Genomic DNA, 109,001 nt, shown 5'->3' with positions numbered 1-109,001 from the left:
GTGTCTTTTCCATGTTTACATTTTTAAATTTCATTTTCCTAAGTATATTGTTGTGTATATTATAAAAGTAGTAGACTTCCAAGGACTAGGAGAAAAACCTCAGATAGCAGAGAATCACCTAAACGACCTATATTTTCTTCAACAGCTTAAGCCATGTACTGCGCTTGAGCCTCCCTCAATGAGGAACTACAATGCCCAGAATTCCCCCAAAAATGCGTGAGCGACGTCCATTTCACCCACCTCGCCGCGACCCACCCTGGGATATGTAGTGCGTGACTTCCGCAGTGCACGCTGCGCCTGCCGGGCATTTTTTCTTGGTTTGGGGGCAAGGTCTCATGGGAAAGGTCAGGTCTCTCGAAGAAAGGTTATAAACCCTGAGATATGAGGGTTGGGCGAGACATCCGAGCCTGTTGCATTCCGTGTTGGGACCAGGAATAACCCTGACTTCTGAGCTTTCATAACCCCAGGATCCTCCAGAAAATTTGCGGCGCGCTGAGGGAAAACCTTGCTGGCAAGTCGGGACCGTGTGGCAGCGGCTGTTTTTCTTTTCCCTCCCAGCACGTTTTCGGGCTGGGGACATAGGGTTCGGTTGAGATACAGAGGCTCCCTTTGGGATATTGGGTTCTCTGAAGTGCGGATGGACTAGGGCAGGGCTGAGACCCCATTCATTCACTCATTTGTTCAGCTCTCCTGTATGCCCGGCACAGAAGATACCCCTTAGGGTCCCAAGGCCCCTCCTGTAGTTAAGTGCCTTCCTTAAGGTCATTCAGCTGGGGCAAACCTGGGGACTCGACACCTTTCTATGCTAACCATTGAGCTGTCTCCACTTTGAGCATCTCAGTAGATGGATATAGTATCTTGAGGATACCTTTGATTTTTGCAGGGTTTTCTTGTGCAGGTATGTGACCAGGTCAGCTTAGGTCAGGATGCTGTACTGCTTGCCACAAAATAGCCTGTACTGTCGCGTCATTTTTTCTTGTGAACAGACTGTTTGGCATAGCCGTAGAGAGGGGTCTGAGACATGCTTTTAGTGATACAGTGTTGATTTGTTTGTGTAATGAGGCTGTTCAAGTGGAAAGAACTGAGTTGTAGTCCCTGCTTCACTAGTACTAGAACAATTTTTTTAAACCTTTTTGAACCTGTTTTTCCTTATCTGTAAAATGGAAATAATATCGACCTGGAAGGTTGGCTGAGGGAATTTAATGAGATAATGTGTTTCAAACGTTCTTTGTAAATGATAACATGTTGCAGAAGTATTAGATTATATGACTTTAGTCCCCGCTTTTCCAACCATTACTTCTCAATTATAAATGTAAACATTTATAGCATATTTTTAAAACAAATTATTCTTTTTCATAATTATCTTTAGTTCTTTTATTGTTTCAGCATGACTTGAAACATTACTTAATTTCTTAGTATTTCTTGATTGGTGCTTTAATTGTGTCGTTTATTGGTTAAAACCTATCCAAGGCCAGTAATGATTAAATTGTATGACTTCTTTTATTTATTTATTTTCTAAAGAAAGGAATTATTTGAGCTCTTTAAGGGCACAAGAAAAAGGGGCAAGAAGTTATCTTGAAAGCAAATAAACCAGAGACCATACTTCTGAAAAATTAAAAAAAAAAGTATATATATATGTATGTGTAAATATATATGGCTGTGAATTAATGCCTACACTTTTTAGGAACTTTGAAGGTGATTATTTATTTTAAACAATTTTCCTCTTTTTTGAGAAGACAGCTCTGAGTTTGTGGGCTTTTTTTTTCCCCTTTTATGGTAAATTTGAAAACTTTATGTAAATGTCAGATTTAAAACGCTTTTAAAATAGGGTGCAGAAAGAAGCCTCTTTTTCTGGACATTTATTTTTGGATCAAATTCTGCTATCTGGTTTAGACTAAGAAAAAGCCTTTGGTTAATGCAGAAAAAATGTATTACTTTAATTTGAATTTTGGAATCATTTTGATATTAATGACGTAAGCATAACCATGTTAAACCAATTTTTTATAGAAGCTGTACATTGGACTGGGTTTACAGTCATTGTAATGGAAGCAAAATACATGAAGGAAAAACTGTTATTTGTATCCCTGCTTATTGCACCTGACGACTGGTTGCAGATGGCTTTGTTTACCTAAGAAAAGTTGTGATATAAATGAAAAAAACACCTGTTTTCCTACACTTATTGGTTACAAATATGCTTCGTCTAAGAGCTATTTGTCCATTCTCCTGGAGAGTGTTTCAATTTCGACCCATCAGTTGTGAACCACTAATTATTCAGATGAATAAGTGTACAGATGAGGAGCAAATATTTGATTTTATTGAAAGAAACAAAGCCATACTTTCAGAAAAGCAAGTGGGATGTGCATTTGATATGCTTTGGAAGCTTCAAAAGCAGAAGACCGGCCTGTTAAAAAATGTTGAGTATGTCAGAGACCATCCTCAATTTCTTACTCTTCATAATTTAGCTACAAATAAATTCAAATTAATGAATGACAATACCCTGGTGAATGTGTTATACGTCACACAACAGTAAGTAATTTACTTTTATATTTTATGGAATGATTATATAGTTTACATTTTAATTTTCTAAAAATCTCTTTATTTTTATTTTATTTATTTTTTTTGAGGAGTCTCTGTCGCCCAGGCTGGAGTGCAGTGGCATGATCTCGGCTCACTGCAAGCTCTGCCTCCCAGGTTCACACCATTCTCCTGCCTCAGCCTTCCGAGTCGCTGGGACTACAGGCGCCTGCCACCATGCCTGGCTAATTTTTTTGTATTTTTAGTAGAGACGGGGTTTCACCATGTTAGCCAGGATGGTCCCTGTCTCCTGACCTTGTGATCCACACGCCTCGGCCTCCCAAAGTGCTGGGATTACAGGCGTGAGCCACCGCGCCAGTCCTAAAAATCTCTTTAAAATGAAAAATAATTTTTTTCGCCAGTTTTCCTGCTAATCTAATTTTTTTTGTTTTGTTTTGTTTTGTTTTGTTTTGTTTTGAGACGGAGTCTTGCTCTGTCACCAGGCTGGAGTGCAGTGGCACAATCTTGGCTCACTGCAACCTCCCCCTCCCGGGGTTCAAGCAATTCTCCTTCAACAACTGTAATACTATTGTTAACTGTGGGCATTTGAAATTGGATTATTGTGGAATTTTGTGAAAATGTGGTTGGCTGCAGATGAGGATATAGTAGGTAAGCAGTTAGATTTAAGATTAATGCCAGTCAGGTGTGGTGACTCACGCTTGTAATCCCAGCACTTTGGGAGGCTGAGGTGGGTGGATCACCTGAGGTCAGGAGTTCAAGACCAGCCTGGCCAACATGGTGAAACCCTGCCTCTACTAAAAGTACAAAAATTAGCTGGGCGTGATGGCAGGCACCTGTAATCCCAGCTACTCGGGAGGCTGAGGCAGGAAAATCTCTTGAATCCACGTGGTAGAGGTTGCAGTGAGCCAAGATCATGCCACTCTACTCCATTCTGGGCGACAGAGTGAGACGCTGTCTCCAAAAAAAAAAAAAAAAAAAATGCCTAATAACAATCAGCAATTAGTAAATTGTGTCTGTGGTAACTTGTTTGCAATCTCGTTATTATAATTAAATGGATGGCAGATATGTTTTCTAGGGGGTATTGGTACAATAGGTTGTTTCTCAACAATGGCCCTTAAAAGGAAAAAGAAATAAAATGATTTTGTAGATTCATTTATATATATATATATATATATATATATATTTTTTTTTTTTTTTTTTTTTTTTTTTTTTTTTTTTTTTGAGACGGAGTCTCACTCTGTCGCCCAGGCTGGAGTTCAGTGGCGCAATCTCGGCTCACTGCAAGCTCCGCCTCCCGGGTTCACGCCATTCTCCTGCCTCAGCCTCTCCGAGTAGCTGGGACTACAGGCGCCCGCCACCACGCCCGGCTAATTTTTTATATTTTTAGTAGAGACGGGGTTTCACCGTGGTCTCGATCTCCTGACCTCGTGATCTGCCCACCTCGGCCTCCCAAAGTGCTGGGATTACAAGCGTGAGCCACCGCGCCCGGCCCGATTCATTTATATTTTATAACAATATTGTACAAATTATGTGGATGGTTGATAGGTGTTACGTAAAAAAGGGCTTCCTTGGTGTCAATGGAAAAACTCAGAGATAAATGTTAAGAAATATTACATTCCAGTTCTGGGATTTGTGAAGAAAAAACAAATGAAGAGAGCAAAGAAAAAAGGAAAAAAAATAAAAAGAAATATGTTGTTTGCAAGGAAATCCAGCCTTCAAAAGAACTGGGTTCCCTGAATGAAGACTTCAGCAGTTGTACAAGGGTGAAAAACACAAAAAAAGTTACACCTAATCTGTTTATTAGTCTCATTGATGAAAAAGAGCAGTTTTCTCACATGATGACCCAACCTTCAAGGGGTATTTAAATGGCTGTAAATATCAGCATTATGTAAGTTAGAAACGTGTAAGTTGTTTTTGTAAGAGAATTAGCATTTATAGGAAAGGGGCTTAAGGCTTATATTGGGGATTGATGTTAAACTAAAAAAGGATGATTCCATGTTTTTTGGTGGTCTTTCTCAGGTTACAAAGTTGTTTTCTCTGAGATACTTGAAGGGGATGCCTAAAGTTTTATGAATAAGGTGATTGGTGACTATTAGCTTTTTAATTTTTTTACAAACATTTTCTTATAAAAATATTTTATTTATTTATTTATGAGGTGGAGTCACTCTGTCACCGAGGCTGGAGTGCAGTGGTGCAGTTTCAGCTCTCTGCAACCTCTACCTCCAGGGTTCAAGCAATTCTCCTGCCTTAGCCTCCTGAGTAGCTGGGATTAAAGGCACATGCCACCACGCCTGGCTAATTTTTGTATTTTTAGTAGAGACAGGGTTTCACCATGTTGCCCAGGCTGGTCTCGAACTCCTGACCTTAAGTGATCCACCCGCCTCAGCCTCCTAAAGTGCTGGGATTACAGGTGTGAGCTACCATGCCTGACCAAAAGTATTTAAATCAGAACAAAGACATATTATATGTACTTTTAACATAAATATATTGTTGAACATTATCATTGGTCAGTGGCATGGGTATTGAAATAAGCAGATAAAAGGGTGAGAGGGCATGGGATAAAGTATAGATATTTATTAGGCTGTACCAAAAAATCAGAATACTGAAATAAGAGTGGACCAGAAATAAGGACTGCCTATATAAGAGGAAAGTAACTTGAGTTTCACTTTTGCATTATAATTCGTATTGCATATGTTTTTAATGATTTTAAAATGATTATGTATGGAGGATTCTTTCTTTTTTATTAAGGTTTGCTGGTGAGGCCCACGACCCGCTAGTTGAAGCACTAGTTACAGAAGCATGGAGAAGGCTAGAAAGGCAAGTACCCTGGGTTCATCTTGAAGGTCAGGGTTATCCTTTTCAGGGTTAACAGAGTGAAATCTTGAAGGAAAAGAACAGGAGCTGATGCCTGTCAAGCTTCATTGAAAAAAATGTATTTAAACTCAGTTTAGTTTTAAAGTTTTTGATTGTGTAATGTATTTTTTTTTTTTTTTTTTGAGATGGAGTCTCACTGTGTTGCCCAGGCTGGAGTGCAGTGGCATGGTCTCGGCTCACTGCAACCTCCACCTTCTGGGTTCAAGCAATTCTCTGCCTCAGCCTCCTAAGTAGCTGGGATTATAGGCACCCACCACCACGCCGGGCTAATTGTATTTTTAGTAGAGGTAGGGTTTCACCATCTTGGCCAGGCTGGTCTTGAACTCCTGACCTCATGATCCACCCACCTCAGCCTCCCAAAGTGCTGGGATTATAGGCGTGAGCCACCGCTCCCAGCTGTGTCTTTTCTTTTTTCCTTTCTTTCTTTCTTTTTTTTTCTCTCTCTCCTTTTTTTTTTTTTTTTTTTTTTTTTTTTTTTTTTTTTAAAGACGGGGTCTTGGCATGTTGCCCAGGCTGGTTTTGAACTCTTGGGCTCAAGCAATCCTTCCTCCTTGGCCTCACAAAGTGCTGGGGTTATATGCATGAGCCACCATGCCTGGCTGTGTATTCTTTAAGAGAGAAAAGAAAGTATTTCATATTTTTCCTCTTTAAGAGTGGGGAATAGTATACTTTTCCACATATGTAATTAGTTGAAATATAAATAAGATAGAGTCACAGCTATTCATGAACTAGCCTTTTTGAATCTTCTTTTCTGGAAGAATACTTCAGAAAGGAAAGATTCTTGATTAATTGGCTGTCAATAAAAACCTAGAAGTGCAGGAGCCAGGAAAGGAGAAAAAAAGAGACCCTAGTTTAGTAGAGAGGAAGGCCATTTAACACTGTTTAGGAGCATCTGTAGCTACTTGTCTGTTACTCCATTTTTATGGAGAGGCAATGACCAGAGCTTATAGGTGACTTAGAAGCTTTTTAAAGAAAGTGAGTTTCAGGTCCACTGCTGTGGACAGTATTAATTCAGATCTATTTCTTATACTGTACACAGCTGTATTTTTAGGATGTTGCCATACTTGATAATCATTCAGAAAAATGGGAAATCTTGTGAGTATAGAGAAATTTATTCTCTAATTATATATCAGAAGCTCTTTATTTATAAAAGGGCTGAGATAACAGCAGACTCATTTTGGGAAATCTTCATCTATTTCTGAAAAGTTTGAATTTTTTTTTTTTTTTTTTTTGGAGACGGAGTCTCGTGCTCTCACCCCGCCATTCTCCTGCCTCAGCCTCTCCGAGTAGCTGGGACTACAGGCGCCCGCCACCACACCCGGCTAATTTTTTGTATTTTTAGTAGAGACGGGGTTTCACCGTGGTCTCGATCTCCTGATCTCGTGATCCGCCTGCTTCGGCCTCCCAAAGTGCTGGGATTACAAGCGTGAGCCACTGCACCCAGCCCGTTTTATAAATATAATTTGTAATGATTTAAATGGGATAGATTATTCTGGATTAGTAGTATATGATGAATCATGGCAAGGATAATTAACATGTATTTGAAATCCATATATATTTTTTTCTTTTGAGATAGGATCTGGCTCTGTTACCCAGGGTGGAGTACAGTGGTACAACCAGGGCTCACTGCAGCCTCAGACTTCCAGGCTCAAGCCATCCTCCTATCTCAGCCTCCCAAGTTTCTGGGACCACAGGTGCATGCCACCACGCCCGGCTAATTTTTATGTTTTTAGTAGAGATGGGGTTTCACCATGTTGCCAGGTTGGTCTTGAACTCCTGGGCTCAAGGAATCCTCCCACCTTGGCCTCCCAAGAAATCCAAGTTTTTTTAAAAAAACTTTTTATTATAGAAGATTTTTAACATTTACAAAAGGAGAAAGGGTAGTACAACGAATTCCCATGTACCCATCCTCCAGCTTCAACAATTGTCAACATATAGCCAGTCTTGTTTTAGCTATATCACCTCCCACTCTCAGTATGTTTTAAATAATGATATCATTTCATCTTTAAATACCTCAGTATGTTTCTCTAAGGACTTTTTAAAAATACAGAACCAGCTGGGCATGGTGGCACATGCTTGTTGTTTCAGCTACTCAGAAGGGTGAGGTGGCACAGCAAAGGATACAATCAACAAAGTGAAGCGAGAGTACACAGAAGGGTAGAAAATTTTGGCACACTACCCATCTGACAAGGGATTAATAACCAGAATATATAAGGAGCTCAAACAACTCTAATTAGGAAAAAGTCTAATAATCCGATCAAAAAATGGGCAAAAGATTTGAGTAGAGAGTTCTCAAAAGATGACGTGCAAATGGCAAGCAGGCATATGAAAATGTGCTCAACATCAGAAAAATGCAAATCAAAACTACAGTGAGACATCATCTCACCACGGTTAAAATGGCTTATATCCAAAAGACATGCCATAACAAATGCTGGCAAGGATGTGGAGAAAAGGGAACCCTACACACTGTTTTTGGGAATGTAAATTAGTATAAGCTCTATGGAGAACAGTTTGGAGGTTCCCCCAAAAACTAAATATTGAGCTAGCGTGTGATCCAGTAATCCCACTGCCTGGGTATATACCCAAAAGACAGGAAATCAGTATATTGAAGAGATATCTGTACTCTTACGTTTATTGCAGCACTGTATACAATAGCTAAGATTTGGAAGCAATGTAAGTGTCCATCAACAGATGAATGGATAAAGAAAATGTGGCCGGACGCAGTGGCTCACGTCTGTAATCCCAGCACTTTGGGAGGCCAAGGCGGGCGGATCACGAGGTCAGGAGATCGAGACCATCCTGGCTAACAAGGTGAAACCCCGTCTCTACTAAAAATACAAAAAATTAGCTGGGCGTGGTGGCAGGTGCCTATAGTCCCAGCTGCTCTGGAGGCTGAGGCAGGAGAATGGCATGAACTCGGGAGGCGGAGCTTACAGTGAGCCAAGATCGCGCTACTGCACTCCATCCTGGGTGACAGAGTGAGACTCCCTCTCAAAAAAACAGACAAAAAAAAAAAAAAGGCCAGGCGCGGTGGCTCACACCTGTACCCCAGCACTTTCGGAGGCCGAGGCGGGTGGATTACCTGAGGTCAGGAGTTCGAGACCAGCCTCAACATGGAGAAACCCCATCTCTACTAAAAATACAAAATTAGCTGGGCGTGGTGGTGCATGCCTGTAATCCCAGCTACTCGGGAGGCTGAGGCAGGAGAATTGTTTGAACCTGGGAGGCGGAGGTTGTGGTGAACCGAGATCGTGCCATTGCACACCAGCCTGGCCAAGAAGAGGGAAACTCCGTCTCAAAAAAAAGAAAGAAAAATGTGGTATATATATACAGTGGAGTAATATTCAGCTGTAAAAAAAATGATATCCTGTCATTTGCAACATGGGTGGAACTGGAGATTATTATTTAAGTGAAATAAGCCAGGCACAGAAAGATAAATGTCGCATGCTCTCACTCATTTGTGGGAGCTAAAAATCAAAACAATTGAACTAATGGACGTAGAGAGCAGAACGATGGTTACCAGAGGCTGGGAAGGGTAATGGGCGATTGTGGGGGAGGTGGGGATGGTTAATGGGTAAAAAAAAAATAGAATGAATAAGACCTACTATTTGACAGCACAACAGGGTGACTATAGTCAATAATAACTTAATTGTACATTTTAATGTAACTTAGAATGTAATTGGATTGTTTGTAACTCAAAGGATAAATGTGGCCGAGGCGGGCGGATCACGAGGTCAGGAGATCGAGACCACGGTGAAACCCTGTCTGTACTAAAAATACAAAAAAATTAGCCAGGCGTGGTGGCGGGTGCCTGTAGTCCCAGCTACTCGGAGAGGCTGAGGCAGGAGAATGGCGTGAACCCGGGAGGCGGAGCTTGCAGGGAGCCGAGATTGCGCCACTGCACTCCAGCCTGGGCGACAGAGCGAGAGTCCGTCTCAAAAAAAAAAAGGATAAATGCCTGAGGGAATGGATACTCCATTTTTCATGATGTGTTTATTTTGCATTGCATGCTTGTATCAAAATACCTCATGTACCCCATAAATATATGTACCTACTATGTACCCACAAAAAAATTTTTTTTTTAAATTTTAATAAAAATGCTGAGGTTGGAGGATCACTTGAGCCTAGATGTTCAAGTCCAGCCTGGGCAACATAGTGAGACACTGTGTCTTAAAAACATAATAAAATTGATAAAGTTAAATTTAAATTTTCCTTATTACCTAGTACCTTGTCTGTGTTCAAATTTTCTTGATTGTCTTATAAAGGTATTTTTATAGGCAGTTTGTTTAAATCAGTTTCTGAGTAAGGTTCACAATTACTGTCTCAAATTTTTTTGTTTCTTTTTAAGTAAACTTTACAGAAAAATAATGTATAAAAATTATACTAGTCATAAGCATACAGCATGATGAATTTTAATATACTGATCACTTCTATGTCACAGCACCAAGATCAGGAACAACATCATTAGTTTTTTTCATGTTCTCTTCTAGTCCTCTCACCCAAAAAGGATCTTGACCTCTAACACCATAAATTGTTTCTATAGAAATAGAATCCTATAGTATGTACCCTTATAGTTTAGTTTGCTCAGTATGTTTTAAGGATTTATCCATTATGTTGTATGATTCCATAATTTTATTCTATTGTATGAATATGTGCAGTTTATCCATTGTACTCTTGATGGACATTTGGGTTTTTTGCAGGGTTTTGCTATTACATATGTGTTGCTGTGAACTTTCTTATGCTTGTTTTTTAGTGAATTCAAAGTCATAAAATCTATACAGTTCCTTTTTCCTCTCTTTTGTCTTGCCATTTTCTTGTGGAAGAAATTGGATCATTTCTCCTATTAAAAAAATTCTGGAGTTCTTCATAGAACTGTTATAGTAGCAGCCATTATATTTGTTAATATGCAACCTTGAGTCAAAATTGTTCTGTCATCTGAAAAAATTAAGTACATAATTGTAATAATTTTTAGTGATTTTCGTCCTTTCAAAATCTTTCTACAGTATCTGACTTTTTAACTGTTGCCATTAGTTACTTTTATAATAATAACATTTTAGAAAAAAATAATTTTATGTAATTTACTATTTTGATTGCTTTTAATTTTATAACTATGTATTATGTGTTTTAAGTGAAAGTAAATACTAATGTTCTCCTTTGTATATTTCCTTTAATAGGTTTGATATTAAACTGCTCTCAGAATTTTCCTCTTGCCTAGCAGATCAGCATTTGTATTTTAGTCCATTAATGGGAAAAATAGCTGATATTGTTCATAGGAACTTGGAAACCACACAGGACTTAAGGTAAATTTATTTAGGGAATCTTGTGTTGTGATGGAAAGATCCTGGGCTTTGGATGTGGATGCAGTCAGATTTGCTCCTCTTAGTTTGTATGACTTAAGGGTAATTTACTTAAGCTCTTGGAAGTTTGTTATCCTCATCTGCAAAAGAGGGATAGTAATAGCTACTTTGCAATGTTGCTGTGGGGATTAGACATAAGGTACATAAAGTGTAATACAATATTGTTGGGGTCTGTGGAGGATCTGAGATTTTACCTTATTTGCAAGCTAAGTTTGTCTGCCACATTTTCCTACGTGCTGTAGGAAGGCCTGAGACTTTGAGGTCAGAGACAGAGGACTTTGTTTTTTATAGCAATAGCAGTAGCAGAGTACCAGCATTTTCTTGTGTTGATTCCCTGAGCTCTCGTTCCCATAATGGGTTGTGTTCCAGGAGAGGAGCTCTGAGCTTAGGAAACCTGAATCTTTTATAATAAAGCATGCCTACTCTGCTCCAACAGGAGACATTATCTCTATTCTCCTAGGCCGTTTGCTATGCAAACATCCTTGAAAAGATAGTTCTGAACAAAGGCAGTCAGAAACCCACTGAAAATGGTCTCCGAATAAATATCTAGAACATAGAGGTTTCTCAGTGATGGATAGTGGATGTTATTATTATATCATGAAGTAAACCCAAGAAGTATTTAAATTAAGTATGAATTCACTGGCCAGGTGTGGTGGCTCACACCTGTAATCCCAGCACTTCGGGAGGCCGAAGTGGATGGATCACTTGATGTCAGGAGTTCGAGACCAGCCTGGCCAACATGGCGAAAACCCCATCTCTACAAAAAATACAAAAATTAGCTGAGCATGGTGGCGGGCGCCTGTAATCCCAGCTACTCAGGAGGCTGAGGCACAAGAATTACTTGAACCTGGGAGGTGGAGGTTGCAGTGAGCTGAGATTGTGCCACTGCACTCCAGCCTGGGCAACAGAGCAAGACTCTGTCTCAAAACAGCAACAACAACAAAAAACAAAACAAAAACAGCAACAAAACTCAATACAACAACGACAACAAAATCCAAAAAAAAACCAGCAACAAAAAATAAACAAGTAATTAATTTGCATTAAATTAACAAGTAATTAATTTACATTAAATTAACAAGTAATTAATTTGTATTAAATTAACAAGTAATTAATTTGCATTAAATTAACAAGTAATTAATTTGCATCAAATTAACAAGTAATTAATTTGTATTAAATTAACAAGTAATTAATTTGTATTAAATTAATAAGTAATTAATTTATATTAAATTAATAAATTCACAAATTTTACATACAATTATGTCTTTCTTATTCTTTCCATCTGGGAATAGTTTCTTTTCAGTTTCATAAAGGAGAGTTAATAATTACATTTGCTGAATGTCAAGGAACTATTAATTTGAAAGTAACATTTGAGGAGTTTCTCTGGTTTTCATACCAGTGGTTTGAGGGTTTGCTTTGTTTTTAACGTAAGATTACTTACTGTCAATGCTAACCTTCATAATCCAGTACTATGATTGTCTTTGGTGTTTCAGATACAGCTTTTTCTATCATATTTACAAAGTGATTAGCACTTTGGTAAAATTAAATTATAGTAGTTTCCTGCTTTTCTTGCCCCACTCCACCCTACTTTCCTGCCTTTTTTTTTTTTTTCTTTTGAGATGGAGTCTCCCTCTGTTGCCCTGACTGGAGTGCAATGATGCAACCTCTGCCTCCTGGGTTCAAGCAATTTTCCTGCCTCAGCCTCCCGAGTAGCTGGGATTACAGGCGCTCGCCACCATGTCCAGCTAATTTTTATATTTTTAGTGGAGATGGGGTTTCACCATGTTGCCAGGCTGGTCTCGAACTCCTGACCACAAGTGATCTGCCCACCTTGGCCTCCCAAAGTTCTGGGATTATGGGCATGAGCTACCATGCCCAGCCCCCTGCCTTTTTTTTTAAACATACAGTTATGTGGCTGGATCCAGTGGCTCATGCCTGTAATCCCAGCACTTTGGGAGGCTGAGGTGAGAGGATTGCTTAAGCGCAGGAGTTTGAGACCAGCCCTAGCAACATAGCAAGACTGTTTCTACAAATAAATAAATAAATAAATAAAAATAAAAGGATTGATCATTCTTAATTGATGTAAAAATCTTTGCATCTTTTTTCTTTTTCAGTTCCTTGTCTGTCTTGATGGTCAACATATCTTCTTTAATATCACGACAGTTTCAACAACAACTAGTGAACAAAACAGAACTTCTTTTTGACACCATAGATTCTTCTGAGGTCAATGTTGCAAAAAGAATAGCAGAGTTTCTTCGAAATGTTAGATATCATTATCAACCACTATTAGAAAGATGTAATAACGTATTTTTAAGTAATGTGGACCACCTTGATTTGGATTCCATCAGTAAAATATTTCGTGTGTACAAATTTCTACAGTTTAATAGTTTTGAATTTACTATAATGGCTAAAAAGAAGCTAACTGAAATGATTCCTCTGTGTAATCATCCTGCTAGCTTTGTAAAATTGTTTGTAGCATTGGGACCCATTGCAGGACCTGAAGAAAAGAAACAGTAAGTTCAATTTAAAATGCATTACTTTTTTTGTTGTGAATATGTGAAGCCTTCAAGCTTAGGTCTCCTTGCAGCTCTGGAAGGTACAAATATCACCCCATTAGGTTGTGGAAGGGAAAATAATTTCTTATGCTCTGCTCCTTGATTCTTTTTCTGATTATTCTAATTTACATCTCAAACTCTTAGTCTGTTGCCATGTTCTAAAAGGTAAACCTCTGATACTGGGCCAGCATGAGAAAAAATGAGGGGAAACGCCATGTGTTTTTATTCTCCCTTTCTGTGCTGCGTGACTGGATTTACACACATAAGACTCCCCCACCCAGTGTAAGTCTGTGGAATATTTAGAATTATGGTAGTCATAGCAGAGGGCCATTTTATGCTTTGCTGTCTTCATCACAATAATCATCAAAGCATTTATTATGCACTTGGCGTATGTTCCCATGTCAGGTTTGAGCAAATTTTATGTGGCGCCTCTCATTTAGGAATTTCCAGTTTTGCTAGATATTGATGTAGGTAGTAATATTTGAAATACAATGATGAGCAAATATTAAATTAACATACAAGTATTGTTAATAGTTAAGGTTCTCTCTTCCTAGGTCATGTGACTGGATTTATACTAGACATAAACTTCCCCCACCCAGCATAATTGTATGAAATATTTAGAATTACAAGCTGGGCACGGTGTTGCACACCTTTAATCGCATCAGAATTTCCAGTTTTGCTAGATATTGATGTAGGTAGTAATATTTGAAATATAATGATGAGCAAATACTAAATTAACATACAAATATGGTTAATAGATAAGAGTCTCTCTTCCTAGGCCATGTGACTGGATTTATACTAGACATAACCTTCCCCCACCCACATAATTGTATGAAATATTTAGAATTACAAGCTGGGCACGGCGTTGCACGCCTTTAATCCCATCACTTTGGGAGGCCGAGGCAGATGGATCCCTGGATCCCAGGAATTTGAGACCAGCCTAGGTGAGATGGTGAAACCTTGTCTGTACAAAAAAATACAAAATTAGCCAATGTGGTGGTGCCCACCTAGAGTCCCAGCTACTCATGAGGTTCACCTGAGCCCAAGGAGGTTGAGCCTGCAGTGAACTGACACTGCACCATTGAATTCCAGCCTGGGCACAGAATGAAACCTTGTCTCAAAAGAAAAAATAAAAGAAAAAAAATAAGAATTTTATATAATAGTCCTAACACATAAGTATGATTAGTAGATTCACTTAAGCAGGGGTTCCAAGACTTGCACAATAGGGGAATCTGTATCATTACTCTGTTAGGGAAAACTTTACGGAGAAAGTTTTATTTTTTAAGAGTACTTTGTGGCTGGGCGTGGTGGATCATGCCTGTAATCCCAGCACTTTGGGAGGCCAAGGCAGGTGGATCACCTGAGGTCAGGAGTTCAAGACCACCCAGACCAACATGGAGGAACCCCGTCTCTACTAAAAATACAAGATAAGTCAGGCATGATGGCAGTGCCTGTAGTCCCAGCTACTCAGGAGGCTGAGGCAGGAGAATCTCTTGAACCCAGGAGGCGCAGATTGCAGTAAGCCAAGATCGTGCCATTACACTCCAGCCTGGGCAACAAGAGCGAAACTCTGACTCAAAAAAAAAAACCAAAAAAATACTTTGAACTGTATGAAAAAATTTAAGAGCACATCTTAAGACTATATCAAGATGGAAACAAGGTGATTATTAAAAAAAAACTATTGGGGCCCAGCGCAGTGGCTCACACCTGTAATCCCAGCACTTTGGGAGGCTAATGCTGGCAGATCACTTGAGGTCAGGAGTTTGAGACCAGCCTGGCCAACATGGTGAAACCCCGACTCTACTAAAAATACAAAAAAAAAAGGGCCAGGTGTGGCTCACGCCTGTTATCCCAGCACCTTGAGAGGCTGAGGTGGTTGGATCGCTTGAGGTCAGGAGGTCAAGACCAGCCTGGCCAACATGGTGAAACCCCGTTTCTACTAAAAATACAAAAAATTAGCCGGGCGTCATGGTGGGCACCTGTAATCTCAGCTACTTGGGAGGCTGAGGCAGGAGAATCGCTTGAACCTGGGAGGCTGAGGTTGCAGTGAGCCAGGATTGCGCCATTGCACTCCAGCCTGGGCAACAAGAATGAAACTCTGTCTCAAAAAACAAACAAAAAAATACAAAAAATAATTAGCTGGGAGTGATGGCAGGTGCAATGGTGGGCATCTCTAATCCCAGCTACTCTGGAGGCTGAGGCAGGAGAATCGCTTGAACCTGGGAGGCCGAGGTTGCAGTGAGCTGAGATCATGCCCCTGCACTCCAGCCTGGGCAACAGAATGAGACTCCATCTCAAAACAGACAAAGAAACACATACATGAACAAACTTTATTGGAACCGTTTTTTGTCACCAAGTACTGTTGAAATCTCAGTGCTGAAGCAGTAGAAAAGTTGGGTTTAACTGAGTCTGTCTTCAAGGAATTTATATTGCAATTGAGAGGATAGATATAATTGAAATATGTAAATACTGTAACAACATAGTTTATGAAGAAACAATAAAATTAGTGATATGGATAGTGCTGTGAGCAGACAGAAGTGAGAGAAAAATATAGACTGAAGTGGTTGGGAAAAATTTGTGGAGAAACTGGTTTTGAAACCTTTGAAAAGGTTGGTGGAAAGGATGGCGTGGAGTTATCCAGTGTGAATAGACAATTAGTTTATCCTATCCTCAGATGTCACGTTTCGAGCTTGCTTTCTAAATGATTCTAAAAGACACATGTATCATGGTACTTAACATTACTGCACTACTTTGGATAGTTCAAATGACAACTAATCATAGTCAAAATGGACCATCTTTGTTCATTTTCAGTTTATACTGTTATATCAAGTGCTTAGTATATGAGATTTCTGATAATATGCAGGTTTATTGACTCCTAGATGTTCCTATTCAGTTTTAAAACAATTGGGAAATTGTCAGAATGTCAATTGTTCATTTCTTAGCTCTCTAGTATTGAATAATTTCACTGAATCATAGTATTTTATAACCATTATAACCTTGTATTATTTGAAAATCTTAAAAGATCTTTTATCTGTATTTTTCAAACAGTTTAAGAATGGATTATACTGAGGCCTGAATTTCATTGAAGAAGACAATATATTTTTCTTTATTCAGTAATATTTTATATTCGGGTAATGTGGGGAGAACACTAGAATTATATATTGGATTCAGTTTTTGTTTATATATTTTTTTTCCTGTTTGTTACCCAAGAACTGTTATTAAAAAAAAAATTGCAAGCTGATTTTCAGTTTTTCAACCAAAAACTTTTTTTTTTTGCTTCTAGACTTAAATCAACTATGTTATTGATGTCAGAGGACCTAACTGGCGAGCAAGCCCTGGCAGTGTTGGGAGCAATGGGAGATATGGAAAGCAGAAATTCATGTCTGATTGAAAGGTATCTTTTCTGAAATTTATATACGTTAAGTTTGTTGTCATTCACAAGCACCTATTTTTTTCTGAGGAAAAATGGTTTTCTTCTTTAATCTACCAGTTGTTTTGAAGAAATAAGGAATTAATGCTTAAGGCATTGTTTATGTTCTACTTTGTTTTTCTTTTCTTTCTTTTTTTTTTTTTTTTTTTGAGACAGAGTCTCACTCTGTTGCCCAGGCTGGAGTGCAGTGGCACTATCTCTGCTTACTGCAACCTCCGCCTCCCTGGTTCAAGCGATTCTCCTGCCTCAGCCTCCTGAGGCGCCCACCACCATGTCCCAGCTAATTTCTTTTCTTTTTTTTTTTTTTTTGAGACAGAGTCTTGCTCTGTCGCCCAGGCTTGAGTGCAGTGGTGCCATCTCGACTCACTGCAACCTCTGCCCCAGACAGGTTCAAGCGATTCTCCTGTCTCAGCCTTCTGAGTAGCCTGGATTACAGGCGTCTGCCACCACGCCTGGCTAATTTTTGTATTTTTAGTAGAAGCGGGGTTTCACTGTGTTGGCCAGGCTGGTCTGGAGCTCCTGACCTCGAGTGATCCACCCACCTCGACCTCCCAGAATGCTGGGATTACAGGCGTGAGCCACTGCACCCAGCCCTCCAGGCTGATCTTGAACTCCTGACCTCAAGTGATCCCGCTCACTTCGGCATCCCAAAGTGTTGAGTCCTGTGCCTGGCCTTTTTTTTTTTTTTATTTTTTTTTTTGAGACAGGGTATGGCTCTGTTACTGAGGCTAGAGTGCAGTGGTGCCATCACAACTCACTGCACCCTCCACCTCCCAGGCTTAATCGATCCTCCCATCTCAGCCTCCTGCGTACCTGGGACTACAGGCACGTGTCGCCATGCCCACCAATTTTTGTATTTTTTGTAGAGATGGTGTTTTGCCATGTTACCCAGGCTGGTATCCAACTCCTGGGCTCAAGGAATCCATCCGCCTCAGCCTCCCAAAGTGCTGGTTTGTTTTTCAAAGTAGAAATGACAATTGTTTATAGCATTTTTCATTTTATTTGTGCTATTACACTCAAGCAGAGCATCATAACCATGTCAAATAGAGAGCATAAAGACCCTCTTTTTATTTTTTTCTTTTCTTTTTGTTTTCTTACTTTTCTTTCTTTCTTAGTTTTAAAATTTTTTGTAGAGATAGAGTCTTACTATTTTGCCCAGTCTGATCTTGAACTCCTGGGCTCAAGCAATTCTCCCAAAATTACCACCAAGGCCATAATTTTCAAAAGGAAGGTTTCTGCAGCACAGTCAATGTCTATATGAACTTGAATTGTCTCACACCACAATGTTACATTGAAGTCATACTGCCATTTGTTGGCTTTTTGGTAACTTGAGATTACGGAAGAAAAAATATATACTTATATTTTTACATATGCTTAATTGTATATGCCTAATTTTTCATGACCTATTATATGTTCCTTTATTTTAATATTTCTTATGTCCCATTTTTTTTCCAACTTACTGCCTCTTAGCATTTCCCTTTGCTTTTAAGCATCTTCATTTGAGGGCCAGTGGATTTAAGGAGGAAAATTAAATTCGTTTTGCTAATTATTGGTAACTCTTGGTGAAGATTTTGTTATGGGGAGAATGTGGAAGTTGATGCTGTGTGAGATTTGTTTAATTGAGGAAGAAAAACTATGCTTTTCTCTTCTTGTACTATTGATAATTGAATATTATTTCATTCACATTTAATTGATCGCTTTTACTTCATTCTGTTTTAGTTGTTTACATTTCTAGAGCCGTCTTGAGACATTTCTTCAAGAATAGAAAATCTCATCTCATTCACTGCCGTTTCTCCAGCACAGAACAGAGTGTGTGGCGTGAAAGCACCACAGTAAATGTGTAATAAATGAATGAACTGGTTATAATATATGTTCTATCCTTTTTAGAGTTACTTCAGTTCTGCATAAACATTTGGATAGCTATAAACCATTAGAGTTGTTGAAGATAACTCAAGCATTGACTTTTCTGCATTTCCAAAGGAAGGAGTTTTTTGTGAAACTTAGAGAATTACTGCTTAGGTAAGATTAAAATAGAAATTTTGTTTAGTGTTTCATTTTCTAGCCACAATATTTGTTTTGTTTAACTATGTACAGTGGTGCTAGAAGTTATGGAGGCAAAATTGTGAAGCTTATTAGTAAAAATGTTAAGACACTTTATCTCCCTCCGTAGCCATTCTGCCAGTGCCCATGCTGGATATATTTTGAAATGGAAATGAGGCCAGCAGGGTGATGAGTTCCCTAGGGGAGGAATGGCAATGAACTGATGAATATAGCAAAGCCATTCTCCTTTCCTGCAAAATGGAGTCACCATGAAAAGATTGGGACTGCTGATGAAAGTTAAACTCCATTTGGGAGCATTCATATTTAGGGCCTTTCAGTCTTGCATTCATGCCTATTTTAAGGCTTATTAAATTTTTGAGAATAAGATATAATGGTGATGTTGGTGAAAAAATGTTTTATTTTCTTTTCCTTTTTTTTTGAGATGGAGTCTCGCTTTGTTGCCCAGACTGGAGTGCAGTGGAGCGATCTTGGCTCACTGCATCCTCCGCCTCCCCATTTCAAGCAATTCTCCTGCCTCAGCCTCCTGAGTAGCTGGGAATACAGGTGCACGCCACCACACCCAGCTAATTTTTGTAATTTTAGTAGAGACGGGATTTCACTGTATTGGTCAGGCTGATTTCGAACTCCTGACCTCAGGTGATCCACCTGCCTCAGCCTCCCAGAGTGTTGGGATTACAGGTGTGAGCATCGTGGCCCGGCGAAAAAGTGTTTTCATGTAGAATTTTCCCTTTATAATTTAAAATCACCTTATTTTCTACAGATGTAGCTTTTTTTTTTTTTTTTTATTAGGGACAGGGTCTCACTCTGTCCCCTGGGCTGGAGTGCAGTGGTGCAATCATAGCTCACTGCAGCCAATCATAACTTGCTGTAGCCTCGAAGTCCTGGGCTGAAGTGATCCTCCCACCTCAGCCTCCCAAGTAGTAGTGCTACCAAATTTGGCTAATTTTTTTTTTTTTTTTTTTTGTAGAGATGGGGGTCTCACTTTGTTGCCCAAGCTGGAGTGCAGTGGCATGATCATAGCTTACCACATCTTCAAACTCATGGGCTCAAGCAATCCTACCACCTCAGCCTCCTGAGTAGATGGTTTTACAGGCTTGAACCAGCGTGCCCATCTAGTTTGATTTCTTACCATTATTTATTTATTTTTTTTTGAGATGGAGTCTCGCTCTGTCGCCCAGGCTGGAGTGCAGTGGTGCGATCTCGGCTTACTGCAAGCTCTGCCCTCCGGGTTCACACCATTCTCCTGCCTCAGCCTCCTGAGCAGCTGGGACTACAGGCGCCCGCCGCCACGCCTGGGTAATTTTTTGTATTTTTTTTAATAGAGATGGGGTTTCACTGTGTTAGCCAGGATGGTCTTGATCTTCTGACCTGGTGGTCCACCTGCCTCGGCCTCCCAAAATGCTGGGATTACAGGCGTGAGCCACTGCGCCCGGCCTGATTTCTTACTGTGATTTCTGAAAGACCAAGCATATAGTTGAAAATGATTTTTATTATAATAAAGTGATATGCCATTATGGTTAAAAAGGTTTTGAACTGAGTAATATGAAATAACATGTTATCAGATAACAATTTAGCGTATTAGGATGTTATAAGAAAGTTTATCTTTTTCTTGAAAAATAACTTTCTTCTTAAGATGGTAAGATGATAAGATGCTTATTGTTTCTTCACCCTTTCCACATTTAGTCTAGAATTTCACATAGACTGCCTCTCAATTATGAATTTTATGTTCTAAATTAGAAATTATACACTAGCCCAGGCATGATTTATGTCTGCACAGTGGGTTTTTTTTTTTTTGCATGCTTTTAAAAAATTTTCTATATTTTATTTTTATGTTTTTATTTATTTTTATTTTTGTATTTGTTGTTTTTTGAGATGCAGTCTTGCCCTGTCACCCAGGCTGCAGTACAGTGGCATGATCTCGGCTCACTGCAACCTCTGCTTCCCAGGTTCAAGCGATTTTCCTGTCAGCCTCCCAAGTAGCTGAGATTACAGGCATGAGGCACCATGCCTGGCTAATTTTTGTATTTTTAGTAGAGACTAGGTTTCACCATGTTGGCCAGGCTTATCTTGAACTCCTGACCTCAAGTGATCCACGGGCCTCAGCCTCCCAAAGTGCTGGGATTACAAGCATGAGCCACTGCACCTGGCCTGTGTTTTATTTTTTTAAGAAATATTTCAGTAGCTTTTGGGGTACAAGTAGTTTTTTGTTACATGGATTAATTGTATAGTGGTGAATTCTGAGATTTTAAGTGCACCCATCACCTGAGTAACGTACTTAGTACATAATGTGTTGTTTTTTTGTCCCTAGCTCGCCTACCAACCTCTCTTTTCTGAGTCTCTAACGTCCATTATATCACTCTGTATGCCTCTGCGTACTCATAACTTAGCTCCCACTTGTAAGTGAAAGTATACAATTTTTTATTTTCCCCTCCGGTGTTACTTCATTTAGAATAATGGCCTTCAGCTCCGCCCAAGTTGCTGAAAAGACATTATTTTGTTCCTTTTAATGGCTGATTAAAGGTGTATTAAATATATACCATGATATCCATGGTGTATATTTACCACATTTTCTTTATGCACTTACTAGTCAATGGGCATTTAGGTTGGTTAACATCTTTGCAATTGTCAATTGTGCTGCTGTAAACATACATTGCACAGTGTTTTTTAAAAAAATTAAATTATTCAGTACTGATGAATACTTCTAGGTATGTTAACAGAAAAATAAGAGCAGGAGTGGGAGCATCAAAGAAGATTTCATTTTCCTGTAATGTTTTGTTGCTTTTATGAAAAGACTTGAAGCACATATGATAATGTTAAAGCTCATTAAATTCTGAGTAAGGAGAGCCTTTATGTATCTCTGTAGTTTAAAATTATATCAAAAGTGTTTGAGTTACTAACATTTGAAAATTTGGTGTTGTTATATAAAAATCATAGGTACTTCATGTTTCAGAATTACCTTCTTCCACTTCAGTGCAGATAATCTCAAGTAGATATTAGAAGGAATGTAGTCTATTTGAACTAATAATTTACATAAATTCTTATGTAAATAGGTCCTGAAACAGCTCAAAGAACCCAGAGTTTTCATGTACTGGAATAATGTCTGTTGTTGTTTTTTAACTTATTGAAATATAATCTACATAAAATATATCTATGCCTTCCTCATTACCCTGTCCTCACCTCCCAGATTAACTATCTCTATTTATAACTGCATGGATTGGTTTTGCCTTTATACTTTATATAAATGGAATCATTAGTATGATTTCCTTTATTTTTTGAGACAGGGTGTCATTCGTTTTCCCAGGCTGGAGTACAGTGGCGTGATCTCGGCTCACTGCAACCTCAAGTGACCTCAAGTGACCCTCCTGCCTCAGCCTCCTGAGTAGCTGGGACTACAGGCACGTGCTACCACACCCAGCTACTTTTTGTATTTTTAGTAGAGATGGGGTTTTGCCATGTTGCCCAGGCTGGTCCCAAACTCCTGCGCTCAAGTAATCTGCCTGCCTTGGCCTCCCGAAGTGCTGGGGTTACAGGCATGAGCCACTGCGCCTGGTCAGTGTGATTTCTTTTGTGTCAGGCTTCTTTTGCTCGATATTAAGTTTATGAGATTTGTTTATGCTTTTGTCGTATAGTATTCTCTTGTAAGAATATAACAAAATTTATTTATTCTATTGTTGATGGATATTTGATTTATTTCCAGTTTTTGGTTATTATCAACAGTACTGTTTATGAACAAATTCATGTATGTTTTTTAGTGAGCATACCTATTCATTTCTGTGTGCCAGTGAGTGTAATCATTGGTTCATAGGGTATGCATGTCCTCATCTTCAGTAGATGCTGCTGAACATTTTCTAAAGTGGTTATACCAGTCCCTACTCCCACTAGCAGAATGTACACATTCCTATTGCTCCATATCCTTGCCAACACTTGATATTTTTTTACTTTTTTTCCCCTATAACCCAGGACAGTGCTCATGCTTTTTAATTTGAGCTATTCTGGTGGGTATGTTGTGGTATTATAAATAAATATACGCAAATATCTAAGCTTTGACAATTGAGGAGGTATCACAAGGAAAAACACCAAGTGGAGGTTGGAGAAATTGTATCTGTTGGGGGTTCATTTGTAGAAAAGTATCTCAAGATTGGTAGCTCCACAATGATGCTGCTTTTTGAAGGCTTTCATTTCTTAATATAAAATAGTGTATTAATTTTTTGTGGTTATAAGAATAAAATATGCAGTACTAACTAAGTGCCTGCTTGTGTCAGGCACTGGGCCAAATATATAAAAATCATTTTGAAAATTTTGGAAAACAGAAAAAAGTATATTTGAGAGGCTGAGGCAGGAGGATCATTTGAAGCCAGGAATTCAAGACCAGTGTGTTCAACAGAGCAAGCCCCCGTCTCTACAAAAAACTAAAGAATTAGCAGGGTGTAGTAGTTCATGCCTGTAGTCCTAGCTACTCAGGAGGCTGAGGCGGGAGAATCACTTGAGCCCAGGACCTCAAGCTTACAGTGAACTATGATCATGCCACAGCACTCCAGCCTGGGCTATAGAGTGAGACCCTATCTCTAAAAAAGAAAAGAAAAGAAAGAAATGTAAAGAAGAAAATAAAAATTATTCATAAACTCATTCATCCACTGTCAACAATATAGTTTATTTCCTTGTTGTATACTACATATATGTATTTTTTTTCCTAGTTGACCATACAATTTTGTTTGTTTTAGGCCATTTTACCTTGTAAGCATCTACATCATTAAGAACTTTTGGTAAATCTTTTATAATGGCTGGTTAATACCCATCATATGACTGTACCATAATTCACTTATTACTATTCCCCCTCATTATTTAGATTGTTTTCACATTTTAGCCATGTTAAAAATATGATAAGGCATGGTGGTGTGCACCTGTATCCCAGCTACACCCAGCTATGTTTGGGAAGCTGAGGCAGGAGGATCACTTGAGCCCAGGAGTTGGAGATCAGCCTGGGAAACATTGTAAGACTCCCTCTTAAAAGAAAAAAAAAGATGAATAACAACACACATCTTTTACCTGGATTTTATATTAATTTATTAGGTTAGTTTCCCAGACAGGGATTGACCATGTCAAATGATAAAATTAAAATACTGCTAAATTACTTTCCAGGAAGTTACACCGACTTTTTAAGTTTACTAATAGTGAATGAGAATGCCTGTATCAGTACACCCTTGCTAACACTGAGTATTAATATTACGATTATTTTAGTATGCTAATTTAAATATTTTAAATGGCCAGGCATAGTGGCTTATGCTTGTAATCCCAGGACTTTGGGAGACTAAGCTGGGAGGATTGTTTGAGCCCAGGAGTTCAAGACCAGCCTGGGCAATAAAGCAAGACCCTGTCTCAACAACAAAAAACAAAAAATTAGCTGGGCGTGGTGGCATGTACCTATATTCCCAGTGTGTATGGAGGCTGAGGCAGGAGGAGTACTTGAGCCCAGGAGGTCAAGGCTGCAATGAGCTATATTGCGCCACTGCCCTCTAGCCTGGGCAACAGAGTGAGACCCTGTCTCCAGAAAAAAAATAATTTAAAAAATATTTTAAAAGTAACTCAATGTATTTATTTATTTATTTTTATTTTTTATTTTTTTTTGAGATGGAGTTTCGCTCTTGTTGCCCAGGCTGGAGTGCAGTGGCGCAATCTCAGCTCACCGCAACCTCCGCCTCCCAGGTTCAAGCAATTCTCCTGCCTCAGCTGCCTGGGGATTACAGCGCGTTACATGCGCCGCCCCACGTGGCTAACTTTTTTGTATTTTTAGTAGAGACAGGGTTTCTCCATGTTGGTTAGGCTGGTCTCGAACTCCCGACCTCAGGTAATCTGCCCACCTCGGCCTCCCAAAGGGCTGGGATTACAGGCGTGAGCCACCACGCCCGGCTATTTATTTAATTTTTTGAGACGGACTCTCGCTCTGTCGGCCAGGCTGGAGTGCAGTGGCGCGATCTCGGCTCACTGCAAGCTCCGCCTCCCAGGTTCATGCCATTCTCCTGTCTCAGCCTCCTGAGTAGCTGGGACTACAGGCGCCCACCACCACGCCTGGCTAATTTTTTTTTGTATTTTTAGTAGAGACAGTGTTTCACCATATTAGCCAGTATGGTCTCGATCTCCTGACCTCATGATCCACCCGCCTTGGCCTCCCAAAGTGCTGGGATTACAGGCGTGAGCTACCGTGCCCGGCCTCAATTTTGTTTTAATTTAGATTGTATTATTCCTTCCACTACTTCTATACCTAAAGTTTTTTTTTTTTTTTTTTTTTTTTTTTTTTTTTTTGAGGCGGAGTCTTGCTCTGTCACCCAGGCTGGAGTGCAGTGGCGTGATCTCGGCTCACTGCAACCTCCGCCTCCCGGGTTCAAGCGATTCTCATGCCTTAGCCTCCCCGGTAGCTAGGATTACAGGCATGTGCCACCACGCCTGGCTAATTTTTTGTATTTTCAGTAGAGATGGGGTTTAATTATGTTGGCCAGGCGGTCTTGAACTTCTGAGCTCAAGCTATCCCCCACCTTGGCCTCCCAAAATGCTGGAATTAAAGTTGTGAGCCACCATGCCCGGCCCCCAGTTTTTTAATTTTTAATGTTTTATTTTTTTTAACAATTATTGTCCTGGTGGTGGGACTCTTGCCATGGGGATTTGGGAACAAAGTAGAGAATGGGGTCAACTATGTCCTGTTTCTTTTGTTGTTGTTTGTTTATTCGTTTGTTTTAAATGTTGGACTGTGTATCGGAAACAAAAAAGGAACCAATTTTATTACGTGATCACTGTATGCCGGGGCCTGACAGGTCATATCAGAAATTGAACCCAAGTTCTTTCTTCAGCGACAGCACTGGAAACATTGTTCTGACATGGACCTTTTGTTTCCCTGGGACTGTGGTTTTATTTTTGAATAAAAAATTTTGGCCTGTGCTTCAGAACAGGTCTTCCTGTTTTATTCCTTTATTCCTTCCACTATTTCTATACTTAAAGATTTTTTTTTCTTTTTTTTTTTTTGAGATGGAGGGCATCAGGAAGTCTTAGGCTTTCCTGAATAATCCTTTATGGACCTGTCATCTTTAAATTTATCTAACTCTTTTTTTTTTTTTTTTTTTTGAGATGGAGTCTTCCTCTGTCGCCCAGGCTGGAGTGTAGTGGCACGATCTCGGCTCACTGCAACCTCCACCTCCCTGGTTCAAGAGATTCCCCTGCCTCAACCTCCTGAGTAGCTGGGATTACAGGCGCACATCACCATGCCTGGCTAAGCTAAGTTTTTTGTGCTTTTAGTAGCGACAGCACTTCCCCATATTGGCCAGACTGGTCTCGAACCCCTGTCCTCGGCCTCCCAAAGTGCTGGGATTACAGACGTGAGCCATCGTGCCTAGCCTATCTAACTCTTCTTAAATTAACTTGTATTATGCCCACCTGTGATGTTACATATATTGGCTTTTGTCCTAGTTACTAGTTCATAACTTCTATAGCTCTTGCTGTAGCCTTTTGTTACAAGGTTGGGTATGTTAGGCCTCTGGAAATAGAATCTCTCTCCTGCCCCAAAGCAGGACGCTAATCTCCCTCCACCTTTCTGATTGTGGGCGTTAAGACTCTCCCCTGAGAGATCCTACCCTACACCCTGTGTGAAGAAATGCTGATGTCACGAAGCTCATAAAAACCCAAGAAGACTGGGTTCGGACTGCTTCCGGATAGCTGAACACGTGGAGGTTCCTGGAGGGTGGCATGGTCAGGGAGGGCATGGAAGCTCTGCACCCCTTCCCACATACCTCACCCTACTGACCCTTCATCTGCATTCTTTATAATATCATTTATAATAAACCTGTAAACATAAACAACTGTTTCCCTGAGTTCTGTGAACCACTCCAGCAAATTAATCAAACCCAAAGAGGAGGTTGTGGGAACCCCAACTTGAAGCCAGTTGCTCAGAAGTTCTGGAGGCCTACTTTTGCAACTGGAGTCTGGGGTTTTTGTGGGAGAGGTTAGTCTTAGAGACCAAGTTCCCAACCTGTGGGATCTGACACTGTCTCCAGGTAGATAGCGTCAGAACTGAATTGGACACCCAGCTGGTGTCCGCTGCTTGGAAGAACTCCCACACATTTGGTCACAGAAGTCTTCTGTGGTTGATGATTGTTATGGTTTGAGATTAGAGGAGAAACAGTTTGAAAGAGGTTTTTTTGAATCATCATCTTACTATTAATTGTAGTACTCATTATATATATTCATATTTTAATACATATATTTTGGTTTTGTTGCTGATGTATTCTTTTCATTTTTCATTTTGCAGTTATTTGAAAAATAGTTTCATACCAACCGAGGTGTCTGTTCTGGTCCGTGCTATTTCCCTGCTCCCTTCTCCTCACTTGGACGAAGTGGGGATATCCCGAATTGAAGCCGTTCTACCACAGTGTGACCTAAATAACCTGAGTAGTTTTGCCACATCTGTTTTAAGATGGATTCGGCATGATCACATGTATTTGGATAATATTACTGCAAAACAACTGAAACTACTTCAAAAATTAGATCACTATGGTCGTCAGAGACTACAACACAGCAACGGTTTGGATCTGTTATGGAAGGAACTTAAATCTCTCAAAGGAAACACGTTTCCTGAGTCACTTCTTGAAGAAATGATGGCTACTTTACAGCATTTCATGGATGATATTAATTACATGAATGTTGTGGAGATTGCATCTTTTATTTCTAGTACTGATTACCTCAGTACTTTGCTACTTGATAGGATAGCCTCAGTGGCTGTTCAGCAGATTGAAAAGGTGAAATTTAAATGTTAGACATTAATTTTATAGAGTTGTCAACTTCTACAAGCATAATTTTTATCATAGGCACTTTGAGAACTTGGATTGGAATTTGAGATTTAAAAATTAAATAAATTCTGGGTCAGTTGTGGTAGCTCAAGCCTGTAATTCCAGCGGTTGGGAGGCTGAGGTGGGAGGATCGGTTGAGCCCAGGAATTAAGGCTCAGTGAGCTATGATCGCACCACTGCACTCCAGCCTGGGTGACAGAGTGAGACCCTGTCTCTTAAGAAAAACAAAGAAAACTCTGGTTTCTGTTTCAGCGATTTGTTGTTCCTCTCCTTAAAGTCACTTTCTTATTCCAGCATTGTAGATTTGGAAAGATCAGCAATCATTCTTTGGTTCATTACAGTATTAAGATTAGTAATCAATTCTTTGAGGATACTCTTATTAGGACAGTGGAGTATGAAGGATTTTTGGTTTTACTTTTTCTTCTTTCTATAATCGTGTGGCATTAATTTTACCATTTAAAAGCAATTATATTCAAAAGTGTGAGATAAGCTTGAAAACTGAGAAAATTATAAGGTATCCATTGGCAACAGTGTTCTTAAATTGTCATTGCATCTTCTTGCAGATTTATTTCTGGGACTTACTTGTAAAATGCCGCTTTATGGATTATGTGAGAAGCAGGTCACTTACAAAATCGCTATCATTAATGTATCAAGGCAAGGCCTTTATTTAAAAGACAGTGTTTCTCACAAATGAAAATAAAAAGTTTGTCTTAACTTGCTTAGTATAGTGCCTGGAAGTCATTAAGTATTGAATGAATGAGTGAAAAATGAAATAAAAAAGCAAATGAAAGAAAAATAAATGCTAGTGATTATAATTTAAGAAACTTCTTTAATTATATTATGATTATTCTATAAAATGTACTGATTATCATGGAAATTGCTGATACTGTTTCCTATTCAATTTAGTGACTAATGAATTCTGAAACAGAATTTATTTACTTATTTTAAATTTAAATAAACACAGGGTCTCACTATGTTGCCCTGACTAATCTCGAACTCCTGGCCTCAAGCAATCCTCCCACCTCAGCCATCCAAAGCATTGGGATGACAGGCATGAGCCACCACTCCCAGCCAGAACAGAATTTTACACCTAACAAAATAAATTTGTAGATTGTCTGATTTACTTCTTTTTTGTTACATTAACACTTTTGGGGTTATTAATAATTATTGGTGGGGTTAAATAAATTATAGGAGGATGGAAATATTAATAAGCAGAGTGATACATTTATTAACTGTAGTGATGATAGGAAAATATTGCTCCTAAAAAATAATAAGGTTAAAATTTTGTCTTATTTTCCTAAAGTTTAAACTATAAATTTTTTGTTCTTTTTATACAGATCCATCCTTTTACAATCCCTGCTATTATTCGTCCATTCAGCATGTTGAACTATGATCCACCTCAAAGGGATGAATTTTTGGGAACTTGCGTGCAACATCTTAATTCTTACTTAGGTAGGTATATTGTTTGGTAATACATTGAGTGAATAAGTCAGAGGATACTTGTTGCTGCTGAGCTAGGAGATGTCCCTCATTTAAAGGGTAACCATAATAGCCATGAATTATCTACCTAAAAAAAGGTTTTTTGTTTGTTTGTTTGTTTTTGAGACAGAGTCTTGCTTTGTCGCCCAGGCTGGAGTGTAGTGGTACGATCTTGGCTCATTGCAACCTCTGTCTCCTGGGTTCAAGTGATTCTCCTGTCTCAGTCACCCCAGTAGCTTGGACTATAAGCATGTGCCACCACACCTGGCTAATTTTTTGCATTTTTAGTACAGAACAGGGTTTCACCATGTTGGCCAGGGTGGTCTGGAACTTCTGACCTCAGGTGATCCACCAAGGCCTCCCAAAGTGTTGGGATTACAGGTGTGAGCCACTGTGCCCGGCCCTAAAAAAACTTTGTATCCATTTTAATTATGAAAAATGTCAAACTTGTATAAAGAATTAAACAAAGATCACATATATACTCACTGTGTAGATTCAATAATGTTAACATTTTACAGTATTTGCCTTATCCGTTTGTTTCTCTGACTCTCTTATTTTTTTCTGAGCCATTTCAAAGTTGTAGGCATTGTGACCCTCCATCCCTAATTACTTTAGCATACATCTCCTAAGAATAATGACATTCTTCTATACCACCACAATACTGTTGCCACACCTAAGAAACTTAATCATAATCCCCTAATATCTAATACACAGTTGATGTTTCAGTCTCCCTAAGTGTTACCAAAATACATTTTAGAGTAGTTGTTTTGGACCCAGTATTCACTCATTGTGTTTGGTTGTTATCTCTTCAGTCTCTTATAGTCTAGAATTTTGTTTCCTTTTTTTCTTTTCTTGGCATTGACTTGGTTTTTTTTTTTTTCTTAACTTTTTGTTATCCAGGTTTTCAAATATACAGAAAAATTGAACAATATAACAAACATCTGTATAATGAACTGTAGACCCACAGTCGTGATTGAGCATTGATTAACATTTGCCACATTTGCTCTGTGTATGTGCACAGTGCGTGTGCGTATGATGCACCTTCCAGTTGTCAGCTCTGTGTACTTCAGGTTATAAGGACATTCTCCTATGTAACTACAATACTGGCATCATTACCATTACCAAAGAAAATGAACAAGTACCATCTACTACCTAGTCCGTAATCAAATTTTCCCAAGAGTCACCAAATTATCTTTTATAACTTTTTTTTTTTTGAGACAGAGTTTTGCTCTTGTTGCCCAGGCTGGAGTATAATGGCGCAATCTCAGCTCACTGCAACCTCCGCCTCCCAGGTTCAATCAATTCTCCGGCCTCAGTCTCCCAGGTAGCTGGGATTACAGGCATGCACCACCACGCCCGGCTAATTTTGTATTTTTAGTAGAGATGGGGTTTCTCCATGTTGATCAGGCTGGTCTCAAACTCCTGACTTTAGGTGATCCACCCACCTCAGCCTCCCAAAGTGCTGGGATTACAGACGTGAGCCACCGTGCCTGGCTATAACTTTTTTTTTTAAAACAACCAACATTGAGTAGTTATGTCTTTTCCTCCATCTTTTTTGCTTGATATTTATTTTTATAAAATGATTGGCCATTTATTATAAATTGAGCCACATTCTGGATTTGTCTGATTGTTTTCCTTTAACTTGCTTCTCCATCTCCTGCATTTGTAGTAAACTAGAAATTAGGTATAGATGCTTGGTTAGGTTCGGATTAAACATTTGCAGCAAAAATAACTTGTTTGTAGTGCTGTGTACCTTATATTTAGATCACATCTGGAGGCACATAATGTCTGATTGTTTCTGTCTATTTAGATTTTGGTGTTTTTTTTTTGAGACAGAGTCTTGCCAGATTGTTTTTTAAAAGTAAAAAAATGTTTCTTAAGAACCTTAATAGATGTTTGTGAATTGTTCGAAGGGTTGCTGCTCTTATGCTGATTATTTTGCATCTCTTAAAAAGGTCTTCAAAAAAATTATCTTTTAAATTTAGAGATGGGGTCTTGCTACGTTGCCGAGGCTGATAACAAACTCCTGGGCTCAAGCAGTCCTCCCACCTTGGCCTCCCAAGTGCTGGAATTACAGGCATGTGCCACCACACCTGGCCAGAAAAGTCTTTTGGTAATATTTCAGTACTAGAAAAAAGTAGAAAAGAAATAGTCCTTCCTGCTGTTAGCCTTAGCAGAAGCAATGTGTGAGGAGAGCAGAGACAGGAAATTACTTTTTCCTTTTCCTTTTCCTTTTTATTTTGGGTCCTGAGTTGTGTTTGGAACAGTTTGACCTTGAAGGATTAGAGCTTTATGAGACTTTTCTTCTCAGACTCACACTATGTACTTGTCAGTATGATATAGAAGCTTTAGAGGAGAAATGCTCAGTAACTGTTCCTTTTCAGTCAAAACTTTCCATGTGCTTACTGTCAGGTATTCTTCTAGGCACTGGAGATACAGGAGAGAGTAAAAACAGATAAACTACCATCATCGAGTTTACTTTCTGTTAGGGGGAGATTGACATAAACAATAAACAAGGCTCTAAGGTCAGATGGTGATAAGTACCTTCAAGAACATTAGAGCAGGGTAAGTGTGTAGGCTGGAGCATCACGGTAAGTGTGAGAGCATCACGGTAAGTGTGAGATGGAGTGCTATTTTGGATAAGGGATTCAGGGACTGCCTCTCTGAGCAGATGTCATTTAACCATGGATTAAATGAATTGAGAGAGTGATGCATGTCAATAGATAGGGAAGAGAGTCCCAGGATGAAAGAAAGGGAATCAGAAAGGGCCCTCAGGTGAGAGCATGTTTGGTTTTTTCCAGAAACAGTGGATTCAGTGTGGCAGGAGTGGATGAGGGAGACCGAGTTGGTAGGAGATAAGGTTGGAGAGACAGCCAGAGACTGGTTTCCTCAGATCTTTTTGCTCTGCCTGGAGAGTAGGAATTACCCAGTTATCTACCAAGCAACAGAGACTGAGAGCTTCCATATCCAGCATAACATGTTAGGCTCTACATTAGTGATTTATATAGATCTTTAGACCTCTGGTGAAGCTGGTGTGAAAAAAGTATAAATGTATTAATTGTGTCTGCATCATGCTAATGGACTTTGCTACATTTTTGTGGGATCTATGGGCCAGATAGCATCTAACCATGTCTGATACTACTGTGTCACAGCCTACAACATGAGGCTGGGATATGTATATGTATATGTGTATATGAATGTGTTGCATGTGTGGCATACATCTATACCCCTTTTTAGTAACACAACTATATGTAGAAAGATGAGACTTTAAATTGAGACTTAGAGCGTGTTCTCCTGGTTGTTCAGTCATGTGTTGACAACCAGAAGGAAATGAAAGTACATCTCTTCCCAGGTTCTCCAAATAGAGTCTTAGAAATTAGAAAATTTTGTTGCCAAAGAGTATAAGGAAAGAAAGATTGAAAAGTACAGCTTTGAGTTTTTAAAACTTAATCAGAGAAAGTTTTAAAAATTCCTAGGGAACTTTATCAGTAAAATTTTAAATAACTAATGGAGTAATAATTTTCATTGTTTTGAGTAAAGATGAATTTCGACAGATTAGTTTTGCTGGTGGAAATCATCACTATTAACTTCATTTATGACCTGGTCTTGCTTTATTAAATAAACTCAGAAAAAATTGAAAAGGAAAGATTTAATGTTGTCTCTTCTGTCCTTAGTAAGAATATTGATGCCAATCAGGCATTTTAGGTGACCCTTTCCCCCACATTAGAAATGTCTCTTGGATGAGGCAAATCAGGTAAATAGCTGAAGCCTTATACTGTGGGACATCTGCCATGCTGCTGGGTGACAAGTAAAGGAGGAGGTGCTAGGCAAGACCTCAGCTTCAAACATGTGTACACTCTGCTTGGAGATCTGAGATTCCCAGAGAGCAGCATAGTATAATAATCCAGGCTCCAGAGCTGGACATTCTGGACATACTCTCCGCTGCCAACTCTGTGATTTTGGGCAAGTCATTTAACCTCTCTGCTTCCTAATGCTTATTTATAAAGTGGAGATAATTGTTTCTACTGATATAAGATATAAGTGAGTTAATATATATAAAGTGTTTAGAATGGTATGTAACATATTCTGAACACTATTGTATTATTATCATCAACGCTGGGATCACTTCTTTTTACATGCACCACTGTCCTTTTGTTTTGGATTCTTTTTCCGAGGCTATTTTTAAAACTTCTTACTAAAGTGTAATAACAAATGTTTGTATAACTTTAGTATAATACTGTGAATTTATTCAAATTGAATCACCTAGGGAATCAGTACTGAGATCAAGACACAGAGTATTATCACAGTACCCTTCTCCTCTTGTACCCTTTTCCTACTTGGCCCTGACCCAAGGTAACCACTTAACCATTATCCTGTCTTGTAACAGTATAGATTAGTTTTGTAAAGGCTGTATATCTTTTTTTTTCTAAAACCTGGCTTTGCCTGAATAAGTTATAAGTGTATATATAAGTGAGGCAGCTATACCCTTAAAAAAAATCTTAATTTTCTTTTAGGTATATTGGATCCTTTTATATTAGTGTTTCTTGGTTTCTCTTTGGCCACACTTGAATATTTTCCAGAAGATCTGCTAAAGGCAATTTTTAACATCAAATTCTTAGCTAGATTGGATTCTCAACTTGAAAGTATGTATCTATCCTTTAATTTATTTATCTGTTGTACTTTATATCCAAGTCTCAGGTCTACCTATACTGAAGAATTTTAATGTTAATAACTTTTTTCTGTTTCTAATAGTATTCATGCTTATTGTAGAAATTTGGAAAACACAGGAATAAAATAGAAAATAAAAAATTACCCATCTTACTAACAAGTAAAACTACCACTTTTAATGTTTTGGAGTATTTCTTTTCTGTCTTTCTCCTTCTCCTGTGTGAATGTTTATATATCCGTGTTTTTTTGTTTTGTTTTGAGACAGGGTGTCACTCTGTTGCCCAGGCTGGAGTGCAGTGGTGCAGTCATAGCTCACTGAAGCCTTGGACTCCAGGATCAAGTGATCCTCCCACCTCAGCCTTCCAAGTAGCTGGGACCACAGGCGTGTGTCACCATGCCCAGCTAATTTTTTTTTTTTTTAAGAGCTGGGATCTCACTGTATTGCCCAGGCTGGTCTCAAACTCTTGAGCTCAAGTGATTCTCCCTCCTTGGCCTCCCAGATGCTGATATTATAGGTGTGAGCCCCCACACCCAGCCTGTATTTAATTTTAATTTGTTAAATTTTTTATTTTTATATTTTGAGACAGAGTTTTGCTATGTTGCCCAGGCTGGTCTCTAACTCCTGGCCTCAAGCGATCCTCTTGCCTCGGCCTCCCAAAGTGTTGGGATTACAGGCATGAGCCACTGTACCCAGTCCCTATATGAATTTTATTTTATTTTACATTTCTTTCTTTTTCTTTTTCTTTTTCTTTTTTTTTTTTTTTGAGATGGAGTCTTGCTCTGTTTCCCAGGCTGGAGTGCAGTGGCTCAATCTTAGCTCACTGCAACCTCCGCCTTCCCATTTCAAGTGATTGATTCTCCTGCTTCAGTCTCTCGAGTAGTGGGGATTCTAAGTATGTGCCACCATGCCCAGCTAATTTTTCTATTTTCAGTAGAGACGAGGTTTCACCATGTTGGCCAGGTTGGTGTTGAACTCCTGACCTCAAGTGATCTGCCCACCTCAACCTCACAAAGTGGTAGGATTACAGGCATGAGCCCCCATGCCTGGCCCCTATATGAATTTTAAAACAAAATTTGGATTATTTACATATTCACTTTTGTATGCTGCCTTTTTCCATCTAACTATATTTTGAGCAATTTTCCATGTTATTAAATATTTTTTGATGTCTTTTTTTATTGGCTGCATAATATCCTATTACATGGATATAATAAAATTTGTCACAGATTGTTTCCAATTCCTCATCATTGTAAGTAATGATTTGTTATACATGAATCATTGTTTCCTTAGGATAAAATCCTAAGCGTGGAATATTAGGTGAATGAAAATTCTTAGGAGTTTTTTTTTTTTTTTTTTTTTTTTTTTTTTTTGAGACGGAGTTTTGCTCTTGTTGCCCAGGCTGGAGTGCAATGGCATGATCTTGGTTACCCAAAACCTCACCTTCCGGATTCAAGCAATTCTCCTGCCTTGGCCTCCTGAGTAGCTGGGATTACAGGCATGCGCCACCATGCCCGGCTAAGTTTGTACTTTTAGCATAGACGGGGTTTCTCCATGTTGGTCAGGCTGGTCTTGAACTCCTGACCTCAGGTGATCCGCCCACCTCAGCCTCCCAAAGTGTTGGGATTACAGGCGTGAGCCACTGTGCCCTGCTGGGAGTATTTTTTAAATGTACTTTTAACATTCATGATTAATGAGAACAGTGCAGGAGTTGGTCCTAATCATGTCACTGAATGTAATAATTTAAAAATATAAAGCATACGTTTGTAAATTAGAAATGTAAACAGTTCTAAATACTGTTAGAATAAAAGCATCTATTAATAGTGGGGATAAACAAATGTGAAAAAAATGGGTTGTCTTTCCTAGGTCTCAGCTATCAAAATTCATTGGTATTTTATTAATTTCAGTTTTATCTTCATCTCAAAGTGCAAGAGTCCAGTTTCATCTTATGGAGTTAAATAGATCAGTCTGCTTGGAATGCCCTGAGTTTCAGATTCCGTGGTTTCATGACCGCTTCTGTCAACAATATAATAAAGGTTTGAGTTTTCTTTTAGTCAGATAGCAAAGTTTAATTCTAAAGTAAATTATTAGGTAGTACATTGTTAATCTTGTTATACTTAAATACGACACGAGCCTTCCCAAGAGTGCCATGACCTGTTTAATATTTTATATGAGATATTGTAGGTGAAACATTATAAGAATTTCTTCATATTTGGGACATAACCCTCTTAGTTGAGAGCAAAGAACTTGTATTGAATTTAGTGTCATTATATAAGATACTACATTGTGAAGCTCTTGTTGAAAATATTAATCTTTATTTTTCAGTTTGTAGAATTGGGATGATTTTCATTAAAAAACTGATTAAGGCCGGGCGTGGTGGCTCACACCTGTAATCCCAGCACTTTGGGAGGCTGAAAGGGGGGGCAGATCACCTGAGGTCAGGAGTTCGAGACCAGCCTGACCAACATGGAGAAACCCCATCTCTACTAAAAATACAAAATTAGCTGGGCGTGGTGGCGCATGCCTGTAATCCCAGCTACTTGGGAGGCTGAGGCAGGAGAATCACTTGAACTGGGGAGGTGGAGGTTGCAGTGAGCCAAGATTGTGCCATTGCATTCCAGCCTGGGCAACAAGAGCAAAAACTCCGTCTCAAAGGAAAAAAAAAGAAAAAAAAGATTAAGTAGACTATTTATTTTTTTATAAAGGTATTGGTGGCATGGATGGAGCACAACAGCAGATTTATAAAATGTTAGCAGAGGTACTAGGAGGAATCAATTGTGTAAAAGCCTCGGTTCTGACGCCTTATTACCACACAGTAGGTAAGTTATTGGTAGGTTATTAGTTACTTTCAGAAAATCAAACTAATTTGAATAGAGTCATCTTATCAGTTGGAATTTTTAAAAATTTTTTGAATTTTTTTCAAGTTGTTATTATTATTAAAATTTTCAAACGGAGGTAGAAAGAGCAATAGAATAAATCCTCAAGTTCCCGTGGCCCAGTGTTGATAGCCAGGAGCATTTTCTATTCTTTAGAAAAAAAACAAAAATTAAGGTCAGTCCTCCACCAATTCTAAGTAAAACCCAGATTCAGATTCACTGAACATTTCTGGATCTTCAAAAGATTCTGTCCTCTCCATTCAGTGTGTGAAAATAAGGGTAATGACTCTTTAATTTCTATTTCATTGTTTTAAGTTCATCTGAAAAACTAAGTTGGTTTATCAGCCTGGATGGAGATTTCCAAAGACACTGTGCTTGATGCTAATCTGATTAATCTTGTTTCTCAACTGGTCTAGTTGTAGAATGCATTCTGATTGAATTGTGGATCACATAAAGCTAGTGGACTAGCTTATGTTGATGGCAATATAAAATTTTCAAAGATATTGCCACATTCAAGTGGTGATCTTAAATGAAAAAGATAAAATTTTAAGATAATTAACATAAACTTTCTAAATTTAGGTTTAGAAAACCTCTGCATATACAGGATATTTAAAAGGATTATAAACTTGGTATAAACTAACAGTGTAAATGGTAGCCAAAAATCAAATACTATTTAAACTATATTGTTAATAATAACAAAAAAGTTGGTAATCCCATTGTATTCTATTTTTTAGACACCTTAATTTTTTTTTTTTTTTTTTTTCATGTTGTCCTTTTTAAGAGACAGTGACAAGTAGGGTCTAGAAACAAAGGAGGACAGATAGTGAAGGATCTTGTCTAATCATGTCCTAGACAGAACTAGAGAAGACTAGGATTGCATGGATTTCAATCCTTGAGCAAGTTCTTCTGAACCTTGTTAACTTCTTCATCAGTGAAATGGGGATAATAATGCCTACTTGATAGGATTAACTGAGGTATTGCATTAAAGCATTTAACGCTATCCTTGGGACATAGTAAGTGCTCAATAAATTTATTTTTATTTTGATTTTTTTATAGAGACAGGGTCTCACTATGTTGCTGGTCTCAAACTCCTGGGCTCAAGCGATCCTCCTGCCTCAGCTTAGCCTCCCAAAGTGTTGGGATTACAGGTGTGAGCCACTGTGCCCAGCCCAATAAATCTTATTTAAAAAAAAAAAAAAAAGGATGTTTAGCCTGAAAAATAGAAGTCTTATGGGGACCATAATGTTTTAAAATGTTTGAAGGATTGTTAAGTAGAAGAACTAGGTATCTCTATCTCAAAGATGAACAAAATGGTAAAAATGAAAGGAAGCAGACTTTAACTTAGTGTAAGGGGAATTATTGACTGCTTTCTGAAGAAGTAATGTTGAGGCAGAGGCTGAATATTCAGATCATAGATGTGTGTGATTTTTGCACTGGGCAGAAAGGTGAACTAGATAATCATTAATGCTCTCATCTTGTGCTACAAAACACAACTTTCCTTTGATTTTATATTAATCAGGATTGAGTTGGGTATGAGTGACAAAAATCCATAAATTGGCTGGGCACAGTGGCTCATGCTCATACACATAGTCTCAGCACTTTGGGAGGCTGAGGTGGAAGGATGGCTTGAGCTCAAGAGTTTGAGACCAGCCTGGGCAATATAGTGAGACCCTGTCTCTAAATAAATAAATAAATAAACAAATAAATAAATAGTAGGCATGGTGGTATGCCCCTCTAGTCCCATTGCTCAGGAGTTTGAGACCAGCCTGGGCAATATAGTGAGACCCTGTCTGTAAATAAATAAATAATTAGCAGGCATGGTGGCATGCCCCTGTAGTCCCATTAGGAGGCTGAGGTGGGAGAATCTCTTGAACCCAGGAGTTGAGTCTACAGTGAGTTATAGTCACGCTACTGCACTCTAGCCTCAGTGACAGAGCAAGACTCTGTCTCTAAAACAAAAACAAAACAAAACAATAAACAAACATTGAAGCTGGGCATGGTAGTGCAAGCCTGTAATCCTAGCTACTCTGAGAGACAGAGGTAGGAGGATCACTTGAGCCCAGAGGTTTGATACCAGCCTGGGCAATATAGTGAGAAGCCATCTCTTTTTAATATTTTTCTTTTTTTCTTCAGAACAATATGAATATAACCCCATCTTTAAAAAAAAAATTACATGAGACATGCTTAACATAGAAAAACTAGAAAAGGAAGATAACAGAAAAGAAAAATTACCCATGATATAGCCACTGTTTGCTTTTGGTGTCTGTTTTCCTAACTTAAAAAAAAAAAAAAGACAAAAATGGTTTTCTTCTGTAGTGTTTGTGTTTTAGTCCTTTTCTGCTGCTACAACAAAATACCTGAGACTGGTTAATTTATAAACAACAGAAATTTGGCCGGGCGCAGTGGCACACGCCTGTAATCCCAGCACTTTGGGAGACGGAGGCGGGCGGATTACCTGAGGTCGGGAGTTCGAGATCAGCCTGGCTAACATGGTGAAACCCCGTCTCTACTAAATATACAAAATTAGCTGGGCGTGGTGGCGCACGCCTGTAATCCCAGCTACTCCAGAGGCTGAGGCGGGAGAATCGCTTGGACCTGGGAGACGGAGGTTGCAGTGAGCCGGGATCATGCCACTGCACTCCAACCTGAGCGACAGTGAGACTCTGTATCCAAAAAAAAAAAAAAAAAAAGGAAAAAAACCGCAGAAATTTATTTTTCACAGTTCTGGAGGCTAGGAAGTACAAGCTCGAGGTACCAACAGGTTTGGTATCTAGTAAGGACCTGGCCTCTGCTTCCAAGATGGTACTTTGAATGCTGTGTCCTCCCATGGCAGAAGGGACAGGAAGGCAACAGAGGATGCTCTTTTATAGGGTCACTAATCATATTAATGAGGGCTCTGCCCTCATGACTTAATCATCTTGTAAGGGTTCTGCCTCTTTTTTTTTTTTGAGAAAGGGTCTTGTTCTGTCACCTAGGTTGGAGTGCAGTGCAGGAGTGCAGTGGCATGATCGCGGTTCATTGCAACCTCTGCCTCCAGAGCTCAAGTGATTCTCCCACCTCAGCCTCCTGAGTAGCTGGGTCTACAGGCACACACCACCACATCAGGCTAATTTTTGTATTTTTTGTAGAGATGGGGTTTCACCATGTTGCACAGGCTGGTCTTAAACTCCTGAGCTCAAGCAATCCTCCTGCCTCTGCCTCCTAAAGTGCTAGGATAACAGGTGTGAGCTACCACGCCTGGCCTAAGGTCCCACTATTATTATTAACACATTGATGATTATGTTTCAACATACGAATTTTGGGGGACATATTCAGATCATAGCAGTTTATAACTTTATATGTTGTGAATATTTTTCTATGCCAACAGATATGCTTATAGAACATCTTTTTTAGTTACTGCATATTTCATTGAGTATGCTATGATTTAATCAATCCGTAAGATTTTTTTGATGGTATGTCCATCTGTCAAACAATGCTGCAATTTCATATAACAACAATAATAGATTTATCTTTATATAATGCTTATTATGTGTTAGACACCATTTTAAGTACTTCATAAGTACTTGTGTGTGTGTATGTGTATAGTAAACTTATATCCCTCTGAAGTATGTAAATTATTTGCAGATGAGGAGACTATACCTGGCAAATGACAGAGCCGGGATTTGAGCTTGGCATTCCGGCTCTAGAATTCATTTTCTTAATGAATTCTATATATTTCGTGTTTCATAATTAACTTAAAGATGGTTCAGTGCCTTAGTTTTTCACCAGAGTTCCATCTGATTCTTTTCAAATCACAGACATCATTTCAGGAAGTATATTTAAAAGATAAGAATGACTTTAAAAACATAACAACAATATCATCTTTATCATCCTATAACCATTAATAATAATTTCTTAATATCTTTTAAGAAATGTTCAGCAGTATAGGAAATTTAACATAAGTAGAGAGATGGGAAATTTTAGATAAAATTTAACATTTTATCGAAATATTAGATTTGGCATACTATAATGAACTCAATGATCAAGGATTGAAGGTAGTAGAATTATGGGAAATGTAACATAAGTAGAAAGATATGGGAGATTTTAGATAAAATTTAACATTTATGGGAATTACAAGAAATGTAACAAAAGTAGGGGGATATGGGAAATTTTAGATAAAACTTCACATTTTATCGAAATGTTAGATTTGGCATACTATAATGAACTCAATGATCAAGGATTGAAGGTAGTAGAATTATGGGAAATTTAACATAAGTAGAGAGATATGGGAAATTTTAGATAAAATTTAACGTTTTATCGAAATGTTAGATTTGGCCTACTATAATGAACTCAATGATGAAGGATTGAAGGTAGTGGAAACTATTCCTCATACGTCTCATGCACTGCACCCCTATACCTTAGCTTTTCCTGTTTTAAGTGTCTTTTATGTTTATTTTATAGTTTATTTGTCCAAATTGGGATCTTAACATTCCACTTGGTTGGTTTGCAGTTTTTGGTTCAACTTTTCCTTTCCTACTTCTCCTTTTTTTAACTTAAAATTTGAGAATAAGTTTTTTTTTCCACATTTCGAACTTTTCTAATTGCAACCCTGTGATAACATTTAATATGTCATCTAATAGTTTTTAATGTTTTTACTGTAAACCTGGGTTTGCTGTAAACCATTAGTGATATCTAGAGACTTGATTAGATTTTAGGATTTTTTTTAGGTTTTTCTTTTTGGCCAAAAACTTCATAAGTGTCTTGTACTTCTTTTTGCATCCTCTCAGGAGGCACACAAGGCTGGTTGTCTTTTTCTTTTTCTTTCTTTTCTTTTTTTCTTTTTTTTTTTTTTTTTAGACAGAGTCTGGCTCTGTTGCCCAGGCTGAGGTTCAGTGGCACAAGCATGGCTTACTGCAACCTTGACCTCCTAGGTTCAAGGGATCCACCCACTTCAGCCTCCTCAGCCTGAGTAGCTACCACTACACCTGGCTTATTTTTTAAATTTTTTGTAGAGATTGGGTTTTGCCATGTTGCCCAGGCTGGTCTGGAACTCCTGAGCTCAAGCGATCTGCCTGCCTCGGCCTCCCAAAATGCTGGGATTACAGGTGTGAGCCACTGTGCCTGGCCTGGTTGTCTTTTATATATTAAGACTCATCAGTGGGTTTGTATGTTGTCAGCTGATTCATTCAACAGAAAGTTCCCCTGTCAGCTTTTCACCTGCTGATTTTAGCAGTTATTAATGATCACTCATTGCCTAAATCCATCATTCAGAGGGGTGGTAAAGTAGCGATATTCTACATCTATCATGCCTTCTACATTTATTAGCTGGAATTTGTCTAAAAAGGACTTTCCCATATCAACTGTTTAGTTACCCTTATGTACAATTCATGTAGAAAAGACAGGATAAATGCTTGAGTCTTTTCTCTTTATTAATTTTCAGATGAGTTGGTTTAGCTTTCTCCAAATGTAATCAAGAGCCTTAAAGAGATTGAAACTCTTTAATGTGATTTGGCCTAGCCCAGTGCTAAATGTAGCCCAGTACTTAATATTGTTTTGTAATTCTTCTGGTTGATTTTTTGATTGATTGATTTCCAAAGAGAGGTGCCATTGGACCAGATCTTAGAAAAATAACTTGGATAATTTGACAGATTCATCATTCTTCTGTGAGTGTGTATGTGTACAAATATATGCATGTATGTTTCAAATATATCTTAAACTTTTATCTGTAAAACTTTACCTAATTCATACTACCAGTTTCTATGCTTCCTTAAGATTTTGAGTGTATCTTGGATAAAAGAAAAAAACCTCTTCCATATGGAAGCCATAATATAGCATTGGGACAACTACCAGAAATGCCATGGGAATCAAATATGGAAATAGTTGGATCAAGGCTGCCACCAGGAGCTGAAAGGTAATTTGTTTCTTAGTTTTAGATTGTATTAATATCTAAATGTTAAATTTGGTGTACTATACTGAAGTCAATGATCAAGGATTGAAGGTAGTGGAATCTGTTCCTCATATGTCATGCATTCCACCTTTGTAACTTTCCTTTTCCTGTTCCTTCTGCTTTAATGTTCTCCCTTCTTCTGTCCAAAGCCTAGCAATCTCCCTAACTAAAGTGCTAAAAGAATTGTCCTCAACTAGAAGTAAAATAGTATCTTCTTTTGCGCTCCCATACTTCTTTACTTTTCTCATAGCACTTAGCCACTTCCTATACTGCATTACAGTAACTTACTATACATCATGTGTTCTCTGTTAGACTGTAGGCTGTGTTGCTTCATATTTGTACCCCTCACAGTGGTTTACATATAGTAGGCATGTGTAAATATATTTTGGACAAAAAAAATGGATGAAAGCAGACAAATATTTACAATAATTTTGTGTAAATAGGTTTGTCATCAATTACTAATTTCTTAGTAGAAACATAACTTGATATACTCATTTATATTCATTGGCTTTTGTTAGTTTATAAAGATGCAATCTTGTTTCTGAAAAGCTTGTAATTATTGTTTCTTATTTTGATTTTAGAAGTAAATTTTTTTATCTTATGTAGGATTGCTTTGGAATTTTTGGGTGCAAAAGCACTTTGTAGAAATATCCCTCACATGAAAGGAAAATCTGCTATGAAAAAACGACATTTGGAAATTCTGGGGTATCGTGTAATTCAGGTATGAAATACTCATGTAATTCAGCCTCTAAAAAGCCCAGAGACACTAGCCGTACATGTGCTTCCTTTTAATGTGAAAGTTCCAGAATTACCTTTTTAAATATATTTTTTAAAATGTATCACTCATACAGGCCAGGTACAATAGCTCATGCCTGTAGCTACTTGGGTGGCTGAGGTGGGAGGATTGCTTTATCCTAGGAGATTGAGGCTGCAGTGAGCCATGATCATCCCACTACACTCCAGCCTGGGTGACAGAGCAAGACCCTGTCTCATAAAAATAAATAAATAAAAGTTGTCTTTATTTTATTGTCTTTAGAATATCTATATCTTATGATTTCTATATCTTACAAAGGAGAGAGGCACTGTAGAGATGGATAGAGTTATCAGAGGAAACAACTAGGTATGAATATAGAAGACTATGTGGGGAAAAAATGTCCATCATTGGTATTGTAGGAAAAGGAGGATGAAAGAGCAGAAAAAAGTATTCTTTTTTTTTTTTTTTTTTGAGACGGAGTCTCACTGTCGCCCAGGCTGGAGTGCAGTGGTGTGATCTCGGCTCACTGCAGGCTCTGCCCCCTGGGGTTCACACCATTCTCCTGCCTCAGCCTCCCACGTAGCTGGGATTACAAGTGCCTGCCACCTTGCCCGGCTAATTTTTTGTATTTTTAGTGGAGACGGGGTTTCACTGTGCTAGCCAGGATGGTCTGGATCTCCTGACCTCGTGATCTGCCCGCCTCGGCCTCCCAAAGTGCTGGGATTACAGGCGTGAGCCACCGCGCCCGGCCAGAAAAAAGTATTCTAGGCAATGTCAGAAGGAACCACTTGGCTTCCAATAAAGGTTCACAGGCTATCCTTATGTAAACTAATTTCATAGGATTCCTACAGCTTTGATCAGTAGTGCTTATATGTCTTCCTCAATGTTTTTTGTTGTTGCTTTAAAACTTTTGTTCAAACTACATTACTTATTTTCAGATTTCTCAGTTTGAATGGAACTCTATGGCACTGTCAACAAAGGATGCTCGGATGGACTACCTGAGAGAACGTATATTTGGAGAAGTCAAGTCATGTTTGTAGTTTTTATTTAAAATGAATGTTATCATGTGTTACATTTGGACTTATTTAAAAAAAGTGGCCTGTCTCAATTAAAAAATAGGTACAAATGTCCTAAGGTGGGAACATGCCTGGCATGTTTGAGAATAACAAAGGATCCAGTGTGGCTGGAGCAGAACAAGTGGGGAGTGGGGTGGGAGTGTATAAGAGAAAAGATACACTCTGGCTCTGTCATTTGACCAAGAGGTCAAATACAACCTCTTGGCTACTCTGAGCGAGATGAGAAGCCATTGGAGGGTTTCAAGAAAGGAATGATATGAACTCACATTTTAACTGCGTTACTTTGGCTACCTTGTTGAGATAAGAAAAGACTATGATGAGGCAAATGTGTAAGAAAGAAAACTCTCTATTAGGTCATTGCAATAATCCAGACAAGAATGGATGGTGGCTTGGAGAGAGTGGTAGCAGTGGAGGTAATGAGAAGTAGTCAGATTTTTTGGATGTATTTTGAAGATAAAGGCAACCGAATTTGCTCACTGATTGGATATAAGGTATGAGAGAAATAGGAGTCAAGGATAATTCTAAGTTTTTGTCCTAAGCAACTAAGAGGATGTCATTAGCATTAACTAAGATGGGGATAGTCTACAGGAAGAGCAAGATGAGGGGGCAGGTGGTGGGGGTTGATCACAAGTTTGTTTTAGATATGTTGAGTTTGTGATGTCTTTTAAACATCTAAGTGGATATATCAAATAGAGCATTCAGTAAATGAGCTTGGAGGTCAGGGAAGAGGCCCAGGCCCCAGATATAAATGTATAAATGTCAGCGATATTCAATGCCATGAGAGTAGATGAAATCGCTTAAAATGAGATTAGAGACGAGTGTGAATGGAGGAGAGGTCTGAGGACTGAGTTTTCAGGTGCTCCAACATTAAAAGATTAAGAGGAAGAGGAGGAATCAGGAAAGGATACTGAGCAGGGATGGCCAATGAGGTAGGAGGAAGAAAGGTAGTAATACTTCCTAGAAGCCAAGTGGATAAAGCATTTCAAGGGGGAGGTGAGTAGTTGTATCAGATGCTGCTGATAGGTCAGGAAAGATGAGAAATGGGAAATGGCTATTAAATTTAGCAACATGAAAATCATTAGTACTTTGAAAATAGTCGTTTTGAAGTGGTGCATGTGAAAGCCTGACTGGTTCAAGAGAAAATGAGAGGAGATACGTTTTCTCCTAAATGGAAGCAAAGAAATGGGGTAGTAGCTGAGTGGACCAATCTTGACCTGGTGTAATCCTACACGTTGAGGGAATAATGGCTTTTCCCTGTCTTACAACACATTTATTCAATAAAATGGTTACTAAGGGCCTACTATGTGATATAATCCCCCACCCTTCCTCTGAGAGTGATGGTTTTGTGCTCAGCAGGCCACAGCCTAACTACTCTCGCTTAGGCCACCTGGTGGTGGTGGAGGTAATTGACCATCTGAAACGTGGCTATCTTCTGACTCCATGACCCTGTCAATTCACACTATCTCAAAATAAGTTGGTAGCTGGAGTGCCTTCAATCATAAGCATAGCTTTAAAATATGTGTCTTGCATGTAATTTGCTTCACTGATATTTGGCTTAGGCTTAGTTGAAATACATGTTTAAAATATCCAATGACTTTGCATGATTTGAACTCCATTGCTTAATGATTTTGTGGAATATTAACTTCACAAAACGTTTTGTGAAAAACAAAATCAGAATAGTAAGTGAAAGATGTCTCATTGTCTCTTCCACTTTCTGAATTTCCTCATACTTACATTAGTGGAAATGCTAAATTCAGTGTTTAATTTCCATGAAATGTGTTCTGTTTCTCAAGCAAGTGATAACAAAAACTAAACCCTTGAATAGGTTAAAATACTTTACTATGCAACTTTAGAATAAAATGATTAGGCTGATGAGGGTTATAAAGGGTTTCCTTTGGATATAAATAATTAAAAATTTAGTCATTATATACTTGTGGTACATGGAAATCTTGATTGAATAACCCTGGTATACTTTCACTAGTTGTTACACATGATCTAACTTTTTACCTGTCACATCTCCTACTCTCTCTAGGCCAGCAGTCCTCAACCTTTTTGGCATCAGGGACCATTTTTGCGGAAGACAGTTCTTCAACAGACAGCAGTTGGGGGATGGTATGATTTCAGGATGAAACTGTTCCACCTCAGATCATCAGGCATTACTTAGATTCTCATAAGGAGCATGCAACTTAGTTCCCTCGCATGTATAGTTCACAATAGGATTGGTCCCTCTATGAGAATCTAACGTAGCTGCTGATCTGACAGGAGGTGGAGCTCAAGTGGTAATGCTCACTTGCCTGCCCACTGCTCACCTCTTGCTATGTGGCCCAGTTGGGGACCCTTGCTCTAGGCTATCTGATTCAAATGGTTTTCTTTATATAGATATGCTTATATTTTTGATTGATGATTTTTCTATCTAAATAACTTAGATTGTTATAAACAAAAGCATTTTTTTATTGAGATATAAATCCCATACTATAAAATTCACCCTTTAAAAGTGTATAATTCAGTGGTTTTTAATATATTTGTGCAACCATCACCCATATCTGATTCCAGAACATCATCATCCTCAAACCCTGCAAGAAGCATTATTTTTACAACTTAATTTTACATCTACGTAGATTGGCATTCTCTCCCCAAAAGTAACCTCAATCCTGATTTTATAGTAAGTATTTCTTAACAGTTTTATCACCCAGATGTACATTTCTGGACACCATAATCCCTGTGGCCCCCTCTTCCTCCACCCTTTTGAGTCTGTCTTTATAAGTGCCCCTTCCTCTTCCTAACAGTTTATTTGTTGAAGAACCTGTAGGATTTTCCACTGGGAATTTCTTGATTCCGTATTCATGCTATAATTAAGAAAATTATTTTTCAATATAGAAAAGTAATCAGGATTCTACTTTAAATACCCAAAATAAAACTTGTTTCTGTTAAATATATTTCTGTATTTATGGTAGAGAAAAAAAGTGTATGGACACTTAGATCTGTTCTTTATGCAACTCCTTGACAAATAATCATGAATGTTCCAAATTAGTCCCAAGTCAGGTTTTTCAGAAAATAATACGGGTAAGGATAGAAGTCAAATATATGTCTATGAAATCTATGTGAGACTCATAAGTTGGTGTGTGGCTAAAAGTGATGATTAATTGATGACTTGCACAGAGTTGAATGTGATGGTTATGAGCAGATTGAGGAGTCAACTTATTATATGCACTAAGAAGGAACAGTGAATGGAGGATATCACATCCCAGAAAATGAAATAATACAGTCACCTTCCTTGCTGTCAGAAATTTAGCAAATAGGTAGCCCTTTCGTGGAGTGTGAATACACTTCCTCCTCCATATCACCCACTGACCCCAACTTCTGCCCCAGCAGTTTAAAGAATCAATCCATTTCCTAAGGGTGCTCCCTCACCCTCCTGCCACAGATGCTGTAGTTAATGGCTTGAAGACTGTGATTAACTGGTTTTAAATTAAAATTTTTAAAATTTGATTTGGAAACCACAAATAATATGCCAGTGTCGCAGAAAGAATGGAGAGAAAAGGCCATTTGAATTTGACTACTTTTACTTACAAGAGACTTTTCCCCATCAAATGATCTCCCCATCCATTTATTACACTTCTGAAGTAGCATTTCTGAAGTCATCTTATGGTATGTAATTCTTAGTATAATGCACAGGATTCCTGTCATTTTGAAGCACGAGGAGAGGTTTTTGATATTTTAAACATTTTTTTAGTGTAGGTGCACATATTCTCCACTTCCAATTGTAATAGAAAATCAGTGTAAGGATACCCTAATGACGCAAGTGAAATGATTAGCAAACAACTCAAATTTAGGAGCCTGCTTTATAATCCATTGAGTGAAACAGATTCACAAAATAATTTGTTCAACTGAATATTTAATTTATTATTAGAAAATGGTTTTAAGCTGTGATCATTACATTGAAGAGTCAAATGACCGAGGTTTTGTTACCTACCGCTCATCTCTTAGACAATAACTTCCTGAATAATTTCTACATGAGTGTCTGTACAAGCTTTTAAAAAACAGAATAAATTAAAGCCCCATTCACCAAACAAACCACCTCCCAATCTATTATGTTTTGTCACCTTGTTCACAGTTTAGACAGTTTGAAGAGATTTAAACGTGTTGCTAGGCAACTAGCTCCTGAAGCATAACGTATTTCCTTCAACATCCCAGCCCATTCCTTTTTATCATCTTCATACCTGATGGAGGAAAAAAAAGTAATCAATAAGCAGCTTTAGTTCCATAGGTTTCCCTGTGTTCAGAATACAAATGTGGATCTTTGAAAAATCCCTAGTGGCTCTTACTCAGAGGAAGATGCACCTGCCTGGTAGAACAGAACTTAAATATCTCCCAAATATGCATTGTCTGGATGAGCATGTGCCTGAACTACTGCCACAGTATTTAATCTGGATGCCTAGGCAGTTCAGCATTCTCTGGGAATCAAAGACGCAGAGAAGAGGAATAAATAGCTAAGCAGTTAAACATTCACCTTTGAACTGATGAAGATGGCTGGTCTCTGAGTCAAAGTAAGCAGACTCTTGCTTAAGAGAAAGAACTGGGGAAGAGCAGGGACTATCGGTAGACTTAATTATGCCTTCAATTGTTCCTATACACTAGTGCCTAGCATGGCACCTGATACACAGCAGTCACTTTATGAAAATTTGTTCCCCTTCCCCTTTATTGTTATGTTTGAGGACTACTCTTAGACTTCGCACTTGACTTAGGTAAGAACTGGTCTTCATCTCTGAATATTCAAGGTTATAAAGATACAGACAACTTGAATTCCCTTGTACCATGTGTGCTGAACATGTCTGCTCTGCCTGGTGCCTGGAATGTTTTCTTTGTGTGGGAAGCTTCTAAATGCTGCCTTCTCTCTGAAACCTTTCTCACCTTCCTTAAGCACAGTTTGTTGCTTTCTCTTTGTTTCTCATATCATCCTTTATATGGTATTATAGCAATTATCACTCCATTTTAATCCCCCCCCCATATCAATGTCCTCAAGCCCCAAAGGCATCTGAGGACAAATAATATATTAATATCTCTCCACAAATTGTCAAGACTTGGCACAAGACAACCCCAAATCAGCCAGGTGTGGTGGCTCATGCCTGTGATCCCAGCACTTTGGGAGGCCAAGGGGGGCAGATCACCTGAGGTCAGGAGTTTGAGACCAGCCTGGCCAATATGGCAAAACCCCGTCTCTACTAAAAATATAAAAATCAGCCAGGCATGGTAGTGTATGCCTGTAATCCTAGCTACTCCGGAGGCTGAGGCAAGAGAATTGCTTGAACCCGGGAGGCGGAGGTTGCAGTGAGTCAAGATTGCACCACTGCACTCCAGCCTGGGCAACACAGCAAGACTCTGTCTCAAAAAAAAAAAAAAAAAGATTTACCCCAAATCATTCTGTGATGAATGAAGGAGATTTAAAATAATTATTAAAATTAGCTTGTACCTACATAAGATATGCACTGACTTAATTTCATCAATGTTCCAAATTAATTCTCAACAATTGTACCATGCACTGATTTTTATGTAGAGGAAAGCATACAAAAAATATTTTGCTACTAATAAAGGGAATAACCTTAATTACATAAAATTCAGGGCAACAAATTAAGAGATAAAAAATAGTTTTAAATGACCTGAAGAAAGTGACCACATTTAAACAATATGAGGTTAAGGTTAAATGAGGTTTAAAAATGTTTGCTTCCTGGCAGTTATATTTACTTTCACCTTGGTCAATCCTAAATAATGGAATGATTTCAACAAAAAAATACAAGAATGGAATTTTTTTTTACATATCATAGTAAGAGGGTCTATGAGAATGTGGTCTACTGAGAGTTTTCACGTCTGCATGTGTGGTTAGAGAGGTTCACTAGGAAATTGAGGGCAAATAGGCAGCCATGTTTCTCTAGATCGGCGGCCTTCAACTTTAACACACTTGTAAGTCACCTGGAGGGTTTGCGAAAACACAGATCGCTGGCCCTATCACCCCCAGAGTTTCTAATTCAACAGATTTGAAGTGAGACCTGAGAATCTGCCTTTCTGAGAAGTACCCAGGTGATGCTGATGCTGCTTTGGGAACCACTGTAGTAGATGACAGGTTCTCAAATTTAATTGCCAATAGAACCATCTGGAGATGTTAAAGATACTGATGCCTAGGTCCTACTCTCAGAGATTGAGTTAATTGGTATGAAGGGTGGCCTGGGCATCAGGATTTTTTAAAGCTCCCGGTGTTTCTAATATGCAGCAAAGTTTGAGAATCATGCTCCAGATCCTACCCCAAATTAGGAAATACCAGTCTCAGAATAGCCAAGCAGACAGTGATGAATGCCCCCCTCTTCTCTTTACCCAATCCAGTGGTTCCCAAACTTGTCTACACATATAGAAACATCCAGGCATCTTTTAAAATTTCCAAAGGCCAGGCCATACTTCAGACCAATTAAATCACAGTCAATATGAGTGGGACAGAGGTGTTAGTATTTTTTGAAGCACCCTGGTGATTCAAATGTGCAGGCAACTTTGGGAACCACTGCTCTAATTGCAAAATAAACCACAATCAGAGAGGATCCCTCTTTTAGGTTCCCTAAACAATGTCAGGGCCACTTTTATAGCAGGAGATTTTGTACTTTCTTTTGCTGCCTGTAACTTTTCCCTGAAGGGGCAGCATGGCTTTTGATAACCCTTAGGAACCAGGAGGGCTTCAGGGAGGTCTCACTGATTGACAGCACAATTACTTAATATCAGTGTTTCTCAACCCTGGCTGCTGATTAGAATCATCTGGGGCCGGGCTCGGTGGCTGACGCCTGTATTCCCAGCACTGTGGGAGGCTGAGGTGGGTGGATCACCTGAGGTCAGGAGTTCAAGACCAGCCTGGCCAATATGGTGAAACCCCATCTCTACTAAAAATACAAAAATTAGCCGGGCATGGTGGTGCACACCTGTAGTCCCAGCTACTCCAGAGGCTGAGGCAGGAGAATCGCTTGAACCCAGGAGCTGGAGGTTGCAATGAGCCAAGATCGTACCACTGCATTACAGCCTGGGTGACAGAGTGAGACTCTGTCTAACCAAAAAAAAAAAAAAAAAAAAATTATATATATATATATATAATCTGGGGAGGTTTTAGGAACTAGGGATGCTAAACTCTACCTCCAGAAATTTTGATATAATTGGTCTGTGTTAATGCCCAGACACTGGTATATTTTAAAAGCATCCCAGATGATTGTAACATACAGCTAGGGTTGAGAATCACTGCCCATTTATATATTTGGTACCTGGCCCTGTTTTCCAAAAAACCCTAACCTTCCCAGCCTTCATTAGTTCATCCTTTTTTCCTACTGCTTTCAGCTTTTCCCCATCTCACTGTCTTGCTAATTCTAGCCTCTTTGCTCCATGGAAATCTCATTTTTTTTTCTCTTCCTCCCTCTTTTTTGGGGGGAGGAGGGATAATAGTTAATTTCCTTGCATAGCCACTTTTTTTCTGGCCCTCTACACAGCTAGTTAATATTACAACATGGGGAAATGATGTCTAATGCACAAATCATTGTTTGGTTAAGGTACCAGCTTTTCAGCCTTTTTAGTTCAGCATCTGGGAATAAAGCATCTGCTGGTTAAGGTATAGAACAAATAATACCCACTTTTCACTCTCAGGCTTAGTGGTATGCCTTCACAGATTAAGTATAAATGGCACTCTTCCAAAGCTGTACTTATAAACTTAAATGTGCAAACAGTTCACCTGAGAATCTTGTTAAAAAATACAGATTCTCATTCAGTAGGGTCTGGGATTCTGTGTTTCTTTCTTTTTTTTTTTTCTTTTAAGACTCACTCTGTTGCTGAGGCTGGAGTGCAGTGGCGCGATCTCAGCTCAAAATAAAATAAAAACATACTTTTTTTTTTAATAGCCTTACTAAAATGTTCAGTTGAGTAACAATTTCAAGTGTCATACTTAGAACTGCCTGGCACCTCCAGGCAGGTAAAATGGATTGCTATTTTGACTTTTTTCATTTTAAAAAAGTATTTGTTAGCTGAATCCTCAAACAATTGGAAGGCTGTTTAAATTAGATTGAAAACAGAACTAATAATGAAATGTAGTGGAAAGCTCAAGAGGTTAAATGTTTCTTTAGGCTGGGCACGTGGCTCACGCCTGTAATTCTAGCACTTTGGGAGATTGAGGCTGGTGGATCACCTGAGGTCAGGAGTTCGAGACCAGCCTGGCCAACATGGCGAAATGCCATCTCTACTAAAAATATAAAAATTAGCTGGGCGTGGTGGCATATGCCTGTAATCCCAGCTACTTGGGAGGCTGAGGCAGGAGAATCACTTGAACCCCGGAGGCCGAGGTTGCAGTGAGCTGAGATCCCACCATTGTACTCCAGCCTGGGCGACAGAAACTCTGTCTCAAAAAAATAAAAAAAAAAAAGTAAAAAACATAAGTTGTTTTTTAGAACTCTGTTTTGTTAGGAAATAAACTACTCTGGAGCAAAGAGGCTTTCACTCTACTGGATGCCTACAGCATTATACTCTTAGAGCTGGAATGAAGCTGAGAGCATCAAAGGTCCAACTCTCATTTTACGGTAAGAAACAGGCCCAGATAATTTCTTTCCCAGGCTCAGAGCTAACTAGAAGTAGATACTTGTTCAAGTAAGTGGCATGTACAAAAGTTCAATTAGGTTTGAAGTGTTTAGTCTACTACCAAGAAGTAGCTTGCATGTTGGGAAAATCTGGCTTATTATTTACTACAAAATAGTTTATCAGTCATCTGATTTAATATGTGATTCTGAAAATTGAAGTGATGAGAACTTACTTCCATATGTCATTGACTTCAGTGGGTGCAAATTCTTTAGATTCCAGTTGAATCATAGCAAAACCACCAATTGCATACAGAGATCCAGCCAGGCTGACCAAACTGATGGAGCTTCTTTCTTGGGGAAATTCGGTCATTACATCCCATCTAGGTATCATTAAAAATATAGTCAATGTAAAACTTAACGAAATGCCAGATGTACTTACTGAACTATTATAGGAAATAATAATTTAAAAATTCAAGTAGTGGCCAGGCAGCCAGGCGTGTTGGCTCATGCCTGTAATCCCAGCACTTTGGGAAGCTGAGATGGGTAGATCACCTGAGGTCAGGAGTTTGAGACCAGCACGACCAACATAGTGAAACCCCACCTCTACCAAAAATACAAAAAATTAGCCAGGCACGGTGGCACGCACTTGTAATCTCAGCTATTTGGGAAGCTGAGGCAGGAGAATCACTTGAACCTGGGAGGCGGAGGTTGCAGTGAGCTGAGATTGTGCAACTGCACTCCAGCCTGGGCAACAGAGTGAGACTCCATCTAAATAAATAAATAAAATAAATATTCAAGTAGCAGCCGGGTGTGGTGGCTCATGCCCGTAATCCCAGCACTTTGGGAGACTGAGGCAGGAGGATTGCTTGAGCCTAAAGAGTATGAGACCAGCCTGGGCAACAAAATGGACTGTCTCCACACACACACACGCACACACACACACACACACACACACACTGAGGCAGGAGGATTGCTTGAGCCCAAGGAGTATGAGACCAGCCTGGGCAACAAAATGGACTGTCTCCACACACACACACACACACGCACACACACACACACACACACCTGGGCAACAAAATGGACTGTCTACACACACACACACACACACACACACACACACACACACACACATACACACAGAGCCAGGCCTGGTGGTATGTCCCTATAGTCCCAGCTACTTGGGAGGATCTCTTGAGCCCTTGAGGTCAAGGCTGTGGTGAGCTATGATCGCATTGCTGCATTCTAGCCTGGGTGATAGAGCAAAACCCTGTCTTTAAGGGGGGGAAAATTCAAGGAGCACAGGCATCCAAAAGTAAATGACTACGTTTGCTACTAGAAAATATTTGAAAGATGTAACTTCATTAAATATAAAGCCTTCAATATGGCAACCCTAAGGCCAGGCACAGTGGCTCATGCCTGTAATCCTAGCAGTTTGGCAGGCCTAGGTGGGTGGATCACCTGAGGTGAGGAGTTCGAGACCAGCCTGACCAACATGGTAAAACCCTCTCTCTACTAAAAATACAAAAAATTAGCCGATTTTTTTCTAATTATAAAAATAATATATGTACATTATAGAAAATCTGTACTCCAGCCTGTGTGACACAGTGAGACCCTGTCTCAAAAAAAAAAAAAAAAAGTTTGAGAAAATCTGGAAAGTACAGAAAGGTATACAAGAAAGCAGATATCTCCATAATCATACCTTACAGACATAATCACAAGCAACAATTTGGTGTAATTTTGTCATCTTTTTAAAAAGCATGTACATATAAGCTTCCATACATATAAATGAAACTAAGAAGATATTTACAATTTTGTGTGTTGCTTCTTAACTTACATCATGAATGTTTACCCACATTACAGTCTTCAAAAACATTATTTTTAATGATAATTTAAATCGTGTTCCACAAAAGTTCCTTGTAATTTTCAGATACTAAAGTCTGTTTTGTAGTCAGGTACACGTTTCTAAAAAAAGTAATAATAGTTCTCTTTTTTCTTCATTGCTAAACTAGGAATATAAAAGGTATATACTCATCCAGATGTGGGAGCTCAAAAATTTTAAAAAGACCAATTTTAGATGAAGAATAGCTGTCAAATATCTTTTCACATTAAGTCAATAAAAGCTTAAAAATGAAAATTGTAATAAAATTGTAAACAGCATAAAGGAATGAAAACTTCTGAAGCATTCATACTTTACAGATGTCAACCATTAACAAGTTAAGTGAAGATCTTTTCATAAAGAAACTACATTTAAAATCAAATAATTCCACAGAGACATGTATATCCATCTACACATATACAATTATTCAGGGCCAGGTGTGCTGGCTCACACCTATAATCTTAGCACTTTGGGAGGCCATGGTGGGAGGATCATTTTGAGGCCAGGAGTTTGAGACCAGTCTGGACAACATAGTGAGACCCTGTCTCTACCAAAAACAAAAACAAAAACAAAAATTAGCTGGGCGTAGTGGTGTAGTCCTAGCTACTCAGGAGCCTGAGGCGAGAGGATCACCTGAGCCCAGGAGTTTGAGGCAGCAGTGAGCTATGATTGTGCCACTGCACTCCAGCCTGGGTGACAGAGCCAGACTTTGTCTCTTAAAAATAAAAAAATCAAAATTATTCACAAGTATTGCCTTTGCATTTCTAAATTCACAAAGTTAATAACAAGGACAAATAGAGCATGACAATACTAACTTAAGGGTCATATGTTCCAGATTACAAACATGTAATGCATCAGAATGTTAGATGAGATTTACATCCATAACAACAAAAGAAACCCAGATGAAAATACTTCCTTTATAATCTGTGGCTCTGTACCCTCCCCTCCCCACATCCTAATTAGAAAAATTACTTTTTATCCAAAGTTAACAATTAAAATGTATAGTTGTTCACATGCTATATACTAAGATGTGGCAACTCACTTATTTGTTGTAAGGTCAAAAGCTTCAACTGAAGCTGAAAGACCATCTTCAGTGACACCTCCTGCAATCACAATTTTGCCTTTATGGACTGCTACTCCAAACATGGAACGAGGAGTTTTCATTGGAGCCAGATCTTTCCAATCTCCTTTTTTGGGGTTGAAGATAAACACTCTGTTTGTACATTTTCTGTAAACAGAAAAACAAATGTTCCTTTTAGTACCTTCTTTTTTTGACAGCACCTTCACTAATAATTTGGCTTTGCTTGTCATGAGAAATATATAGTAAGGCAGAAGATCAGAAAACTCCAAAGAATTCTTAATTTGAACATATGCCACTAAACAAAGGACAAGCCCAAATGTGGGGACCAAAACTATAACTTAATTATACTATTGGAAGATAGGGTACCTTTACTTCTGGATAGCTGCTTAGAACCCCAGGCACAGCTGATTTTAATCGTATCTACTAAATTGAAGTTTTTTTACTCTATTTGAGTAAAAAATAAAATCATAAACCTTTTATTGCACCTCAATAACAAATGGTAAGTTAATTATCTGAATATCCTAGGAATGAATCAGTTAACTTAAAAATAATTAGGTGCAAATATACCTACTTTAAATTTTATATGATTATCATTTTATTTTATATTAGCACTAACATACCAGTGCATTTTAAGAAATCTGGGACTATGGATTAGACAACAAATCATCTGAGCTGATGAATCATGAGAACAGTTTTACATGCTAAATGCTACCAGAAAGACCTGGACTCATCTGAATTATTATTCACTCTGCCACCCAGGCTGGAGTGCAGTGGTGTGATCTTGGCTCACTGCAACCTCCGCATCCAGGGCTCAAGTGATCCTCCCATCTCAGCTTCCCAGGTAGCTGGGAACACAGGCATGCGCCATCGCACCCAGCTAGTTTTTTGTATGCTTGGTAGAGACAGGGTTTTGCCATGTTGGCCAGGCTGGTCTCGAACTCCTGAGCTCAACTGATCCTCCAGCCTCAGCCTCCCAAAGTGCTGGGATTACAGGTGTGAGCCACCATGCCCTACCCTTAGTATGTTTTTTATGGTTTCTTGAAGTTATCTCTAATTTGATGAGAGTTCAGAATTTCAAATAATAATTGATTAACTGTATATATTTAGTGATGAAAAACACCTCAACTTTTTTGTGAGGATGATTTTTTTAATTGTGTAAAAGACCAGTTATCTGGAGTAGAAGCATTTCCTCTAATATTTGACTATTGGTATCATTTGAACACTTCTTGGTAAGAACATTATCCAAAATCATGTTCTTCAAATTCATTAGTGGGAACTGGTGCAATTCAGCACTTACTTTTATTTATTTATTTATTTATTTTTGGAGATGGAGTTTTGCTCTTGTTGCCCAGGCTGGAGTGCAGTGGCGTGATCTCAGCTCACTGTCTCCTGGGTTCAAGCGATTCTCCTGCCTCAGCCTCTCTAGTAGCTGGGATTACAGGCGAACGCCACCACGCCCGGTTAATTTTGTATTTTTAGTAGAGACGGGGTTTCTCCACGTTGGACAGGCTGGTCTCAAACTCCCGACCTCAGGTGATCTGCCTGCCTCGGCCTCCCAAAGTGCTGGGATTACAGGCATGAGCCACTGCACCCAGCCCAGCACTTACTTTTAGATAATGACTCATTTCAAAGTTCTTGACTTTGACATTTGTCAAGCAGTGTTGTGTTAGTTAATCATATTCTGGAGATTGACATATTCCTACTGCCAAAACTGTATGCTTCTTACTGACATATGAATTTCCTAGTTACTAATGCTACTTGAAGGAAACAATTTAAATCATTTGGCAGGGTTCCTGTGTTTCCAAAGTCAGAATGCTCTTTAGTAGTGATTTTCCATTCAATTTACTCAGGAAAAATGCCAGGAAAATAAGATCTGGCACCAGGTGAGCATATAATATACCTTCCTTTAAATTTGATAGGAATAGCTGGGATTAGGGAGGATATAAAAATTTTAGAATAGGTTATCTTTGAATACAGGTAGATGTTTAAAAACCATTGCTTTTTAAAATCGCCTTTTCTGTGCTATATTTACCATTTAAATTGACTAATACCCAATAATCATTAACTCCAGAATAGAGTTCTTGACATCTAACACATTTCCATATTTTACTCTCCTTTCCTGCTTTCCCCTTACAATTCTTAATTTTGGCTCCCTTTTCAGGGTTGGACATCACTATTAATTCAATGGCCTGGGCAAATGATGACAAGCCAAATCAGGCAGATTTTTCAGGGGCAGAATATTAGTTCTCACCATCTAAACTGAAAATGCTTATTTTACTAGACAGGCTATACTGGTTTGACTGTCTCTGAAGCATTCGGAGCTCACTTCTCCTCTCTCTGGGTTATAAGATCTCTTTCCTGATTACAGGTTCCCTGAGAATTGACTAGAAATCAAGTTAGGTTTATATATGAAACCTCATCCTGGTTTTCTCACAAGATACTGAGTGCTACTGGGAGCTCAGTTTTGAACAGTTGGAAGCCATTTTGAATATTACCTCTGTCAGGGAGTAAATATGTGGAAGAACACTGCTGAAAAAATAACTGCCTTAGTTTTTTGTTTTTATTTTGTCTTTTTTACTTCCCTCTTTTCAATCACCACGCTTTTCTTTCAAACTGACCTATCTAAAGTCCCTCTTATGAGTGTAAAGTACAAATCCATGATATTTTTTATGCACAATTGTCTTAGAAGATATATTTTAAATACTACATTAAAGATACATTTCAATTTCTATCTACTTACGGCTAAATGAATAAGAAAACCCATTGGTTTTAATGTAGTAAAATACAATTATAAATCAGTGAAATACAGGACTTGGTTATGCTCCTAGATGCTGCCTGGACTGTAAGGATGCTTATGATTGGGGTATTAGGCTCATTCCTAGCAGTATGCTGAGTATCTACATGTTTACTTCAGCGACTTGAAATTTTATTTTAAGATTTTCCCTCCACAATATGATAGGTGAGAACCATGTCCCATTTTAGTGTGCAGATCCAAATGACAAGAGGAAGAGACCGGGAGCGGTGGCTCACGCCTATAATCCTAGCACTTCAGGAGGCTGAGGTGGGCAGATCACCTGAGGTCAGGAGTTCAAGACCAGCCTGACCAATATGGAGAAACCCTGTCTCTACTAAAAATACAAAATTAGCCAGGCGTGGTGGAGCATGCCTGTAATCCCAGCTACTCAGGAGGCTGAGACAGGAGAATCGCTTGAACCCAGGAGGCGGAGGTTGCAGTGAGCCGAGATCACACCACTGCACTCCAGCCTGGGCAACAAGAGTGAAGCTCCATCTCAAAAAAAAAAAAAAAGAAAAGAAAAGAGGAAGAAATCCTTCTAATAAAAAGTCATTTGGACATAAATCATGAGAGTTCAGGGTACTTACTTGTCATCTGTCTTTCCTCCTAGACAATATATCATCCCTTTATGTGAAATCACATTATGGCCGTAGACTTTGATAGGGAGTTTTTTTACTTCGTTCCATTTTGCAGCCCTAAAATTAAACGAGACAGAATTTATATACTTTCAGTAAATTCCAGGTTCTGAAAATATGAATATGTTGTAGGCACGCATATACTTGAATGCTTAGGGAACAGGAATATCATGCCAACTTACACAGGATCATAGCATAATACTGAATCCAGCGAAGCCTCTGTTTGAAGGTCTTTGCCTGCAACTACATAGATTTTATCATCTACCTCTCCCAGACCGAAGAGACACCTGGCTGAAGGCAGAGGTGGAAGTCCAACCCATTCAGATGCTATGCTATCGAGCTGAAAAAAATATATATGAGAGATTGTGGAGCCTGTTAGAAAAAAATTACAAGTACACCAAAAAAAGTTATACTTTATATGTTGTTTAGAAGTCATTGAGATAGTCAAATATCTCACAGGTAAATAAAACTACAACCCCAAAGTATCATATTGTAGCTCATAATTACTAAGAAGAATGAGTAAATCTACTTGGCCTACCAGATAAAGATATCAAAATCTCCAAGGCTTCAAGAAAAGAAAAAATAAAATAGAATCACCGGAGGTTAATTACAACTGTGAGGCTTCTTGTCAAATTTTCTCCCATATTGCCTTGCTCAGCTTTGAAACAGGAGATCCTCATACTTTTAGGACACTGGGGAAAGAAAGGTTGTCAGAGCAGGGAGGGTCAAAGAATGTGAATGACCCCTGTGTGCTATATTTAACATGCTCCCCATGCCAGCAGCTGGGACAGCTGGACCTGTCACTGAGTCCACAGACAGCTGGGATGTTGGGCAATATCTTTTTTTCTTTCTTTAAAAACATTTTAGGTTCTCTGTGTTTTGCTTTATTATTCCTGATACAGGCAGGTGTTAAAGTGAATTTCCTAGTGTGTTGTTGGGAGTCACTTGAAATACTCTTCTCTTTTTTTAAATTTATGTTAATAAGTAACTGCTCGTTTTTGGTCACCACCACTTCTGCAAGCTTAAGATTTTCCCAAGGAGGAAAATCTCCTTGTGCCCATGCCCTGGGGTAGGTGATGGTGGCATCTGTTTCAGCACTTACTTTTGGTAATTTAAAGATTTTACACTTTACATTTTAGCACACTAAGGCACAAGAAAACTGTTTTCTGCAAGAGTACAGTTGCAGATTTGTTGTGCTCTCTGGTACCACTTCTAGATTGCAAAAATAAAATGAATAAAACCCAGTTTCATTGGATACTAAGAATAGATGTGCATACAAATGGCTGTGATATAGACAGGGGTGTCTGTGGAAGCCTATCGATATGTGGTCTAGTAACCTCAGTTAAACAAAGCACTAATTAAGACTAGATGACATGAGAAGTTTAATCTCCACATGTGCATTGTTAGCTTTGCATTCACTAATTTCAACAGCTAGATTTTGATCCCTTATGTTTTCACTTTTGAAAGAAATTCTTTGATCATGAAGGTGGTGTGTAATATAGTAGAAATAATAATGAACATTTATGGGGTTTTGACTGTTGTCATAGGCTTTGAACTAAATGCTTTACACAGGTAACCTCATTTAGTTCTCCAGGATAGGCATTTCTATCATCCCCATTTTACAGATGAGGAAACTGAGGCACAGGAAGATTAAATAATTTTCCCAAATATACAGAACTTTTAGGTGATATTCAAATCCAAGCCATCTACATTCACAGTTGGTTTTAAAAAATGGAAACAGCAGCCATCATAATCCCATACCTGTGGGCCTAACTCTCATACTGTACAGTACTGTCTACCTTCCCATATTACCCGTTAGAGGGCACCTCTCTAGCAGATGGAACAGTAGACTACCTGCCAGTCTCTTTTATAGAGGAGCTATCAAGCTATTTAACTTCTCTGAGTTCAACTTTCCTCATTGTTAAAATTAGGGTTTGGACCTAGATTACTTTAAGACCTGTTCAAAAATTTGATGAATCCATTAATTCAAATTAATGAGTAGGGGAAAAAAAACCTCTCTTACCAAGGTAAAAAATTCTCATAATCTATTTATAGCATACAATCAAAGGTCAAATTACTCCTAAATTAATGCATTTTAAATAGATGTGACCAAGCAGAAAAATATAAAACCTGAAATTCTCATGTAAATATTGTCTGATGAGCCACAACCCTCTTTTATGGTGAAGTGTTTTTATCCTGGCATACCATTCTATTAGTGCCTTTTAAAAGCAGCAAGTCATTTGCAGTAAGAGGGAGTTGACCTTCCAACTTTGTATAACTGTTATTGTTATTGTACATTAAGTAGGTTTCTTGAACCAAAAATGAGAAGCTGTATCAGTAAAAGTAAGGGTTTTATTAGTCTGGAAGAGAAGGATAAAGATTAAACTGAACACTTGAAAGTAAAAAGGACTGTGTTATAGATACATTCAATAAATTAAATATGAAATGAAATTTAAAACTCCAGTAATTTTGGAGAATCATTCCATGGCAACAACTGTTCTGTGGATCTGTCATTTGTAGGTATCTACCTATATGTCTGTCATCTATCTATCTGTGTTTTCATAACATTCTTACTTCCTGGAAGTATTTATAGCCTTTTTCGTTGACTTTGCCCTTTTTGAAGTTTAAAATTTTGACTTTAAAATTAGGGCTTGGGAAATTTTCTGGCCCACATTCCAATACTTATAACATTCTTCACTGGAACTTTGAAAATTAAGAAACATGATTAATGTGTATTATTACAACTACATTTTTCAAGATTAGAAAAAGTTGATTAAAGGTATAATAGTATTTTATGAATGCAAAGTATGTCACACACTTTGAGAGCATACTGTGACTGTGGTATGACATTATATACTTGCTTATCTTTGGCCTTTCCAACTAAAGTGCCCATTAGCCCCGGCCATGATTAGCTATGACCTAAACAAACTCTTTTGAGCCAGTTGTAAGCTATAAAGTTTCAGTACTGGCATTATTGAAGACAAAGATTAAGCCAACTCCTTCATAAACTGATAAAGTATAACACATTGATAATATAAGACAAATTCCTTTCAAACAACTAAGGGTCTATTGGTTTAGGAGAATTAATTTTCTTGGAAAATTCTGTGGTTTCACAAAACAGATTGTTAAGTTCTAATAATGTCTAAGTATATCTCTGATCCAAATAAATGTGATCTAATAAAAATTTCTAACTATAATTAATTCAAATTAGCGACTTTTGTGTAGACAGTTTTTCCTAGAAGATAATCCAAAGTGTGTGGAATATGTACACAAGTTTTTTTCATTTTCAACAAAATTATATTTTAGGCAGTAACCATAAATAAGAGATGAAGCGCTACCTCCAAGAACTTCAAATGAAGTTCAGGGAAACTTGGAAGAAGGTAGAAAATCTGACCAATTTAGAGCTGCCAGCAGATGAAAAAGAAAAAAAAAATTAAAACAGAAAATCTGACCAATTATTACTTCTTTATAATGTATAAGAACTTTGATTTAGGGAAACTATTTGGGGAAAGACGTTAACTATTTTTAATAGGTAAGAGTATACAAGATTAAATTTAGTTTTTACAGCAGGGGGCGGTGGCTCACACCGGTAATCCCAGCACTTTGGGAAGCCAAATTGGGAGGATTGCTTGAGCCCAGGAGTTCGAGACCAGCCAGGGCAACATAGTGAGAGCCCATCTCTGCCAAGAAAAAATAAATTTAGTTTTTTCTAAGATACTGGGCTTTGAGGGATTGCAGTCACGATCATCTATAAACAAGGCATTTTTGGTAAAATAGTATAAAGAACATCTTAAGTCATTAAACATGAATTAGAACCTCATTATTCACCAAACTTTTTATTACACATTAACAAAGCAGTCAAATATTTTTCTGTCAACCCTCTATACAGCAAAAGTGCAAGGGACTAGAATAGGACATCAGTTAGAGTAAAATGCAAGCAGCCTGAATAATTCACAAATTGGCTAACTTGATGGTGAGTAACAGCCTTCCCTTTAAGCAACTACATATACAAAAAGTCCTTCTTACCTGGAAGAAGTATGACTGTAGAGGTTGATCCTTATTTTCTTCATCCACATATAGTCCTCCTACCACATATATCTGATTTTGCTGGGTAACGATGCTGGAATGATTTCTGGGAATCTGCTCAGCCAGTGCAGTAAGGTAGCATTCATTTTCCGTGGGGTCATAAGCCACTGCTGCTGTGTCATTAACCAAGAGGATGAGGTCTTTTACAAACATTCCATGCCTGGGAATGTCATTCAGGTAACCAGGAAGTAAATCTTCATCACCAACATCACCATTCACCTCACCAGCCCCAGTCTTTGCAGCATTTTTGCTAGGTTCTGGGAGTTTGCCTGCGAAAGCATCTTTTAGAACTTTGATTTTTTTCTGGAGGTCTGGGTTGCTTTTAATTATATCATCTTTCTCAACATGATCCTTAAAATATTTTTCTGTCATAAGGCGAAAACGGATACAATCAAACACTTCACTAAGGTTTTTAACCCTGTTTTCCTTGTCTGTTCGCACCCATTTCATCACTGCCTCAAATACTGCTTCTTCTTTTTCTACATTTAGGCTGTCATTTGAAATGACTGAGATCAGTTCCTGTGGAGACAGTTGCATAAAGTCCTCTTCCTTACAAATCTGTACAAAGCGATCAGACACAAATTCACGGGCAGAAATGGCCAGTCTCGGGCAGTCAAGAAGAAGTCCTAATCTTAGGATGGCTAGACAGTTACCAGGAGCAAGTCTTTTCTGAAGATAAGAAACGCAGACAGTAAACACTGAGGGGATCTGAAAGCGGCTGGCCAATGCAAAAATATCTTGCACATTTCCGTCATTGAGATCAATACTGGCAGAGTACAGGTATTTAATGATTAAATCAAGTATAGCAGGATCCACATTGTCTAGCACTACCTCCTTTTTTTTCGCCTCATCAATTTCAGATAAAAAGTACTCACGGAAGTAAGGACTACAAGCTGACAAAATCAATCTGTGGCAAGGAAGACTTTTGTCACCTGCTTTTAGGGTGCAATCGATGAATTTTTTCTCATCCAGGAGATCTTTTAGACCATCCTGAAGAAGGGTGGATTGGTAAAGCCGCAGTTCCTCTGCAAGTTCCCGCTGGGAATCCATTCTGTGAGTAACCTGGGTAAGGAAGGGAACACTGAAGGCCTCAGCTCCTTGCAGCACACAGGTCTAGCTGTAAAAAGGCAGATCAGTGTGCTTTGCCCAGCTTGAAGCCTTTGCAATTTAATCCCACTAGCTAAATATAGATACCAACTCTAACAACGGGAATTTAGGAGAGCTGGCTTGGAAAGAAGAGTTGTTCTTGCAGCTGTTATAGATTGAAAGTAACAACTGGAACTTTTAATCACTAGGGAAACAGCTAAGAAACAAGACATTTAAGTGAAGTTGAAAGCTTAAAAATACATAACACATTAGAAGATATACTAATAAAGGCTACTACAAGAAAATGTTTATTGAATTAACAGAAAAATGAATCATAAAAATGAGTCACTCCTCTAAATATGTTCTAGTGTCAAGCTACTTGGCTCTCTGAATTAATGATGCAAAGGTCAAGAATATGAGATGTGTTCATTTGAATACTCATAAGCAAATCCCATTTCCAATAATTGTTACATATAAATTTTTACCTTCTACTCAGAACAGTGGGATATAGGTATTTCTTTTAGAAGTAGTAAACTTAAAGATGTTTACTTATGTACTAGTTTTACAAAACCTTTAATGTTGCCATGATAATTGAAAAAAAGAAATGCAGAGGAATTGCTAATTTTCTAAAACATTCCAAATTATTCTTATGTGGAAAAACTGTAATTAATATTGAATTAAATTATAAATTATTTATTCATATCCTGCCTTGTCACACAAATAATGTGGCAAACGATAACAAGGTAAAATAAAAGCAAAAGGTTAAAAGGAATCACAGGGCCAGAAAAAATAATTAAAAGTCAATCTAGGGAACGAAAAAGCCCACACACACACAAATAAGATCACAAAAGATAATCTGTAATTTTAAGTATCAAAAATTATCATTCATTAAATAAAAAGTTAAAAAATAGAACAGATATAACCGCATGAGAACAATGTTATCACTAGAACACAGCAAAATCAAGATGAAGTCCTACAATAGTCATAGAGAAGTTATTTTTTATATACTCTTTTTTAAAAAGAGTATATAACTGGGGACATAATGTAAGTTGTTGATTATAATAGAATACCATGTTAATTATGGAGGTAAAAGTAATGATTTGAAAGAAAATTGGTCCTTTGTTTATATATAGATGGTATAATATACTTCATTAAATGCTTTTATTTATTTATTTTTGAGACAGAGTCTCACTCTGTCACCCAGGCTGGAGTACAATGGCGTGGTCTCAGCTCACTGCAACTTCTGCCTCCCGGGTTCAAGCAATTCTCTTGCCTCAGCCTCCTGAGTAGCTGGGACTACAGGCACCCGCCACCATGCCTGGCTAATTTTTGTATTTTTAGTAGAGACAGGGTTTCACCATGTTGGCCAGGCTGGTCTCGAACTGCTGACCTCACAATCTGCCCGCCTCGGCCTCCCAAATTGCTGGGATTACAGGTGTGAGCCACCGCACTGGGCCCATTAAATACTTTATTACACAGTCATATTGTCACATTATCTGAACTCAAGTAGGGCTGTAGAAATACTGTAATTTCAAAAGTTGGTATTTTTACACATGCCCCCAAAAACAAATTCCATGAAGACAGGGATTGTGGGAGTGTCTGTTCTTTTCAAATGCTATAGCCTAGGGGTTTCGTGAGTGCTTTATAAGTATTTGTTGAATGAATGAATGCCTCAGATCAACGAATTATGTATTTTTAAACTTCAAGGTCTCTATCCATGAGTAAAGGCCTTTTCTTTTATTTTACATCACAGTGAAGTCAGTGGGACTGTCAGCTGCTAAAACAACAGCTGAAAGGAGTGCTCATTGACTCTCTTTCCATTTATAGATGCCACTAAAGGTTTTAACACACTACAAAAAACTAACAGCTGCTTCCTTGTTTAAACAATAAATGACTCATTTCTCTCTACACGTAACATCTAACATTTGAAAAGATTAATGAGTCAGATGCAAACATCATATGACATCTGAGATTATTCCTTACTAGTCGGCAATTTTATAGTCTCTTTGGCTTGAAAAAAACAGTATTTAAACAATAGTTATGGCAGCATTTTATCTGTGACCAGTACAAATTTTTCATACACTCTTTCCCCTCATCTTAAAGGTGGTTTATTATAATTCCAACCCTTAAAATGTAGAAATCCTTTTCCACTTAAATGAAGAAACCAATTTGTAGCTTTTGTTGATTTTTATTTTTTATTTTTTTTTATTTTTTATTTTTATTATACTTTAGGGTTTTAGGGTACATGTGCACAATGTGCAGGTTTGTTACATATGTATCCATGTGCCATGTTGATTTCCTGCACCCATTAACTCGTCATTTAGCATTAGGTGTATCTCCTAATGCTGTCCCTCCCCCTCCCCCCACCCCACAACAGTCCCTGGAGTGTGATGTTCCCCTTCCTGTGTTCATGAGTTCTCATTGTTCAATTCCCACCTATGAGTGAGAACATGCGGTGTTTGGTTTTTTGCCCTTGCGATAGTTTACTGAGAATGATGTTTTCCAGTTTCATCCATGTCCCTACAAAGGACACGAACTCATCATTTTTTATGGCTGCATAGTATTCCATGGTGTATATGTGCCACATTTTCTTAATCCAGTCTATTGTTGTTGGACATTTGGGTTGGTTCCAACTCTTTGCTATTGTGAATAGTGCCGCAATAAACATACCTGTGCATGTGTCTTTATAGCAGCATGATTTATAGTCCTTTGGGTATATACCCAGTAATGGGATGGCTGGGTCAAATGGTATTTCTAGTTCTAGATCCCTGAGGAATCGCCACACTGACTTCCACAATGGTTGAACTAGTTTACAGTCCCACCAACAGTGTAAAAGTGTTCCTATTTCTCCACATCCTCTCCAGCACCTGTTGTTTCATGAGTTTTTAATGATGGCCATTCTAACTGGTGTGAGATGGTATCTCATTGTGGTTTTGATTTGCATTTCTCTGATGGCCAGTGATGATGAGCATTTCTTCATGTGTTTTTTGGCTGCATAAATGTCTTCTTTTGAGAAGTGTCTGTTCATGTCCTTCGCCCACTTTTTGATGGGGTTGTTTGTTTTTTTCTTGTAAATTTGTTTGAGTTCATTGTAGATTTTGGATATTAGCCCTTTGTCAGATGAGTAGGTTGCAAAAATTTTCTCCCATTCTGTAGGTTGCCTGTTCACTCTGATGGTAGTTTCTTTTGCTGTGCAGAAGCTCTTTAGTTTAATGAGATCCCATTTGTCAATTTTGCCTTTTGTTGCCATTGCTTTTGGTGTTTTAGACATGAAGTCCTTGCCCACGCCTATGTCCTGAATGGTATTGCCTAGGTTTTCTTGTAGGATTTTAATGGTTTTAGGTCTAACATATAAGTCTTTAATCCATCTTGAATTAATTTTTGTATAAGGTGTAAGGAAGGGATCCAGTTTCAGCTTTCTACATATGGCTAGCCAGTTTTCCCAGCACCATTTATTAAATAGGGAATCCTTTCCCCATTTCTTGTTTTTGTCAGGTTTGTCAAAGATCAGATAGTTGTAGATATGCGGCATCATTTCTGAGGGCTCTGTTCTGTTCCATTGATCTATGTCTCTGTTGTGGTACCAGTACCATGCTGTTTTGGTTACTGTAGCCTTGTAGTATAGTTTAAAGTCAGGTAGCGTGATGCCTCCAGCTTTGTTCTTTTGGCTTAGGATTGACTTGGAAATGCAGGCTCTTTTTTGGTTCCATATGAACTTTAAAGTAGTTTTTTCCAATTCTGTGAAGAAAGTCATTGGTAGCTTGATGGGGATGGCATTGAATCTATAAATTACCTTGGGCAGTATGGCCATTTTCACGGTATTGATTCTTCCAACCCATGAGCATGGAATGTTCTTCCATTTGTTTGTATCCTCTTTTATTTCATTGAGCAGTGGTTTGTAGTTCTCCTTGAAGAGGTCCTTCACATCCCTTGTAAGTTGTATTCCTAGGTATTTTATTCTCTTTGAAGCAATTGTGAATGGGAGTTCACTCATGATTTGGCTCTCTGTTTGTCTGTGATTGGTGTACAAGAATGCTTGTGATTTTTGTACATTAATTTTGTATCCTGAGACTTTGCTGAAGTTGCTAATCAGCTTAAGGAGGTTTTGGGCTGAGACAATGGGGTTTTCTAGATATATAATCATGTCATCTGCAAACAGGGACAATTTGACTTCCTCTTTTCCTAATTGAATACCCTTTATTTCCTTCTCCTGCCTGATTGCTCTGGCCAGAACTTCCAGCACTATGTTGAATAGGAGCGGTGAGAGAGGGCATCCCTGTCTTGTGCCAGTTTTCAGAGGGAATGCTTCCAGTTTTTGCCCATTCAGTATGATATTGGCTGTGGGTTTGTCGTAGATAGCTCTTATTATTTTGAGATACGTCCCATCAATACCTAATTTATTGAGAGTTTTTAGCATGAAGGGTTGTTGAATTTTGTCAAAGGCCTTTTCTGCATCTATTGAGATAATCATGTGGTTTTTGTCTTTGGTTCTGTTTATATGCTGGATTACATTTATTGATTTGCGTATGTTGAACCAGCCTTGCATCCCAGGGATGAAGCCCACTTGATCATGGTGTATAAGCTTTTTGATGTGCTGCTGGATTCGGTTTGCCAGTATTTTATTGAGGATTTTTGCATCAATGTTCATCAAGGATATTGGTCTGAAATTCTCTTTTTGGGTTATGTCTCTGCCAGGCTTTGGTATCAGGACGATGCTGGCTTCGTAAAATGTGTTAGGGAGGATTCCCTCTTTTTCTATCGATTGGAATAGTTTCAGAAGGAATGGTACCAGTTCCTCCTTGTACCTCTGGTAGAATTCAGCTGTGAATCCATCAGGTCCTGGACTCTTTTTGGTTGGTCAGCTATTGATTGTTGCCACAATTTCAGAGGCTGTTATTGGTCTATTCAGAGATTCAACTTCTTCCTGGTTTAGTCTTGGGAGGGTGTATTTGTTGAGGAATTTATCCATTTCTTCTAGATTTTCTAGTTTATTTGCATAGAGGTGTTTGTAGTATTCTCTGATGGTAGATTGTATTTCTGTGGGATCGGTGGTGATATCCCCTTTTACGTTTTTTATTGCATCTATTTGATTCTTCTCTCTTTTCTTCTTTATTAGTCTTGCTAGCGGTCCATCAATTTTGTTGATCTTTTCAAAAAACCAGCTCCGGGATTCATTAATTTTTTGAAGGGTTTTTTGTGTCTCTATTTCCTTCAGTTCTGCTCTGATTTTAGTTATTTCTAGCCTTCTGCTAGCTTTTGAATGTGTTTGCTCTTGCTTTTCTAGTTCTTTTAATTGTGATGTTAGGGTGTCAATTTTGGATCTTTCCTGCTTTCTCTTGTGGGCATTTAGTGCTATAAATTTCCCTCTACACACTGCTTTGAATATGTCCCAGAGATTCTGGTATGTTGTGTCTTTGTTCTCGTTGGTTTCAAAGAACATCTTTATTTCTGCCTTCATTTCATTATGTACCCAATAGTCATTCAGGAGCAGGTTGTTCAGTTTCCATGTAGTTGAGCAGTTTTGAGTGAGTTTCTTAATCCTGAGTTCTAGTTTGATTGCACTGTGGTCTGAAAAACAGTTTGTTATAATTTGTGTTCTTTTACATTTGCTGAGGAGAGCTTTACTTCCAACTATGTGGTCAATTTTGGAATAGGTGTGGTGTGGTGCTGAAAAAAATGTATATTCTGTTGACCTGGGGTAGAGAGTTCTGTAGATGTCTATTAGGTCCACTTTATGTAGAGCTGAGTTCAATTCCTGGATATCCTTGTTAACTTTCTGTCTCGTTGATCTGTCTAATGTTGACAGTGGGGTGTTAAAATCTCCCATTATTATTGTGTGGGAGTTTAAGTCCCTTTGTAGGTCACTCAGGACTTGCTTTATGAATCTGGGTGCTCCTGTGTTGGGTGCATATATATTTAGGATAGTTAGCTCTTCTTGTTGAATTGATCCCTTTACCATTATGTAATGGCCTTCTTTGTCTCTTTTGATCTTTGTTGTTTTAAAGTCTATTTTATCAGAGACTAGGATTGCAACCCCTGCCTTTTTTTGTTTTCCAGTTGCTTGATAGATCTTCCTCCATCCCTTTATTTTGAGTCTATGTGTGTCTCTGCACGTGAGATGGGTTTTCTGAATACAGCACACTGATGGGTCCTGACTCCTTATCCAGTTTGCCAGTCTGTGTCTTTTGATTGGAGCATTTAGCCCATTTACATTAAACGTTAGTATTGTTATGTGTGAATCTGATCCTGTCATTATGATGTTAGTTGGTTATTTTGCTCGTTAGTTGCTATAGTTTCTTCCTAGCCTCGATGGTCTTTACAATTTGGCGTGTTTTTGCAGTGGCTGGTACCGGTTGTTCCTTTCCATGTTTAGTGCTTCCTTCAGGAGCTCTTTTAGGGCAGGCCTGGTGGTGACAAAATCACTCAGCATTTGCTTGTCTGTAAAGTATTTTATTTCTCCTTCACTTATGAAGCTTAGTTTGGCGGGATAGGAAATTCTGGGTTGAAAATTCTTTTCTTTAAGAATGTTGAATATCGGCCCCCACTCTCTTCTGACTTGTAGAGTTTCTGCTGAGAGATCAGCTGTTAGTCTGATGGGCTTCCCTTTGTGGGTAACCTGACCTTTCTCTCTGGCTGCCCTTAACATTTTTTCCTTCATTTCAACTTTGGTGAATCTGACAATTATGTGTCTTGGAGTTGCTCTTCTCGAGGAGTATCTTTGTGGCGTTCTCTGTATTTCCTGAATCTGAATGCTGGCCTGCTTTGCTAGATTGGGGAAGTTCTCCTGGATAATATCTTGCAGAGTGTTTTCCAACTTGGTTCCATTCTCCCCATCATTTTCAGGTACACCAATCAGACGTAGGTTTGGTCTTTTCACATAGTCCCAAATTTCTTGGAGGCTTTGTTCATTTCTTTTTATTCTTTTTTCTCTAAACTTCCCTTCTCTCTTCATTTCATTCATTTCATCTTCCATCAGCGATACCCTTTCTTCCAGTTGATCGCATCTGCTACTGAGGCTTCTGCAATCTTCGTGTAGTTCTCGAAACTTGGCTTTCAGCTCCATCAGCTCCTTTAAGCCCTTCTCTCCATTGGTTATTCTAGTTATCCATTCTTCTAATTTTTTTTCAAAGTTTTTAACTTCTTTGCTATTGTTTTGAATTTCCTCCCGTAGCTCAGAGTAGTTTGATCGTCTGAAGCCTTCTTCTGTCAACTCGTCAAAGTCATCCTCCATCCAGCTTTGTTCCGTTGCTGGTGAGGAACTGCATTCCTTTGGAGGAGGAGAGGTGCTCTGTTTTTTAGAGTTTCCAGTTTTTGTGTTCTGTTTTTTCCCCATCTTTGTGGTTTTATCTACTTTTTGTCTTTGATGATGGTGATGTACAGATGGGTTTTTGGTGTGGATGTCCTTTCTGTTTGTTAGTTTTCCTTCTACCAGACAGGACCCTCAGCTGCAGGTCTGTTGGAGTTTACTAGAGGTCCACTCCAGACCCTGTTTGGCTGGGTGTCAGCAGCGGTGGCTGCAGAACAGCGGATTTTCGTGAGACCACAAATTCAGCTGTCTGATAGTTCCTCTGAAAGTTTTGTCTCAGAGGAGTACCCGGCTGAATGAGGTGTCAGTCTGTCCCTACTGGGGCGGTGCCTCCCATTTAGGCTGCTCAGGGGTGAGGGACCCACTTTAGGAGGCAGACTGTCCGTTCTCAGATCTCCAGCTGCATGCTGGGAGAACCACTACTCTCTTCAAAGCTGTCAGTCAGACAGGGACATTTAAGTCTGTGGAATTTCCTGCTGACTTTTTGTCTGTGCCCTGCCCCCAGAGGTGGAGCCTACAGAGGCAGGCAGGCCTCCTTGAGCTGTGGTGGGCTCCACCCAGTTCGAGCTTCCTGGCTGCTTTGTTTACCTAAGCAAGCCTGGGCAATGGCGGGTGCCCCTCCCCCAGCCTCGCTGCTGCCTTGCAGCTTGATCTCAGACTGCTGTGCTAGCAATCAGCGAGACTCCGTGGGCATAGGACCCTCCGAGCCAGGTGCGGGACACAATCTCCTAGTGTGCCGTTTTCCAGGCCCGTTGGAAAAGCGCAGTATTAGGATTGGACTGACCCGATATTCCAGGTGCCGTCTGTTTCCCCTTTCTTTGACTAGGAAAGGGAACTCCCTGACCCCTTGCGCTTCCCGAGTGAGGCAATGCCTGGCCCTGCTTCGGCTCGCGCACAGTGCGCTTCACCGACTGTCCTGTACCCACTGTTAGGCACTCCCTAGTGAGATGAAACCGGTACCTCAAGCAGAAATGCAGAAATCATCCGTCTTCTGTGTCGCTGGGGCTGGGAGCTGGAGACCGGAGCTGTTCCTATTCGGCCATCTTGGCTCCACCCCGCTTTTGTTGATTTTTAATAAACTTAGGTTAGCACTTGGTTGTACTGTATGTCTATGTTTGCACACAGACTTGCATCTTATTTTAAATGTTTTTACATACTTTTCCCTCTGGAAGAAGAGGGCTCCTCTGGCTAATTTCAATTATTTGAAAAAGATTTCTTACAATGTGTTTTACACGGAAACAGTGGTCAAAAACACTGAATGATCCTAGAGAGGTCAACAAGTCTTACCTAACCAAGAAATGAGAAAAATAATATCCTATTTTTGAAAATTCAAAGAAGTTTCAATAAATACAAAGTTAATAAAGCTATTTTCTTACAAAGTAAATGTATTCTTGCCAAAACTATACTGAAATTCTTACAAAATAGCATCCAAAACACTTTAAAGGGGGGTTGATGTATTCCAGAGTTAGTTGTAATTTTTAGTTTTTACAAAAATGACAGGTTTAAGGATTACAATTTATATTAGAGTTGGTTTACATTTGGAGCTATGTGATTATTTATTTATTTATTTATTGAGACGGAGTCTTGCTCTGTTGCCCAAGCTGGAGTGCAGTGGTGTGATTCTTGGCTCACTGCAGCCTCCACCTCCCAGGTCCAAGTGATTCTCGTGCCCCTCTCAGGTAGCTGGGACTACAGGTGCCCACCACACGCCCAGCTCATTTTTATATTTTTAGTAGAGATGGGTCTCACCATGTTGGCCAGGCTAGTCTCAAACTTCTGACCTCAAGTGATCTGCCTGCCTCGGCCTCCCAAAGTGTTGAGATTATAGGCATGAGCCATCACGCCTGGCCAGGAGCCATGGGATATTTAAATCAGATTTTCACAATTAAGAAAGCAGAATTTTGATTATTCCGTAAGAATAGTCTTTTTCTTTTAAATAAGACTTTCAAAACGTTAAATGGTGCTGCATAAATTCTTTATTAAACCGAACATGATACAGTCACTTAATATTTGAAAACTAAGACTTTACAGGTATTAAGTACAAAATAAACATTTATAAACTAGGTACATTTGGATTAGAATTTTAAATATAATTTTTAGAAAACTGAAGTTTTCTAAATGACTTTTTCCTCAATCATTAAAGAAAAACTCTTACAAGTTTTAAATATAAAAGCTGTAAATATAAAAACTATTCCATGACTTATGGCAGGTGACTAGTATCTTCAAACTAGAGATATCTTTAATAGCAATCCATCTCAACTCAAGGTCAATCAACTCATTACTTCCCAAAGTCCCTGTAGGGTGAATCCATCCTTCAATTTCTCTATCGCAAGTCCCAGTTCTTCTGAAAATACAGGTTCACGATCTTGTTGCTTTTTGGGAGACAGGAGGATAAGATGGGAATAGAGAAGGTGGGCAAGGAAGAAGAAAAAAACAAAAAAATAGGTTTCGCATAAATTTGTGAATGCTAAATGTTGGAATTTAGAAACTTTTTTCATATACTGTAGGTAAAATAAATGTCCTTACCTTATTGCCATCAGCAAAATAAGCCTGTAAGACAAAGAAAATTCTATTTCACAAACTGGACATATAATATTCAAATAGATCAGTGGGCTAAGGAACTTAATTTGCAGAATGATTTTATAACTAAATGTATTTCACATTCTGTTACTGTGTAATGTTTTTTTCACCTATCTCTACAATGCTGGTAGCAGAATTCACTCTGTTCATGTCTACAAGAGTTATACCTTAAGTTGTAAAAAATGTGCTTTGTAATGTATGATTAGCACTGTTAACTTGAAAGGAGATAGAAAAGAATGACTTAATCGTCATATGGCAAGAAACAGGTAAAAAAGAGAAAAAAAAGAAAAGAAAAAGAATGACTTAGAAGCTATACAATTTCTTCCCTACATTTGATTTATTAGATGATACTGAAAACAAGTACTTCAATGTGTCAGCAAATGCATATAGTTTGAGGTAGTAGTAGTTTATAATTATTTTATACTAATTTCACACCTTTGTTTCAAAGTATTTGTTACCAGACAGGTATTCTAGTCAGATTCATAGCCATAGAACGGAGAAAGCACTATTATTTTGGCTATAAGTTAAATGATACCAATTTGGAAATAGGAAAGCTATTGTTCAAATACATGTCCTTTTCAAAACAAGATCCCTATAAATTAAGAGATGAACATTTCATAAATATTAAGTATAGATTTTAAATTAATTTAATTAACAATATTTAACATGTTCTATTCACAGTATGAAAAAACTTTACATATCTAAAATCCTAAAATCAAGCCAGGTGCAGTGGCTCACGCCTGTAATCCCAGCACTTTGGGAGGCCGAGGCGGGTGGATCACGAGGTCAGGAGATTGAGACCATCCTGGCTAACATGGTGAAACCCTGTCTCTACGAAAAATACAAAAAATTAGCCGGGCGTGTTGGCAGGTGCCTGCAGTCCCAGGAGAATGGCGTGAACCCGGGAGGCGGAGCTTGCAGTGAGCCGAGATTGCGCCATTGCACTCCAGCCTGGAAGACAGCAAGACTCCGTCTCAAAAAAAAATAAAAATAAAGTAAAATAAAATCCTAAAATCCTCTGAATAACTGTGTTTTCAAAGTATTTCTTTCCTTTTTTTTTTTTTTTTTTTATAGAAATGGATTTTTGCCATGTTGGCCAGGCTGGTCTTGAACTCCTATCCTCAAACGATCCGCCTATCTCGGCCTCCCAAAGTGCCGGGCTTACGGGTGTGAGCCACTGCACCTGGCCTCAAAGTATTTCTGATTTTGGTAATTTAAAAGTTATCGTCACAAAAGAAATCCCTCACTAAAAATATTATCTTCAAACTCAGGTTTAAGATACCATCAAAATCTCAAGTTATATGGTGTTTCACACACACCATTATTTTATTAAACAAGACTGAGATAAAATCCTTAGGAAATTTAATGCTGTCCTTTGTGATGCTCACCACAAAAGCATCCGTGTGACCATCAGAATCTATTTCTACATCATCTTGAATTTGTTCGACTGTCAGAGCTTCAAGTGGCTGGGGCTGAAAATCAGATGTTAAAATGCATCAGAGACAATATTAAATGTACCATGAGAACTGCAAATACTTTTAAAATAACAAGTACAAACTACTAAAGTCTTATAAAAATCACGGTATAATTTATGTTATTTTATCAAAAAACTAACTTGAGTAATAAAACTAATCAATTAAACCTAAACTTTCGTATCTGAAGTCAATATCATGAAAAGAACTAGAAAGAGAAATTTACACATACGTAGGATACTCAGATGTCTTTAAAGAAAAAACTCTAACTTGACTTTCACATTTCTTTCACATTGTTTAGAAAAACTAAGTTTTGCGTAACAGCCAATGTTCAATTTTCCTCAGAACAGTCATTATAATTTGTGAAAAGTAAAGGAACTAATATTTTTATGGAATATTCTAAAGGTAAAGAATAACATGTAGAATTAACACTTATTTATTTGTTCATTTTTCAAATGTTTGAATATCCCCTTTGTTATATTAGGTACTATGCCAGTACTACCAAGTGTTATAAAATCCTACCCTTACTCACAAAGGGTTTATAATTTACTGAGTAGAGAAAAAGATAAGACACAATGACCGGTAACTAAATATTATGTTGACCCACAAGAAACTGCCATTTTTTATCAGTCAAAAGATAAAATATCAACACTATTATATGCTTCAACCCACAAAAAGCAGTTATAACAAAGCTGAGGATAGCCTTAGTGTTTCAACCACTCTCAGAGTTGTGTGACTATGTGCAAGTAAATTAACTAAGCCACAGTCTCCTTAACTGTGGGATAAGGATAATAATAATACGCCTCACAGTATTGTTGGGAAGATTAAATGTGATGGTGCATATAAAGTGCTTAGAGCAGTGAATGACAAACAGCAGATGTTTAACACAGTCATCCAACAACTATGAATATTCACTAAGAGCCTATCATGTGGTAGTTTTGACTGCTGAGATATAGCCATTAAGCAGACAAAAACCGCTGACTTCAGGGAGATCACTTACAGCAGAGGAGGCTGATTAATTCTGAAAGGAAGGCAGGAAGGAGAGAGAGAGAAAGTAAGCAAGCAGAATAAAGTGATGGGAGTTGCTGTTTTAGAATAGTCAAGGAAGATCCTGAAGAGATGGCATTTGAGTAGGGACTCACATGAGGTGAGACAGTAAGCTATTACGGCTAGCTGCTATTATGTACTGGGGTCAAAGAACAGGAGAAGAGAACAAATGAAAATTAGAGAGTGTGTAGGCGAACTAACCTATCAAGCATCTCCCACGTGCCAGGCATTTAATGGACATGATCAATAACTTTCTAAGAAGATTATGTCTGTTTTTCTCTTTTTTTTTTTAAGAGATAAGGTCTTGCTTTAAGAGATAGGTCATTGCTGCAGTGCAATGGCATGATCATAGCTCACTGCAGCCTCAAACTCCTGACCTCAAGCAATCCTCCCATCTCAGCCTCCTGAATAGTTAAGACTACGGGCCGGCTCCACCACACCTGGTTAATTTTTAAAATTTTAAAAAAATTTAGTAGAGACAGGGTGTCACTATGTTGTCTTACTATGTTGAAGCTGGTCTCAAAATCCTGGCCTCACGTGATTCTCCCACCTCGGCTGCTCCAAAATGCTGGGATTACAAGCATAAGCCACCATGGCTAGCCATATATCAATTTTGAGAAAACTGAAGCTCAGATTTGCCTCGGATCACAAATAAATGATGAAACTGGGATTGAAAGTTAGGTTCTAAGGACCATGCTTGTTCTGCAACATTATTCTACAAAGAAGAGTAATAACTAGAAACGGGGAAGAGACTGGTATGACTGAAAGTGTAAAATAAGATAATGGGAAAATGAAGGAATACTTCAAAGTTTTGAGTACAGCTGACTTGGACAGCGCCAAAAACATATAAGTAAACAAATCAATAAATCAGCAGGTTGCTGCTTTTGAGAAAAAGATGAGGAGGCCAGTTTTAGGTATGCCAAGTTTGAGATGCTCATCCAAGTCTTAGTGTATCTTATTGACTTGCATAATTATTTAAATTACTAAGATAAATCTGAAATAAGAAATTCCACTCGTATCATTTGGGATGCTCATTTATATGAAAATATTCAAGGGTATTTGGAACCATAAGCTGAAAGAATATGTCAAGGTCAGAAGGAAAGATCTACAGTCATCCACAAAAGTACAAGTTGAAGAAGCTGAACAAGCAGGTGATATTACCAAGGAATATACAGAGAAGGCAGAGTGAAAGGGAGACTGCTGAAAGAAGAGCATGTTGGGAAGAAAAAGAAAGGATGGTTTAGATGATGAAATACATACAGTATATGTAATACAATGTCAGAAACCCAGATGCAAGTTTTAGCTAGACAGAGAAATATATGGAATTTGACAGGGAGAGAAAAAATTAAGTACAAGGAGCACTACCAGGCAACAAGGGCCTCACTAAAGTCACATGCTGTAGTCCAAGAGCAGAAGAAGAGATATAAGTAATGGCTGTGATATGGCTCAGCATGCCAAGACCCAGCAGGGGCACCGATTATAAAGTAAACAGCAAGGGCACCAACAATAGAGTGCATAATGAGGGTGCCAGTAAAAGAACAGACAGCAATGGAGTCTACAATCGAGTGATCAGTGATGGGACCAGGACAAAGAGGACAGCACAGGCAATGGCAGTGAAGCAAATGGCAAGGGCACCTCTGACAGAATGGACAGTGACTGTCCCAGTGATAGAGCAGACAGTGGGGGGCACCAACAATAGAGGGGACAGCAAGTACATCAGAGCTAGCGCCTCTAGCAAGGGTACTGGTGATAGAGTGGACAGTAAGAACACCTCTAGTGGAGTGGGTAGTGGGGACACCACTGAGACTGGATGATGAGGGTCCCAGCTGGAGAGACAAGTGAAGCCAAAAGAGCTCATGTACCTGGAGAGCAGGGAATAGCAGCAGCAACCAGGAAAGAAATCATGAAGAAGACAAAGAGCAGATATGTGGGCAGGATGTGCAAAATATTTCATAACTGATATGGCAGAGGTACAGATCAATAGGAATGGATGCAGGCCGTGTTGATGTAGCCTACTCCTGGAGTTGCTATATTGTGGAGTACTAAGGAAGACAACGGTATTCATGAGGACTATAAGGTTTGTCCATGCTCATAGGGGGCTGAAGTAAAATAAAAATCTGACAGAGTGAGAGACTCAAGTCTGTCTATATCAGAGGAGCATTGCACATGGAAATTTACTCAGGTGGCTGCCCACCTACAGGGGCAGGTATGGAGGGCAGGAATGAATGATGAAGCAGCCAGTTAGAAGACAGGTGGTAGGTACAAATTAGTGATAATCCAGGAGCTGTGCCCACTTGAGCAGAATCTGTATATTCATCATTTTAAAAACAGTTCAAAATTAAATGGTGCACAGTGGTATTTACATCTGAATTTCATAGATTGCAAAAAGCAATGCAAACTTTATTTCACATACTCAACAAATTACCTTTTCTTCCATCTCATAATCAACTCCAAATATGGGACTGGCAGAATAGACTTTGTGAAGTGAATTGATTTCCTTAACTGATTCTTGTAGTTTTTCCACAGGATCTATTTTAAAGCCAAGAACATATCCACCACTCTACAAGAGAAAATAATAATAAAAAACCCCAACAAGTTGGAAGAACAGTATTTATAGTACAAGATAAATTATAGCTCAAATTGTCCTTATTTTAGAGCGTAATATCTAAGTTCATTTTTTCTTTTTCTTTTTTTTTTTTTTTTTGAGACGGAATCTCGCTCTGTCGCCCAGGCTGGAGTGCAGTGGCGCAATCTCGGCTCCCTGCAAGCTCCGCCTCCCGGGTTCACGCCATTCTCCTGCCTCAGCCTCTCCGAGTAGCTGGGACTACAGGCGCCCGCCACCACGCCCGGCTAATTTTTTTTTTTTGTATTTTTGGTAGAGACGGGGTTTCACCATGGTCTCGATCTCCTGACCTCGTGATCCGCCCGCCTCGGCCTCCCAAAGTGCTGGGATTACAAGCGTGAGCCACCGCGCCCGGCCAGTTCATTTTTTCAATTAAACTTTTTATTATGAGAAATTTCAAGCATATACAAAAACAGAAGAGCACAAGGGAGCCTCCATGGAGCCATCATCCAGCTTCAAGAAGCAGCAACATGTGGCCAACCCTGTTTCATCTGTAACCTCGCCCTCACCTGAACACCCCTCCCCCAACGCAGGCTTATTTTGAAGTATATTCAAATATAAGTTCATCTGAAATATCAAAGGTAACCTTTCAAGATTTAAAAAATACACTGTAGACTGTGAAGGGAACTAAGTGTTTCTTGAACTAGGCCTTGAAAAGGAACAGACTACATGAAAACAAGAAAGGAAATGGGCCATCTGAGGCTATCTCCTTGAAGAATTAGGAAAGAAACTGGGCCATGATACAGTGTTTTGAAAGGAGTATTAAAAAACTAAGTAGCATACTGTAATAGGTGAGAGTATATGTTCTGGGTTAAGAGCACACGCTTTTATGTTCAAATTCTGGTTCTACCACTAATTCACTAGCTGTAGGATACTTAGAAACTTTCCTTAACCTTTCTAAGTCTCAATTTTCTAACCATAAAATGGTTATCAAGTTGTCATATTAAATAAGAAAAACATATATATGACATTTGGTATAGTTCTCGGAACAGAGTAAATACTCGATAAATGGCAGCTGTAGGCCAGGGGAAAGGAATAAGCAGACATTCATGTTTAAATTTAGAATGTAGATGATAAGTAATTTTATAAATCACTTAAAAAAATGTATTTAAAATTTTTCTTAGCCAGTCGAACCTGCTACCATGAGACCAGCATGTTTTATTTAAATGTATTTCTGCAAAAACCTGGCATAATGGAGCATAACAGGTTATAATTAGCATATAATCTGTGTGTGAGAAGACCTCAAACTGTGTGTGTGTGTACACAAATATATGTTTGTGTTTCTCAAAGACAGTCTTGGTAAATCAGTCAGACTTGAGATCAAAACTTAGCCCCATCACTTACTAGTTGTGAGATCATGGGCAAGGTTGTTCCTAACTTCTCAAAGCCTCAGTTTCCTTGACTATAAAATGAGGGAAAAATAGTAGCCGTATCGCAGGATTGTGTAAAGATTGAGATAATGCATGAAAAGCCCTCAGCACAATGACTTGATTCTGTCATTAATAATAAGTGATGATCACAAATGATCATGTCTGTCCAAGAAAAAAATATAAGCAGGATCCTTCCTCTGGGGACAATTTCTATATGACTTCAAGTACTTCATATATAACTTCATATTAAAGCTAATATTCTTCTCAGATGTAAACTGATTACTACATAAATAAAACTAAAAATCTACACTGTCAATAGTTTTAAAAATCAAAGATTAACAAAAATATACAAGATCTTACCTGCTGAGAGCTTTCTATGACAAGAGCTAAACCAAATTTTGAATCTCTAATCTTTATTGAACGCTAGATACAAAATGAAAAAGAAAAACATGCAAGTTTTTATTAACTGAATAGTGACTCTTTAACTCAGTTTTTAAACTTTATACAGTATTTACTTTCATAGTCTAAAGAACAGAATTCTCCCTCCGTCCTTCATTTAACTCCCACAGAGATCAAGTAAAAGAAACAAGACTCATACTGAAAATAGGTGGCAAACTTTTAAGAGGCAATACAAGAAAGACATCTCTGAAATATGTACAAAATTCCCTGACTCAAATATTTCTCACTTCCAGGGAGTAAACATTTTTTTAAAATTAGAGACAATTAAATTAATTAGGTCTCATTCAGCCACCCAGGCCAGACTGCAATGGTGTGATCATAGCACACCACAGCCTCAAACTCCTGGGCTAAGGGATCCTCCTCCTACCTCAGCCTCCTGATTAGCTAGGACTACAGGCATGTGCCACCATGCCCAGCTAATTTTTTCTTTTTTGTAGAGATAGGGGTCTCACTATGCTGCCCAGGCTGGTCTCAAACTCCTGGCTTCAAGCAGTCCTCCTTTCTCAGTCTCCCAAAGTGCTGGGGTTACAGGCATAAGCCACAGTGCCCAGCCTGAACTTTTAAACAAAAGGCTAGCAATCTTTTAGTTTTGGTAAGCCTGTACCTTTTGTAGCTCCTAAGGCTAGATTAGTTTTTTAAAGTCACATGTGCCTTCTGTTTCTTACATCATAGGTGGCTACATTCTTAAAAGAATCTCTATTCTATTTAAGTTTTTTTTTTTTTTTTTTTTTTTTTTTGAAACAGAGTCTCACTCTGTTGCCCAGGCTCTGGAGTACAGTGGCGCCATCTCGGCTCACTGCAAGCTCCACCTCCCGGGTTCATGCCATTCTCCTGCCTCAGTGTCCCGAGTAGCTGGGACTACAGGCGCCCGCCACCATGCCAGGCTAATTTTTTGTATTTTTAGTAGAGATGGGGTTTCACTGTGTTAGCCAGGATGGTCTCGATCTCCTGACCTCATGATCCACCTGCCTTGGCCTCCCAAAGTGCTGGGATTACAGGCGTGAGCCACCGTGCCCACCTGTAATCTAAGTTTTAAAAATAATTTTAATTATTTAAGTTTAATATAAAATATTTAAGTTTTAAAAATAAGTTTGAATATTTATCACTAGACATCAAGGAAGGTTGGGATAGATTAAGTGTAATTAACATCAACTGGTAAATGTGATGTGAGGACTAAGCTTGGTTAGAGGAAGATAGGTGGTGAAACCAGTGGCCTGGGAGAAGGGGAGAGTAGAGGCAGAATGGCAGGTAGGGCCTGTAGAAGTGACACAAAATGTACCTGCTGGCAGGGTAGGGGAGAATCACGGAGGACCTAACACTATGACCAGCAGACCAAAAGCCCAGAGAAGGGTAATCTGGCAGGTGATGATGGGATACCATGCTTCTAGACAGATAGGCAACTTTGAGAAAGACTGAGAAAAAGAAGAAAGGCTTTGATGATAATTGTTAGGAGAACCTGGCCTTTCATCTGGGCTACTTTACACCTCACCAAGAGTATATACAATCCTAGTTAAGAACCATAGAACACTGGCCAGGGGCGGGGGCTCACGCCTGTAATCCCAGCACTTTGGGAGGCTGAGGTGGGCAGATTGCTTAAGTCCAGGAATTTGAGACCAGCCTGGGAAACATGGTGAAACCCTGTCTCTACAAAAATTACAAAAAAATTAGCCAGGTGTGGCGGTACACGCCTGTGGTCCCAGCTGTTCAGGAGGCTGAGGTGAGAGGATCACCTGAGACTGGGAGGCAGCGGTTGCAGTGAGCCAAGACCATGCCACTGTACTCTAGCCTGGGTGACAGAGGGGAGATCCCTGTCTAAAAAGGAATAAAAGAATCACAGAACACTGGCACTCTGGCTTTCAATAGGTAATCTAACCAGGTGTCTGTGGGTGACATAGGCTGGTAAGACAGAAACTGGCAAGAAGCTGATATAAATATCTATAGGAGTGGGGTCAGGGTAATGGCTGAGGTGTAGAGCTGAAGTTAGACTATGACTGCTGCAGTGACAGACTGTGATGATACAGACTGCAAGTTGTTTGGGCCACTTGAATTAATTCCAGAGGCCATATTTGGCAACTCTATTCTTAAATAACAAAAAGAACAGAAAGCACAAGGTTGTTTACTACTCAGTAATTACTCAGCATAATAGAAGTTAGGTTAGGCAAGCTATAACACGTTAACGTAATGCAATATAAAAAAGCAATAGCTATACAAACACCAATTTGTCAAATACCTATGTAGATTTTGTTACATTGTACCAGCCTTGATTATAAACTCTTATATTTCTTTTGATAGCCAGAAATAATTTTCTTCCTATGAGATTCTATGGCTTTCTGTTTAATATGTTGCTTTTCTCCACCAGACTGAAAGCCCCTTGATGGCAGGAACTGTACACTGGTTCATGATTTTCATGATTGTATCTCTAGCACTTGGCACAGAGGAGGTACTCAAAATTTGGCATAAAAATGAATGAATTATCAGAAATTTTAAAGAAACTCCAAAATCAAACAATTTAGCCAAAGATAGGGTTGGGAATATTTTGCAAAGAATTATTCTTCTCATGGGCCAGGAATTCGTTCCTTAAAAATGGTATTTTCCAGGTATCACATACATTCTGTCTACTCAATAAATATTAATAAAACTCCTTAGTCTTAAGACTATATATCCTATAATAAGGGCAGTTATCATAGGATAACCTCATGGGATTTTCATTAACTATTTTTATGTTCCATCTAATTTGTTCTAGAATTCTGTAAGTAGTTTCTTTATAAAAAATGAAATTATTTAGTGTATTGAAGTTTACAGTTTGTTTCACTGAGTCACTTATTTATCATAGCAGCAGCAGAGTGCAAAAAACTGTCTTTACCTACTCTCAAAACAAACTGGTCTCAGAGATAGTCAGTTCTTATTTTGAATTTTAATAGTTTTTTTTTTTTTTTTAAATACAGAAGGGGTCTAGCTATGTCACCCATGGTGGTCTCGAACTCCTGACCTCAAGCAATCTGCCCGCCTCTGCCTCTCAAAGTACTGAGATAACAGGAACGAGCCACCATGCCCAGCCTGATTTTAACAGTTTTAATTGAACTTAAGCTGAAAGTATTATCACCAAAAATCATCTTGATTCCTTTCACTAAACCTGTGGTATGAATCCAGCTTGTATTACATTCTGTATCTAAATACAATGAAAGCAGTTCATTCGCAGAATTAATAAATTCCTTCTGGCTTTTAAAAGCTTTAGAGCAGAAAATGACAAGAGAGCCAAGAAAAACTGTGGATCAGTGTGCTAAACCGATGCCAAGGAAGCACCACATACCTGCCTCATGAAAAAATTGCAGAAAATTTTAATAGTTAAAGCCCTCTGGATGGAACCCAAGAGACACCTTACTCTGTGTAACTATTTAAATTTTTAGAATCCAGTATATTTCTCTTCTAATAGCAAGTTGATAATGGTGCTGCTTCTCTGGAATGTAGTACAATTGGATCTTTTCTACATTGAAATATTTCATAGTAAATTATCAACATCTTTAAAATATGCTCTCAGCTAGTAACTGCTACCACTTAAAAAAGGGAGAGAGAACTCATCTAAAAGTCCAATTAACTACGGAACAAAAAATATTTATTTTACATTAAAATAAGGTCATCAAAATGTATGTACTTACAATTTGCAGATATGGTATACTGACATTAAAACTATCATTCATATTTGCATGCCACACAATTCTCACATTGGTAATAAAAAAGGTTCCTAAATTGCCCTGTAAAAGACAGTAATGAGATACAGAAATGATCATTTTTTTGGATACCTATTCTTTATTTTCTAATCACCAGAATAACTTATTACAGCAGCAAATAATACCAAAATTGAGTATCAATGACTTCATCATTCATTGATGGCAGTACAATTAGATGAGTGACAGCCTGGACTTTGGAGTCAGGCTGCCTAATCATTAAACCATTAATACCTACCAGCTCCCTGACCATAGGGAAATTTCTTCTTGATGTATTTCGTCAAATGTAAAATGGAGATCTGATTAAATATCCCGTGTAAATCAATCCCTTAACACAGTGCCTAAATGTTAGACCTTACTAAAATTATTATTCAAAACCTTGGATAGGTTAAGGCAAAGGAGTTGTGGCAAGAGAGAGAAACAAAACATATGTAATAGCCCCCATCAATCTACATAGATTGTATTCTTTATAAGGATAGGAGTGGAGTTACTCTGTTCCATAGTTAGATCTTTACCACCTAGCATAGCACCGGGAATTCTTGATTCATTAATTAAGGAGACATTCCAGGATTATCAGATATTTCATTGTATTGAATTGAAAATAGGGATGTTATCATCAACCTAACTTGTACTTATTGAAAAATAATACGCTTTCCTATAATGCTAATTTTAACAATTAGAATTGACTATATAAATCCAATGATGAATGCAAAAATGATTACCAAAACACTGTCCCAAAAGGTTCACTAGCTCTTTGCACAATACCTGATCACTGGATAAATTCCATACTCCATTTATTTTATCATATACATGTTCTTGTGGCAACAGTCTTAGTTGCTTGTCCTGAATTAGTGCACTTCTTAATTTAAAATCACGATACATTTTAGAAGTTTCATACGCTCTGTGAAAAAGAACAAACAAAAGACAACCCAAACTGAAAATGTGATTTTCTTGGGTTATGTTTACTTACTTACTAAAATATGTAGTTGTTAGTATTTATGAACATTACTCAAATAATTATGATACATTTTAATATTTTTATTTCTTTTTAAAAATTGTTCTTATAGAGACAAAGTCTCAATACCTTGCCCAAGCCGGACACAAACTCCTGGGCTCAAGTGATACTCCTGCCTCAGCTTCCAGAGTAGCTGGGACTATAGGCATGTGCCACTGCACCCAGCTATATTTTTCTTTTTAATAAGGTCTGGCAATTACAGTTTTTGTAGAATTTGTCATTTTAGTGTATTATTTACATATTTTATCTCAATTACCTATATATATATTTTTTGAGATGGAGTCTCACTCTGTCATCAGGCTGGAGTGCAGTGGTGCAATCTTGGCTCACTGCAACCTCTGCCTCCCAGGTTCAAGTGATTCTCCTGCCTCAGCCTCCCGAGTAGCTGGGACTATAGGCGCGCGACACCACGCCCGGCTAGTTTTTGTATTTTTAGTGGAGACAGGGTTTCATCATGTTGGCCAGGATGGCCTCGATCTCTTGACCTCGTGATCTGCCCGCCTTGGCCTCCCAAAGCGCTGGGATTACAGGTGTGAGCCACCACGCCCGGCCCCTATTTTTTAATACATATGGAAATTGTTTTTTCTATCAAAATGCTACTTTTTCTTCATTTCCTTGTTTTTCAAAGGACATAAACAGCTGTCCAATTATTAATACTTTTTCTCGGCTGGGCACAGTGGTTCATACCTGTAATCCCAGCACTTTGGGAGGCCGAGGTGGGCAGATCACTTGAAGTCAGGAGCTTGAGAGCAGCCTGACCAACATGGTGAAACCCTGTCTCTACTAAAAATACAAGAATTAGCCGGGCATGGTGGTGTGCACTTGTAGTCTCATCTACTTGGGAGGCTGAGGCAGAAGAATTGCTTAAAACCAGGAGGCGGACGTTGCAGTGAGCTGAGATTGCACCACTGCACTCCAGCCTGGGCCACAGAGCGAGACTCTGTCTCAAAACAAAAACGATTACTTTTTCTCACTGCAACCTGAAAACATGCTCATATCTACCTCTATACAGAAAACTAGAATGAATCTGTACTGATTCCAAAAGGGACCCTAAGGGGAGAAGGGGGAAGGAGGAAGAGAAGAACATGGAGGGAGAGGGGGAGAAAGAGAGAGGAAAAAGGACAGGCGGAGGGAGAGAACGAGAATTAAATCCCTATAATTTTTTCAATGTCTATTGATAATAAATACAGAAACCCTGATGAACTTTTGATTAATTTTAATATTTCACATAAAACAGGCTAAGTTACCTATTTAACAAAAGTAAAGTTTTCTTAGCCTTAATAACAACAGATTCATATATTCATTGTTGAACTTCTAATTTTTATTTTAATTATTCTAACATATAAATTGTGAAAGAGCAGAATTTTAGCACTCTGCTTGTAAATGTTCATTTTCTTTAGTGCTGTTATCATCAATACTTAACCAGTGGAAGAAATAGAAACTATTTATGGTATAAATTATTTTGGGGGGGAAGCACATAGTGTTTTTAATACTATTAAAGAAAAGCAGCTTCTGTTCCCTTCATATTCCATTTAGAACTTTTCATTTCACAGTACTTCTCTCAGTGAAATAAAGAGCTAAGGTTTAGGTATATGCCCAAGAGAACTGAAAACATATGTTTACACAAAACTTATACACAAATGTTCATAGTAACATTATTCATAATGGCTAAAAAGTAAAAAACCCAAATGTCCATCAACTCATGAATCGATAAACAAAATGTGGTATGCCCATACAATGGAATATTCTTTAGCTACAAAAAGGAATGAACAACTGCTACTACTGATACATGCCATAACATGAATGGACCTTGAACACACTGTGTAAGTGAAAGAGGTCAGACATAAAAGGCCACATATTATATGATTCCATGTAAACAAAATTTCCAGAACAGGCAAATCCATATAGACACAAAGTAAGTTAGAGGTTGTCAGGGGCTGTGGAGTGGAGGGAATGGGAAATGACTGCTATGGGTAAGGGATTTATTTTGGGAGTGATGAAAATAATCTGGAATTGGATCTTGGCAATAGTTGAACAGTATTCTGAATATACTAAAACTATCAAACTGTATACTTTAAAATCGTAAATTTTGTTATGTAAAATTTTATGTGAATTATATCTCAATTAAAAAATTAAGCCATTATATAGACTAAAACATCAATAAAATTAAAAATCAAATAACAAACTAGGAAACTAAAAATAATATTTGCAATATATATGACAGCTAAGGATATAATTAAGAAATTTAGCTTCCTGCCGGGCACAGTGGCTCACGCCTGTAATCCCAGCACTTTGGGAGGCCAAGGCGGGTGGATCACAAGGTCAGGAGATCGAGACCATCCTGACTAACATAGTGAAACCCCGTCTCTATAACACAGTGAAACCCTATCCCTACTAAAAATACAAAAAATTAGCCAGGCATGGTGGCGGGCACCTGTAGTCCCAGCTACTCGGGAGGCTGAGGCAGGAGAATGGCGTGAACCTGGGAGGCGGAGCTTGCAGTGAGTCGACGATAGCACCACTGCACTCCAGCCTGGGTAATAGAGCGAGACTCCGTCTCAAAAAAAAAAAAAAAAAAAAAAAGCATAGCCTGGCTGGGCGCGGTGGCTCACGCCTGTAATCCCAGCACTTTGGGAGGCTGGGGCAGGTGGATCATGAGGTCAGTAGATCAAGACCATACTGGCTAACATGGTGAAACCCCATCTCCACTAAAAATACAAAAAATTAGCCAGGTGTGGTGGTGGGCGCCTGTAGTCCCAGCTACTCGGGAGGCTGAGGCAGGAGAATGGCAGGTGAAGTCGGGAGGTGGAGCTTGCAGTGAGCCGAGATAGCGGCTGCACCCCAGCTTGGGCAACAGAGCGAGACTCCGTCTCTACAAAAATAAATAAATAAATAAATAAATAAATAAATAAATAAATAATAAATAAAAAAATTTATGAGAAGCCAAAAAATACAAAAATATATGAAAAATGTCAACTTCACTGGCAAATACGAGTTAAACAATTATATACACACATATATAGACATACATATGTGTGTATATCCTGTCATCTTAGCAAAGCTTAAAAAAAAACCATAGCACTTAGGGCTGGTTTAAAAAAGAAAAAAAGCCGAGGTAGTAAAAAGAGTTTAGCAAACAAGAAGAAAAAATATAAAAACAAAACTGGCTGGGTGAAGTGGCTCACATGTGTAATCCCAGCACTCTGGGAGGCTGAGGCAGGAGAATCACTTGAGCCCAGGAGTTGGAAACCAGCCTGGACAACAAAGTGAGACCCTGTCTCTAAAAAAAAAAAAAAAAAAAAAATTTTTTTTTTTTTGAGACAGAGTCTTGCTCTGTTGCCCAGGCTGGAGTGCAGTGCAGCGATCTCAGCTCACTGCAGCCTCCATCTCCCTGGTTCAAGTAATTTTCCTGCCTCAGCCTCCAGAGTAGCTCGGATTACAGGCATGCACCACCATGCCCAACTAATTTTTTTGTATTTTTAACAGAGGCACGGTTTCACCACATTGGCCAGGCTGGTCTTGAACTCCTGACCTCAAATGATCCACCTGCCTCAGCCTCCCAAAGTGTTGAGATTACAGGCGTGCGCCACCATGTCTGGCTCTACAAAAACATTTCAAAAATTAGCAGGACATGGTGGTGCACGCCTGTAGTTCTAGCTACTCAGGAGGCTAGGACAGGAAGATCATTTGAGCTCAGGAGTTTGAGGCTTCAGTGAGTTATGACTGCACCACCATACTCCAGCCTGGGTGACAAAGCAGGACCCTACCTCTATTTAAACATAAATAAATAAAAAAAGGCCACAAACCTAAAACAAACCAAAACACCAATAAAACTCTTCAGGGAAAACACTCAAACATGCCTTCTACCTACTAGAAAAATAACCTTTTAAATTAATTAATTATGCAACTTGTTTAGCTATATTGAATGAATTCTTTATTTCACTTTACCTACCTTGGTAGCTAATTTAATCTGGTCATCAGTAGAAATTTTTAATGAATCTTCAGTAGTTTTAATGTTTTGTAAATACCTTCAAAGTGTTTATTAAGTAATAAAACATGTTCTTCTCAATATCTTCCTGATATTTACAATAGAGCTTGGAGGAAGACAGTACCACACTTCTAAGCTTTATTCTCTAAAACGGGTCCTGAACCCCCGGGCCACAGACAGATGGGTACTGGTCAGTGGCCTGTTAGGAACCAGGCTGCCCAGCAGGAGGTGAGTGGTTGGGGGGTGAGTGAGCAAGCAAAGCTGAACTCTGCCTCCTGTCAGATCAGCTGCAGCATCAGATTTTCATAGGAATGCAAACCCTACTGTGAATTGCACACGCGAGGGATCTAGACTGTGCCGTCCTTATGAGAATTTAATGCCTGATGATCTGTCATTGTTTCCCATCACCCCAGATGGGACCATATAGTTGCAGAAAAACAAGCTCAGGGCTCCCACTGATTCTACATTATGGTGAGTATATAATAAAAACAGAAATAAAGTGCACAATAAATGTAATACACTTGAATCATCTTGAAACCATACCCTCACACAATTCGTGGAAAAACTGTCTTCCATTAAACTGGTCCCTGGTGCCAAAAAGGTTGGGGACTGTTGCAGTCTAAAACCATAGAGTAAACTAAAAATATTCAATAATCCATAAAGTATTACTATACCTGTGTACTGCCATCACAGAAGTAAAAAGTCTAGGGCTTCCAGGAACCAAATTTGTAAATATAAATTCAAAACGAGTACTGTTGCATTTTGTTAGTATATAAAGAGCTTCAGTTTGGCCTCGTAATTTCTGTAAGGACAAATTTATTTAAAAGTTCAGATTTTAAGAGCAATTTCTCCTTTATAGTGAAAACAAACATCAACCTCAAATATCTAGTATCTTTACTATATATATATTTCAATAAGATTTTTTAGACTTACAGAGTTAGCAGTCCTTGTTGTAATATTCAATATGCAATTGTAACCGACAGCTAAAATCCAAAAGCAAAGAATGTAAAGAGCATGGTATGGTACACTGAGAAAAAATACTTTTCTAAAAAAAAAGTTTATACAGAACTCTTAACAGTTTAAAAAATTAAACATATATAGAAATAAACTTTTAAAAGTTTTAAAGAAATAACTATAAATTAAAAATTAAAAAAACTAGAGAGTCAATTCTGTCTCCTTGAACAAACAAAAATGTAACACAGGAAAAAGGAAGTCTTCATCCCTAAAGCCTCTGCAGCATTATTTACTGAAAGTTTTAGCACTACTCCTAAAAAAGAACAAGTCTAGCTGGATAATCTAAAATACTTTAAAAAAATAAGTGAAACAAAATTTAACACAATGAAAAGATTATACTTTTATTAGAGCTTCTTCCTTCTTTGGGATTAATCAAAACAGGGGATAGCATGTTCTCAAAAATAATCAAAAAACAAGAACCAAGGTTAAAGCCCTAATCTCCTATATGTCCAAGACACAAAATGGACAAACCAAAATAATAATGGATAATTTTGTTTGCATTATGATGTCTAGGATTTCTGAAGGTTTTTTATTTTTATTAACTTAAGATTTCTACATACTTCTTTGGTATCAAAGGCACCATGCAAATTCACCTGACAAAGGATTTTTTTTCTTCAGACTTATCTAACAAAGATACTTACAAACATTGACTCTTGATAATGCCAAAGAGTGCCAGATAATTCTTAAATTTGTTACCAAGAGTCTACCTAAAAGCACACAGACAAAAAATAGGTTAGCTTAAATAAGAACCCATTTTTGCAGCACTGAAGGAGATGGATATGGAACGTCTGGCCCAGTATTAGAAGCAACACTCAGATATTTTTCATACATTAACTGAAAATATTGTGCATATCAAACCTATATAACGTATACAACATATGATTCAGAATCCCAGAGAAACAAAATTTGACAGTTATATAAGGGACACAGATGTTCTCTGCCAATAGCTTTGCTCTAAGTCAAACTGACTGAGGAAAGAATTGTGTACTAGTTTTTTTGTCTTGGTAGAAGCTGTTCTGGGTCCCAGCAAGTCATATGTATACAACTGAGAATGAATATAGGATAATTACACAGCTATTCACTGAAATCACACTTTTCAAAGAACTCTCACACACACACTAATCCTTGCTATATGAGTACTTTCTTAGCAATTCTCATTTAAATGAACCATATATTTATACACACAATTTTGCTGTGAGCAAACTATTTTGTTCCTAAGAAGTTATGGTCAGGCTGAAGTCTATTTAAGGCTTTATACTTTTTGATCTTAGGATCAGACTGATGTTCATACACTGAAATACAAAGTTAGATACTTCATTTCTCAAAATGTGTCCTGATGCTCCAAGAAAAAAACAATAAATTTGAGAATGGTATACTAGGTGTATTAGAGATGAACAATACAATCAGCATATTATCATAGCTTTGAGATGTTCTGAAATAATAAGACTCACTTTGTTTAAACACATTATTTCGCCAACAAATTACAACCATAAAATTATTTTTATGAGTAATCTATAGCCAGCCAGGTCAAACTATTTCTGAAAACCTCTACAATGTCTAAAATCAGAGAAACTAGGTCTGTATGAATACTGGAGTGAAACTGGATAGCAAATGTGGCTCTAAAAAAGATGAAAGCATTCTCAAGGGAGATTGTGGAAAATTACAGAATATGTTTGACAAATAATAAGTAATCCAGCATGGCTGGAGTGTAAAGTTCACACAAGATCATAGAAGACTAGGTATAGCATCCTTTAGTCATTGGTCCAACGGAAAACAGATGGCACACTCAAGTTAGGATAACTGAGGTTTATTTACAAAAGAGGGAGCAGCAGTTCATGAAATCTGGAAGAAACAAGAGTCCTATGGAGCTGACTGCTTTGAGAGGAGAGACACAGCCAACCCTTCATTGGGAAGGAACCAGGGCAATAAATACCCAGACCTCATACTCCTGCCTCCCTTTCATCTTCTGCCATGGCTCTTCCAACTGGAAGCCAGCGTATACAAGGAACCCTTAGATGTACTCTATACAAGTCCTCTTTCCAGGGCAAGGGGAAAAGGGTGGAGAAGAATGCTGGACCTGGAGGGACAAATGGAACACAGCAGCACAGGCGATAAAAGTTGTCTTTGGACATACTAGAAGTTCTTTAATGCTAGACAAAGAAATTCAGACTTAGATCTATTAGCAATGGAGGCAGTAGAGTTGGGGGTGGGGTTTAGGATTGGAATTGGGGAGGACTAAAAATCTTTGAGAAGAGAATAATGTGACCCTCCCAGTTTAGAAATCAATGTAGGCAGTTAGGTTCATCACCTAGCTACGTGACCTTGGAAAAGTAAACTAACCTCTCTATTCCTGTTTCCTCATTTTAAAATAAATATGACTGCATCTACTTTAAACTTTTTGTTTTACTGTTTTTATTATTGTTAAATGAGATTATATTTATATAAAAGATTCAGAACAGTGACTATCAATAAACATTCTCCAAATAACAGCTATTTAAAAAATAATCCTTTGCAAACTCATTTTTGACTTTTTTTGGTTTTTATATAGATATACCTGTTTTCCTTACACCATTTTACCTAGGCAACATTTTGTCTCTACAAGTGGGCTATGGGCTCAGGACATCTATTGATTCTTTTATATTTTTCTGTCAGTCCCAGGAGAAATTATGGAGTGGGAAGGGTTTGCCATATAAAACCACCAACCACCTCTGTTTGCCTTTTTCTTTGCTCTTGGTATATATCTCCTACAATCTCTAGGACTTTTAATGCTACCTCTGTTCTGCTGAAGAACTCCAGCCTACGGCTCCAAACCCAGTGTTCCAGACATGGGCTTTCCTCTCTACCCTGCCTAATACCAAAGTATAGTTGTCCCTGTTTCTACTAATCTCCCAAACACTGAAATATGGCTGTCCCTTTTATTCTCACACAGCTATTTAATATAATATTTTAATCCTTTACAAACTCATTTCTATGACTTACTTTCTGATTATAGATACATTGGTTATATTTTCCTTATGCCATTTTACACCTAAGCAACATTTTATCTCTATAACTGGGCTATGAGCTATGGGCAGTGTGCAAAGTTAATCTGATAATTTCAAGTCAGGGTACTAACAGTTGAAAATGGATTAAATATGCTAATCTTCTGGGATATAGTTTTAACATAAGGGGCTCTTGAACTTGGCAATGTCTTAACTTGGTTATTTTCAAACTGCTGAAAGGGAGGGGAGGGAGATGGCTAGAAGGCAGGATTCCCCTTCCATTTTTTAACTCCTTAATGACCAGAAGCGCTGCGTACTCCTGTAAAATTTCAAAAGGTTTTTGAGGTCTGTACACACACACACACACACACACACAGTTATTTCTATTTTTATTTTGAGACGGGGTCTTGCACTGTCACCCATGCTGGAGTGCAGTGGCATGAACATGGCTTACTGCAGCCTCAACCTTCTGGGCTCAAGTGATCCTCCCACCTCAGCCTCCCAAGTAGCTGGGGCCACAGGCGCACACCACCACACATGGCTAATTCTTTTTATTTTCTGTAGAGACAGGGTCTTGTTATGTTGCCCAGGCTGGTCTGTAACTCCTGGCCTTAAGCAGTCCTCCCACCCTGGCCTCCCAAAGTACTGGAATTATAGGCAAGAGCCATTGCAGTTGGCCCATTTTTATTAATAGTAGGATTTCAGGCACTGGAGATTTCTGGTCAGGGAGGCTTTCTGCCCTTCCTACTCTAAAGTATTAGTACAGGATTCTGCACTCAATGAATGTCTGAAGAATCGAAAAATGTTTTATGAAGAGTTCCTGCCAATCTGTATGAGACTTTCTATCGGCTTTCTCAAGTTAATTCTGAGTTCGTCAAGATACAGCCATCTTGATAGTTGGGATTATTATTCCACCCTCAAAAGCACAAACTAAGACTTTTCGTTTGCTGCCAGATCTTCATACTCCAGTTTCATCTGAGCCTGACATACACCAGGAAGCATTTCAGAAGTGTGATCTAAGCATTACTTTAAGGATGGGCCCTAGCCACTAAAAGGATCTGCCTGTAGGTGGTGGCAAGTAGGCAGCAGGCCCCTTTGTAAGCCTTTCTTCTGAGTGGAACTGCCCTCACCTCTATCTCCATTATTTCCTCTGGTGTCTTCAATTGAATCTAAACAATCAATAAAGACATCGCCAGGTCTTGTTTTCATTTGCCTAAAATGAATATAAAGGTCTGAATTTTATAGCTACCACTATACCTACTTACCATCTATTAGGGACATATTTACCATCTAATATGTCTCTATTAAGAGACATATGTACATTAGCCAGGAGCAGTGGCTCATGCCTGTAATCTCAGCACTTTGGGAGGCCAAGGTAGGTGGATCACTTGAAGTCAGGAGTTTGAGACATATGTACATAAAAGAGCCAGCAGCATAAATAATACTGTACCAAAAGTTCATGCATTTAAAAATAAGGTCTCTGAGGGGAACCAACCTCAGAGAAGGCAGGCTTACAACAGGGCCTGCTGCCTACATGCCACCTCAGAGCAGGTCAGAAGAAAGTCTCAGGAAGCAAGCAGCCACTCAAAGGGCTACAGTAAGCATGTTCTGCTAATAAGGGTTACCGTTCCTTCTCTATGAGTTATTGATTCCCTCTTTCCTGAATGAAGTCTGCTCTATTTCCCCACTTACCCCTTTCCAATAAGAGGTTTATATCCCTCCCTCCTAAACTTCTTCTCCCACTAAAACATATTCTGGATACATTAAGCTGCCATTCCACATCTATTTTTTTTCCTTGGAAGTAATGATGCTTCCAAGACCTACTGGTCACTGGCTCCACAGACAGCTGCTATGGGCAGCCTGGACTTTTAAAAGTTCCAACCTTGGGGAGATTTGGTTTGGGCGGGGCTCTAAGGTCCAGCTGTGCTGGTCCTCGGTGACCAGTCAGAGAAGACTCACAGGATTTTCTAGTACTTGACCTACAAATAGATTTCACAGTGCAGGACTAAATTTGCTCTCCACATATCCACGTCTAGGTGACAACCATAGGTGATTGATGGTGCATTACTCCTGAATTTTTAAAAAGGAAGCATGGCTCCAGGTACTACAGCTATGACCTACATATATTCCACTACCCCATATCCTTTTTTGGGAAGACAGATCTAACAGTCAGAACTAATGCCCCTTGCAAACAGGTCTACTTGAGTTTTAACAGTTACACTGGATAAAGGTGATGTTAGAACCAGGACTTACTGAAGGACCAAACTACATGTTTAATCCTATCCTTTCTTCTGTGTAAATCTGAGAAAAGTCTTGGGTGAATTTAACTCTCCTATTCTCACAATTACACTGACAAATGATGCTGTTTCATATATTCTCTAGCTAATATGATTCAACATTTGTAAATTAAACCAGGAATATAGAATACATTTAAAAATATACTCACCTCTGTCTCCATTATTTCCTTTGGTGTCTTCAATGGAATCTAAACAATCAATAAGGACTTCTCCAGGTCTTGTTTTCATTTGCCTAAAGTGAATATAAAGGTTTGAATTTTATAGCTACAACTATACCTGCTTACAATCTATTTAGGGAGAAAAGAGACATATGTACATAAAACAGCTAACAGCATAAATAATACTGTACCAAATGTTCATGCATTTAGAAATAAGATCTTCAAGAACTTCAAGAACCTGAAGATCAGTGGGGCCTGGAGTGACCAGGGCCATCTGGAGTAAGCCAGATTGGTAGGAGGTGTTGAATTTTGAAAAATAAAAGGAAAAGAAAAGCGAGTCCATGATTAAAGACCAGGACTAAGAAATGGTAAGGACATGGGAGAAGGCTGGTCAAGCTTGGAAAGAAGGACCATATTGGGAGGTAGTGAGAGAAATATTGTTGGATAACTAAGGAGGAACCAGACTATGGGGAACTCAGAATGCCAGTCTGATAGGTTTAGGCCTTATCCTGTGGACAGGAGAAAACCTCCAGAGGTTTCTGAGTAGAGGAAAGGACATCAGGAAATTATAGATGGAATGGTTAAAGAAGAGCTGTATGAAAAGCATCTTTGGAACTTGGCAAATAGATACAGATGACAAAAGGAAATTCAAGAGCAACTTACTGACAGATAGAATACATTCTACAGTGTCCAAAAAAAAAAAAAAAACCTAGCAAAATATCTAAAAGAGCCTTCTAATACACTCTTCATAAAGCCAACTCAATTACCTATTGAAAATACAGATATGACCATATCATTTCCCTGCTTAAAAGCCTTCTATATCCTCCTGCTGTCTAGAAGCTGAAGTCCAAAATCCTGAGCTAAAAATGTTACAATCTGGCTAATTTATCTATTTGTACCTCCAACCTCTCTCTGCAGCAGACCCTGCCTTTAGCCAATGAGGTTACAGCTCCAAGACTCTGCTTCTAATGCTAAATTCTTTTCTTCTTTTCTGGAATACTCTCCTCCTGTCTACCCTGACAAGGCTCTGCCCATTCTTCAGGGAACAACTCAAATACTATGAATATTTATTCTTCTTCAAGGACTTCACCAGGTAGAATAAATTGTTCTGTTTCTATGAGTCGCAGCTTTTCGTTCATTTTTTCAGAATGGTATTTACCACATTTATTATAGTGGTTGTCTATATGTATCTCCTGCACTAGAACGGGGGGATATGAATATCATTTCCTATTATTTTCTGTCTCTAGCTATCGGCCCAGTAACTAGCACGTAGTAAACATTGATAAATGTTTACTAATGTTACCGAAACGGACTTTTGTTTGGATTAAGAACCCTACAAGAATGACAGAAAATGTCGCGGAGCGCGGTGGCTCACGCCTGTAATCCCAGCACTTTGGGAGGCCGAGGCGGGCGGATCACCTGAGGTCAGGAGTTCGAGACCAGCCTCAACATGGAGAAACCCTGTCTCTACTAAAAATAAAAAATTAGCCGGGCATGTTGGTGCATGCCTGTAATCCCAGCTACTCGGGAGGCTGAGGCAGGAGAATTGCTTGAACCTGGGAGGCGGAGGTTATGGTGAGCCGAGATCGCACCATTGCACTCCAGCCTGGGCAACAAGAGCGAAACTCCGTTTCAAAAAAAAAAAAAAAAAAAAGAATGACAGAAAAAGTCATAGAAGGTGCGCAATATGTTACTACAGTTCGTAATTTTACGAATTCCTTTCTCTTTCATCTTCTTAAAGGGTCTAACATGTTAGCATTAGATATCTAGCTATACTTAACCTGGGAAATGTATCAATATTTCATTTTTCCATCTAAGGAGGGGAGGTCCATGATAAGGAACGATTCCATCTAAGGGGGGGAGGTCCATGATAAGGAACGATTCCATCTAAGGAGGGGAGGTCCGTGATAAGGAACGATAAGTAGTAGCTAAGAAGCTCCATACCATTAATCCAGGAATCTTAGCTTTAGCGTTTCTCAACACAGTATCCCAACCGGCATTTCCCGCCCTGGATTTTAGAGCAGGAGGTTTCTAACCACTTTTTCTTTACGATACTTTCCAAAAACATGGCTTCTATTTAAAGTAGGATAATTTCCAAAAACAGGCTGCAAAAGAAGACTCCTTCTTGTTGGTGATTTATATGAATAACTAGATGAAAGCTTACCAAGGACAAAGTTTGCGTGGTTAGTAATTTTTGAAGACTGCCTACTCCCACCTCCCTTATTTTACAGACATGAGGATTCTAGCTTGAATGATCAAGACATCTGTCCAACGGCCCACACTGTGGGTCGATATTACACATCTACTTTTAGAACCCTAGTTTCCTGAGCCCCTGACCTACGTTCCTTCCGTGAAACTGAAATCCCAAGCTCACGTGGCTGTATACGGGACGCCAAGCCCCGGGTGGCCCGGGTCGTGCTCAGGTTCACATTCCTGATCCGTCCCGTGGGCCGGGATGGGGGAACCGGAGGTCGCATGGGACCAAAACTGTGTAATCCATATGCGCTCTTGCCGCGGCGCCGGCCTCGGGAGGGCCACAGTGGCCCAACCAACCTGGGGTCTCTCGAGGCGCGGACGACCGGCGCAAGCCTCCCACCCTCACCAGAGCCGCGAGCTGCGGAGGTGCAGGCTCCGCCCACGGGTCCCTAACCCGCACGGCGGCGCCCTCTACAGGGTTGCAGACCCCTCGGGAATCTTGGAAACTCACTGCGCCGACAGGTCGAAGCGGACATCCCGATCCTCCCAAAGCGCATCTAGCACCGACATGGTGAACAAGGCCTGCAGCGGGCCCTCTCCACAGCCGTGGAGGCCCAGCCGCGTCTCTCTGGCTCCAAGGCAACGGGCCGCCTCTGTCACGACGTCTACGGCGGGCGCCGAGACTCAAGCTTCCGCGGGAGTGCGCGCGCGTCGACCAGCTCTTTCGCGTCGTTAAGCCGATTTGAGATGTGAGGCAGGGTTTAGGAGTCTCCGAGAAGCCCAGCTGTCTCCGCCGAGGAGAGCGTGCCTGACCTCTGGGCGACCTTCCTTGCCTCCAAACAGACATCTTTTAACCATTTTACTCCTCTCCTTATTTCTCTTCACCGTCAAGAGATTTAGGTTTTTAGCCGGGCATGGTGGCTTCTGCCTGTAATCCCCGCACTTTCGGAGGCCGATGCTGGAGGATCACTTGAGGCCAGGAATTCGAGACTAGCCTGGGCAACATAGCGAAACTTCATCTCTACAAACACAAACAAACAAACAAACAAACAAAACCAACCCAAAATTAGCCAGGGGTGGTCGTGCACGCCTGTAGTCTCAACTACTCGGGAGGCTAAGGCGGGAGGATCTCTTGAACCCAAGAGGTGGAGGCTGCGGGGAGCTATGATCGTGCCTCTGCCCTCCAGCCTAGGTGATAGAGATATAGGATCAACAGTTTCGTATGCCTGCTGTGCAGTAACAAACCCATTACACGAAGACAGCAGAGTTTGCAGCAGGGAAAGAGTTTAATGATTGCAGGGCACCTAGCAAAGAGATGGGAAGAGGTCCTCAAATCTATCTTCCCAAGAGTTCTGGGCTGAGGTTTTTAAGAAGATCACAGAGGGCGAGGGACTGGAAAATTGAGATCGTTGACTGGTCGGAGTAAGGGAGATGAAATATCAGGATAGGGAACCTGCATTCTTTGCTGAATCAGTTTCTCATGGGGTTCCTCAGACCAGCTGGCATCAGTGGGATCCTTCAGGCCAGCTGAGGCAGTAGTTTCATTGGTATGCAGGATCTGAAAGACTATCTCAAAGGGAAAACTTAGTATTTCATAATGTTCAAGTTGTTCTCTATAGAGCAATAGAAGGGAACTATAATCTTGTGACAGGGTCTGCATGATTCTAGGACAATAGGCACCAAACAACTGTGAGCAAGCAGGTCAGAGAGGAAGCTGACCTCATGATTAATGCCGAATTGGCTGCAAGCTTGGTTTATTTTTGTCCCCTCCCCCACACTTTCTTCCCTGATTACTTTCATAAAGTTTATTGGGATGGTTTTAGAATGAGGGAAAAACAAGAAATCCTTACCTGGGCCTAGCTCAATGTGGCCCTGCCCACCTCTGCAACCTCAAACCACCCTCACTTCTGGCTGCTCCCTTGCCAGACAGGGCTCAGAGACTTTGGAGGGCCCCCTTTCTTTGCCTGGAACACTGTTTCCCCAGACCTCTGCAGAGACCTGCCCTTTGTCACTTGTCTCTGCTTGGGCTGGGCGCTGTGGCTCACGCCTGTAATCCCAAAACTTTGGGAGGCTGAGGTGGGCGGATCACCTGAGGTCAGGAGTTCGAGACCAGCCTGGCCAACATGGTGAAACCCCATCTCTACTAAAAACCCCAAATTAGCTGGGCGTGGTGGTGGACGCCTGTAATCCCAGCTACTCGGGAGCCTGAGGCAGGAGAATCACTTGAACCCGGGGAGGCGGAGGTTGCAGTGAGCCGAGATCGCACCATTGCACTCCAGCCTGGGCAACAAGAGCGAAACTCTGGCTCCAGAAAAAAGTCAAATCAAATCAAATTAAATCACATCTCAGCTCACATGTCAACTCCAGCAGTCCCTGATCCTTCTACCCCACCTGCTGTGAACAACCTGAGGACAGACACCTGATCTACCTAGTTGACCGCTTTGAAAAATGCCTAGCACAGAGTAGGACCCAGTAAATACTTCTTGAATGAATCAAAGTCCCTTTTCTCAATGCATGACAATTATTTAAATTAGTGGTTCACAAAGACTGATCTGGATCCCTACAGGGGGCCCACAAGGTCAAACTATATTCATAATAATGTGAAGACGTCATTTGCCTTTTTAACTCCCATTGAAGTACAGTGGAGTTTTCCAGAGACCATATGATTTTGTTGTTGTTGTTGTTGTTGTTGTCTTACAGGGTCTCATTCTGTCACCCAGGCTGAAGTACAGTGGCACGATCACAGCTCACTGTAATTTCAAGCTCCTGGGCTTAAGTGATACTCCCGCTTCAGCCTCCCGAGTAGCTGGGACTACAGGCATAGTCCTGGCTAATTTTTTATTTCATTGTATTTTATTTGTAGAGACAGGGTCTCTCTGTGTTTCCCTGGCTGGTCTCAAACTCGTAGCCTCAAGTGATCCTCCTGCTTTAGCCTCCCAAAGCACTAGGATTATAGGTACGAGCCACCATACCCAGGCATGATGATTGAATGTGGAAGCAGGTATGAGAATCCTGCTGCCTTTTACTAAACCAGGCATTTAAAAAAATTGCAAAAATGTAAAGCAATGTTCTCACAAATTGTCTGGAAAATATAATTATTTTTTAAAAATGCTATATATGTTAATACATAATAAGTTATTGTTACTTTTGAATGAGTGAGTTTTAAAATCCTCAGTATTAGTAGATATAATGTATGTAAACAAAAGCTCTTTTAGGTCCTCAATAATGTTTTTAAGAGGATAGTGGGGTCCCAAAACCAAAAGTTTGATAACTGCAGCTTTGAGTTATTATTATTATTATTATTATTATTATTTTTTTTTTGAGACGGAGTCTCGCTCTGTCGCCCAGGCTGGAGTGCAGTGGCGCGATCTCGGCTCACTGCAAGCTCCGCCTCCCGGGTTCACGCCATTCTCCTGCCTCAGCCTCTCCGAGTAGCTGGGACTACAGGCGCCCGCCACCACGCCCGGCTAATTTTTTGTATTTTTTTTTTAGTAGAGACGGGGTTTCACCGTGGTCTCGATCTCCTGACCTCGTGATCCGCCCGCCTTGGCCTCCCAAAGTGCTGGGATTACAAGCGTGAGCCACCGCGCCCGGCCTGAATTATTATTTAGAGCTCCTATATGTCAGGCTATATGCCAAATACTAGAGATACTAATGTGAAAGGCCATGAAGTGTTTTTCTCAGATTGAAGAGGGTAATGGAGACAAAGGAACGTGAGTGTACACCTATTAAGGTGGACTCCAATGAGTCATGCCCTTGTGTAATCTCTTCCCCATGAGTGTGGTTGGAACCTGTGAACTTGCTTCTAGTCAATAGAATATAGCAAAGGTGGTGAAATGTCATTTCTACGACTGTTATGTTATAAAAGACCTGGTCTCAGCCAACTGGAGTGAGAAAGACTCTCCCGCTTGCCTTGAAGAAGCCAGCTTCTAGGCTGGGTATGGTGGGTCATGCCTGTAATCCCAGCACTTTGGGATTACAAGTGCAAGGCAGGTGGATCACCTGAGGTCAGGAGTTCAAGACCAGCCTGGCCAACATGGTGAAACCGTCTCTTCTAAAAATACAAAAATTAGCCAGGTGTGGTGGCAGGCACCTGTAATCCCAGCTACTCAGGAGGCTGAGACAGGATAATTGCTTGAACACAGGAGGTGAAGGTTGCAGTGAGTGGCGATTGCGCCATTGCACTCCAGCCTGGATGACAAGAGTGAAACTCCGTCTCAAAAAAAAAAAAAAAAAAAAAAAAAAAGAAACCAGCTGCTATGTTATGAATTAGTACCAGAGACCTTCATCCTATAGGTCCGAAGAACTGAAATTTGCCAACAATCGGAATGAGCCTAGAAGTGGATCTTTCCCAGGTTGAGCTTCTGATGAGGCTGTAGCCTTAGGAAATATCTGAATTGCAGCCTGGTGAGACCCTGAAGCAGAGAACTCAGGTAAGCTGTGCCTGGACTTCTGGCCTACAGAAATGATAAGGTAATAACTGTTTTGTTTTAAGCTACTAAATTTGTGGTAATTTATTATGGAGCAATAAAACACTAATACAAATGTGGGCCAGATGTACTGGTGTGCACCTGTAGTCCCAGGTACTTGGGAGGCTGAGTCAGGAGGATCACTTGAGCACAGGAGTTTGAGGCTGCAGTCAGCTATTGATTGCACCACCACAATCCAGCCTGGGTGACAGAGAGAGACCCTGTCTTTGGGGAGGACAAATTGTAGAATTGGCTTTGGAACTTGTGAGCAAGCAGGAGCTTTTAGAGCTAGCAAAATCCTGTTGGTAGGAAGCAGGCTGATAGATTAATCAAACATGTGCTACCTTCCATGAAAAAGCAAGGATGACTCACAATGGAACCAAGAGCCCAAAGGGTAGGTTGAAAGTCAAGGAAGATTATTCCCAGATCTTAAAACTTAATCAATAAAATTCCAACATTTTTCCAGATGAATGACAGAATTGTTATATACCAGTAAGTCATTTTTACCTTCCATTTCCTTATTCCCTTTCCCCATTTTTGTATTGGTATGTCCGTAACTGTTATTCTGTCAGTCCCACCGTTGTGTGATGGAGTGTTGGGAGCAGACTGGTCTCTAGTTTCACAGGTCCACAGAAAGGAATTGTGCTTTGAAGAACTGAGCTTAATGGATCACACCCAGCCTCATCTTCACCAGATATAAATAATTCAGTTGATGAGAGTTTGGACTTGATGAGAGCTGATGCTGTAAGAACACGGGGGAAACCTCGGGAGGAAGTTTTTTTCCCCTTTGGAAGGAACACAGATTGTTGGAGGCCAAAGGGCCTACTGTGGTAGGCAGAATTCTATGTAGCCCCTAAGATACTTGCTTTCCTGGTGTACAGGCCTCATATAATCCCCTCTTCTTGAGTGCAGAAGAATCTATGAATATGATAGGATATCAGTCCTCTGATTAGGTTATGTTATATGACAGGTGAAGTAGTTTTGCAGATATGATTAATGTCCTTTAAAGTAATCAAAAGAGAGATTATCCTTGCTGGCCTGATCTTATCAGGTGAGACTTTAAAAGAGAGTCTCCTGCTGGCTTTGATGAAATAGAAGCCATGTTGTGAGAGAGCCACATGGCTAGGAACTGAGAGTGGCCTCTAGAAGCTGAGAGACAGCAAGAAAACGGAAACTCCAGCCATTTACCCACAAGGAACCGAATTCTGCCAGCAACCTGAATGGGTTTAATGAGATCATGTTCTTGGCTGAATTTTGACTTTGGGTGAGACCTTGAGCAGAGACCCAGTCTGCACTCCTGACCCACAAAAACTGTGAGGTGATATATTTGTGTATTTTAAACTTCTAAGATTGTGATAATTTACTGTGCAGCAACGTTAACATACTGGCATCACAGTAAAATCTTTGAAATGATTGGGGGAAGAAAATGACAACCTATTATTCATCAATATGCATATAACTGACTTTCACATACTTAGAAAAAAATTAATATACTTGGATGGGTGAGGTGGCTCCCGCCTGTAATCCCAGCACTTTAGGAGGCCGAGGTGGGCAGATTATTTGAGGTCAGGAGTTCAAGACCAGCCTGGCCAACATGGCAAACCCCCGTCTCTACTAAAAATAATAATAAAAAAAATTTAGTCAGGTGTGGTGGCGCGTGCCTGTAATTCCAGCTACTTGGGAGGCTGAGGCACAAGAATCATTTGAACCTGGGAGACAGAGGTTGCAGAGAGCCGAGATCGTGTCACTGCACTCCAGCCTGGGTGAAAGGGCGAGATTCTGTCTCAAAATAAATAAATAAATAAATAAACTTTATTTTTTAGGTAAGTGTTAGGTTTACATAAAAATTGAGTAGAAAGTACAGAGTCCCATGTATCCCCTCCCCTACCCCAGCTTCTCCTCTATGATTAGCATCTTGCATCTTGCAATGTGCAGTATATTTTTTATAGTTGATGAACTAATACAGATAAGTTATTAACTAAGATCCATAGTTTGCATTAGGGTTCACATTTTTCTCTCTTACAGTCTATGGATTTTGACAAATGCATGATGACATGACTTGTGTCCACCATCACTGCATTGTACAGAATAGATTCATTGTCTTAAAATATCCCCTGTGCCCCACCTATTCATCCCTGCCTTCTGCCCCCTAGACTTCTGGAAACCACAGATCTTTTTACTGCCTCCATATTTTGCCTTCTACAGGATGTCATATGGTTGGAATCCTATAGTATGTTGCCTTTCCAGATGGGCTCCTTTCACTTAGTGATATGCATTTAAGGTTTTTCCATGTCTTTTCAAGGCTTGATAGTGCATTTCTTTTTTTAAAAATTTATCTCTTATTTTAGATTTGGGGGTCCATGTGTAGGTTTGTTACAAGGATATATTGTGTGATGCTGAGGTTTGGGGTAAAATTGAACCCATCACTTGGGCACTGAGCACGGTACCCATTGGTAGGTTTTCAACTCTCCCCTCACCAAGTACCTTTACTGAGGTATAATTTACATACAATAAAATGTACCTATTTTAAGTGTACACTTTGATGAGTTTTGACAAGTGTATGCATCTATGTAATCAATCCCATAATCAAGATATAGAACAGTTCTGTCACCCCAAAAACTTTCCTCGTGTTCCTCTGCAGTCAGTTCTAGGCCCCAGGAAACCACTTGTTTGCTTGTTATTAATATCACTATAGTTTTTTTCATATTTTAAATTGTGTTAAAACATATATAACATAAATTTGCCATACCATAGTTTTGAGTGTTTTAGAATTTCATATAAGTGGAATAATAAATTATGTACTGTATGTATTGTTTTGTATCTGACTTCTTTCATTTGGCAAGTTTTTGACATTTATACATATTGTTACATGTATCAATAGTTCATTTCTTTTTATTGCTGTCTTGTATTGTATTCTATGGATATACCACAATTGTTTCATCCTTTGGACATTTGGGTCGTTTCCAGTTTTCTGCTGGAGCTTGCCAAGGACGTTCACACAAAATTTGATAAAATTATAAAATTGCCAAGAACATGAATGCATAAGTCTTTGTGGGATATAGATTTTCATTTCTTTTGAGTAAATACCTACAAGTGAAATTGCTGGGTCATGTGATAGGTATATATTTAACTTGTTAAAAACTACCAACTGAATTCCCAGTATCTAGCACAGCATCTGGGACCTAATGGAATATCAACAAATATTTGTTGAATTAGTGAATAAATGAATGACTTATGTGGGACTCATGAAGAAAGAATTTCCACAAGCAATTGGAATATATTTGTAAAAAAAATTACTTCCCAAATTCTGCTTTGTTGTTAAGTGTTTAGTAACACTTTGCTGCTATCTCAGAACAATATTGGGGCTACAAAAATAAAAACCTGTGGCACTATGCAGATTATTTAAACCTAATAAATGATCACTTTAAATCATCTGAACATTTTGGTTGAAAATGGGTGGGAGATACAGTTTGATGGATGACATAAGGCTCAGTGTTTGATAGATCAGTAGGGTGATTATAGTTTACAATAACCCATTGTATATTTATTCTTCTTTTTTTAAAATACAGATGGGGTCTTGCTATGTTGGGCAGGTTGGTCTTGAACTTCTGGCCTCAAGTGATCCTCCCACCTCAGCCTCCCAAAGTGCTGGGATTATAGACATGAGGCACCATGCCTGGTGTATTGTATATTTCAACAGCTAAAAGTAAAGAATTTGGATGGTTCTAACACAAAGAAAACACAAATATTTAAGGTCATGGATATCCCAATTACACTGATTTGGTCTCTACAAATAAAACAAACTTGTTTCTTAAGATGTCTTGGGTCAATATATATAATATGTGTAAGGCAAAATTTTTACTTTCAAATTTCAAGGAAAACTACATTTTTAAAATGTCATTGAACAGCATGGTTCATTTAAATGCTTCTGGAGATATTTATTGAAGGTCAGCTACATGCCTGGTTCTGTGCTCAATGTTGGAGTAATGCTCCTGAACAAACCAGACATGGCATCTGCCCTCATGGAGTCTATATCTCAGTGAAAGACAGTGCATAGCCTGGATAGCAGAGAAGCACAATCAAGTCAAAACAAGAATAAAAGCTGGTTATTAGCCTTATGTCACTGAGTCATTTCTTCTTCTCCCTACTGCATCCACCTCCTTTAAAAAATGATCACCCTTGACAACACATATGGATGAGGGCTTAAAAAAAATAGAAAAAGAAAAACAAAATAAAAATGACATCTTCTTTATTAATGTTGAGAGTTCATAGATAATAGTAACAACCTTTCCTCCAGGGTGTCAGCTTTCACCTTTCATTGGGTTCCCACAATATGTTGGATGCCCCAGTAATTGCTGTTCTTTCTTCCAAGCAGACACGCCTTATTAGAAGACATTCAGTAAGCCAAAATCTATTTTACAACCTTAAGACTAAAAATAATCTACAATCTAGAGTTTATATAACATAAAATGCCCTTTGGTGCAAATATTTTGCTCTTTGTTCAATAACTTGGCAGTCAACGTTGACTGAAATATATTTCTTTTTTCTAGTTTTATTGAAATATAATTGGTATACAAAAAACTGCACATAATTAATGTATACAATTTGGTGAGTTTGAACATATGTATACACTTTTGTTACCAACATCACATCCAAGACAATAAATATTCCTTGTGTCCCTTTGTGGTTTTTGTTTGTTTTTTTTTTTTTTGTGGTGAGAACACTTAACAAGAGATCTATTTTTTTTTTTCGAATTAGGATCTCTCCATGTTGTCCAAGCTAGTTTTGAACTCCTGGGCTCAAGTGATCCTCCTGTCTCAGCCTCCTAAGTAGCTGGGACTACAGGCATGTGCCACCATGCCCAGCTCTAATGCACAATACCTTATTGTTCACTATAAATACTATCTTGTACTGCACATCTCTGGAACTAGCTCATCTTGTTTAACTATAACTTTATACCCATTGAACAACTCCCCGTATGTTTTTCCTCACGGCCCTTGGTAACTACCATTCTATTGTCTCCCTCTATAGTCCATATAGTCCATGTTTGATTATTTTAGATGCCTTATGTAAGAGAAATCATGCAGTATTTGTCATTCTGTAACTTATTTCACGTAGCATAATGTCTTCCAGGTCCATCATGTTGTTGCAAATGGCAGGAATTTTTTATTTTTTTAGGGCTGAATAATATTTCATTGTATGTACAGTCATGTGCCACATAACAATGATTTGGTCAACCACAGACTGCATATATGACTGTGGTCCCATAAGATTATATCATATTTTTACTGTATCTTTTCTATGTTTAGTTGTATAAATACTTACAATTTCCTACATTATTTAGTACAGTCACATGCTGTACAGGTTTTTAATCCAGGAGCAATAGGCTATACCAAATACCCTAGATATATAAGAAGGTTGTACCATCTAGGATTGTGTAAGTATACTCTATGATGTTCACGTGACAAAATCGCCTCACAATGCACTTCTCAAAATGTATCCCCATTAAGTGCTGTATGACTGTATATACATTTTCTTCATTCATCTGTTGATGAACAATTAGGTTGTTGCCATATCTTGGCTATTGTGAATAATACTGCAATGAACATGGGAATGCAGATACCTCTTCAAGATCCTGATTTCAATTCTTTTGAATGTATACCAGAAATGGGATTGCTGGATCATATGGCAGCTCTATTTTTTAATTTTTTGAGGACCCTCCATACTGTTTTTCGTAGAGGCTG

The 109,001-nt window shown here is 38.9% G+C and overlaps 3 protein-coding genes across 6 annotated transcripts; 1 reads left to right on the top strand and 2 right to left on the bottom strand.

Moving 5' to 3' along the window:
- Positions 1–271: 271 nt before the first annotated feature.
- FASTKD1 (FAST kinase domains 1) lies at positions 272–45,711 on the top strand. 2 transcript variants are annotated; one of them, XM_030802256.1, is made up of 14 exons: positions 272–2,526; positions 5,284–5,352; positions 10,584–10,709; positions 12,878–13,276; positions 16,602–16,712; positions 18,636–18,767; positions 27,103–27,589; positions 28,978–29,092; positions 33,634–33,762; positions 35,690–35,818; positions 36,488–36,601; positions 42,410–42,548; positions 43,191–43,305; positions 44,277–45,711. In XM_030802256.1, exons 1-14 carry the CDS (start codon positions 2,150–2,152, stop codon positions 44,376–44,378), a joined length of 2,544 nt encoding a protein of 847 aa, XP_030658116.1. In that variant the 5' UTR covers positions 272–2,149; the 3' UTR covers positions 44,379–45,711. The 2 variants fall into 2 exon arrangements, with proteins under 2 accessions (XP_030658116.1, XP_030658117.1); XM_030802257.1 differs by lacking the exon at positions 5,284–5,352.
- Positions 45,712–47,959: 2,248 nt separating this feature from the next.
- On the bottom strand, positions 47,960–64,653 carry KLHL41 (kelch like family member 41). Its single transcript, XM_003254225.3, has 6 exons — positions 63,412–64,653; positions 59,568–59,725; positions 59,338–59,445; positions 55,918–56,103; positions 53,233–53,379; positions 47,960–48,634 (listed from the first exon to the last, which is right to left on the bottom strand). Exons 1-6 carry the CDS (start codon positions 64,519–64,521, stop codon positions 48,523–48,525), a joined length of 1,821 nt encoding a protein of 606 aa, XP_003254273.1. The 5' UTR covers positions 64,522–64,653; the 3' UTR covers positions 47,960–48,522.
- A 9,427-nt stretch (positions 64,654–74,080) lies between these two features.
- BBS5 (Bardet-Biedl syndrome 5) lies at positions 74,081–99,468 on the bottom strand. 3 transcript variants are annotated; one of them, XM_003254224.3, is made up of 12 exons: positions 99,300–99,468; positions 96,584–96,666; positions 91,798–91,863; positions 91,076–91,125; positions 90,817–90,944; positions 85,905–86,040; positions 85,071–85,166; positions 81,316–81,378; positions 79,388–79,522; positions 75,832–75,915; positions 74,390–74,413; positions 74,081–74,235 (listed from the first exon to the last, which is right to left on the bottom strand). In XM_003254224.3, the coding sequence occupies exons 1-12, from the start codon at positions 99,356–99,358 to the stop codon at positions 74,134–74,136; spliced, it is 1,026 nt and encodes a 341-aa protein (XP_003254272.1). In that variant the 5' UTR covers positions 99,359–99,468; the 3' UTR covers positions 74,081–74,133. The 3 variants fall into 3 exon arrangements, with proteins under 3 accessions (XP_003254272.1, XP_030658115.1, XP_012355440.1); XM_030802255.1 differs by lacking the exon at positions 99,300–99,468 and adding an exon at positions 98,757–98,830; XM_012499986.2 differs by lacking the exon at positions 81,316–81,378 and having other exon boundaries at positions 74,088–74,235.
- Positions 99,469–109,001: the final 9,533 nt, after the last annotated feature.

This window comes from Nomascus leucogenys, chromosome 22a, assembly GCF_006542625.1.
Source record: "Nomascus leucogenys isolate Asia chromosome 22a, Asia_NLE_v1, whole genome shotgun sequence".
In the NCBI taxonomy this organism is placed as follows: Eukaryota; Metazoa; Chordata; class Mammalia; order Primates; family Hylobatidae; genus Nomascus; species Nomascus leucogenys.
This window is presented reverse-complemented; position numbering and strand designations above follow the sequence as displayed.

What these genes read in the sequence shown, in the direction of transcription:
- FASTKD1 (XM_030802256.1), top strand. Translation starts at nt 2,150, where the DNA reads ATGAAAAAAACACCTGTTTTCCTACACTTATTGGTTACAAATATGCTT. An exon ending in GTGTTATACGTCACACAACA is followed by an intron (nt 2,527 to 5,283) that starts GTAAGTAATTTA and finishes TTTTTTATTAAG; the next exon opens with GTTTGCTGGTGAGGCCCACG. An exon ending in ACATCTTAATTCTTACTTAG is followed by an intron (nt 29,093 to 33,633) that starts GTAGGTATATTG and finishes ATTTTCTTTTAG; the next exon opens with GTATATTGGATCCTTTTATA.
- KLHL41 (XM_003254225.3), bottom strand. Translation starts at nt 64,521, where the DNA reads ATGGATTCCCAGCGGGAACTTGCAGAGGAACTGCGGCTTTACCAATCC. An exon ending in TACAGTCATACTTCTTCCAG is followed by an intron (nt 59,726 to 63,411) that starts GTAAGAAGGACT and finishes TATTTTTTTCAG; the next exon opens with CTCGATAGCATAGCATCTGA. An exon ending in GGAGGAAAGACAGATGACAA is followed by an intron (nt 56,104 to 59,337) that starts GTAAGTACCCTG and finishes TTCTGTTTACAG; the next exon opens with AAAATGTACAAACAGAGTGT.
- BBS5 (XM_003254224.3), bottom strand. Translation starts at nt 99,358, where the DNA reads ATGTCGGTGCTAGATGCGCTTTGGGAGGATCGGGATGTCCGCTTCGAC. An exon ending in CAACAAGGACTGCTAACTCT is followed by an intron (nt 90,945 to 91,075) that starts GTAAGTCTAAAA and finishes TTGTCCTTACAG; the next exon opens with AAATTACGAGGCCAAACTGA. An exon ending in GGAATTTATCCAGTGATCAG is followed by an intron (nt 85,167 to 85,904) that starts GTATTGTGCAAA and finishes TGTCTTTTACAG; the next exon opens with GGCAATTTAGGAACCTTTTT.